This window comes from Anomaloglossus baeobatrachus, chromosome 9 (assembly GCF_048569485.1).
Source record: "Anomaloglossus baeobatrachus isolate aAnoBae1 chromosome 9, aAnoBae1.hap1, whole genome shotgun sequence".
NCBI lineage: Eukaryota > Metazoa > Chordata > Amphibia > Anura > Aromobatidae > Anomaloglossus > Anomaloglossus baeobatrachus.
The window spans coordinates 225938842-226083020 of NC_134361.1; the positions used below are offsets into that span (position 1 = coordinate 225938842).

The 144179-nt window shown below is 47.0% G+C and overlaps 2 protein-coding genes across 3 annotated transcripts in view; one reads left to right on the top strand and one right to left on the bottom strand.

Annotated features, from left to right (window-relative positions):
- The first annotated feature begins 10503 nt into the window (after positions 1 to 10503).
- FAM163B (family with sequence similarity 163 member B) lies at positions 10504 to 108456 on the top strand. 2 transcript variants are annotated; one of them, XM_075324668.1, is made up of 4 exons: positions 10504 to 11090; positions 11968 to 12316; positions 102939 to 103054; positions 105961 to 108456. In XM_075324668.1, exons 3-4 carry the CDS (start codon positions 102962 to 102964, stop codon positions 106339 to 106341), a joined length of 474 nt encoding a protein of 157 aa, XP_075180783.1. In that variant the 5' UTR covers positions 10504 to 11090; positions 11968 to 12316; positions 102939 to 102961; the 3' UTR covers positions 106342 to 108456. The 2 variants fall into 2 exon arrangements, with proteins under 2 accessions (XP_075180783.1, XP_075180782.1); XM_075324667.1 differs by having other exon boundaries at positions 10504 to 12316.
- Positions 108457 to 127951: 19495 nt separating this feature from the next.
- ADAMTSL2 (ADAMTS like 2) overlaps positions 127952 to 144179 on the bottom strand; it is a 76506-nt gene continuing 60278 nt past the window's right edge. The window contains exons 18-19 of the mRNA XM_075323006.1: positions 143750 to 143894; positions 127952 to 128442 (exon numbers count right to left, since the gene is read on the bottom strand). Coding sequence (XP_075179121.1) covers positions 128324 to 128442; positions 143750 to 143894 — 264 coding nt within the window. The 3' untranslated portion in view covers positions 127952 to 128323. The remainder of the gene's footprint in view (positions 128443 to 143749; positions 143895 to 144179) is intronic.

The following is a 144179-nucleotide window of genomic DNA, read 5'->3' on the forward strand; positions in this document are numbered from 1 at the left end:
CCCCACAATGACTGGCCGCCATCTCCACCCCACAATGACTGGCCGCCATCTCCGCCCCACAATGACTGGCCGCCATCTCCACCCCACAATGACTGGCCGCCATCTCCACCCCACAAAGACTGGCCGCCATCTCCACCCCACAATGACTGGCCGCCATCTCCACCCCACAATGACTGGCCGCCATCTCCACCCCACAAAGACTGGCCGCCATCTCCACCCCACAATGACTGGCCGCCATCTCCACCCCACAATGACTGGCCGCCATCTCCACCCTACAATGACTGGCCGCCATCTCCGCCCCACAATGACTGGCCGCCATCTCCGCCCCACAATGACTGGCCGCCATCTCCACCCCACAATGACTGGCCGCCATCTCCACCCCACAATGACTGGCCGCCATCTCCACCCCACAATGACTGGCCGCCATCTCCACCCCACAATGACTGGTCGCCATCTCCGCCCCACAATGACTGGCCGCCATCTCCACCCCACAATGACTGGCCGCCATCTCCGCCCCACAATGACTAGCCGCCATCTCCGCCCCACAATGACTGGCCGCCATCTCCACCCCACAATGACTAGCCGCCATCTCCGCCCCAAAATGACTAGCCGCCATCTCCGCCCCACAATGACTGGCCGCCATCTCCACCCCACAATGACTGGCCGCCATCTCCACCCCACAATGAATGACCGTCATCACCACCCCACAATGACTGGCCGCCATCTCCGCCCCACAATGACTGGCCGCCATCTCCGCCCCACAATGACTGGCCGCCATCTCCGCCCCACAATGACTGGCCGCCATCTCCACCTCACAATGACTGGCCGCCATCTCCACCCCACAATGACTGGCCGCCATCTCCGCCCCACAATGACTGGCCGCCATCTCCACCCCACAATGACTGGTCGCCATCTCCGCCCCACAATGACTGGCTGCCATCTCCACCCCACAATGACTGGCCGCCATCTCCGCCCCACAATGACTGGCCGCCATCTCCGCCCCACAATGACTGGCCGCCATCTCCACCCCACAATGACTGGCCGCCATCTCCGCCCCACAATGACTGGCCGCCATCTCCACCCCACAATGACTGGCCTCCATCTCCACCCCACAATGACTGGCTGCCATCTCCGCCCCACAATGACTGGCCGCCATCTCCACCCCACAATGCCTTGTCGCCATCTCCGCCCCACAATGACTGGCTGCCATCTCCACCCCACAATGACTGGCCGCCATCTCCGCCCCACAATGACTGGCCGCCATCTCCACCCCACAATGACTGGCCGCCATCTCCGCCCCACAATGACTGGCCGCCATCTCCACCCCACAATGACTGGCCACCATCTCCACCCCACAATGACTGGCCGCCATCTCCGCCCCACAATGACTGGCCGCCATCTCCGCCCCACTATGACTGGCCGCCATCTCCACCCCACAATGACTGGCCGCCATCTCCACCCCACAATGACTGGCCGCCATCTCCACCCCACAATGACTGGCCGCCATCTCCACCCCACAATGACTGGCCACCATCTCCGCCCCACAATGACTGGCCGCCATCTCCGCCCCACAATGACTGGCCGCCATCTCCACCCCACAATGAATGACCGTCATCACCACCCCACAATGACTGCCCGCCATCCCCACCCCACAATGACTGGCCGCCATCTCCGCCCCACAATGACTGGCCGCCATCTTTGCCCCACAATGACTGGCCGCCATCTACACCCCACAATGACTGGCTGTCATCTCCACCCCACAATGACTGGCGGCCATCTCCGCCCCACAATGACTAGCCGCCATCTCCGCCCCAAAATGACTAGCCGCCATCTCCGCCCCACAATGACTGGCCGCCATCTCCACCCCACAATGACTGGCCGCCATCTCCACCCCACAATGAATGACCGTCATCACCACCCCACAATGACTGGCCGCCATCTCCGCCCCACAATGACTGGCCGCCATCTCCGCCCCACAATGACTGGCCGCCATCTCCGCCCCACAATGACTGGCCGCCATCTCCACCTCACAATGACTGGCCGCCATCTCCGCCCCACAATGACTGGCCTCCATCTCCGCCCCACAATGACTGGCCGCCATCTCCACCCCACAATGACTGGTCGCCATCTCCGCCCCACAATGACTGGCTGCCATCTCCACCCCACAATGACTGGCCGCCATCTCCGCCCCACAATGACTGGCCGCCATCTCCGCCCCACAATGACTGGCCGCCATCTCCACCCCACAATGACTGGCCGCCATCTCCGCCCCACAATGACTGGCCGCCATCTCCACCCCACAATGACTGGCCTCCATCTCCACCCCACAATGACTGGCTGCCATCTCCGCCCCACAATGACTGGCCGCCATCTCCACCCCACAATGACTGGTCGCCATCTCCGCCCCACAATGACTGGCTGCCATCTCCACCCCACAATGACTGGCCGCCATCTCCGCCCCACAATGACTGGCCGCCATCTCCGCCCCACAATGACTGGCCGCCATCTCCACCCCACAATGACTGGCCGCCATCTCCACCCCACAATGACTGGCCGCCATCTCCACCCCACAATGACTGGCCGCCATCTCCACCCCACAATGACTGGCCACCATCTCCGCCCCACAATGACTGGCCGCCATCTCCGCCCCACAATGACTGGCCGCCATCTCCACCCCACAATGAATGACCGTCATCACCACCCCACAATGACTGCCCGCCGTCCCCACCCCACAATGACTGGCCGCCATCTCCGCCCCACAATGACTGGCCGCCATCTCCGCCCCACAATGACTGGCCGCCATCTTTGCCCCACAATGACTGGCCGCCATCTACACCCCACAATGACTGGCTGTCATCTCCACCCCACAATGACTGGCGGCCATCTCCGCCCCACAATGACTGGCCGCCATCTCCACCCCACAATAACTGGCCGCCATCTCCACCCCACAATGACTGGCCGCCATCTCCACCCCACAATGACTGACCGCCATCTCCGCCCCACAATGACTGGCCGCCATCTCCACCCCACAATGACTGGCCGCCATCTCCGCCCCACAATGACTGGCTTCCATCTCCGCCCCACAATGACTGGCCGCCATCTCCACCCCACAATGACTGGCGGCCATCTCCGCCCCACAATGACTGGCCGCCATCTCCACCCCACAATGACTGGCCGCCATCTCCACCCCACAATGACTGGCCGCCATCTCCACCCCACAATGACTGGCCGCCATCTCCGCCCCACAATGACTGGCCGCCATCTCCGCCCCACAATGACTGGCCGCCATCTTTGCCCCACAATGACTGGCCGCCATCTCCACCCCACAATGACTGGCTGTCATCTCCACCCCACAATGACTGGCTGTCATCTCCACCCCACAATGACTGGCCGTCATCTCCACCCCACAATGACTGGCCGCCATCTCCGCCCCACAATGACTGGCCGCCATCTCCACCTCACAATGACTGGCCGCTATCTCCGCCCCTCAATGACTGGCCGCCATCTCTGCCCCACAATGACTGGCCGCCATCTCCGCCCCACAATGACTGGCCGCCATCTCCGCCCCACAATGACTGGCCATCATCTCCACCCCACAATGACTGGCCGCCATCTCCACCCCACAATGACTGGCCGCCATCTCCGCCCCACAATGACTGGCCGCCATTTCCACCCCACAATGACTGGCCGTCATCTCCACCCCACAATGACTGGCCGCCATCTCCACCCCACAATGACTGGCCATCTCCGCCCCACAATGACTGGCCGCCATCTCCACCCCACAATGACTGGCCGCCATCTCCGCCCCACAATGACTGGCCGCCATCTCCACCTCACAATGACTGGCCGCCATCTCCGCCCCTCAATGACTGGCCGCCATCTCCGCCCCACAATGACTGGCCGCCATCTCCGCCCCACAATGACTGGCCGCCATCTCCGCCCCACAATGACTGGCCGCCATCTCCGCCCCACAATGACTGGCCGCCATCTCCGCCCCACAATGACTGGCCGCCATCTCCACCTCACAATGACTGGCCGCCATCTCCACCCCACAATGACTGGCCGCCATCTCCGCCCCACAATGACTGGCCGCCATCTCCGCCCCACAATGACTGGTCGCCATCTCCGCCCCACAATGACTGGCTACCATCTCCACCCCACAATGACTGGCCGCCATCTCCGCCCCACAATGACTGGCCGCCATCTCCGCCCCACAATGACTGGCCGCCATCTCCACCCCACAATGACTGGCCGCCATCTCCGCCCCACAATGACTGGCCGCCATCTCCACCCCACAATGACTGGCCTCCATCTCCACCCCACAATGACTGGCTGCCATCTCCGCCCCACAATGACTGGCCGCCATCTCCACCCCACAATGACTGGTCGCCATCTCCGCCCCACAATGACTGGCTGCCATCTCCACCCCACAATGACTGCCCGCCATCTCCGCCCCACAATGACTGGCCGCCATCTCCGCCCCACAATGACTGGCCGCCATCTCCACCCCACAATGACTGGCCGCCATCTCCGCCCCACAATGACTGGCCGCCATCTCCACCCCACAATGACTGGCCACCATCTCCACCCCACAATGACTGGCCGCCATCTCCGCCCCACAATGACTGGCCGCCATCTCCGCCCTACAATGACTGGCCGCCATCTCCACCCCACAATGACTGGCCGCCATCTCCACCCCACAATGACTGGCCGCCATCTCCACCCCACAATGACTGGCCGCCATCTCCACCCCACAATGACTGGCCGCCATCTCCACCCCACAATGACTGGCCGCCATCTCCACCCCACAATGACTGGCCGCCATCTCCACCCCACAATGACTGGCCGCCATCTCCACCCCACAATGACTGGCCACCATCTCCGCCCCACAATGACTGGCCGCCATCTCCGCCCCACAATGACTGGCCGCCATCTCCACCCCACAATGAATGACCGTCATCACCACCCCACAATGACTGCCCGCCATCCCCACCCCACAATGACTGGCCGCCATCTCCGCCCCACAATGACTGGCCGCCATCTTTGCCCCACAATGACTGGCCGCCATCTACACCCCACAATGACTGGCTGTCATCTCCACCCCACAATGACTGGCGGCCATCTCCGCCCCACAATGACTAGCCGCCATCTCCGCCCCAAAATGACTAGCCGCCATCTCCGCCCCACAATGACTGGCCGCCATCTCCACCCCACAATGACTGGCCGCCATCTCCACCCCACAATGAATGACCGTCATCACCACCCCACAATGACTGGCCGCCATCTCCGCCCCACAATGACTGGCCGCCATCTCCGCCCCACAATGACTGGCCGCCATCTCCGCCCCACAATGACTGGCCGCCATCTCCACCTCACAATGACTGGCCGCCATCTCCGCCCCACAATGACTGGCCGCCATCTCCGCCCCACAATGACTGGCCGCCATCTCCACCCCACAATGACTGGTCGCCATCTCCGCCCCACAATGACTGGCTGCCATCTCCACCCCACAATGACTGGCCGCCATCTCCGCCCCACAATGACTGGCCGCCATCTCCGCCCCACAATGACTGGCCGCCATCTCCACCCCACAATGACTGGCCGCCATCTCCGCCCCACAATGACTGGCCGCCATCTCCACCCCACAATGACTGGCCTCCATCTCCACCCCACAATGACTGGCTGCCATCTCCGCCCCACAATGACTGGCCGCCATCTCCACCCCACAATGACTGGTCGCCATCTCCGCCCCACAATGACTGGCTGCCATCTCCACCCCACAATGACTGGCCGCCATCTCCGCCCCACAATGACTGGCCGCCATCTCCGCCCCACAATGACTGGCCGCCATCTCCACCCCACAATGACTGGCCGCCATCTCCACCCCACAATGACTGGCCGCCATCTCCACCCCACAATGACTGGCCGCCATCTCCACCCCACAATGACTGGCCACCATCTCCGCCCCACAATGACTGGCCGCCATCTCCGCCCCACAATGACTGGCCGCCATCTCCACCCCACAATGAATGACCGTCATCACCACCCCACAATGACTGCCCGCCGTCCCCACCCCACAATGACTGGCCGCCATCTCCGCCCCACAATGACTGGCCGCCATCTCCGCCCCACAATGACTGGCCGCCATCTTTGCCCCACAATGACTGGCCGCCATCTACACCCCACAATGACTGGCTGTCATCTCCACCCCACAATGACTGGCGGCCATCTCCGCCCCACAATGACTGGCCGCCATCTCCACCCCACAATAACTGGCCGCCATCTCCACCCCACAATGACTGGCCGCCATCTCCACCCCACAATGACTGACCGCCATCTCCGCCCCACAATGACTGGCCGCCATCTCCACCCCACAATGACTGGCCGCCATCTCCGCCCCACAATGACTGGCTTCCATCTCCGCCCCACAATGACTGGCCGCCATCTCCACCCCACAATGACTGGCGGCCATCTCCGCCCCACAATGACTGGCCGCCATCTCCACCCCACAATGACTGGCCGCCATCTCCACCCCACAATGACTGGCCGCCATCTCCACCCCACAATGACTGGCCGCCATCTCCGCCCCACAATGACTGGCCGCCATCTCCGCCCCACAATGACTGGCCGCCATCTTTGCCCCACAATGACTGGCCGCCATCTCCACCCCACAATGACTGGCTGTCATCTCCACCCCACAATGACTGGCTGTCATCTCCACCCCACAATGACTGGCCGTCATCTCCACCCCACAATGACTGGCCGCCATCTCCGCCCCACAATGACTGGCCGCCATCTCCACCTCACAATGACTGGCCGCTATCTCCGCCCCTCAATGACTGGCCGCCATCTCCGCCCCACAATGACTGGCCGCCATCTCCACCCCACAATGACTGGCCGCCATCTCCGCCCCACAATGACTGGCCATCATCTCCACCCCACAATGACTGGCCGCCATCTCCACCCCACAATGACTGGCCGCCATCTCCGCCCCACAATGACTGGCCGCCATTTCCACCCCACAATGACTGGCCGTCATCTCCACCCCACAATGACTGGCCGCCATCTCCACCCCACAATGACTGGCCATCTCCGCCCCACAATGACTGGCCGCCATCTCCACCCCACAATGACTGGCCGCCATCTCCGCCCCACAATGACTGGCCGCCATCTCCACCTCACAATGACTGGCCGCCATCTCCGCCCCTCAATGACTGGCCGCCATCTCCGCCCCACAATGACTGGCCGCCATCTCCGCCCCACAATGACTGGCCGCCATCTCCGCCCCACAATGACTGGCCGCCATCTCCGCCCCACAATGACTGGCCGCCATCTCCGCCCCACAATGACTGGCCGCCATCTCCACCTCACAATGACTGGCCGCCATCTCCACCCCACAATGACTGGCCGCCATCTCCGCCCCACAATGACTGGCCGCCATCTCCGCCCCACAATGACTGGTCGCCATCTCCGCCCCACAATGACTGGCTACCATCTCCACCCCACAATGACTGGCCGCCATCTCCGCCCCACAATGACTGGCCGCCATCTCCGCCCCACAATGACTGGCCGCCATCTCCACCCCACAATGACTGGCCGCCATCTCCGCCCCACAATGACTGGCCGCCATCTCCACCCCACAATGACTGGCCTCCATCTCCACCCCACAATGACTGGCTGCCATCTCCGCCCCACAATGACTGGCCGCCATCTCCACCCCACAATGACTGGTCGCCATCTCCGCCCCACAATGACTGGCTGCCATCTCCACCCCACAATGACTGCCCGCCATCTCCGCCCCACAATGACTGGCCGCCATCTCCGCCCCACAATGACTGGCCGCCATCTCCACCCCACAATGACTGGCCGCCATCTCCGCCCCACAATGACTGGCCGCCATCTCCACCCCACAATGACTGGCCACCATCTCCACCCCACAATGACTGGCTGCCATCTCCGCCCCACAATGACTGGCCGCCATCTCCGCCCTACAATGACTGGCCGCCATCTCCACCCCACAATGACTGGCCGCCATCTCCACCCCACAATGACTGGCCGCCATCTCCACCCCACAATGACTGGCCGCCATCTCCACCCCACAATGACTGGCCGCCATCTCCACCCCACAATGACTGGCTGCCATCTCCACCCCACAATGACTGGCTGCCATCTCCGCCCCACAATGACTGGCCGCCATCTCCACCTCACAATGACTGGCCGCCATCTCCACCCCACAATGACTGGCCGCCATCTCCACCCCACAATGACTGGCTGCCATCTCCACCCCACAATGACTGGCTGCCATCTCCGCCCCACAATGACTGGCCGCCATCTCCACCCCACAATGACTGGCTGCCATCTCCACCCCACAATGACTGGCTGCCATCTCCGCCCCACAATGACTGGCTGCCATCTCCACCCCACAATGACTGGCTGCCATCTCCACCCCACAATGACTGGCCGCCATCTCCACCCCACAATGACTGGCCGCCATCTCCGCCCCACAATGACTGGCCATCATCTCCACCCCACAATGACTGGCCGCCATCTCCACCCCACAATGACTGGCCGCCATCTCCACCCCACAATGACTGGCCGCCATCTCCACCCCACAATGACTGGCCGCCATCTCCACCCCACAATGACTGGCCTCCATCTCCACCCCACAATGACTGGCTGCCATCTCCACCCCATAATGACTGGCCGCCATCTCCACCCCACAATGACTGGCCGCCATCTCCACCCCACAATGACTGGCCGCCATCTCCACCCCACAATGACTGGCCGCCATCTCCACCCCACAATGACTGGCCGCCATCTCCACCCCACAATGACTGGCTGCCATCTCCACCCCACAATGACTGGCTGCCATCTCCGCCCCACAATGACTGGCCGCCATCTCCACCCCACAATGACTGGCTGCCATCTCCACCCCACAATGACTGGCTGCCATCTCCGCCCCACAATGACTGGCTGCCATCTCCACCCCACAATGACTGGCTGCCATCTCCACCCCACAATGACTGGCCGCCATCTCCACCCCACAATGACTGGCCGCCATCTCCGCCCCACAATGACTGGCCATCATCTCCACCCCACAATGACTGGCCGCCATCTCCACCCCACAATGACTGGCCGCCATCTCCACCCCATAATGACTGGCCGCCATCTCCACCCCACAATGACTGGCCGCCATCTCCACCCCACAATGACTGGCCTCCATCTCCACCCCACAATGACTGGCTGCCATCTCCACCCCATAATGACTGGCCGCCATCTCCACCCCACAATGACTGGCCGCCATCTCCACCCCACAATGACTGGCCTCCATCTCCACCCCACAATGACTGGCTGCCATCTCCACCCCACAATGACTGGCCGCCATCTCCACCCCACAATGACTGGCCGCCATCTCCGCCCCACAATGACTGGCCGCCATCTCCACCCCACAATGACTGGCCGCCATCTCCGCCCCACAATGACTGGCTACCATCTCCGCCCCACAATGACTGGCCGCCATCTCCGCCCCACAATGACTGGCTACCATCTCCGCCCCACAATGACTGGCCGCCATCTCCGCCCCACAATGACTGGCCGCCATCTCCACCCCACAATGACTGGCCGCCATCTTCACCCCACAATGACTGGCCGCCATCTCCACCCCACAATGACTGGCCTCCATCTCCACCCCACAATGACTGGCCGCCATCTCCGCCCCACAATGACTGGCTACCATCTCCGCCCCACAATGACTGGCCGCCATCTCCGCCCCACAATGACTGGCTACCATCTCCGCCCCACAATGACTGGCCGCCATCTCCACCCCACAATGACTGGCCGCCATCTCCACCCCACAATGACTGGCCATCATCTCCACCCCACAATGACTGGCCGCCATCTCCACCCCACAATGACTGGCCGCCATCTCCGCCCAACAATGACTGGCCGCCATCTCCTGCCTGCTGTGTCGGTCAGTTGAGGTTGGTCCCTGACACAGCGGCTTGATATACGGAGATGGGCCCCGGCCATAATAGGGCCCATGAGCTCCAGCAGAGCGTATGACATAGTTAATGATAATATACATCATTCCTAGATGCTGAGGCCTGTCCATCCCAGGGTGGTCTCTCCAGTAGGTAAATGCTGGGGTAATGGGGGGTTACCACCCCAGTCACCCCTCCCCCCTCCTCATTTGGGGGTGTACTTCAGTTGAGTTTTGGGGTCCTTCTTCTGCTGTCCCTGTATTATAGGACTGTGGAGCAGGTGAGCTCTCATTTGCACACTTGCACTGATGCTCTGGGGGTGACTTTGCCTCTGCTCGCCCTGTACTCGCCCTGAGCTGTGTCCTATGACGTCAGCTGCCCGTAATCACCAGATATCATCACGTCACCGCTCGTCTCCTCTCTGCTCAGGCGCGTACCCTCCTGCGCGTGCCCTTTCTCCTGCTGCGCGCGCCCGCGGATCTGGAGGAGCGCGCGCCCCGACAATAACATTTTCAGCAGCGAGCGAGGCAGCGGCAGTCAGTGAGCGGCAGCTTCCCGGAGCAGGCATCAGTGCCAGCACAGACCCCCGACCACTGACAGAGGGACCCCCAATGTATCTCCATACACAGGGAGCCCCCACAACACTCCTCTGAAGACCTCAGACCATCTCAAGACTTTGGTGAGGACCACACATCACTAGAAGGACAGGGCATCACTCCAGAACATCAGTGCACGCAGGGCACTTTGCTGCACACCTCAACCCTTTCCTGAAAGCTGAAGATCACCCCAAGACTCCATCTCTGAGGACACAAGATCTCCCAAGGACTATTTTTGGTTGCAAAGAGCTCAGGATCCCAGGACTTTACATCATTTTGCAGGTTGACCACAACCCAAGTTCCACACTGAAGACCTGCCCCTAAAATAGTGGTGAAGAAAAGTCATCAACCTAGAACTTCACTCCAGCAAAGTGGACTGGCAAGTGTAGACAAGGCAAGACCTCCAAGCCTTATGGGACCCCCAAAACTTCAATGAAAACAAGCATCACTACAAGATTTCTAGAAGACACCAGAACCTTCAAGACCTTACCCATATGACCATTCCGAAGAACAGGTATCGATCCAGTAGATCCTTATAGCTTCTCAGTACTTACACATAGTGGTACGCTGTGGTAGTAGACCAAGGCAACCATCTACGTAGTGGTAGACCAAGGCAACCATCTACGAATTAGATTAAGGCAACCATCCACATTGTAGTAGTCCAAGGCAACGATCCATATAGTGGTAGACCAAGGTAACCATACATGTAGTGGTAGACTAAGGCAACCATCTACATAGTAATAGAGCAAGTCATTCATCTACAAAGTGGTAGACCAAGGAAACCATGTACGTAGTGGTAGGCTAAGACAACCATCAACGTATTAGATTACGGCAACCATCCACATTGTAGTAGTCCAAGGCAACGATCTATATAGTGGTAGATCAAGGCAACCATACATGTAGTGGTAGACAAAGGCAACCATCTACATAGTGGTAGACCAAGTCGATCATATTCTTAGGTAATTAAGGCAACCATCTATGTTGTGTTAGTCCAAGGCAACCATCCCAAGGCAACCATACATGTAACAGTAGACCAAGTCGATCAACTTTGCAGTAGATTAAAGCAACCATCTACATTGTGTTAGTCCAAGGCAACCATCCACGTAGTGGTAGACTAAGGCATACATGTAATGGTAAACGAAGGTGACCACATAGTAGTAGACCAAGGTGACCATCTATGTAGTGGTAGACAAAGGTGACCACATACATAGTGGTAGACCAAGTTCACTATCTGCTTAGTGGTAGACCAAGATGACCATCCACTTGTAGGGTATTAGTTCATTATCCCTAGTAACTCTAAAGGTTGGAAACTCAACATTCCTCCCCAGTCGGACATGAACTTGTCAAAGCTTATGATTTGTGTATGTCTACCATTATTTAATTGAATATAGAACCTTGTATAAAAGACTTCATCTCAAAATCCAACAACCAAGAAGACATGACCCAATCACCCAGATCCTGTCATAGCTGATCCAAGAAGCTCATCACTCAACCCAACAATCTGCTGAGATCTGGAGACCACTCCTTGTAAAGAAGACTTCATATTTTGTCCCATGCACCCAACACCAGGATGGACCCTGCTCCTCAAGTCTGAGCCTGTCCTTTGCTCCAACTCTCGGCATCTTCAGGACGTTCGTCCAGTCAGGTCTACCTGCTAAGAGACCAAGGGCGCCAAGATTCAGCCTCATGGTCTGGATGCTGGACCTCACCTAACAGCCAAGGGTCTTCCACTGTTTAAAGGTGAGGAGCTCACTGTGTGGTGGTTGCCTTTAATTGGAATATCTCCTGTAGAACGTGACCCTTTAATTTGTGGTTGCAGTCCCCTATTATGTCAGCCTGATGGACCGCGCGCTGGGTATAATGTATGGATAATATACAGATTCTGCCTCCAGAATGAATTCCCTACCACCCACCCTCCTTAATAGAACTTCACCTTGATGACCTCCTCTTGGTTAAATTCCCACCGGAGGGGAAAAATAAAACTTCATTATTATCTCTCAAACATTAGGGGGTGATAGGTCACCGGAGCGCGCCTTCCTATAATTACGAGACGGGGTTTAACCCTTTCATGAAGGATCCGCTGTATTTCCCTATAATAGTCAGCTATAGACTTACATTTATGCCCTGCTCTATGAATAATAATCATAATAAACTCCAAATTAATTATAATGATACTTCTATTTCCTATATTATTATTATTATTAATAATAATAAAATAATAATAAATATATAATAAGTCTAAGTCTAATTCTGAATTAATAAAATAAAAAATAATAATTATAATTCCAATTAATATTAAATAATAATAAACACATATTGTTCAAATCACAATTAATAATAATAATAATAATAAAAAAAATAGTAATAATAAATATACCATGCTAATGATGATAGAAAATATATATAATATAAAAAAAAGATGATTCTTCCAGGATATTTTTTTAAATACTAAAAAAACTATGAAAATAATAATACCAATGCAAATAATTTAAAACAAAATCAGTAAAAATATTAATTATTAAAAAAATACAATTATTTAATGATGAGTAGTACTTTTATTATTTTATATTTATACCTATTAGTTTTTTTTAATGTGTATTGTGCAATGTTATACCCCGTCATAGAATTATAGGTTACTGGGGCTGTTAGTATTTGGATTGCATTGAAGTGTCCTTCAAACCTCTTGTTGTGAGCTTCAACTAAATGGTCCGGTCTGCTCTACAGGGAATGAATGGTCTGTTTAGTGGTAATTTTTGGCAGAATTCTGGGTACTAAGTCAAGCATTTTGGCACTAGGGAATGTAGAAATAATAAAATGGTTTTTTTTATTATTATTATTATTATTATTATTAATTTATATATTTTGATTTTTTAATGTATACACCTATATAGATTTGTGTGAATATATATATATATATATATATATATATAATGTTTTTCTTTGCTTTTCATCTTGTACTATATTTATGTTTTATTTAATATATTGACTATACACGATCTCGTTTCATTCATTCCCTCGCTTACGTCTTCTCCTTACTTGGCTCCGAATCCATTAAATCTCAAATAGTAACCGAGCAGCGGTATCATGTATATCTGCAAAGGTCAGCACATACTGCAATAAAATGCATCGCTTCAGATTATTTACGCCCCCCATGAATTATTCTGCTTTCAGGAATAAGATAGGGTGTGGGGGATTAAGGTTACGCTTTTCACTCGGTGACCTGATAGGTAAACGCCGCCATTTAATTAGGGTTTGTATATATATATATATATATATATATATATATATATATATATATATATATATATATTATATATATAATATATATTATATATATACATATATATATATATATATTATATTATATAATATATATATATATATATAAAATATTTATTTATATATATATATATATATATATATATATATATATATACATATATATATATATTATATATATAAAATATTTATTTTTATATATATATATATATATATACATATAAAAATATATGTTATTTGTATTATTATTATTGTTATTGTTATTATTTATCATATATTATCATTATTAATGTTATTATTAGTTTTATTATTTATGTTGTTGTTATTATTTTTTTCTTTGGGAATTAAATAATGTCACCATTTAATTAGGGTACACTTTAGTATTTTTATTTATTATTATTATTGATGATTATTAATTTTATTATTGTTGTATTATTATAATTAATATTTTTCTCCCTTTGGGAATTAATAATACAAATAAAATGTATATTTATAAGTAATTTATTATTAATTTTATTAATATTAATTTTATTATTTATATTATTATTATTATTTTTTTGAGAAATAAATAATGATTATTAATAATAAAAATAAAATGTATAATTATAAATATCTATCTCTCTATATATTATATATATATATATATATATATATATATATATATAAAAATATATATTTTTAAATATACATTTTATTCATATGTTTTATTAGTAATCATTATTATTAATTTTATTTTTATTATTATTAGTTTCATTATTTATGTTATTATTTTTTTCTTTGAGAAATAAATAATGATTATTAATAATAAAAATAAAATGTATAATTATAAATATATCTCTTTCTCTCTCTCTATATATAAAAAAAAATATATATATATATATAAAAATGTACATTTTATTCATATGTTTTATTAGTAATCATTATTTATTATTAATTTTATTTTTTGTTATTATTAGTTTTATTATTTATATTGTTATTATTTTTTTCTTTTGGAATTAAATAATGTCACAATTTAATTAGGATATATATATATATATATATATATATATATATGTATATATATATACATACACATTTTAGTATTATTTTTAATTATTATTAATTGCATTACTTTTATTATTATTATTAATAATAATAATAATAATTTATTTCATTTTTTCATCGGGTGTTAAATAATGAAAACATTATTTAGGGACCATAACAATGTAATATTATATATAAAAAAATATAGTATAGTCTTCCCTAAAAGAAATTCAATCATACAAGTAAACAAGAATAAAAAATACAATAAAAATCGTATAGCTGTAGTATTACATATTATAGTAGGGTATATTTTTTTTTTTATTCAGAATGGAAGAGAATATTAGTCAGTCATTTTTATTATGACATTATTAGGACATTATTATGTGTCTTCCCTGCAAATTTCAGATCACAGACAAACTAATGGCAATTATATCACAACTATCGGCCATCTTGGTATCCGGTGTGCCCTCTCGGAATCCCTTTTTACCCCCTCTAATACAATGAACATGTGAAGTCATGGGGGTCTTCAGGAAGTCGTCCTTGTTATTAGAAGGGTCCACGTGGTCCCCAATGCTCAGATGTAATCTGTGATAGAGCCAAGTGTTCATTTTCCCTACAGCGCCCCCAGAGGAGAAACGGGGGATTACATATAGATTGTGTAATTAAGGATTTGGGGGTCTTCCAGACAAGGAGAGGAAGAAAACCCTCTTTATTGTGGCTAATATAGTTTTCCTTTTTTTTAACAGACATTCCCTTTAAGAGGGTATATTATTATGTAATGGGTCCGCAGCGCACAATGACAGCATGGTCCCTGTACATGGTACAAATATATGGTGGTCAGAATGAGCCCTTAGTGACAGAGAGCCACAAAGAGAGGCTTCCGCTCTGGTAGACCCATCCCGCCCTTTCACTGGTAAGCATGTACTACTACATTTCCCCTATAGGGAAAATCTAAGCACCCCTCCATAGTTTTTCTAATTATACTGCTGGAGTGGTGCTTTAACTCTACATCCCCTATCTGATACTTCATTTTTTTCCAGCAGGTCTCCAGTCAGTGTGCTAGCAGCTCCGGTGTTTCATTTACAAATCAATACAAGTCTATGTGAGCCTCGTTCTGGCTCACATAGAGTTACATTGGGAGCTTGTGACGTAATTTCTGATTTCCGGACAGTCAGAAGTTACGGGCACAAGATGGTGTGGCAGGACCGGCGCGGCATCAGTAAGAGGTGACTTCACCAAAAAGTGGGGGCTTACATTTAAAGCGCCACTCCAGCTCTGAAAAAAATCCACAACGCTTGAGTGGCGCTTTAATGGCAGGTGTGATCATTGGGGATTCCTGGAGAAAACGTACCTGATACCTCTGTGGCAGTTGTAATGGTGACTATTTTGTTTGTCACCCATATTGTCCAGCGCCTGACATGACTAGTAAATGACTAATAAGCATGAATACTAATAAACTTTTTATTCTGGTCAATAAGTACTTGTCATTAGTCATAAATATGTCCCTTTATGTACGTAATGTAAATCCCGTCGTCCTCCTGAATCCGGCGATGTTTTTCTTTTGTTCCTGCGCCTCTCCATTCCCGAGATACAGCCCCTTTTTCCCTATATATATAAATCTTGTCTTGTTATCCAAATGGGCGTGGTGCTCAGAGAAGAGCGTCACGCCCAATTTGCTACAAACGACTTCAGGGAAAAGGAGGCCATATCTCAGGAACGGAGAGGCGCAGGAAAAAAAGAAAAACATCGCCGGATTCAGGAGAACAGCGCCATTCACACCAGGTAAGAAACATTACGTATTTATGGCAAGTGACAAGCCCCTTTAAGAGTTATTTGCCTTTGATTTGAAGAATTTCTTAACTTTTTTGCCCTCTCGATGGATCAGAGGGAAAAACGTGACATATATAAGCTTGGTATATCTTCTCTCCATGATGGGATCTTCTTGCTTAGTTTTTGAGCTTCTGCCCCCGTGCTGGTTTTTCAGTCAAAAATAGCAAAAAAACCCATAATAAACCATAAAATAAATGTTCAACCCTTCTCTACGTGACTTGTGTCCATACTCCGTGCATGGGAACTCATTAGGAACCAAGCAGAGGATCAGGAGGAGGATAAAGTCTTCTAAGTGAAAAGAAGCAGGTCTCTGGATGTAAGTAATTAGCCTTAAATCTCTCGTACCCTTTTGCTTATGCAGAGCAAGGCGAGCCGGAGACCAACGGAAAATAATTACATTCAGTAATAAAAAGGGAAAATTAGTGACAGTGATATATGGCTGCCCTGTTAATTATTCCTGACATTCAGGATACGAGATGGAAGCTGCATGTCATTGCATATCGGCATAGCTATGGAAACGTTGCATTTTGTATGCATCTAAAACCATGTAAAATTCTATGCGCTAAAAGGTAATAATGTAGTGAAGCCACTGCACAAGACCACCTCTATGAGAAGACCACCCCACTATCCAGGCCAGATGTCCTTTGGTGATGTTCAGTTCCATAACGGCCACTGTCTATGGGAAGAGAAGACCACCTCTGGAGGACAAGTGTGGTCATCTCAGGACACGTGTGGTCATCCCAGGACAAGTGTGGTCAACCCAGGCAAGTGGGGTCATTCCAGGACAAGTGGAGTCAAGCCAGGACAAGTGTGGTCATCCCAGGGCAAGTGTGGTCATCCCAGGACACATGTGGTTATCCCAGGCAAGTGGGGTCATCCCAGGACAAGTGGAGTCAACCCAGGACAAGTGTGGTCAACCAGGGCAAGTGTGGTCAACCAGGGCAAGTGTGGTCAACCAGGACAAGTGTGGTCAACCCAAGACAAGTGTGGTCAACCCAGGACAACTGTAGTCATCCCAGGACAAGTCTGGGACAAGTGTAGTCATCCCGGGACAAGTGTAGTTATCCCAGGACAAGTGTGGTCAACCCAGGCAAGTGGGGTCATCCCAGAACAAGTGGAGTCAACCCAGGACAAGTGTGGTCATCCCAGGGCAAGTGTGGTCATCCCAGGACAAGTATGGTCATCCCAGGACAAGTATGGTCATCCCAGTACAAGTGTAGTCAACCCAACACAAGTGTGGTCAACCCAAGACAAGTGTGGTCAACCCGGGACAAGTATGGTCAACCAGGATAAGTGTGGTCATCCCAGGACAAGTGTGGTCAACCAGGGACAAGTATAGTCCTCTTGGGATAAGTGTGGTCAACCCAGGCAAGTGTGGTCAACCCAGGCAAGTGGGGTCATCCCAGGACAAGTGTGGCCAACCCAGGACAAGTGTGGTCATCCCAGAACAAGTGTGGTCATCCCAGGACAAGTATGGTCATCCCTGGACAAGTGTAGTCATCCCAGTACAAGTGTAGTCAACCCAACACAAGTGTGGTCAACCCAAGACAAGTGTGGTCAACCCGGGACAAGTATAGTCAACCAGGACAAGTGTGGTCATCCCAGGACAAGTGTGGTCAACCAGGGACAAGTATAGTCATCTTGGGATAAGTGTGGTCAACCCAAGACAAGTGTGGTAAACCCAAGACAAGTGTGGTCATCCCAGCACAACTGTGGTCATCCCAGGACATGTGTGGTCAATCCAGGACAAGTGTGGTCATCCTAGGACAAGTGTGGTCATTCCAGGACAAGTGTGGCCATCCTAGGACAAGTGTGGTCATTCCAGGACAAGTGTGGTCATCTCAGTACAAGTGTGGTCATCTCGGGATAAGTGTGGTCATCTCGGGACAAGTGTGGTCATCTCAGGACAAGTGTGGTCATCCCAGGACAAGTGTGGTCAACCCAGGACAAGTGTGGTCAACCCAGGACAAGTGTGGTCAGACCAGAACAAGTGTGGTCAGACCAGAACAAGTGTGGTCAGACCAGAACAAGTGTGGTCAGACCAGAACAAGTGTGGTCATCCCAGGTCAAGTGTGGTCATCCCAGGTCAAGTGTAGTCATCCCAGGTCAAGTGTGGTCATCTCAGAACAAGTGTGGTTATCCCAGGACAAGTGTGGTCAACCCAGGACAAGTGTGGTCAACCCAGGACAAGTGTGGTCAACCCAGGACAAGTGTGGTCAACCCAGGACAAGTGTGGTCAGACCAGAACAAGTGTGGTCATCCCAGGACAAGTGTGGTCAGACCAGAACAAGTGTGGTCAGACCAGAACAAGTGTGGTCAGACCAGAACAAGTGTGGTCATCCCAGGACAAGTGTGGTCAGACCAGAACAAGTGTGGTCAGACCAGAACAAGTGTGGTCAGACCAGAACAAGTGTGGTCATCCCAGGTCAAGTGTGGTCATCTCAGGACAAGTGTGGTCATCCCAGGACAAGTGTGGTCATCCCAGGACAAGTGTGATGCCGTGATGTTTTTGTCCAGCCTCTGACTATAGGACATAGTTGTTTTAATACATTTTTATATGGATTTTTTTCATTTTTTTAAGTCTCCTTTTTCCAAAATAGAAATCAGTGTGATGGAGCGGTATTCTGAGCCGTTTTTTATGGCCTTATTTTTATCTTTTAGTTCCTTTTTTTAACCATAGATGTGAGTGATCTTTTCAGGTTTTCTTTTCTGTGAGAATTTGTTGTACTTGACCCCGGGTGATGGATGAGAAGAATCGGTCGGTGAGGAGCAATTTCTGAAAATGCAGCTTAACAAGCGCTAGGCGTCACGTGAAAATATGGAAGGCTCGTTACTACAAGGAAGCCCAGTATTGCTTGATATCAGAATGGCTACCTACAAAAGTTGCTGGATCTAGGCGTATGTGGGCCCATGAGTGATAGAATCATGGAAGACCCCTTAAGACCCCTTAAGGCACTTGGCTTGTAAGGGGCCATAACAGTTGAGAAAACAAGAGTACTTAAGGCTTAAGTACTCTTGTTTTCGAAACCTTTATGGCCCCTTACAAGCCAAGTGGAGCTTGGAAGATAGTCATGGTTTACTTGTGAGTTGTCCTTAATCCCTGGCTCCATCGAAATCTGGAGACCTGAAGTGAAGTGCTGCTTCTTCATTACATGGAGCCAACTCAGAGAGTGGGAAATGGGGCATAGAGTGGGCATAGAATAAGTAAGAAGGGGCATCACCTGGAAAAGAAGGAACAGTTCCAAAAAAATGCACCAAGGCACTGTTAGGGCTGCAGTTAGAAACCGTACTATAACCCTAACCCTAGAAATCTCACCCTAAAACTAAAAATCTCTCAATGACCCTATAAATCTTATTCTAATCCTAGAAATCTCACCTTAACCCTAGTAATCTCATCGTAACACTAGAGTTCTCATCCTGACCCTTGATATCTCACCCTAACATTAGAAATCTCACCCTAACCCTAGAAATCTCCCCAAATATTACCAAAAATCTCATTTTAGAAATCTCACCAAAGTACTGGATATTTAACCCTAATCCTATAATCTCATTGGAGCTCTAGAAATAGCACCTTAATCCTAGAAATCTCAGCCTAACCCCTGAAATTTCACCGTATCCCTTGAAATCTCACCCTAACCCTAGAAATCTCATCCTATCCCTTGAAATCTCACCATATCCCTTGAAATCTCACCCTAATCCTAGAAATCTCATCCTATCCCTTGAAATCTCACCCTAATCCTAGAAATCTCACCATATCCCTTGAAATCTCACCCTATGGGGGGCGGAGCTGGACATGGCCGAGTGAGGAAGCTGCTTGTTAGAGCTCCTCTAAATATCCATCCAAAGGGCCGGTTTACTATATATATAATGGGCAAATCCACCAAGAAAAACAAGCCCAACACCTCAGGGCAACTTCCTGCATCTCAGGGCACAATCGGGGTGTACCTCACCCGTTCCCGGGAGCCTGGGACTGCCTCTCAGCCTGGGAGAGAACTACAGCCTGAAGGGGCCCCTGCACCGGTGTCCGCTGGGGCGATGGGCCCGAAGACCCAGAGAAGAGGTGAGGCGGCAGGGTCCCTACATGACAAGGATGGACCCTCCAAAGAACACCCGGGGACGGCGGGAATCAGTGGACCCCCTGCGGTGGAGGAAGCGGCAGCATCTGCGGCGCCATTCCAAGATGGCGGCCGCGCCATGGAGACGCCATCCAGCAGACCGGGAAGGGAAGATGGGCCGACCGCAGCAGGCGTCCTACCTACCTCACGCCCCGCGACATCTCTGCTGGAGCCGGGTAATCCGGATGACTCACCGGCGGCCGGCATCAGGGGAGCGGAGAGTAATGCGGCGTGCGTGCATGACGTGCACGTGTGCTCGGGCCCAGAAGATGCTTCACCGTGGCAGGCCCGGGCACGGGAGAAGCAGGCGCTGCACAGGGAAGCCGCGCTGCAGGCACTGCTGCCCCTGTCTACATACACTGGCCCGGCAGCCAGAGGAAAGGAGGGAGCAGCGATATGCCCAGAAGGACTGCTGGGAGAAAGGACCCAGGTACGGGGACCGCGGGAGGGCCTGGGGAGCGGGACTCCTGCCAGAGAGGGAGGTAAAGTAACCAGCCAGGCGTATGCACCAGGGGTTAAGACCTGCAGGGGAAGTTGGAAATGCAGGGGAGCCACCTGAATCCTGGGTAGCTGCCAACGAATCCTGGGGGACACCTCAGAGGGAAGCAACCCCTCCCTCTCCAGATCGATGGTCCACTGGATCTTCCTGGGCTGAGAGCCCGACAGTCTCGGACAGAGAAAAGGGCATTTTGATTCCCAGGGATGGAGGGCCCAGGGCATTGGGAACACCCCCAATGCGCCATACATCCATGCCACTAATATGGGACGATATGAAAAACCCCCAAAGCACGCAAACGCAAACACTAATATACGGTCCAGCTATACAGGACTCTTTCTATACATACCCCAATACGTCTTGCGCTGCCACCTCGATGGGCGAGGACCGCCCGGCCTCCCTGGCAGACCTACGGTCACTGTTGCAAGCGATCCCCACCAAGAACGACATTGCAGCACTGGCTAATCAAGTGGTGGCGGAATGTAAACAAGAGTTTATCCAACTACGACAAGATCTTTCCTCACTTACTCACAGGGTCGACACCCTGACAGAGCAACAATCAAATTCTCAGACGTCTATCCAATCTATTCAAGAGACTGTAGAAAACCAATCCAAGCAACTATTTGCCCTTCAACAACATGTAGACGACTTAGAGAATAGAAACAGACGGAACAATTTACGTATTAGAGGTATCCCGGAATCTATTGCCGCTCCTGATATACCTACTGCTCTCCGTTCTATCTTTAACAATCTGCTAAAGAGGCCACCAGGGGCTCCCGTCGAGCTCGATAGAGCCCATAGAGCCCTACGTCCCCCGGATCCAGATGACCCCCGCCCGAGGGATATCGTGTGCAGAGTGCATTTTTTCGCTGTAAAAGAGGCCATCCTACAAGCAGCTAGGGGGAAACAAAACTTGTCGTTTAATGGCTCTACCATACGCATAATGCCGGATCTCTCACGCCACACCCTGGCCCAACGTGCGACCCTTAAGCCCCTTCTTGATGCCCTGAAGGAGAGGGGTCTACCGTTTCGATGGGGATTTCCATTCTCCCTGTCGGTGCGGAAGGACTCCCGTTGGATGGTCTTGCGATCCCCAGAAGACCTCCCGGCTTTTACTAAGAACCTGAATCTACCTACAATCCCTATTGCAACCTGGCCGACTACCCTACTCCAGCAGTGGGTACCTAGGGGACGGCCGGCCTCTTCTGGACGGTCCACACCTCCTGTGTCCGGCAGGGGGCTGCCCCCGAGAGAAAGGCGGGGTCGGGGGATGGGCCGTCCCCGGTGACCGATATAGATGTGCTCAGTGGCGGAATGTATGCTGCCTTTAAGTCTATTCATCGCCCGTACTGCATGAATATTTGATATTGTTGCCGGTTCCTGTGGTTATCGTTAATGTTTTTCTTGCATGCACGGAGCTCGGCTTGGCTATGTCTGACATCCTTTTTCCCCAAATAGGTCGGGATCCTCTGTCCTGCCTAGATCAGGCGGATATGTTCCCCAGGAACAATTGTTCGGATTTAGTTTACTGTGCAAGGTTTCTTTTGCCTGATGTTCTCCCTGTTTTCGTTACTCTTTTCCTCTTATCCCCACTTTATCCTACTTGCCTCCAGCTTTCCCTTCTTTCTATTCTCGGCGGCCGGGCTGATAGTGTTCGATACCCTCTCTTATATATCTCTAATGTACTACTCTTTTATAGATGGCGGACCTAACCATTGCTTCTTTCAATGCCAGGGGCCTCAGTGTTCCGGAGAAAAGGACACAGATACTGTATCATCTTCATAAACGGACGGTGAGAATAGCGTGCCTCCAGGAGACACACTTCAAACAAGGACATGCCCCTATTCTTAAAAATAAATATTACCAGACATGGGTATCCTCAGACAACCCAGACTCCCGTTCTAAAGGTGTGGCAATCGCCATCCATAAATCCCTCCCACATCAAATCTTAAAGTGCACGACAGATAGTCTTGGAAGATATATTATACTCTCACTGAGGGTGGGAACCCACATTTTCACAATAATTAATGCTTACGCCCCAAATCAAAAACAGGACAGCTTTGTTTCCCGTCTGATTGACGTCGCGATCCCCTTGCTACAGGGCACGGTGATTTTATGTGGCGACCTAAATGTCACCCTCGACCCCACATTAGATAATTCCAAAGGGAAATCTAGCATTGCATACACCACCATTAAACGGATCAAAAAAGCTCTACTGCGCATTCAATTGTTTGATACCTGGAGAATACAGCATCCCTCGGACAGAGACTATAGTTTTTATTCACACACTCAGGACTCTTATAGTCGTCTTGACTACATACTAATTCAACATAGCGCTCTCCCATGGATCCAACATACGGGAATGGATAATATATTGTGGTCAGACCACGCGCCGGTGTATTGCACAATAGAGATCCCCTCTCTTTCGGCTCCTAAAGGGTCGTGGCGGCTGAATGAGTCGTTGCTACTGGATGAGCTTTGTGTTACTGATATTCAGACCTCTATTACTAGGTTCATGGAGGACCACTCAGTAGATGACACAGCCCCCACATATAAGTGGGAAGCATTGAAATGTGTCCTACGAGGTATTTTTATTAAACACGGGTCCCGAATCAAGAAAGAAAAGGCCCAAAGCATAGTAAAAGCTCTCCAGAAGGTCTCTGAACTGGAGCTCATCCACAAGCGAGCCTTATCGGCCACAAATCTACAAGCCCTTTTACAAGCTAGGTTCCAGGTTAAAAAACTGCTTGATTCCTCATATCAGCGTCTAATACAGGTGGGAAGGGGGAGGTTTTACGAGTTTGGGGACAAACCCGGCAGATTGTTGGCCAATGCGCTGAGAGAAGAAAGAGCTCATACCCTCATACCTTGCATCAAGAACCCACGCGACGAAATACTCTATGCCACCCCAGAAATCTCGAATACTTTCCACGACTATTATTCCAAGTTATATAATTTACCGGTCGAGCCCCCCAGGTCGAGTGATGAGGGCCCTTTAATGCCCTCACCTTTTGGACGTCTCATAACAGAGAGTAATAGATTGAGGGTTTCCAAGCCGCGCCAATGACGATCAAGTTAAGCCATTAGATTAATGTTCCTTTATTCCAATTACAGGTCTACGCGTTTCGGAAGGCACCCCTTCCTTCTTCAGGACCAGATAGCAAGAAAAACATCAAATCTGCTGTCCAGAAAGTCCTTACAGCACTATATACCCCACTGATGACGTCATGATCCACCCACTTTCAGAAAAAATCGGCGGGAATCAACGCATTTACAAATACAATGACGTGGCAACTTCACTATACACAATTTCATAAATAAATCACTTAAAACCATTTCTTCCCTTTTTAGGAACAATGGAAGCCCAAATAAACATAAAAGATAATAAAAACTTGTGATAATATGAAAAAAAGCAATGTGCGTGTGAAGACTCTTTTTTTATCTCTGTCATATAAATGTATGTAAAAAAACTATATGTGTAGAGTGAATATCTGTGAAATCACCCAACAATGCACCAATAATCACAATTTATCAGTCTACTTTTTTCCTTCACGACCAATAACAGCTTCTCTGTGGCTCCGACTATAGCAAGGGAGTACACTTCCACAACCCTGTCCTAGGTAGCACATAATAATATGGTGTTCTAGGCTTTGTTGGGTGATTTCACAGATATTCACTCTACACATATAGTTTTTTTACATACATTTATATGACAGAGATAAAAATAGAGTCTTCACACGCACATTGCTTTTTTTCATATTATCACAAGTTTTTATTATCTTTTATGTTTATTTGGGCTTCCATTGTTCCTAAAAAGGGAAGAAATGGTTTTAAGTGATTTATTTATGAAATTGTGTATAGTGAAGTTGCCACGTCATTGTATTTGTAAATGCGTTGATTCCCGCCGATTTTTTCTGAAAGTGGGTGGATCATGACGTCATCAGTGGGGTATATAGTGCTGTAAGGACTTTCTGGACAGCAGATTTGATGTTTTTCTTGCTATCTGGTCCTGAAGAAGGAAGGGGTGCCTTCCGAAACGCGTAGACCTGTAATTGGAATAAAGGAACATTAATCTAATGGCTTAACTTGATCGTCATTGGCGCGGCTTGGAAACCCTCAATCTATTACTCTCTGTTATCTGCCAAAAACCGAGGGACCGCTGCTGTGACTCTGGATTATTCACACACATGCTGTTATAGGAGTTGTGACTGTCACAACCCCTATAGGTGAGTAGTATCTCCCTACTTTTCTCTCCCATTGTTATTTGGGTAAGACCCTATTGCGCTTCTTTCCTCCACAGTCTTTTATCGCTTTTGGACGTCTCGATAGCTCTATAATTGACAACTTGGAAAGTCCATTTATACTGGAGGACCTGCTGGCAGTGATTCGCGACACGCCTGGAAACAAGAGCCCTGGCCCCGAAGGATTCCCCGCCAAATTTTATAAATCCTTTTCGGAACAATTAGCACCCCTAATGCTCCTTTCCTTTAACTCGATTTCGGACTCTGTCCCCTTCCCACCCCATTCCACCGCAGCACACATCTCATTACTCAGTAAGGCTGGAAAGGACCCCACGGTGTGTGGTAGTTTTAGACCAATATCACTTCTTAATGTAGATTTAAAAATTTATGCCAAGCTTTTGGCAAATAGACTTGGTCCTTTGCTTCCTGACCTGATCCATTTGGACCAGGTTGGGTTTGTTCCAGGTAGAGAGGCAAGGGACAACACCATAAAAACCTTGGATTTAATTCAACACGCACATACTAAACAACTGCCGATGATGTTGCTATCCTTGGACGCTGAGAAGGCTTTCGATAGAGTCTCCTGGCAGTCAATTGCACAGACCTTGGACCACATGGGTTTGGGACCGGTTTTCTCATCCAAAATTATGGCTTTATACCATGCCCCGACTGCTCACCTTAAGATCAATGGCACTCTATCGAAACCCTTCTCCATTCGAAACGGGACCCGGCAGGGATGTCCCTTGTCACCTTTATTGTATGTCTTAGTCATGGAACACTTGTTGTCGGCCATCCGGGCCAACCCGGACATAAAGGGAATTAAAATCGCCAACCGGGAGCATAAATGTGCTGCTTTTGCTGATGATCTCCTTATTTATCTATGTAACCCCATCACCTCTCTCCCATCCTTAATGGTGGAGCTGAACCGCTTTAGCAAATGGTCCAATTTTAAAATCAATTTTGATAAATCAGAAGCCTTAAATATTTCTCTACCCCAAACAACTGTGAATGTTATAAAACCAAACTTTCCCTTTAGATGGCCACCCCACGGTAATATTGGGTATTTGGGCATCAAGATCCCATCTGACTTGTCCAAGCTCTTTCAATTAAACTACCAAAGTTTCCTGTCACGGCTCGAGTGCCCGGTGGCACAGAGGCACTCTTTCATGGTTCGGCAGGATCAGCGCACTCAGGATGACGGCGCTGCCGAGATTGCTGTACTTGATACAGACAGTTCCGGTGTATGTTCCAGCATCCTATTGGGCCAAGATGCAGCGCATATTCAATCAATTTGTTTGGTCCGGAAGGCGTGCCCGTATAGGGAGTAGCGTCCTAACTAGGACCAAGAATGCGGGAGGGACAGGACTACCTGACTGTAGGCGGTACTACTTAGCAGCCGCTTATGCCAGGATCCTGGACCTTCTACATAATACTGGTTCTAAGCTTTGGGTCTGTATGGCACAGGATATGTGCCCCTTATCATTACCGACCCTGCCCTGGACCTGGCCGCTCCTCACCAGACATAAGATTGAGATGTCTTATAGTACTAAACAAACATTGAAAACGGTCCACTCTGTGACATCACGCAATCTCATGATTCAGCCTGGAGGGCCCCTTATGCCACTAACCGATAACCCGGAGTTTTTACCGGGAGCGTCATCTAATAATTTTCTGGGAAGCACGAAACTGACTCCTTTAAGATTAAACCGGGTGGCTCCGGGCGGGTCTCTCATCCCACTCCTGGAGATAGTAGAGGGCCGGAATTTCAAAATGCGATTTAACTTTGAGTATGCTCAACTCAAGCATTTCCTAGCCTCTCAGGACACTACCAGGGCTCATTCTCCACCCCAAACTCCTTTTGAAAACCTTTGCACTGGGCCTTCCGACACGCGTCATGCAATATCAAGGGTGTATAAGCTTATGACTAGTGCAGCAGAGGGGTCGCTTCCTCGCTTTTGTAGAACTTGGGAGTTGGAACTCAACCAAACGATCCCCAGGAATCTATGGGAGCGTTGTTTCCGCTTGACCCACAGGTCGGTAGTTGCCACTAGGATGCAAGAAACCAGCTATAAAATACTTTCCAGGTGGTACAGGGTTCTGGCGTCTCTTCATGCGTGGTGCCCCGAAATACCGGACACGTGCTGGCGTTGCGGGGCCTCAGGAGGTACCATGTCTCACATCTGGTGGCACTGCCCGGGCCTGTCGGTCTTTTGGAACAAAGTACTGGTAGCCATAAAAGAGGTTACAGGGATCGTAGTACCCAGCCGCCCGGAGGCAGCTTTACTGTATATCTTTAACGTACCGGAAAAGGTTTTTAAAAAATCCATTTTGGGTCACCTTCTTCAGGCCGCCAAGACAGTGGTTCCACGGCGATGGAAAGACTCTACCCCCCCCGACATTGGACGAGTGGGTAACAGAGGTGAATGTGATACATCGCATGGAGAGGGTGATGGCCCAATCACGAGGGCAAACAGTGGAGACAGCCACTAAGTGGTTCCAGTGGGAGTCTTTCCTGTCCAGTGAGAAATTTCTTGAACTAATTTAATCTCCGGATTGGGGGCACCCTGGCCTTTTCTCTTTTAGACAGTACACACCATCCTCCCGACAAATTTTAGCTCAATAGACAAGGCATCAGCCCCGGTCGCCTCTCCCTACTTTCTATCTCTCCCCTCTTTTCTCTGAAATACCTCTCCTTCTTTGGATTCTATGACTATCACTCAACTTAATCTCTTCTTCTTGTTACATTATCATCTAAGGTTTTAAATGTTTACCCGGGTATTATTTCTACTATCCATAGAATATCACGAAGCCTGCGAAGGCATGGTATTGCATTGACTTGGGATTTCTGATCTGTATCATTTGGTACAGCATGGATGTATGTTTTAATTTTGTAATTCCTTTGAAATTTAATAAAATCTTAAATTGGAAATCTCACCCTATCCTTTGAAATCTCACCCTAATCTCACCTTATCCCTTGAAATCTCACCCTATCCCTAGAAATCTCATTCTATCCGTTGAAATCATTATCTCACCCTAAACCTTGAAATCTCACCCTATCCCTAGAAATCTTATTCTATCCCTTGACATTTCACCCTAAACATTGAAAACACACCTTAACCCTAGAAATGTCATTCTATCCCTTGAAATCTCACCCTATCCGTAAATATCTTACTCTATCCCTAGAAATCTCACCCTATCCCTAGAAATCTCATTCTATCCCTTGAAATCTCACCGTATCCCTTGAAATCTCACCGTAAACCTTGAAATATCACCCTATCCCTAGAAATCTCACCCTAACGCTAAAAATCTCACCCTAACCCTAGAAATCTATCCCTAGAAATCTCACCCTAACCCTACCAAGCTCATCCTAACCCTACAAATCTCACCCTAACCCTAGAAATCTCACCCTAATCCTAGAAATCTCACCCGATCCCTTGAAATCTCACCCTAACCATAGAAATCTCATCCTATCTCTAAAAATTTTACTAAAACGTTGGATATCTCACCCTAATCCTATAAATCTCATTGTAGCTCTAGAAATATCACCCTAATCCTAGAAATCTCAGCGTAACCCTTGAAACTTCACCCTATCCCTTGAAATCTCACCCTAACCCTAGAAATCTCACCCTATCCCTTGAAATCTCACCGTAGCCCTTGAAATCTCACCCTAACCCTAGAAATCTCACCCTATTCCTTGAAATCTCACCCTAACCCTAGAAATCTCACTCGATCCCGAGAAATCTCATTCTATCCCTTGAAATCATTATCTCACTCTAAACCTTGAAATCTCACCCTATCCCTTGAAATCTCACTCTATCCCTAGAAATCTCACCCTATCCCTTGAAATCTCACCCTATCCCTTGAAATCTCACCCTATCCCATGAAATCTCACCCTATCCCTTGAAATCTCACCCTAACCCTAGAAATATCACCCTATCCCTATAAATCTCACCCTAAACCTTGAAATCTTACCCAATCCCTAGAAATATTACTCCATCCCTAGAAATCTCACCCTATCCCTAGAAATCTCATTCTATCCCTAGAAATCTCACCCTAACCCTACAAATCTCACCCTAACCCTACAAATCTCACCCTAACCCTACACATCTCACCCTAACCCTACACATCTCACCCTAGCCCTACACATCTCACCCTAACCCTACACATCTCACCCTAACCCTACACATCTCACCCTAGCCCTACACATCTCACCCTAACCCTACACATCTCACCCTAACCCTACACATCTCACCCTATCCTTACACATCTCACCCTAGCCCTACACATCTCACCCTAACCCTACACATCTCACCCTATCCTTAGAGATCTCACCCTATCCCTACAAATCTTACCCTAACCCTACACATCTCACCCTAACCCTACACATCTCACCCTAGCCCTACACATCTCACCCTAACCCTACAAATCTCACCCTAACCCTACAAATCTGACCCTAACCCTACACATCTCACCCTAACCCTACACATCTCACCCTAACCCTACACATCTCACCCTAGCCCTACACATATCACCCTAACCCTACACATCTCACCCTAACCCTACACATCTCACCCTATCCTTACACATCTCACCCTAGCCCTACACATCTCACCCTAACCCTACACATCTCACCCTATCCTTAGAGATCTCACCCTATCCCTACAAATCTCACCCTAACCCTACACATCTCACCCTAACCCTACACATCTCACCCTAACCCTACAAATCTTACCCTAGCCCTACACATCTCACCCTAACCCTACACATCTCACCCTAACCCTACACATCTCACCCTAACCCTACACATCTCACCCTAGCCCTACACATCTCACCCTAACCCTACACATCTCACCCTATCCTTACACATCTCACCCTAGCCCTACACATCTCACCCTAACCCTACACATCTCACCCTATCCTTAGAGATCTCACCCTATCCCTACAAATCTCACCCTAACCCTACACATCTCACCCTAACTCTACAAATCTCACCCTAACCCTACACATCTCACCCTAACCCTACACATCTCACCCTAGCCCTACACATCTCACCCTAACCCTACAAATCTCACCCTAACCCTACACATCTCACCCTAACCCTACAAATCTCACCCTAACCCTACACATCTCACCCTAACCCTACACATCTCACCCTAGCCCTACACATCTCACCCTAACCCTACAAATCTCACCCTAACCCTACACATCTCACCCTAACCCTACACATCTCACCCTAACCCTACACATCTCACCCTAACCCTACACATCTCACCCTAACCCTACAAATCTCACCCTAACCCTACACATCTCACCCTAACCCTACACATCTCACCCTAACCCTACACATCTCACCCTAGCCCTACACATCTCACCCTAACCCTACAAATCTCACCCTAACCCTACACATCTCACCCTAACCCTACACATCTCACCCTAACCCTACAAATCTCACCCTAACCCTACACATCTCACCCTAACCCTACACATCTCACCCTAACCCTACACATCTCACCCTAGCCCTACACATCTCACCCTAACCCTACAAATCTCACCCTAACCCTACAAATCTCACCCTAACCCTACACATCTCACCCGATCCCTACAAATCTCACCCTAACCCTACACATCTCACCCTAACCCTACACATCTCACCCTAACCCTACACATCTCACCCTAACCCTACACATCTCACCCTAACCCTACACATCCCACCCTAACCCTACAAATCTCACCCTAACCCTACACATCTCACCCCTAACCCTACACATCTCACCCTAACCCTACAAATCTCACCCGATCCCTAGAGATCTCAGCTGCCGCTGGAAAGTATGTATAAAGCCAGTCTTATAATTTAGTATGTTGCCCCTTACTTGCCCCTGGCGCAGGACAGCACGGTTGCAACTTTATTTGCTAATTTTCTCTTACCCCTTTAAGAAGCCCCTCCTTAAAATATGAAAACCTCTTCAGTCAGGTTTCTGTGACCACCATTACTATAGGAACAGGCATTGTGCTGTAATGTGTTGTCGTCTCATGGCAGAGGAAATACTAAAAGCCCATGTTCGCTGGCAGCCTGATCCCGCGCCCCGCTGTGCTCCTGATAACGAGCGGCGGCACGGTGGGCACTCATCTCTGCTTTGTTTGTTAACTGTCTTGGGAAAATGACGAGTGACCTCTCCTGTCCACCCACTTACATCAGAGCGCGCCAGCCGGGGAGTGTGCAGCCTCCTCCTCATCATCATTGCTGCTGGGGAGCAGGACGAAACATGGAAGTGATGCCAGAAGGAAATCCAAGGGGACAGTACTAGCCCTTGTGGCCCAAAAATCACGCAGGGTTAGTCACAGCCTAAGGACCCCATAGAGTGTCGGCCGCAGGACCCCCAATCAGTCACAACCCAAGCTTTTATAAAGTGTTGCCATAAGCCTCCCAACACAATGTGACCCATAATACTTCCATACGTTACAGAACCGCAGAGACAGAAAAAAGGACCCCCATAGAGGGTTGCCGCAGGACCCCATAAAACAACAGTCACAGATAACCCAGTCACACACCAAGGAGCCCCATAAAGCGACTTCACTCTACTACACTATGGGACCCCGTGACATTCATAGCCAAGGGATCCCCATGAAGTGTTTTCACAGGACCCCCATGCAATGTAAGCAGCATAAAAAGTGAAAAGACCCCCATGAAGTGTCTTCACAGCACAGCCAAACAGTCACAGCTCAGGAACCCCCCATACAGCATCATCCATAAGACTCACAAAGAGTAACAGGCCAAGGAACCCCATAAAGTGTCTTCACACCACATCCAAACAGTGACAGCTCAGGAACCCCTATATAGCATCAGCCATAAGACACCCAAACAGTACCAGGCCAAGGAACGCCATAAAGTGTCTTCACACCACACCCATACAAGATAAGGCAGAAAAGGGGTTAATGCTGCGCATCAGCCAAATGAAGACGTATAATGTTGATGAAGATGAGTATTCTTTTATTTCATAGGTCTACGCGTTTCAAGGTGACAACCTCTTCCTCAGGACCAATGCATCAACATTGTTGTTGATGCATTGGTCCTGAGTAAGAGGTTGTCACCTTGAAACGCGTAGACCTATGAAATAAAAGAATACTCATCTTCATCAACATTATACGTCTTCATTTGGCTGATGCGCAGCATTAACCCCTTTTCTGCCTTATCTTGTATGCTCATCCACGTGGGGCTGCAGCAGACGCCATTATCTCATGCGCACTAGTGGTTGTGACTGTCACAACTGATCCAGGTGAGTGTATATTTTCCAGGTATACCCCACTGATCACTTTGGTGTTACACTATCAGCGCTCCTTATTTTCAGATCTATATTCACACCACACCCAAACAGTAACAGGCCAAGGTACCCCATAAAGTGTCTTCACAACACACCCAAACAGTGACAGCTCAGGAACCCCCATACAGCATCAGCCATAAGACACCCAAACAGTAACAGGCCAAGGAACCCCATAAAGTGTCTTCACACCACACCCAAACAGTAACAGGCCAAGGTACCCCATAAAGTGTCTTCACAACACACCCAAACAGTGACAGCTCAGGAACCCCCATACAACATCAGCCATAAGACACCCAAATAGTAACAGGCCAAGGAACGCCATAAAGTGTCTTCACACCACACCCAAACAGCGACAGCTCAGGAACTCCCCATACAGCATCAGCCATAAGACGCCCAAATAGTAACAGGCCAAGGAACCCCATAAAGTGTCTTCACATCAGACCCAAACAGTGACAGCTCAGGACCCCCCATACAACATCAGCCATAAGACACCCAAATAGTAACAGGCCAAGGTACCCCATAAAGTGTCTTCACACCACACCCAAACAGTGACAGCTCAGGACCCCCCATACAGCATCAGCCATAAGATGCCCAAACAGTACCAGGCCAAGGAACCCCATAAAGTGTCTTCACACCACACCCAAACAGTCACAGCTCAGGACCCCCCATACAGCATCAGCCATAAGACACCCAAACAGTAACAGACCAAGGAACGCCATAAAGTGTCTTCACACCACACCCAAACAGTCACAGCTCAGGACCCCCATACAACATCAGCCATAAAACGCCCAAACAGTAACAGGCCAAGGATCCACATAAAGTGTCTTTACACCACACGCAAACAGTGACAGCTCAGGAACCCCCCATACAGCATCAGCCATAAGACACCCAAACAGTACCAGGCCAAGGAACCCCATAAAGTGTCTTCACATCAGACCCAAACAGTCACAGCTCAGGAACCCCCATACAGCATCAGCCATAAGACGCCCAAACAGTAACAGACCAAGGAACCCCATAAAGTGTCTTCACACCACACCCAGTCACAGCTCAGGACCCCCCATACAGCATCAGCCATAAGACGCCCAAACAGTACCAGGCCAAGGAACGCCATAAAGTGTCTTCACTTCAGACTCAAACAGTGACAGCTCAGGAACCCCCATACAGCATCAGCCATAAGACACCCAAACAGTAACAGGCCAAGGAACGCCATAAAGTGTCTTCACACCACACCCAGTCACAGCTCAGGACCCCCCATACAGCATCAGCCATAAGACGCCCAAACAGTACCAGGCCAAGGAACCCCATAAAGTGTCTTCACACCACACCCAAACAGTGACAGCTCAGGACCCCCCCATACAGCATCAGCCTTACGACGCCCAAACAGAAAAAGTTCAAGGAACCCCATAAATTGTCCGCCCAGGACCCTTATACAGCGTCAGCCACAAGAATCCTATACTGAATGAGATGTAGGACCCCCGTAGAGTGTTAGTCACAGTATCCCTCATCTGTATCAGCCACAGGACCCCATAAGGTGTCTTCATAAGACCCTGTACAGCATCATCCACAGCACTCCCTTTCAGAATAAGACCCCCAAACCCTACCGAAGGAAACATTCACAGTCCTTTAACCCCTATACGGCATCTTCACAAGACCCACATACAGTGTCAGTTACAGAATAATTCACAAGACCCCCCAAACAATCACTCGTACCCTCGTACAGTGTCAGACAGATAATCCCTAAACAGTCACAGCCCATGGATCCTTATAAAGTGTCTTCAGAAGATTCTCAAGCAACGTTAGTCACAGGACAAGTCATCGGACCCCCAAACAGTCATAGATAAAGGACCCCCACACTAGAAAGGCCGATCCCACTGACTTTGGTGGACCCGCGTGATCTCGTATGTATGAGGGTAGTGCTGACTTTTCTTAGATGAAAGATGTGGCGAAAAAGGAGGATCAGACATGTTGGATTTCTTCATGCCCGATCCTTTTTTTCCTTGAGAGTTGATACCAGAGAAGTCAGTATTTTCTCATTGAATAACATGCATGCTCAGTGAGCCGAGTGTGCATGTGTAGGGCGGGGGCAGAGGAATAAATGGCCATTGAAGGTGTGCCATTAATGGAGCCATAGGACCCATATAAAGCACTAGCTGTACTCTCCGGCTTCGCCCGGGTTAATAACTTGTTAACAAAATAGAATGTATTAATGCCCGGGATAGTAACTGTCTCTCTGTTTCTCTCCCATTCTCTGTCTGTCTCCCCCTCTGTATATATCTCTCTATCTCTCTCTCTTTGTCTGTCTGTCTCTTTCCCTGTCTGTCTCTGACTGTCTCTCTGTCTCTTTCTCTGTCTATCTCAATCTCTTTCCCTGTCTGTCTCTTTCCCTGTCTGTCTCTTTCCCTCTCTGTCTCTTTCCCTCTCTTTCCCTGTCTGTCTCTTTCCCTGTCTGTCTCTTTCCCTCTCTGTCTCTTTCCCTCTCTTTCCCTGTCTGTCTCTTTCCCTGTCTGTCTCTTTCCCTGTCTGTCTCTTTCCCTCTCTGTCTCTTTCCCTCTCTTTCCCTGTCTGTCTCTTTCCCTGTCTGTCTCTTTCCCTCTCTTTCCCTGTCTGTCTCTTTCCCTCTTTCCCTCTGTCTCTTTCCCTGTGTCTGTCTCTTTGTCTGTCTCTTTACCTGTCTTTGTCGGTCTCTTACCCTGTCTGTCTCTTTCCCTTTCTTTCCCTGTCTGTCTCTTTCCCTGTGTCTGTCTCTTTATCTGTCTCTTTACCTGTCTCTGTCTGTCTCTTACCCTGTCTCTCTTTCCCTCTCTTTCCCTGTCAGCCTGTCTCTTTGTCTGTGTCTGTCTCTTTGTGGCTGTCTCTTACCCTGTTTATGTCTGTTTCTTTCCCTGTCTATGTCTGCCTCTTTCCCTGTCTGTGTCTGTCTCTTTGTGGCTGTCTCTTACCCTGTTTATGTCTGTCTCTTTGTCTGTGTATGTCTCTTTCCCTGTCTGTGTTTGTCTCTTTCCCTGGCTGCATTGTGACACGCCAACATTCCATATAAGGGCGTGGCTGCGCATTCTTCTGAAGTTCTGGCTGCACTGTGGCTCCCAGCTCCATTCGCTTTAATGGAGGCAGGTTTTTTGGCGAATAACTAAAGCGCGGGGTTAAAATTTCCCCTCAAAACAGCCTATGACGCTCTCGGGGTCCAGACGTGTGAGTGTGCAAGATGTAAGATGTGGCTGTAGCTGCAACGGTGCAGATGCCAATCCCGGACACACACACACACACACACACACACACACACACACACACACACACACACATATACACACACACATTCAGCTTTATATATTAGATTTAAAGGAGCACTATATAGAATAGTGCTGCGCAGCGTATGCGTTTAATGCCGCCACTCTGTGCCCCTTCTGACAATGACGTCTCTTATGTACAGAGGGTCTAGATGGCGGCGTCTTTCCTGTGGAGATGAATAGACCCAGCTCTTCTTTCTTGAGTCTTTCTTTGTTATATTCGGCTTTGTGATCGCACCCTCTCAGGATTAAGTGTTTTTTTTTTCGTGGGCACAGCTTGGCACACATTCCCTATACATCAACATAAGTGGCGCCGCCTTTCATGATCCGAGCGCGGATCAGAGTGATATTTTGATTTAAGCCGCCATCAAAGGCTGAGACTTTATATAAGGAGAAAAATAAGATGGCAATAATCTGCTCGGGAATCCAGACGTTAGCTTGATTTCTGTATTTGAGCGGAGGGATGATTGGGCGGAGGGACGGAGGGCAGAACGCGAGATTGGCGTAATCCATCACCGCTCTGCCAGGCTATTGTTCCCGGTGTATAAGCTTTAACACTGCCGACATCTGTGTCTGTGTAAGAAATGGGTTTAAGAGAGAGTGATGGCCCGAGAGACCGCAGGCTCAATGTACGTAGAAATAATGGTCCTGTACACTGCCGCCATACTGTGCTAAGTGATATGGTCCTATACACTGCCGCCATACTGAGCTAAGTGATAATGGTCCTATAGACTGCCGCCATACTGAGCTTAGTAATAATGGTCCTATAGACTGCCGCCATACTGTGCTTAGTAATAATAGTCCTATAGACTGTCACCATAGTGAGCTTAGTAATAATAGCCCTATAGACTGCCGCCATTAGTAAAAATGGTCCTATAGACTGCCGCCATACTGTGCTTAGTAATAATGGTCCTATAGACTGCCGCCATACTGAGCTTAGTAATAATGGTCCTATACACTTCCGCCATACTGTGCTTAGTAATAATGGTCCTATAGACTGCCGCCATACTGAGCTTAGTAATAATGGTCCTATACACTTCCGCCATACTGTGCTTAGTAATAATGGTCCTATAGACTGCCGCCATACTGAGCTTAGTAATAATGGTCCTATACACTTCCGCCATACTGAGCTTAGTAATAATGGTCCTATAGACTGCCGCCATACTGAGCTTAGTAATAATGGTCCTATACACTTTCGCCATACTGTGCTTAGTAATAATGGTCCTATAGACTGCCGCCATACTGTGCTTAGTAATAATGGTCCTATAGACTGCCGCCATACTGAGCTTAGTAATAATAGTCCTATAGACTGCCGCCATACTGAGCTTAGTAATAATGGTCCTATAGACTGCCGCCATACTGAGCTTAGTAATAATGGTCCTATACACTTCCGCCATACTGTGCTTAGTAATAATGGTCCTATAGACTGCCGCCATACTGTGCTTAGTAATAATGGTCCTATAGACTGCCGCCATACTGAGCTTAGTAATAATAGTCCTATAGACTGCCGCCATACTGAGCTTAGTAATAATGGTCCTATAGACTGCTGCCATACTGTGCTTAGTAATAATGGTCCTATAGACTGCCGCCATACTGAGCTTAGTAATAATGGTCCTTTAGACTGCCGCCATACTGTGCTTAGTAATAATAGTCCTATAGACTGCCGCCATACTGAGCTTAGTATTAATGGTCCTATAGACTGCCACCATACTGTGCTTAGTAATAATGGTCCTATAGACTGCCGCCATACTGAGCTTAGTAATAATGGTCCTATAGACTGCCGCCATACTGTGCTTAGAAATAATGGTCCTATAGACTGCCGCCATATTGTGCTAAGTGATAATGGTCCTATAGACTGCCGCCATACTGAGCTTAGTAATAATGGTCCTATAGACTGCCGCCATACTGAGCTTAGTAATAATGGTCCTATAGACTGCCGCCATATTGTGCTAAGTGATAATGGTCCTATAGACTGCCGCCATACAATCCTAAGTGATAATGGTCCTATAGACTGCCGCCATACAATCCTAAGTGATAATGGTCCTATAGACTGCCGCCATACTATCCTAAGTGATAATGGTCCTATAGACTGCCGCCATACTGAGCTTAGTAATAATGGTCCTATAGACTGCCGCCATACTGTGCTTAGTAATAATGCTCCTATAGACTGCCGCCATACTGTGCTTAGTAATAATGGTTGTCACAAACCACCGGGGGGGTCACTCAGAAATCCCCCGCGCTGGCTACCAGTACGTCACAATCGGGGGGTAACAAGTGGGGGTCACCCCTCCTTTATACCTCCCGACCGACAGACAGAGCACGTGACGCGCTCTCTAGCGCCCCTCTTATAGTCAGGCCAATTATGGAATTGCCCAACAATAAGCAAGGAGGCCGCTATACTACTTATGCCGATTATTGAAGGGTCCCCGGTGAGAGTAGGGTATATATTCCCCCGACCTCCGCGGGCGGAATATATAAAACCTCCCCGAATCTCACTGGCCTCCCCACAATAATCCTTGGCACAACTCGCTGCCACCAACCGCTTCACGGTAACTATTAGCCGAACACACAGACGTGGGATTCAAGATCGAGATAACAGAACAGCCCAAGATTAATTATATAATTTAATCAGCCTAAAGCCACACTAGAAACTACAATATATACAATAGGGAATCTACAGAATATACATAGGTCAGAGTACAGTTACAGATAAAGCATGGTTTACAAACAGGTATGCAATTCAATCAGTTACCTTGTGCGTCTGGCCACAGGGGGGCGCTGTAGACCAGGTTTCCAGGAACTCCCACAGATGTTTCCTACACGTGACCCCCAGCGAAAGAACACTGGAAAATGGCCGAAGTAGGGTTATCAACCTGGGCAAATCCAGGTCCCCTCCTACCTTCGTGACCTCAGAGGGAGCACTGCTCCACCCCTGGCTGGAGTTATGGACAAAATCCACAACATGGATATGGCCATAACTTGGCCTGGGAGCGTCGTAGGCGGACGCCAATGCTCTCATTGTGACAGTTATGAATTTAGCTACAGAATGAGAGGACTCATGACTCGTCTACTAGTTCCACATTGGCTGATATCACGCCTGGGGTATTTCCCAAGCTCCCGCTCCCATAAAAAGGGTGTGCCAGCATCGTCCGCATGCGGAGACACCATTTTTATGGTTGCCATATTTATCGGAAATATGGCTTGCGAGATATGAACCATTTTTTACTGGAGTCGTTCTGTCTGGATACTTCCAAGCTTGCTAATTAGATAGCAGCTCCTACCACAGGGTCACGGCAGGGAGTCCTCCTGTGTCCATTGTTCCCACATCATCTCATCTCCATATCACAGGAGATGGCCATGGAGGTGTAACACCTTCACAGATGCTGGACATTGAGAACAAGAAGGGAGGGGGGCACTGCCAGGGAGTGATGAGCGATTATGACTGGAAGTCATAATTCATCTTCATATCCCGGGATTTGCCTCACACCTCCCCCCTTTTGAGGGCGCTAGGGGGCAGCACACTCCGGTGTTCCCCCGTGCGCCCGTCCGCGACCTCTCCTTGTCGGGACAGCCCGTCTGCGTTACCGTGGTCACGGCCCCTTTTGTGGCGAATGGTGAAGTTGTATTGCTGGAGCGCAAGGCTCCATCGCAACAATCGCCCATTCGTCCCAGAGACGGTGTGCAACCAGCTGAGGGGATTGTGGTCCGTCTCCACGATGAAGTGGCGCCCGTATAGATAGGGTTGCAGACGCTGCAGGGCCCACACTATGGCCAGGCACTCCTTCTCCATCGTGGAATAGGCCACTTCCCTTGGTAACAGCTTCCTGCTCAGGTACAAGACTGGGTGCTCTTGGCTCGCAGAGTCCACCTGGCTGAGCACCGCACCGAGGCCGAAGTCACTGGCGTCGGTCTGTACTACAAACGGCCGCGTGAAGTCGGCTGCCTGTAGCACGGGCGGGCTGGACAGGGCGTCCTTTAGGGCCTGGAAGGCTGTCTCGCAGTCCATTGTCCAATCGACTGCAGAGGGCAGCTTCTTCTTGGTGAGGTCCGTCAAGGGCTTTGCCAGGCTACTATAGCGTGGGACAAACCTCCTATAGTACCCAGCGGTCCCCAAGAAGGACATCACCTGCTTCTTGGTCCTGGGGGTGGGCCAGGATGCGATGGCCTCCACTTTCTCAGGCTCGGGCTTCAGTGTTCTCCCGCCTACCCGGTGACCGAGGTACTGGACCTCGCTCATGGCCAGCTGACACTTTCCCGGCTTGATGGTCAAACCTGCCCGGTGGATCCGCCTGAGCACCTGTGCTAGATGCTCTAGGTGGTCCTCCCAGGTGGGACTGAAGACGGCAATGTCATCTAGGTACGCGGCCGCGTACCCTTCAAGTCCCTTGAGCAGGGTGTTGACCATCCGCTGGAAAGTGGCAGGGGCATTCCTCATCCCGAATGGCATCACCGTGGACTCGTATAGTCCAAATGGGGTAATAAAGGCAGAGCGTTCCCTGGCCTTGCGAGTCAGGGGGATCTGCCAATATCCCCGGCTCAGGTCCATGATGGTCAGGTACTGAGCCCCGGCCAACTGATCGAGCAGGTCATCGATGCGTGGCATTGGGTACGCATCGGCGACCGTGACAGCATTGAGCCCCCTGTAGTCCACGCAGAACCGAGTGGTTCGGTCCTTCTTAGGGACGAGGACTACAGGCGAGGCCCAAGCGCTGTTGGATGCCTGGATCACCCCCAGCTTCAGCATCTCGTCAATCTCCTGGCGCATGTGTTGCTGCACCTCCAGGGAGACCTGATATGCTGAACGCCGGATCGGGGGATGATCCCCAGTGTCCACGTGATGGACAGCCAAGTCAGTCCTTCCGGGCTGGTTGGTAAACAACCCCCGGAAGGGGAGTAGGGTGGCCCACAGCTGGGACCGTTGGTCCTCCAAGAGCTGGTGGCCAACCTCCACATCCTCAATGGATCCGCCTGCCCTAACCTGGGCTAGCATATCCAAGAGGGTTTCCGCTTCTCCCTCCTCGGGCAGGTTGCACACGGGGAGCGCACATGCCTCCCGCTCATGATGTGCCTTCATCATGTTCACATGGACGGGCTTCCGCCTTCCACGGGCAGGGTCCAGGGTGACCAGGTACGTCACAGGGTTGAGCTGCTGGTACACGAGGTATGGGCCTTCCCAGGCTGCCTGAAGCTTGTCCTGTGGTACGGGGACCAGTACCCACACCTTTTGACCCACTTGGTAGGTCCTCTCACAAGCGTTCTGGTCGTACCAACGCTTCTGATCGGCCTGGGCTTGAGCCATATTGTCGTGTACCAGTTGCGTCAAGGCCTGCATTTTGTCCCGGAAGCGCATGACATACTCGATAACCGACACTCCAGGGGTGGCCAAATCCCCTTCCCAAGCCTCTTTCACCAGAGCCAGGGGGCCCCGCACACGTCGCCCGTACAGGAGCTCAAACGGTGAGAATCCTGTTGAGGCCTGTGGAACCTCCCGGTAAGCAAATAACAGGTGTGGGAGATACCGCTCCCAGTGACGCCCATGGGAGTCGACCAACATCTTAAGCATCTGCTTTAAGGTGCCATTGAACCGCTCGCACAGGCCATTAGTCTGTGGATGGTACGGGCTGGCCACCAGATGTCGCACCTGGACTTGCTTACAGAGGGCCTCCATCAGCTGGGACATGAATTGGGTCCCCCGGTCAGTGAGCATTTCCTGGGGAAAACCCACTCGGGAGAAAATCTCCAGCAATGCGGTGGCCACCTTGTCAGCCCGAATGGACGACAAGGCCACTGCTTCTGGGTACCGGGTGGCATAGTCCACTACCGTCAGTATGAAGCGTTTCCCGGAGCTGCTGGGGATGGCCAGCGGGCCGACCAGATCCACAGCCACCCTCCTGAAAGGCTCATCGATGATGGGCAGAGATACCAGTGGGGCTTTGGGGCGTGGCCCCGCCTTCCCCACTCTCTGACAGGTTTCACACGAACGGCAGTAGGCAGCCACATCGGCCCCCATTTTTGGCCAGTAGAAATGCTGGTTTAACCTGGCCTTGGTCTTAGCGATCCCTAGGTGTCCGGCCATCGGAATCTCATGTGCGATCCGCAACAACTCCGTCCGGAACGGATAGGGTACCACCAACTGTCGGTCCCTGGGCCACGCCTCCGGTGAACCCTGCTGGACCGTGACCCGGTACAGCCGTCCTTGGTCCCAGACCACTCGCTCCGGGTCCGAGTCCGAGGGAGGCTGTGCCGCCTGCTCCTTAAGAGCTTTCAGGCTGTCGTCAGCTTCTAACGCTGCCTGAAACCCCTGACTAGATGTGGCCAGAATCGACGAGACTGTCACATCTTCGGTCAGTACCCCGGGACCTGTGTCCTGGCCTCCGCCTGACTCGGCTGCCACTTGGTCAGAAGGGGAAGAGCTATCGGACCTCCGGGAGGCCCCTTGGCTTCCAGCACTCCCACTGCGGGTGACAGCGGCCACAGCCGCTGCGACCGTGGGTCGTGCCTGCTCCTCCTCCGTTCCTGACCAAGTCGCCGGTTCAGGCAGACCTACCTGGCTTCCTGACACCCCGGTTGTGGGGGAACCATGCACCGAGATCTTACCTGGGAGCACTTCCGCTCCTGGACCGGCCCCAATCTCACCTGCCTGTTCCCCTCCTGCAGCAACAGAACCCCGCTGTGAAATCTCTGGGGACCCCACATTTGCTGTGGTAGCCCCCACCCCACACACTGGTCCTCCCCCTGCAGCACCCTGCTCTCTGCTTATCCCTGCAGAGGGCAACAGATCCCAGCTCACTGGCTGGTTACTTGTAGAGGCATTGTCACACCTTTCTCTGACCCCCTCCCCTGTCACAGCTGCAGCTGAGTGTGTGTCTATGGTGTCTATGCAAGCAGAAATATCAGAGTTCACTCCCTCCTCCCTTACATCATTCATAGATAACACATTAACATTGTTAGGAGTCATGTCAGTACGGGCTGAAGGTTCAGCCCTTGGGGGGGGCCCAAACTGGGAGGTTATCTGCCCCAAATCTGTCCCAAGTAGCACGTTTGCAGGGATCCGATCAGTTACCCCCACCTCCCTCACCCCTCGCCCTGCGCCCCAGTCCACATAAATGTCAGCAACAGGCAGCGCCGGGTCAATGCCTCCAATCCCGGAGACAGCGAGGGTTTTTCCCGGGATCAAGTCTTGGGGGGACACCATGTCAGGCCGCACCAGAGTCACCTCCGAGGCGCTGTCTCGCAGTCCTATGGTCACAGACCGGCCGACGGTGACAGGTTGGAAGCTGTCCAGGGACCTACCACCACCCCCACCCACACAATACACCTTGGGCGGCCCTTGGGACGGGGACGGAGCCGGGGCCTTGGGACGCTGAGGGCACATGGCCTTGAAGTGTCCAGGTAGGTTGCACTGGTGGCACCGTCTTGGTTCTGCCACGGGCCTGGAGAGGGGAGTTGAGGGGGACACCCCCTGCAGTCTAGGGGCAGGTGGGGCAGTCGCAGAGTTCATCTTACCCCCTCTCCAGGTGCTGCTGGTGGCTGCTCTCCTGGCCTCAGGAGCCCGATTGTTGGTGTAGTCATCGGCCAGGGCAGCTGTAGCCGTGGACCCCTTTGGCTTCTGGTCTCGGATGAACTGGCGGAGATCCTCAGGGCAGTTCCACAAGAGTTGCTCCGTGATGAACAAGTCCAGGATCTCCGGTCCGGTGGAAAGCTGCAGGCCTTGGGTCCAGTGGTCGGCAGCTCGGGCAAGTGCCCGCCGGTGGTCAGCAAAGGAGTCCGTTGGTCCCTTTTGCAGGGTCCGGAACTTCTTGCGGTAGGACTCTGGAGTGAGGTTGTACTGTTGGATCAGGGCCCGCTTGATGGTGTCGTAGCCCTGATCTGCCTCAGCAGGCAAGTCCCCAAGGATATCCAGGGCCTTACCCCTTAGACGGGGGGTCAGGTATTTGGCCCACTGATCCTTGTCCAGATGGTGCTGCAAGCAAGTCCGTTCAAAAGCAGTCAGGAAAGAGTCCAAGTCTCCATCCTTCTCCAGCACTGGGAAGTCCTCAACACGGACCTTTGGAAGTTTGGTGTTTTGAAGGTCACATGTGGCTGATGAGGGCCGGAGCTGAGCTAGCTGCAGCTGGTAGTCACGGTCTGCCTGTCGCTCTCGCTCTTCACGCGCTGCCTGCCGCTCCGCAGCCTCACGCGCTGCTTGCCGTTCCGCAGCCTCAGCGTCACGCGCTGCTTGCCGCTCCGCAGCCTCAGCGTCACGCGCTGCCTGTCGCCCACGCTCGGCCATGAGTATCTCGTAGGTATCCCGGTCTCCAGCCATAAGCCTGGCCAAGGCAGCTTGAAGGAGGGCCTCTGCACCTCTCAGGCCGGAGGGATTGGCAAGTGGTGATCTGCGGCACGCTGCAGAGCCTGGTGATTCACTGTCCATTGCAGAGCGGAGGGCTGGCATCTGGCTCGTTGAGGACCCTTGGGTGAGCTGCTCCTCATCTTGTCCAGCAGTGCCAGGTTGTGCAATGCCCTCTGCAGAGCTGTTCTCTGGCGTCGGGCTCTTGGAGGGCTCGTGGGCAACCTCCTCATTACTGTCCACAGCACCGTCCTCCCTCTCTTCGGCTCCTGCTTTAGCATTGGCCAGTTGCCTAGCTCTGCTCCTGGTGCCATCAGCCATTCTTGCAGACTTTTGGTCACTGACACAGAACTGACACCCGATGCCTCCACACACCTTACAGTATCTGCACTCTGACACTCTAGTGTTGAGCTAGTCTGAAGACCCCAGCAGCCACAGCTGCTGCAGGCAGTCTTTAGTGTCTGGGAGTATGGGTCTCACACTCACACACACTATTATCTCGATCCCACCGCTATGCCACCAATATGTCACAAACCACCGGGGGGGTCACTCAGAAATCCCCCGCGCTGGCTACCAGTACGTCACAATCGGGGGGTAACAAGTGGGGGTCACCCCTCCTTTATACCTCCCGACCGACAGACAGAGCACGTGACGCGCTCTCTAGCGCCCCTCTTATAGTCAGGCCAATTATGGAATTGCCCAACAATAAGCAAGGAGGCCGCTATACTACTTATGCCGATTATTGAAGGGTCCCCGGTGAGAGTAGGGTATATATTCCCCCGACCTCCGCGGGCGGAATATATAAAACCTCCCCGAATCTCACTGGCCTCCCCACAATAATCCTTGGCACAACTCGCTGCCACCAACCGCTTCACGGTAACTATTAGCCGAACACACAGACGTGGGATTCAAGATCGAGATAACAGAACAGCCCAAGATTAATTATATAATTTAATCAGCCTAAAGCACACTAGAACTACAATATATACAATAGGGAATCTACAGAATATACATATGTCAGAGTACAGTTACAGATAAAGCATGGTTTACAAACAGGTATGCAATTCAATCAGTTACCTTGTGCGTCTGGCCACAGGGGGGCGCTGTAGACCAGGTTTCCAGGAACTCCCACAGATGTTTCCTACACGTGACCCCCAGCGAAAGAACACTGGAAAATGGCCGAAGTAGGGTTATCAACCTGGGCAAATCCAGGTCCCCTCCTACCTTCGTGACCTCAGAGGGAGCACTGCTCCACCCCTGGCTGGAGTTATGGACAAAATCCACAACATGGATATGGCCATAACTTGGCCTGGGAGCGTCGTAGGCGGACGCCAATGCTCTCATTGTGACAGCTATGAATTTAGCTACAGAATGAGAGGACTCATGACTTGTCTACTAGTTCCACATTGGCTGATATCACGCCTGGGGTATTTCCCAAGCTCCCGCTCCCATAAAAAGGGTGTGCCAGCATCGTCCGCATGCGGAGACACCATTTTTATGGTTGCCATATTTATCGGAAATATGGCTTGCGAGATATGAACCATTTTTTACTGGAGTCGTTCTGTCTGGATACTTCCAAGCTTGCTAATTAGATAGCAGCTCCTACCACAGGGTCACGGCAGGGAGTCCTCCTGTGTCCATTGTTCCCACATCACCTAATCTCCATATCACAGGAGATGGCCATGGAGGTGTAACACCTTCACAGATGCTGGACATTGAGGACAAGAAGGGAGGGGGCACTGCCAGGGAGTGATGAGCGATTATGACTGGAAGTCATAATTCATCTTCATATCCCGGGATTTGCCTCACAATGGTCCTATACACTTCCGCCATACTGTGCTTAATAATAATGGTCCTATAGACTGCCGCCATACTGAGCTAAGTGATAATGGTCCTATAGACTGCCGCCATACTGAGCTTAGTAATAATGGTCCTATAGACTGCCGCCATACTGAGCTTAGTAATAATGGTCCTATAGACTGCCGCCATACTGTGCTTAGTAATAATAGTCCTATAGACTGTCACCATAGTGAGCTTAGTAATAATAGCCCTATAGACTGCCGCCATTAGTAAAAATGGTCCTATAGACTGCCGCCATACTGTGCTTAGTAATAATGGTCCTATAGACTGCCGCCATACTGAGCTTAGTAATAATGGTCCTATACACTTCCGCCATACTGTGCTTAGTAATAATGGTCCTATAGACTGCCGCCATACTGAGCTTAGTAATAATGGTCCTATACACTTCCGCCATACTGTGCTTAGTAATAATGGTCCTATAGACTGCCGCCATACTGAGCTTAGTAATAATGGTCCTATACACTTCCGCCATACTGAGCTTAGTAATAATGGTCCTATAGACTGCCGCCATACTGAGCTTAGTAATAATGGTCCTATACACTTTCGCCATACTGTGCTTAGTAATAATGGTCCTATAGACTGCCGCCATACTGTGCTTAGTAATAATGGTCCTATAGACTGCCGCCATACTGAGCTTAGTAATAATGGTCCTATAGACTGCCGCCATACTGAGCTTAGTAATAATGGTCCTATAGACTGCTGCCATACTGAGCTTAGTAATAATGGTCCTATACACTTCCGCCATACTGTGCTTAGTAATAATGGTCCTATAGACTGCCGCCATACTGTGCTTAGTAATAATGGTCCTATAGACTGCCGCCATACTGAGCTTAGTAATAATAGTCCTATAGACTGCCGCCATACTGAGCTTAGTAATAATGGTCCTATAGACTGCTGCCATACTGTGCTTAGTAATAATGGTCCTATAGACTGCCGCCATACTGAGCTTAGTAATAATGGTCCTATACACTTCCGCCATACTGTGCTTAGTAATAATGGTCCTATAGACTGCCGCCATACTGTGCTTAGTAATAATGGTCCTATAGACTGCCGCCATACTGAGCTTAGTAATAATAGTCCTATAGACTGCCGCCATACTGAGCTTAGTAATAATGGTCCTATAGACTGCTGCCATACTGTGCTTAGTAATAATGGTCCTATAGACTGCCGCCATACTGAGCTTAGTAATAATGGTCCTATACACTTCCGCCATACTGTGCTTAGTAATAATAGTCCTATAGACTGCCGCCATACTGTGCTTAGTAATAATGGTCCTATAGACTGCCGCCATACTGTGCTTAGTAATAATGGTCCTATAGACTGCCGCCATACTGTGCTTAGTAATAATGGTCCTATAGACTGCCGCCATACTGAGCTTAGTAATAATAGTCCTATAGACTGCCGCCATACTGAGCTTAGTAATAATGGTCCTATAGACTGCTGCCATACTGTGCTTAGTAATAATGATCCTATAGACTGCCGCCATACTGTGCTTAGTAATAATGGTCCTATAGACTGCCACCATACTGTGCTTAGTAATAATGCTCCTATAGACTGCTGCCATACTGTGCTTAGTAATAATGCTCCTATAGACTGCTGCCATACTGTGCTTAGTAATAATGCTCCTATAGACTGCCGCCATACTGAGCTTAGTAATAATGGTCCTATAGACTGCCGCCATACTGAGCTTAGTAATAATGGTCCTATAGACTGCCGCCATACTGTGCTTAGTAATAATGGTCCTATAGACTGCCGCCATACTGTGCTTAGTAATAATGCTCCTATAGACTGCCGCCATACTGAGCTTAGTAATAATGCTCCTATAGACTGCTGCCATACTGTGCTTAGTAATAATGCTCCTATAGACTGCTGCCATACTGTGCTTAGTAATAATGCTCCTATAGACTGCCGCCATACTGAGCTTAGTAATAATGGTCCTATAGACTGCCGCCATACTGTGCTTAGTAATAATGGTCCTATAGACTGCAGCCATACTGTGCTTAGTAATAATGGTCCTATAGACTGCCGCCATACTGTGCTTAGTAATAATGGTCCTATAGACTGCTGCCATACTGTGCTTAGTAATAATGGTCCTATAGACTGCTGCCATACTGTGCTTAGTAATAATGGTCCTATAGACTGCTGCCATACTGAGCTTAGTAATAATGGTCCTATAGACTGCCGCCATACTGTGCTTAGTAATAATGGTCCTATAGACTGCCGCCATACTGAGCTTAGTAATAATGGTCCTATAGACTGCCGCCATACTGTGCTTAGTAATAATGGTCCTATAGACTGCCGCCATACTGAGCTTAGTAATAATGGTCCTATAGACTGCTGCCATACTGAGCTTAGTAATAATGGTCCTATAGACTGCCGCCATACTGTGCTTAGAAATAATGGTCCTATAGACTGCCGCCATATTGTGCTAAGTGATAATGGTCCTATAGACTGCCGCCATACTGAGCTTAGTAATAATGGTCCTATAGACTGCCGCCATACTGAGCTTAGTAATAATGGTCCTATAGACTGCCGCCATATTGTGCTTAGTAATAATGCTCCTATAGACTGCCGCCATACTGAGCTTAGTGATAATGGTCCTATAGACTGCCGCCATACAATCCTAAGTGATAATGGTCCTATAGACTGCCGCCATACTATCCTAAGTGATAATGGTCCTATAGACTGCCGCCATACTGAGCTTAGTAATAATGGTCCTATAGACTGCCGCCATACTGTGCTTAGTAATAATGCTCCTATAGACTGCCGCCATACTGAGCTTAGTGATAATGGTCCTATAGACTGCCGCCATACTGTGCTTAGTAATAATGCTCCTATAGACTGCCGCCATACTGTGCTCAGTGCTCTAGCACTGTATGGAGATTCTGTGTCTGCTGCAGTATGGGGGTTGTGTAACTGTCAATCTATGGGGTCCTTTGACTTTGAGTGTTTGGGGTTTCTATGGCTGTTATATAGGGGGTCTGTGACTGACACTATTTTGTGGTCCTGTGGCTGTTACTGTAGTGGGGGTTGGGTGGAAGACACTTGTTGAGGGACCTTTGGCTGTGAGTGTTTGGGGGTCCTGAGGCTGACACTGTATGTGGATTTTGTGGCTCTGACTGTGGCAGACACTATATGGGATTTCTGTAATAGACTGATTATTGGGGTATTATTTTATAGGAATCCTCTGTTTGCCACTGTATGGGGTGCTATAATTAATACTGTAATGGGGTCCTCTGGCTGGCACTGTATGGGGGGCTATAATTAATACTGTAATGGGGTCCTCTGGCTGGCACTGTATGGGTTCTTGTGGCCCGCACTGTATGGGGTCCGGTGGCCCGCACTGTATGGGGTCCTCTGGCTGGCACTGTATGGGGTCCGGTGGCCTGTACTGTATGGGGTCCGGTGGCCCGCACTGTATGGGGTCCGGTGGCCCGCACTGTATGGGGTCCGGTGGCCCGCACTGTATGGGGTCCGGTGGCCCGCACTGTATGGGGTCCTGTGGCCCGCACTGTATGGGGTCCTGTGGCCCGCACTGTATGGGGTCCGGTGGCCCGCACTGTATGGGGTTCTGTGGCCCGCACTGTATGGGGTCCGGTGGCCCGCACTGTATCGGGTCCGGTGGCCAGCACTGTATGGGGTCCGGTGGCCTGCACTGTATGGGGTCCTCTGGCCTGCACTGTATGGGGTCCGGTGGCCCGCACTGTATGGGGTCCTGTGGCCCGCACTGTATGGGGTCCTGTGGCCCGCACTGTATGGGGTCCGGTGGCCCGCACTGTATGGGGTTCTGTGGCCCGCACTGTATGGGGTCCGGTGGCCCGCACTGTATCGGGTCCGGTGGCCAGCACTGTATGGGGTCCGGTGGCCTGCACTGTATGGGGTCCTCTGGCCTGCACTGTATGGGGTCCTCTGGCCCGCACTGTATGGGGTCCTCTGGCCCGCACTGTATGGGGTCCTCTGGCCCGCACTGTTTGGGGTCCGGTGGCCCGCACTGTATGGGGTCCGGTGGCCCGCACTGGATGGGGTCCGGTGGTCCGCACTGTATGAGGTTCCTTCGTCTTCCTCTGTATTGGAGTCTTACAGCTGGTATTGTATAGGGGTGGTGTGGATGACACTGTATGGGGGTCTTCTGGATGACTTTGTAGGGGTTTCTCTGGTTACTCTTGTGGCTAACATTGTATGGGAGTCTTGGTCATGACATTTTCTGGTGGTCGTGGGGCTGACGAGTGCCTGGCACGGGTATGGGCACCCCGCTTGTGCCGCACAATGCCAGGCAGTGCCATATAAAGTGATGTCAGATATATAGAATATATAGATTTCTTACAATTCAAAAATGAGTCTCTGAATACAATAAAGGAAAGCTGAAGCTTGATATTTCAGCAGCAGAGCTGTGCTGCAGCCGGCGCAGCGGCGTTCTGTGCCTCCATATCTATCCAGTCTTCACTGGTGACTGCACACGTACGAGCGTAAAATGAGTGCACTGTCTCCGCTGATCTGTGTCTGCGCGTTTCTGCTCTGATGGGGCTGTTAGCTCTTCAGGCCTGGCACGTCCTCCCCGGGGGCGCAGAAAAGCGCTTTAATCTGTGCCCACATGACACAGCATTTATTCTTAATTCTATCAACGTCCCGCCGCCACTCATCAGAAAATGCATGAAGATTAATGCTAAATACGCTAATATTCACGGCACAGAGCAGGAGCCGCATTCCCACTTCTGCTTTGGAGCCACTATGGCTGTAACTGGTTTCTTCCATAAACAGCGCCCCCGATGTCTTGTGGCAGTGTCTGGGATTGCCGGTCAGCCCCAATTACACCCAGCGCTATCCATAGACGTATTGTCCTTTCAAGCCCGGAGAGTCCCTGATTATATTCCTGCCGTAGATTCCTCGTACTGGTGAGAGCGTTAGCGAACACAATGTAAACAATGTGGCCTAATCCATATTCAGAGGCACACGTCTGACGATGCAATTAGATCAATGATTCATTCTGCAGCGAAGGCGGAGGTGCTGCCAGCCCGGGGTGGTCACCCAGCAGCTGCCGCAGGAATACTGCCGCTATCATCTGCGGACAGCACACGAGGAACGCTCCATTGTGGGGTGATCTCCATACTATAGGATTGGGCCCATAGGGAACAACGCGAGCCATATAGTTGGCTCATTGCACCACCCAACAGCCCAATGGGTGCGGTGAAATGTACCCCTAATTGGAAATTTCCATCTAAGACAATGGGTTTTTATTTCTGATCTGGGGTCTGGCTTAAGGGGTCACATTTGGGGGTCCTATGCTTATTTATGGATATAGGGCACCTATTCTTAGAAAAGGAGAGGTCACCATGCAGAAGTGTGATATGGACCCCCCCCCCGTTCAATAAATCCTTAGATCTCATAGGCCTCAAGTTCCCTAAATCCATAGATCTCCGGCCTTTACTTATCTCTTATCACGTCTAGTTTTTTGAGTCTCCATGTAAACCCCCCTGCCACATCAGGCCCCAAAACAAAAGGGTCACCAGGCCAGCATCAGGATCTTGTATGCACTGTGGTACAGACCTTGTGTGCCGGAGCCTGTTGTGGCAAGGGTGCCTTAGACCATTCGGCCTCTTCATAACTGTAAAACCCTACAGAGATGAGAGCCTTGGAGCCTTAGACCATGGGGGTCTGGTTACAACTGCAAGTCCCTACAGAGATTAGAGCCTTAGACCATGGCGTCCGGTCAGAACTGCAAGTCCTTACTGAGATGAGGGCCTTGGAGCCTTAGACCATGAGGTCCAGCTACAACTGCAAGTCCCCTACAGAGATGAGAGCCTTGGAACCTTACATCATGAAGTCCAGTCACAACTGCAAGTCCCTACAGAGATGAGAGCCTTAGACCATGGAGTCTGGTCACAACTGCAAGTCCCTACAGAGATAGTCCATTGGGTCCGGTCATAACGGCAAGTCCTGACAGACATGAAAGCCTTGGAGCCTTAGACCATGGGGTTCGGTTATAACTGCAAGTCCCTACAGAGATGAAAGCCTTAGACCATGGAGTCCGGTCATAATAACTGCCAAGTCCCTATAGAGATAGACCATGGGGTCTGGTCATAACGGCAAGTCCTGACAGACATGAGAGCCTTAGATCATTGGGCCTGGTCATAACTGCAAGTCCCTACAGAAATAAGAGCCTTAGACCCTTAGACCATGGGGTCTGTTCACAACTGCAAGTCCCTACAGAGATGAGAGAGTTGGAGCCTTAGACCATGGGGTCCAGTCACAACTGCAAGTTCCTACAGAGATGAGAGCCTTAGAGCCTTAGACCATGGGGTCTGTTCACAACTGCAAGTCCCTACAGAGATGAGAGAGTTAGAGCCTTAGACCATGGGGTCTGGTCACAACTGCAAGTCCCTAGAGAGATGAGAGCCTTAGACCATGGGTTCCGGTCACTACTGCAAGTCCCTACAGAGAGGAGAGCCTTGGAGCCTTAGACCATGGGGACCGGTTACAACAAGTCCCTACAGAGATGAGAGAGTTGGAGCCTTAGACCATGGAGTCTGGTCACAACTGCAAGTTCCTTGAGAGATAAGAGCCTTGGAGCCTTAGACCATGGGGTCCAGTCACAACTTCACGTTCCTACAGAGATGAGAGCCTTAGACCATGAGGTCCGGTCACAATTGCAAGTCCCTACAGACATGAGAGCCTTGGAGCCTTAGAACATTGGGTACTGTCACAACTGCAAGTTCCTACAGAGATGAGAGAGTTGGATCCTTTTGGCCCAAATAGTCCCTTTGGCCGCTAATAAAAAACCTTTGATATTTGAGGTACCTATTGATATTTTGGAGGTCCACCACACGATTCAAGTTATACCACTGACGTATTCACATGACATGCCATAAGTGTTCAAATAGAAGAAGATCCGACCTCTAGAGCCAGATGTCCACATGCCATGTCCCAAATTTCCCGTTCTAACTTTTGGGATAATTAGTGGTGTCCCGAACCAAAAAGGGTCAAGGTTTACTACAAACCCTCCAGACAAATGGTAAGTTCTGCAGGGCCTGGGTTGGGACTAAAAAGTCCCTGATGGGTGTTATACGTCGCTCCCGTGGATGGGAACAGAGGGAGTGCGGTCACGCTTCCAGTAGACAAGTAACGTGCAGATAGATAAAGGGCTGAGATCAAAAAAAGCCAAAAAATGGTCAAAATTGGCGCCAACTATGTTATGTGAACACCAAAGCAAAGGGGATAAAGGGAGTGACTGCAGGCGCGTGGTGATAAGCTGCTCATGTCTGTATTTCCTACATCAAGCCGTCTCCGTGCAGTGAACCTGTAATATATTCTGTGGATGTAGCGCGCGCTCCCTATGGTACAAGCACTGCGTACGTTAAATTATGGTCAGCATAATTGATCAGACAGGAGCTTCGGTGTCCAGTTTCCTAGGCCACAGGCGGCTTTTTATTATTTCTTTTTTCCCTTCGACCGGTGAGGAAAACTCCCAAATGAGGCCGGAGAGATGGAAGGATTCTGTTATCAGAGGCAAAACATTCATTATTTCATTAGGAGCGTTTAGGAGAGCATGGCCAGATAGCCATCGCAACAGCCGGAGCTTTTCATACCGGGACCAAGCTGGACACTCCACTTAGCGAGATTGAAAAACAAATGCAAAGGTTCGTTTATTTGATGTTCAAATGGATTTATTGGCTAGTGTTAAACCGACCTGTCAATCACAATGTAAAGGGCCATGCTCGGTCTTTATATTTTTAACCATTAGGTATGCCGTAAATGCCTTCTAAATAACAAAAAAGAGATAGTTGCACTCTGTCGTACTAAGACATGTGGAACAATGAATATGGGAATATAAACATGGATTACATGCAAAAATTGAGATATTTAGCACATAAAAATGGCCAGTTTTAAGTTAGCCCAACAGCCAACGGCAAGGTGACCTCAATTTTGTTCTGTCCCTACCAAACTAATGCCTTAGGCTATTTTAAATTTTCCATTTGCAGGTTCCTATCCGCCTATAAATTGTAGGTTTTTTAATCCAAAGAGAGGTATTAGTTTGGTAGGGACCCAACAAAATTGAGGTCGCCTTGCCGTTGGCTGTTGGGCTCACATAAAACTGGCCATTTTTGTGTGCAAAGTATCTCAATTTTTGCATGTGTGCTGCCCCAGTTGAACCGCTCGGATCCGGGGGTGATGATTACTCATGGCTCGTGGGTCTCCGGACCCAGGGGCCACACTCAAAATGAAGAAGGGGGGTATTTATAGTTTGTGACGCCACCTGTGGTGTACGGTAATTGGGAGTACTGCCACTGCCGTTGGGGATTACTCGGGGTGATGGAATGGGGCAGCTAGGTGATGTTACCCTCCACAGGAAGGGAAAGGCCCCGGGACTCTGGATGGTGGTATGGGGTATAGGGGGTGCGCAGACACGCTGGTTGCATGGGTCAGTCGAGTACTCACTCAGCAATAAAGCAGACGCTGACAACAGGGTAAACCAAGTCTCTGAAACATTAACATTAATGACATACCCAAAACAAGTGTGCCCAACTGTTTTCAGATCCCCGACAGAAGTGAATTGAGAAAGCCGCGCATGCGCCGCCACCTCTCCATCCACAATGACAATGGCACTTGTTGGGACTGGAATTGAACAACCCTAGCTCTGGAGATCGGTGAAAGTCTCCTAGCTGGAGAATATTTGATCACACACCTTTCCATTCCTAATCATCCAAAGGTGACATTACATATGTATGCTTAAGTGTCTTGCAGTGACTCCCGGGGTTCCGCAAGGAATAAGGGAACCCCTAGCGTGTGCCGTAACAAACATGGTACACCAGGAACATGATAGAATGATGGTCTCTGGCGCTAGGGAGAGTGGAGCGGGGTCACCTCCTGCACTCACCTAAGGCAGTTCCCTGCACTCCCTAATGTCCCTATATGGGTCCTTCCCCCCGTTGCCAATCATGTGCCTAGGCCCCCACTTGCCCTGAACTCACCCTGGCTAGTGGGAAGGCTGGCGAGAGCTCTAGTCTCACCACTGCAATAATCCAGCACTAGGGTAGGAAGACAAACAGGAAGAAATAGATACAAAAGGGAAACACTCCAAGCTCCTCCAATGCAGCTAACACCACAGCTGTAATTGTGACGAAACTTCAGCTTCTTCCACAGACTGGCTCCTTCCGAAGTTGACAGCTAAGATATGAGAATCTATAACCAACATCAAGTATCGACACGTGACTATGTATAACGATGGAGAGTGGTCACAAAGAGCTGCACCTGGGATTAAGGGTACCGTCACACTAAACGACGTACCAGCGATTCTGACCACGATACGACCTGGTCAGGATCGCTGGTACGTCGCTACAGGGTCGCTAGTGAGCTGTCAAACAGTCAGATCTTCCCAACGACGCAGCAACGATACGGCGGTCGCTGGGACCCTGTCACATAGCACGATTCAAATCTTGATTAGTAACATAGGCGTGCATCTACATTGCCTTTTTCACGCCCCCTATCCGCCGATTGGTGGTCGTAACTGCGTTGTGACTGGGCGGCCTTGCCTTTAGAGAGGGCAACATAATTGCGCTTCCATCCTTCTCCAACCTAGTCCATCCTACAGTCCTGATGCAGAATGGACTGTATTACGATCTGCTGCTACACGCGGTCCAGAACAAGGGAATTCAGCCCTCTGAAATGTACTGCGATGTACAAGCCAGAGCAGAGGATGGAAGCGGCCAATCCGAACGCAGTAGCGATCACCAATCGGAACAGAGAGGGCGCGGAAAACAACGAAGATGCACGCCTACGTGAGTCGCGAACGAGGTCGTTGGGTAAGGTGTCAAACACACCGATGCGTGCTGCCCTGCGGGAGCCCGACGAACAAAGAATGAACCAGAACAGTGTGTAATGATCAGCGATCTCACAGCAGGGGCCAGGTCACTGCTTAGTGTCACACACAGCGAGATCGCCGATGAGGTCACGTTACGTCACAAAACCTGTCACTCAGCAGCGATCTCGCTATGTGAGAAGTAAGGCTTCAAAGGACAGCCAGATAGGAAAGTGTCCTTATCCCCTACAACCACAAAGGAAAGCAAATAAATTGTGCACAATAAGGCACTGTGACCTTCTAGTCCCAGACTCTCCAGAGATCTCCCCAGAGTGGGGCACACACATGACACTAAAGGTGGCTTTACACACTGCAACATCGCAAACGACATCGCTGTAACGTCACCGGTTTTGTGACGTAATAGCGACCTCCCCAGCGACATTGCAGTGTGTGACACGCATCAGCTCCTGCCCCGCTGTGAAGTTGCTGATCACTACAAATCGTTCAGGACCATTCTTTGGTCCTTTGTTTCCCGCTGTGCAGCACTTTAATAAGCCCCAAAAAGCCCTCCTTGTCTGGCGGAATCCAAGATGATCCAGCGTCGCTTCCAGCTCTGCTGCATGGAGGTGACAGGAGCTGCAGAAGACACCGCCGCTCCTGTCACCTCCACACAGCAAATGAAGAGAGCCGCGTGATCGGCTGAGCTGTCACTGAGGTTACCTGGATCCAGCGGTGGATGCAGCGGTGGCCGCAGGTAACCTCAGTGACAGCTCAGCTGATCGCGCTACTCACCGCCGCTCCGGTCAGCTCCACGCAGCAACTGAGGTTAGTAGCGCGATCAGCTGAGCTTTCACTGAGGTTACCCGCGGCCACCGCTGCATCCACCGCTAGATCCAGGTAACCTCAGTGACAGCTCAGCTGATCACGCGGCTCTCTTCATTTGCTGTGTGGAGGTGACAGGAGCGGCGGTGTCTGCTGCAGCTCCGGTCACCTGCATGGAGCAGAGCTGGAAGCGACACTGGAGCATCCTGGATTACGCCGGACATGGAGGGCTTTTTGGGGCTGATTAAAGTGGTGAACCAGGGAATGTGTTTGTGTTTTTTATTTCTAATAAAGGATTTTTCAGTTGTGTGTGTGTTTATTTACTGTAATTTACAGATTAATCATGGAAGGAATCTCGGGGAGACGCCTGACATGATTAATCTAGGACTTATTGGCAGCTATGGGCTGCCATTAACTCCTTATTACCCCGATTTGCCAACGCACCAGGGCAAATCGGGAAGAGCCGGGTACAGTCCCAGAACTGTCGCATCTAATGTATGCGGCAATTCTGGGCGGCTGCTGACTGATATTGTTAGGCTGGGGGGCTGCCCATAACGTGGGGCTCCCCATCCTGAGAATACCAGCCTTCAGCCGTATGGCTTTATCTGACTGGTATTAAATTTGGGGGGAACCGCACGCCGTTTTTTTAAATTATTTATTTCTATACTCCATAGTGACACACCCACCGGCTGCTGTGATTGGGTGCAGTGAGACACCTGTCACTCAGCGTGGGGGCGTGTCTCACTGCAACCAATCATAGGCGCCGGTGGGCGGGGAAAGCAGGGAATACGAGATTATTTAATGAGCGGCCGGCTTTTTCAAATTAGAAAAAGCCGCCGGAGCAGTGTGAACGCCGTGCAGCGCCGCGCTGGTGATCGGGGATCGGTGAGTATGAGAGAGGGGGGACACTTCAGTCACTCGGGCGATTAGCGGTCACCGGTGAATCCTTCACAGGTGACCGCTAATCAGTACACGGAACACAGACAGAGCCGCGGCATGACAATGAAGTCGGGTGAAGTTCACCCGAGTTCATTCTCATCGCGCTACTCTGTCTGCTGTCTGCCGACAGTTTTCACGGTGGTTTTCACGTTTTTCACGGATGTGTGTTTTAGGTCTGACAACGTCCCCAATGACTAGCTAGGTCGTTCTGCAGGTCCGGATCGCTGTTGCGTCGTTGGCCAGGTCTGCCTGTTTGACAGCTCACCAGAGACTCACCAGAGACTTTGTAGCGATCCCGGCCAGGTTGGGATCGCTGGTGGGATCGCTAGAAAGTCTCAGGGTGTAAAGGGGCCTTAAGTAGGAGGAGACGGGCAACCAAGGGGCACAACAGCGCAGGGCAAGATTGTGAAAAGTACCCCTTTGTAGATATTTTTGTCCATCGAAACAACATACCTGAAAGAGGAATTCACACCATCTCCAGTGATAGAGGAACATTCCGTTCACCCTCCTTACATGTTAAGTGGGCCGGACAGGTACCCATGGCGGTGCCTCAGAGTTTAAAGCACATAAGGAAACCTTTAACATTCTGCTGAGGTATTCTCACAGCTTCCATGGTTTTAAACATTAGATGTAACCACCAACTGATGAACATAGAGCTAGTCTGTGAATATAAAACTGTTTGAACTTTATAGGAAACATCACTTCAGTATTTTGCTGAGATTAGAAAAACTATTTATATCCTCATCCTATTATTACAAAGCCGAGACATGTCAAGGTAATTAATTATGGGGAAATTCGTGTGATCTGAGGATGGTATATAGTGTCCGGTATCCAGCAGACACAATGGTATGATTACCGACGTCCTGTCAATGTGGCGTAGACGGGGCGGCCATGCATTTTATTGCAAAGGCCAAGGTCCTGCCTAATTGCGTTTAGAAAAGCAAATGCATATGTCATAGTCAGGATAAGAGATTGAAACATTCTCCTCTCGTGCCGCACGCCGAGAAGAATCGCCTCCGTTTCCGCACTTGTCATTTCTTACATATTGTTTTGCATAGTCTGTTGTTCTGTGAGTTATGTGTTGTCACCGTCGGGAGGAATTATCGGATCTGCCTGATGCTTAGCGCAGCGACAGGAGTCATTTCATTTCGGATGAGACATTTCGGGGATACAAAAGGAAATTAATTTTTTCCTGCCTTTGCGACTAGTGAGATCGGAACGGCTTTGTTGTATAGACTAATGTATAAGGGTAAATAGAAGTCATGAATCGGTCTTATTTTTTTGCATAATTTAAAGGGATTTTCCATTTTTGGTCATTTTTTTTTTATTAGACTGGAATGTATCCTACGCAACTGTTATTTCTTGTTGCATCCAGGCAGAGTATATCCATACTTTTTCCAAGAAATATAGTACGGTAATGAGTTGTAAGAAATGCCAGGACCCAAGGTTTCCCAGTAGAACATTTGCCCATCGCTCTGCCTTTGCCGGGTGGTCTTCTTTCCATAGTCCCATCTCTTCCTCAGGCATTGCGCATCCACCCATCCACATAATGTGAAACATGAACAGGTCACCAATTTCTTCCGCTACTCCATGGCCCAATTCCGATGCTCATCTCCATATTGTAGGCTCTGGACTGGGGTTCTCCTGGGCATGCTGCCGGATCTACCTGCAAAGATCTGCGTGTTGTGCCACCTTTCTAATATAGCTGCGATGTTCTCTTTCTATAAGAGCAAGTCTTGAGCGCCCATGATCTTGTCCCCAGTTTACACCCTACAAGACCTGCTGTATATCGGGAACACCTCATAAAGAACCACCGTATACTGGGAACACCCCACATGACCTACCTCATATTGGAAACACCCCACAAGACCCGCTGTACACTGGGAAAACCCCACAAGACCTAGCATGCACTTGGAACACCCCACAAAACACACCAAAAGTCCTGTTGTATACCAGGAACAGCCCACAAGACCTGCTGTATACTGGAAACACCCCACCAGACCCACCATATACTGGGGAGACCACACAAGACCCACTGTATATTGGGAACAAATAAGACCCACCATATGCCAGAACACCCCACAAGACCTACCATATACGAAAAAAACGCCATAAAGACCCACCATATATTGAGAACATCCCCCAAGACCCGCCATATATCTGGAGCACCCCATAAGACCTGGCGTATACAGAGAACACCCAATAAGTCCTGCCATATACCGGGAACACCCTACAAGACCTTCTGTATACCACGAAAATCCCACAAGACCCACCATATATCAGGAACACTCCACAAGACCTGCCGTATAGAAGGAACACCCTACAAGACCTCCATTATACCGGGAACACTCCACAAGACCTGCCATATATCAGGAGCCCCCCACAAGGACTGTCATATACAGGTAACACCCCACAAGACCTGCCGTTTACCGAGAACACCGCACAAGACCCACCTTATACCGGGAACAGCCCACAAGAACCGCCGTAAATTGGGGAGACCCCACAAGACACATTGGGAACAGCCCACAAGACCCACCATATATTCCAAGCACCTCACAAAATCTGTCCTATACAGGGAACACTGCACAAGATCTGACATACGCCGAGAACACCCCACAAGACGTGCCATATATCAGAAGCACCCCACAAGACATCTTGTATACCAGTAACACCCCAAAAGACCTGCTGTATACAGGGAACACCCCACAAGACATGCTGTATACAGGGAACACCCCACAAAACCTGTTGTATACTGGTGAACACCCCACAAGACCTGCTGTATACCAAAAACACCCCACAAGACCTGCCGTATACCAAAAACACCCCTTAAGACCCGCCGTAAACCGGGAATACTCCACAAGACCTGCCATATATCAGGAATACCCCACAAGATCCAGTGTATAGCTGTAACACCGCACAACTCCAGACATTTTGGTCATTATCAAAGTCACTCATGTCCTTAGAGTTGCCCATTTTTCCTGCTTCCAACACATTTACATCCAAAATTGCCTGTTTACTCTCTGCTATATATATACGTATCCCACCCATGGAGAGATCCCATTGTTTTAAAAGTACTAATGTTTTTCACTTCACCTGTCAGTGGTTTCAATGTTATGGCTGATATCGATATATGACCACCAATTACCTCCCCAGTTAGCTCCAGACCTGCACGGTGAATCAGAAGAGGTTTGGTTGAGATTCGTCTCTCGCTATTGATTCTTGTGCTCTGTAAGGATAAGACCTCAGTGCCGAGTAGGCAAAATACACTAAATAACCCAGGCTTATTTTCCCAGTGAGAGAAATTTACAGCTGATCTGGTGGCGGAAAGAGATAAATCTCTTCGAGAGAAAGCATCGGGTGTGCAGTATATCTGCAGCTAGGACGTGTCACAGGAAATTATACCCCCGGGAGATGCCTGCAGATCCTAAGTGACTCCTCTTATTGATGTCTAAGATATCGGCTTCACGCTGCTCCTTCAGGATTGATTATGGTGGCCAAATTAGGCCCAATTATGGTGGAGACACTGGACTCAGAACTCTCCTGATCCTTATCACATGGGGGCAGACATTCGCTGGATCCTCTCCAGAACTCTCCAGGAGCCTTCATCATTTGTGGCCACCACTACACCTCTTTTTGGCTGGATAGCGTCACCCGATGTCCATGAAGTATGGTGAGTGGTGGGGACTTCTTTGCTCCCCGAGTTTGTGAAAGACCTTTGAGCCATTCTTATAATCTGGTCTTCTGAAATAGTCCCCCCTAAACTTAAGGTATTTTTCCTTCTTGTGGAAAGTCTTACTCAATTTTGTTCCCGAAAGGATGAGTAAAAACATTGGCACTTGGTCGAACATCCACTTCGGTGCTCCATGTCAGCCAGACAAAACTTTATGAACGCCATTCATATGCCAAAATCATGGACGCTTCTTGCAATTAGTAGGTCCCTGACACAGATGCTCAGGATGCCGACATTCGAGTGATGACCAAGGATATTGGCACGGCCCTGGTCCAGCTGCTACCGAATATCATAGTGGATAGCAGATGAGTAGTGCGAATCTCTATGAGAATTTTTAGTATTGTTGTCTAACATACCTTAGGACTTGTCTGCCCAACCCTAATGTGCCGCCCCCGCGTCAGCAGCCGGGCTGCTCAGATCCGGATCCGCGGTGGCTCAAGGGGCGTCTGGACCCGGGGGTCGTGTGGCCACTCAAATAAAGGGGGTATTTACAGGGGATTGTATATTTAAAGTTCGTGACGCCACCCGTGGTATGTGGTAAGGTGGACTACCACCACTACCGTTGGGGAGTACCCGTGGTGATGACAGGGACAGCCAGGTGTTTTGACCATCCACGGGTAGGGGGAATGCCCCGGGACTCGATGGGGACGTTGGGGAGTGCCGTTGGGGGTGAAAGGGTCACTTGCGTACTCACGCAGTCCATAAAGCTGACACCGACAACTTGGTAAACCAAAGTTCTGGACACCGCTGCCGCCGAGGGAAGCTAGTTTGAGTCCCGTCCTCACTGGTGTTGCCTGATGATCTGTGACCTTTGCCTTGGCACTGCGTTCTCTTGCTAGTTGTCCCCTATAGTGTAAAACTAGTCGGGTCCCGCTCCTCAGTGTGGCTAACTGTGGGAGCTTGCTCTTAGGGTTCACACTTGGGATTTTGTGGACCGTTTTTGTGGAAAGTCCTATCCCCCTCGTTGCGCTAGTACCCCGATTTTGGAGCGGGTGGAGAGCGGACCTTGAAGGCTCCGTTCTCGTCGGGTGAATTGTCAGGTTGCCTGAAGCTACTCCCTGACCTAGGGTCCACATACCCAGTCGTGCCCTGATCCCAGCCCGTTGATGGTACAAGGCCGCTGGCTGTCCTCCTCGACAGTTCCGTGCCCCTTGTCACGATCCCCTGTGACCGGGGGGGTCAAGCTCCTACCAGGCCCAGACCACCGTCTGCCACCTAGTTACTTCCAAGGAGCCCGGCTCCTGACCTCCTCTCTCCTGCACTTCCAACGCTTCACTCTCCCTTTCTCTGACTTACTCCTGACACTCCTGACCACCCCTTAACCAACCCCCAAGTGAGTGACTCTATTCCTATTCCACTCAAGCCGTCCACTGGTGTGTCTGTTGGGTGTGGTGCAGAGTGTTCCTAGGATTTTGATTGACTGCTGTTGGCAACACCATGAGTTGGGGACCCGTAACCAAGGAGGAGGTGGATATAGCACAGAAGGGCAGATTGCACAATACCATGTGACGACCTGATAGGCCAGGGCATCACACTAAGAAAGACCTAGACATGAGACACCTGTGCACCTCCAATAAAAGAAGGCTCAGCAAGATCATAGATTTTGATTGCCAGTTGGTACCTCCATGGACATTAGTGGGTCGAGAATTGCCCTGGTGATTGGTTTGGTCAACAGAATTGCTGTTTTTTGGTCTATCAATTAGCTGCTTGAGGATGGTTTCCTAGTTAGTAGCAGATTGTTTTCCTAGGCCAGAAACAGTAAACCAAGATCTGAACCCCCACCCCCCAAAGATCGATAAAGATATAACACATAGATTATAGATTCCACCTTTATCGTCTGTAGCCAATATTAAGCAGAACTGAATTCTCGCTGTTGACTGCCCCGAAAAGACGATTCAGATTGTTTCATATATCCAGAAAATATTCTGATATCTGCACTATGGGGTATGAATAATGCTAAGACATCATCAATAAGTAGTTCTGTAGAAATTGTCTTCCTCTAATTTGGTTTTCCTGGCAGTGACTCAGTCCAAACCCTTCAGCTTTTTCCGTCTGCGGAATCAGCACAAAATCCCATATTGCTTAAAAGAGTTTTTGGATGAGACGTTCATCCCGAGGCTGCATACCTCATCCGTCTTATCATACACTCAATATCTCTTCTCCAATATCTTAAGATGCAGAAGAAGATGCATCTTGTGTCCATTCTTGTCCCCCGCCCAACTTGTCTTTTCTGCTTACTGTTTACGCTAACACAAGCCAAAGCCATAACTGCTGGTCACAAATGGTTCGATAAGCTACTCTTATCCTCTGATAATTTGCAAACATTCATATTACCTTCTTGAGGGAATCTATGGTACTTTCGAGAACAAAAAAATGGGCTTGCTGAAATATGGCCAATGGACATTTGGTGGTGTCTATGTCTTCCTACCCAAGTCTTCTGTCTTGGTGGCCCAGTCCAATTTCCTAGACCTGACCAGTCCAGTGCCCATTTATCATGGCAGGGAAGTGGTTTCGCCTCAGGACCTTCATGCTGTTGACTTTGTAAGTTCTTCCCTGACAGTTTCAGGTCATGACTGGCTGCAGGTCCATATCAAGAGGTCTATTTATTTAAGGAAGTATTTAGTGATCCAGAAAAGGTTTACAATCTTACCAGAGCTAGGTAAAATCTGGTCAACTTGAAGTCTGGTTTGATGTGGAGACCAAATGAACAGTTGACCAAGGTTCTATTTCCTATCAGAGAAACCAAAGATGAGAATCTTAGGAGCAAACTATGGAATGATTGTTCTTGCCTCTACTTTCTTTGTAATTTCCCTCATCCAACTTTGAAAGGTTTAACCTAAATTGACACATATGAGTAGTCCACAGATGACAAGACAATAGTGCTACCGTATTAATTGTCAAAGGAAAACGCTGCTTTCCTTGAGATTCTGAGAGACTTTGGTCAACTTGTCGGAGAGGTTTCTCCATTTCCCAGAAAACTCCATGATGTTCCAGCAAAGTTGGCAAGTTTGCTTTAAGGAAACAAGATTGTGTCTGTGCCCGAAGGGGTGAAACAGGTCAAAATTAAGTCCCTGTGCCTTGTTCCACCACCTTTGTCCATGTACAAGGTATATTTTTTGTCTGGAAAGCTACTTTACTTTTACTTTAGGTTTAGTTGTGGCATTCGATTTCTTCTGTATGTCACATCCTATAACGCTCCGAATACACCAAAGGCAGATCCTCGCCATCCAGACTAAAATAAATCTTTGTTTTGTCAATGCCTTTATGAAAGTTGACATGTTTTTCATGCACATTCTTGCCTTTATTCTTTGTTGGAAACCAAATTCTTATCTTTTTATATATTCCTTTTTATACTTTTTTTAAGAACTTCTAAAAATAAGCTGGAGCCAGGTCTGCGTGGCGTTCCTTTGTGTATTCTGGGTCTTTTCAGCAATACAAATGGTAATGTAAAGATGTTTCCATTGATGTGAATGTCGTTCAATGATGTCGATGGATCGAGGTAAAAGGCTGAATCCTCATAGTTATGGCGTGTCTCGGTGATGTCACTGGATACAGGAGGCACACTGCATCCTCATAGTTGGGGCGCATCTTCCAAGTGGTAGACTGCATCCTCATAGATATAGCATGTCTTGGTGACGTTACTGGAAAAAGATGGTAGACTCAACCTCATAAATATGGAATGTCTCGGTGATGTCACTTGATCCAAGTGATAAACTGCATCCCCATAGATATGGCAAGTCTTGGTGATGTTACTGGATCCAAGTGGTAGACTGCATCCCCATAGATATGGCAAGTCTTGGTGATGTTACTGGATCCAAGTGGTAGACTGCATCCCCATAGATATGGCAAGTCTTGGTGATGTTACTGGATCCAAGTGGTAGACTGCATCCCCATAGATATGGCAAGTCTTGGTGATGTTACTGGATCCAAGTGGTAGACTGCATCCCCATAGATATACTGTAGCAGTGTGACGGGGTATGCGACAGAGCAGTAATGGACACCAGACCGATGAACAATCCAACAAGATTTAATGAGGCAGGGAACATAAAACATCCAATATACAAATGGTTCTTTAGAGTCCACACAAAGGAAACAGATCTCGGGGCAATCCGATGCCAAGGAAAATGCAACAACATTCCTTAGATGTGTTCCTTAAATCCGATAGCGTGGCTGAGACAACACAATCCCACGTAGCAGCTGATCTTCAATGACCCATAGTCCATACACAGGCTCTAGGATTCAGCCTCAGCTATATATCCTAATCCTTCTCCAGCCGAGATCCAACTAACTCAACTAATATGGGTCTCATTGTTCTTCTCTCCTGGGATCAGCCCCTAAGGTGGGCTCACCTCCCCCTGGACATTTGATACATGAATGGACTTTGAACTTCCTGGCTCTGTTCTGTTTACAAAGTTGTGGTTGGAGAAGTCCCATGCTGAGAAGAACAAACAATCCCCCACCAGTAGTACATACAGGACAGTCAAGGAGAGACAGACAATTACACCATGAGCACAGGCGGGGGAGGGACACGTTGTTACAAGCATGTCTTGGTGATGTTACTAGATCCAAGTGGTAGACTTCATCTGTCGCGACCAGGGAAGGTCTCGGGCTGTTCGCAACTGGGAATGTCACTCTAGTGTCCGTTGCCCGGTCCCGTGCCCTGGGGCTTCTTTTGTAAAAGGGGAGTATTTACCGGGAAGATAATAGTTAATGTTCATGTGACGCCACCTGCGGGTTGCGGTTAAAGGTAGAAAACCGCCGCTGCTGAATGTGGGTACTCCCAGGGCTGGTTGCAACAATGATGTTAGGCCCTCCGCAGGTAGGGCCGCGCCTGGGAGATGATGAGGGATAATAACGGAGACCACAGGTTGTCTTTAACAGTCTCTACTTACTTGGACCCAGGGGTTGCTGGTTCAGGTCCCTTGGAGAATCAGTGCCAATGTAGTGACCCAGGTTGCTCTGTCCCCGGCACTCTCTGTTGGTTGGGTCCCCGTAGTGTGCAGCGTCTGGTCCCCAACTGTCCCTTTTGGGGTACAGTCTCCTTCTCTGTATGGCAGGCAGTTCGGACCCTGTGGGGAGGTAAGTGTCCGAACCCCGATCCTAGTTTACTGCTGATGCCCCTGGATTATTTGGTTCGATGAAGTCCATGAAGGTGTCCAAACTGTGCAGGTAATTATCAAGCCATGTAGAACTGGCGCCTGATCTAGGACCCTGTGCCCCATGCGTGCTCCGGTCCCAGTGGTACCTGTCCGTACCCGCCCTGGCAACCTCTCTCCCGTGCCCCCGGGGTCACCATTGTACGTCTACACACCTCTCTGTGTGCCAGACTTCTCTTCTTCTTCTTCTCTAGACTGACTCCTGACCTCTCCCACCAGGTGGACTAAACCCAGTACTCGTTCCCATGGCGACCATCCTTTTAGGTGGTTAACTCTTTATTCCCGGTGTGGAGTGGAGAACTAGGATTTTGGTTGTACTTTGGTGGTATCAGCACTGGTACTCCAGGTCCCAGGAGGTAGGTCCTGCATCCCCAAGAGGATGCAGTTCCTGGTAGTGCCCTTAGTGGCTCAGGGGCGCTACACATCCTCAGATATAGCATGTCTTGGTGATGTTACTAGATCCAAGTGGTAGACTGCATCCTCAAACATGATTTGTCTTACTGATGTCACTGGATCCAGATAGTAGACCGCATCCTTATAGATACGATGCGTCTCACTGATGTCACTGGATCTAGGTGGTATACTGCATCCTCATAGATATGGGGTGTCTCGGTGATGTCAATGGATCCAGGTGATATACTGCATCCTCATAGATATGATGCGTCTCTTTGATGTCACTGGATCCAGGTAGTACACTGCATGTTCATAGATATGGCTTGTTTTGGTGATGCCATTGGATCCAGGTGATATACTGCATTTTCAAACATATGGAGTGTCTCGGTGATGTCCCTGGATCCAAGTGGTAGACTGCATCCTCATAGATATGGGGTGTCTTCGTGATGTCCCTGGATCCAAGTGGTAGACTGCATCCTCATAGATATGGGGTGTCTTCGTGATGTCCCTGGATCCAAGTGGTAGACTGCATCCTCATAGATATGGGGTGTCTTCGTGATGTCCCTGGATCCAAGTGGTAGACTGCATCCTCATAGATATGGGGTGTCTTCGTGATGTCCCTGGATCCAAGTGGTAGACTGCATCCTCATAGATATGGGGTGTCTTCGTGATGTCCTTGGATCCAAGTGGTAGACTGCATCCTCATAGATATGGGGTGTCTCGGTGATGTCACTGGATCCAAATGGTAGACTGCATCCTCATAGATATGGGGTGTCTCGGTGATGTCACTGGATCCAAATGGTAGACTGCATCCTCATAGATATGGGGTGTCTCGGTGATGTCCATGGATCCAAATGGTAGACTGCATCCTCATAGATATGGGGTGTCTCGGTGATGTCCCTGGATCCATATGGTAGACTGTATCCTCATAGGTATGGGGTGTCTCGGTGATGTCACTAGATCCAAGTGGTAGACTGCATCCTCATAGGTATGGGATGTCTCGGTGATGTCCCTGGATCCAAATGGTAGACTGCATCCTCATAGATATGGGGTGTCTCGGTGATGTCACTGAATCCAAGTGGTAGACTGCATCCTCATAGAAATTACGTGTATCAGTGATGTCACTGGATCCAAGTGGTAGACTGCATACTCATAGATATGGGGTGTCTCGGTGATGTCACTGGATCCAAGTGGTAGACTGCATCCTCATAGATATGGGGTGTCTCGGTGATGTCACTGGTTCCAAGTGGTAGGCTGCATCCTCATAGATATGGGGTGTCTCGGTGATGTCACTGGATCCAAGTGGTAGACTGCATCCTCATAGATATGGGGTGTCTCGCTGATGTCACTGGATCCAAGTGGTAGACTGCATCCTCATAGATATGGGGTGTCTCGGTGATGTCACTGGATCCAAATGGTAGACTGCATCCTCATAGATATGGGGTGTCTCGCTGATGTCACTGGATCCAAGTGGTAGACTGCATCCTCATAGATATGGGGTGTCTCCGTGATGTCCCTGGATCCAAGTGGTAGACTGGATCCTCATAGATATGGGGAGTCTTGGTGATGTTACTGGATCCAAGTGGTAGACTGCATCCTCATAGATATGGGGTGTCTCCGTGATGTCCCTGGATCCAAGTGGTAGACTGCATCCTCATAGATATGGGGTGTCTCGGTGATGTCACTGGATCCAAGTGGTAGACTGCATCCTCATAGATATGGGGTGTCTCGGTGATGTCACTGGATCCAAGTGGTAGACTGCATCCTCATAGATATGGGGTGTCTCGATGATGTCACTGGATCCAAGTGGTAGACTGCATCCTCATAGATATTACGTGTGTCAGTGACATCACTGGATCAAGGTGTTAGGCTTAATCTTAATATATAGTCTTTCTCTTTCATTAGCAAGAAGCATGCTCACAAAGATGAAATGTCGTAGTAATTCCTCTAGTGCCAGGTGGTACACATTGTCCTCACGAAGCATCTCAGTGATGTCACTGGTTCCTGGTAATTTGATTGGCTTTGTACTATCAAGTATGAAGCATCTCAGTGATGTCACTGGTTCCTGGTAATTTGATTGGCTTTGTACTAATGAGTATGATGTATTTCAATGATGTCATAGGTTACTGGTAATCTGATTCGCTATCTCCTCATGAGCAGGAAACATTTCAGTGATGTCACTGATTCCAGTCATCAGTTTGCATCTCGTATATACAAAGTTCGTCAGGGCTTCCTAATAAACCAATTGGCTAATATCTCACAAATATAAGACATAAAGAAGTTTCCGGCCCCTGATAGACTGATGTGAGGTCACTGATCCCTGTTTCATGATAAGATTTAATCCTCATTAATATGAAATGTTCATTGACACCATTTGTGATGTCACCGATTCCGGGGGAACTAATAAGGGCGTGTGATATGATGTCATTGATCTGTACTGAAGTGATCGGCTGCATCCTCATAAATATGATTACTTTCTTAGTGATCTCATGACTTCTTATTAAATTAGTCTGAGGCTCTGTTATCACCCGACTGTATCAAGAGATCTCTCTGTCTTAAGAGGACATCGATAAAGTGCATTCTCCATCTTTGAAGGTCTCCATCCCTCCCTTGAATGTTATATTGATCCTAAAATGCCTGACTAGTTATTGTATCACCAGATGAACACAGACAGATGTTGTAATATAGTTCAATACCAAAGTGACTAGTGTCAGACCGAGGTGTAAATGGACCTCCAGGGAACGTCATTACGAAACTCATCACAACCTTGCTCCGTGGACACAAAAATTCTGTTCCCTTTCAATAAATGTATTTTTTGTCTAAAAACGGGTCATCAAGATCTGTATTATAGTATGGTCACCTCCAGGTTTGGTTTGTGTTTAGAAGTATACATTTACCAGCCATAACATTAATACTACTAATCACTAGGCAGACCCCACAAGACCTGCCATATGCCAAGAACCCGGCTTATACCAGGAACACTCCTCAAGACCTGCCATAAATCCCTATACCAGGAACACTCCTCAAGACCTGCCATATATCCCTATACCAGGAACACTCCACAAGATCGTAAATATATATATGGAACATTTCCTCTATACCTGCTGTATACTGCTGTATAATGCTGAACACCCCACAAGACCTGCCATGTACCGGGAACACTCCTCAAGAGCTGCCATATACCAGGAACACTCCACAAGACCTGACATATACGGGAACACTCCACAAGAGCTGCCATATACCAGGAACACTCTACAAGACCTGACATATACGGGAACACTCCACAAGAGCTGCCATATACCAGGAACACTCTACAAGACCTGACATATACCGGGAACACTCCACAAGAGCTGCCATATACCAGGAACACTCCACAAGACCTGACATATACCAGGAACACTCCACAAGACCTGTCATATACCAGGAACACTCCACAAGAGCTGCCATATACCAGGAACACTCCACAAGACCTGACATATACCAGGAACACTCCACAAGACCTGTCATATACCAGGAACACTCCACAAGACCTGACATATACCGGGAACACTCCACAAGAGCTGCCATATACCAGGAACACCCCACAAGAGCTGCCATATACCAGGAACACTCCACAAGAGCTGCCATATACCGGGAACACTCCACAAGACCTGCCATATACCAGGAAAACTCCTCAAGAGCTGCCATATACCAGGAACACTCCACAAGACCTGACATATACCAGGAACACTCCACAAGACCTGACATATACGGGAACACTCCACAAGAGCTGCCATATACCAGGAACACTCCACAAGACCTGACATATACCAGGAACACTCCACAAGACCTGCCATGTACCGGGAACACTCCACAAGAGCTGCCATATACCAGGAACACTCCACAAGAGCTGCCATATACCAGGAACACTCCACAAGACCTGACATATACCAGGAACACTCCACAAGAGCTGCCATATACCAGGAACACTCCACAAGACCTGACATATACCAGGAACACTCCACAAGACCTGACATATACGGGAACACTCCACAAGAGCTGCCATATACCAGGAACACTCCACAAGACCTGACATATACCAGGAACACTCCACAAGAGCTGCCATATACCAGGAACACTCCACAAGACCTGACATATACCAGGAACACTCCACAAGACCTGACATATACCAGGAACACTCCACAAGAGCTGCCATATACCAGGAACACTCCACAAGACCTGACATATACCAGGAACACTCCACAAGAGCTGCCATATACCAGGAACACTCTACAAGACCTGACATATACCGGGAACACTCCACAAGAGCTGCCATATACGGGAACACTCCACAAGAGCTGCCATATACCAGGAACACTCTACAAGACCTGACATATACCGTGAACACTCCACAAGAGCTGCCATATACCGGGAACACTCCACAAGACCTGACATATACCAGGAACACTCCACAAGAGCTGCCATATACCAGGAACACCCCACAAGAGCTGCCATATACCGGGAACACTCCACAAGAGCTGCCATATACCAGGAACACCCCACAAGACCTGCCATATACCAGGAACACCCCACAAGAGCTGCCATATACCAGGAACACTCCACAAGAGCTGCCATATACCGGGAACACTCCACAAGACCTGACATATACCAGGAACACTCCACAAGAGCTGCCATATACCGGGAACACTCCACAAGACCTGACATATACCAGGAACACTCCACAAGAGCTGCCATATACCAGGAACACCCCACAAGAGCTGCCATATACCGGGAACACTCCACAAGACCTGACAAATACCAGGAACACTCCACAAGAGCTGCCATATACCGGGAACACTCCACAAGACCTGACATATACCAGGAACACTCCACAAGAGCTGCCATATACCAGGAACACCCCACAAGAGCTGCCATATACCGGGAACACTCCACAAGACCTGACAAATACCAGGAACACTCCACAAGAGCTGCTATATACCGGGAACACTTCAAAAGACCCGACATATACCGGGAACACTCCAAAAGACCCGACATATACCGGGAACACTCCTCAAGACCTGCCATATATGCCTATACCAGGAACACTCCACAAGATCGGACATATATATATGGAACATTTCCTCTAGACCTACTGCATACTGCTGTATAATGCTGAACACCCCACAAGACCTGCCATGTACCGGGAACACTCCTCAAGAGCTGCCATATACCGGGAACACTCCACAAGAGCTGCCATATACCAGGAACACTCGACAAGACCTGCCATATACCAGGAACACTTCACAAGACCCCACATATACCGGGAACACTTGCCAAGACCCAACATATACCGGGAACACTCCACAAGACCCGACATGTACTGGGTACACGCCACAAGACCCAACATTACTGGGTACACGCCACAAGGCCCGCTGTATACTGAGAACACTCCACAAGACCTGCCGCATACCGGGAACACTCCACAAGACCCGCTGTATACTGAGAACACTGTATACTGAGAACACTCCACAAGACCTACCGTATACCGGGAATACTCCACAAGACCTGTCATATACCAGGAACAACCCACAACACCCGCCATATAATGGGAACACTCCACAAGACCCGCCATATACCAGGAACTCTCTACAAGACCTGCCATATACTGGGAACATCTCAAATGATTTGCTTTATACTGTGAATGCTCCATGAGACCTGCCTCATACCAGGAACACCCTACAAGACCTGCCACATACTGTGAAAGCTCCACAATACCTGCCCTATATTGGGAACACTCTACAACACCAGCCATATATTAGGAACGCCATACAAGATTTACCATATATTGGCAACATCCCTGTAGACACACCACAAGACCTGCCATATACCTTGAACACTCCACAATACCTGTAATATACTGATAAAATCCTACAAAACTGGCCACATGTCTGTAGAACCCCACAAGATCTGCCATATACTGGGAACACTCTATAGGACCCGCCATATGACATCCCTTAAGACCTGCAGAATACTGAGAAAATTCTAGAAGACCTGCTGTTTATCTAAAAATCTTCACAAGACCTGCCGTATACCAGGAACTCACCACAACACCTGCCGTATAGCTGGCCGGAACACTCAATAAGACCTACCATATACCGGGAGCACTAGACCTTTAATGTAGTAGGAACACCCTACAAGACTTGCCGTGTAACAGGGACACCTCATAAGACATATGATATACCTGGAACATCCCACAATACCTGCTGGATTTCAGGTGCTTTGACCCAAACATCCGGCTATCAGAATTTGGCAGTTATCACCGTTGCTCAGATCTTTATGTTTGCCCATTTTTCCTACATCCAACTCAACCTCAAATGCCGACTGTTCACTGTTGAACCTCAATGTGACAATCAATAGAGCACGTGACCATCAATCTCACTTTTCTTGACTCACAATTTCAATTTCTCAACCTTTGATCTTGCGATTGAGGTGACACAACACAACCATCTAAGATTTCAGAACTGAAGATGCCATGTAGACTTTCCCGGGAAAGTTATGAAGCCCTAGGTGCAGCGTAGACCTCTGCCACTTCATGTTCCCATGTCTCTGATTTTAGACGTGTGGACAAGTTCTGTCCAGTGGTGGAACCTTGTTTGTAATGGCCTGAAGATGTTGGGAATGGATCTTCTGAAATCTTGCAAAGATTTAATGGCTAAGCCATGGGACAACCGGCACCTTTTTCTTCTCTCGAATCTTCTGTGTATCTGCTCCGTTCACAGGCGAGCGCTTTGTGCTTTGAATCCAGACCATTTGGGAGGAATTAGACAATCAAGAGCTCGGATGTCTGATAACAGCTGCAGCAAAGCGAGTGAAAATATTACTCTCCTCCGTAATTACATTTCCGTGCTCTAATTATTTTTTTTTTCTCCAGTGATGTTCCGTATTTTGCTTTGCAGCCCCGAGGGATACTTACGTTACCATGTTCAAAACCTTCATGGACCTTTGAGAAGAGAAGCCACCAAGGGATGGGTATTACTAGGATTCTTGGGGTGGGAAATCAGAACAGGGGATGCCACAAAAAAATGGCTCTGCAGTTCAGCAATACATATATTGGCCTAAATTTTCATAAATTTGTTTCTAATCTTTATCGTTAAGAGGGATCACCATAACAAAAATCAAAAAGTGCTGGGGCCAACCCACCCTGTCATCCCAGAAAACTATGGACAGGTGTTTGTTCTCCACCCTTCCATCCCTTTAGGTAAAATAACTTCTATCAATGAGCTATTCTTAGTTTCTTAGAAAGCCCCAACCCGGAAACACCCAAGAACATTCCAAAAATACCCACCGATTGAAGGTTTCGCGAAGTTCCGCCATGTCAACCAGGATTGATGACAAGTGCCCTTGAACCTATTTTCCCTTCAACCCTTGAACAAAAGGGTCTGTTGAATGTTCTGCTGCTATTTCCACTTCTTGAAGGTCAAAAGGGTGACTAGATCCATTGGCCATGGAGGGTGCCATGATTTTGGGAGAGGTGAAGCCAAATTTAGAAACCTCTCTTACCACTCAATTCACAAACGCTCTACATTTCAAATTTCCATATTTCAGATGGTATGATCATCCATAGCTTGAAAATCATACCAGAAAGGAATAAAATATTTTGAATGGAGTTTTTTGGGTAATTTTACATGAAGGGTGGCGTGGGGACCTACGACTTGTACAAGCAGCCCCTAGAAGTACAACCCTTACTGAAGCGGGGGATTGACAAATAATTGGGTGATACTAAATGGACAGGTCAATATTCCTTGACCTCTGTCTGGAAGATGAATAGTAAGCAGCGGTTTGCACCTCATAAGGATATATTTACTAGCAGGGAAAGGTCTGGAGGATGGGACTGAGAACACAGCAGGAGAGTTAATGAAGCTATAAAATATAGCCAGGCTCTCGCTGGAGCAATGGTTTTTCCTTTAAAGATAATTCGTAGCTCGGATGTCTTTGTGCATGAGGGGCCGACCCTTCCCGCGGCCAGAAGCATAACTGATCTGATCTCAGGACTGTTGTAATGTGGGGGTCTAGTGTGATGGGGGTGCAGGGCCCTGCCAAGATGGGCGATCAGCAATCGGCAGACATGGTCAGATCATCATGGGCCGTAGCACCCGACACATTGCTCATCACTACTGTCATGGTTATTATCTGCGGTGCTCTGCTCCCCAGCAGAATCGATGCTCTGTTTTGTATTGCTCCAGTTGACGAATTGTTTCCGGCCTCGGGTTCTGCGCTGGGGTGGGTCGGGTCCTGTGCTGGTGTGGGGGGGAGCCTGTTTTCAGGTGCCTCATTCCGGGTGATTGCTCTGCTTCATTAGGGAGTGATCTCGTCCGGAACGCCGCCAGTTGTAGTTCCTGCTCTTCTGTGAGTGCTCTGGTTCCCGTAAGTGCTTTGTTCTGATCTTGCCTTTCTACCCCGAACCTCAGTGACCCTTTTCCGCCCATTCCCCGGGCTCTTACGTTATCCCCAGGCTTCTGACCTCCAGCTCGTTCTCTGACCTCGGCTCCGCTTTCTTCCTGTGTGACGTGACTTCCTGGCCTCTGACCTATGGCTCGTTCCCTGATCTTAGCTCCGCTTTCTCCCTGTGTGACGTAACTTCCTGGCCTCTGACCTCTGGCTCATTCCCTGACCTCGGCTCTGCTTTCTCCTTGTGTACCTGACATGACTTCCTGGCCTCTGATCTCTAACTCGTTCTCTGACCTCGGCTTCGCTTTCTCCTTGTGTAGCTGACGTGCCTTCCTGGCCTCTGACCTCTGGCTCGTACTCTGACCTCGGCCTTGCTTTCTCTCTGTGTAACATAAGTGACTTACTGGCTTCTGACCTCTGCCTTGTTTGACTACCCCTTCCACTAGTTGCATCTAGGGACACCTAGTGGTTCATCATCACAACTACATTCATGTTCATGTCATGTCCACCCATCGTAAAGAATTGGTAACAGGATCAGGAATGGAAAGATAATAGCAAGAGCCTATATTATCCTTGCAGCTATTATCTATCTATCTATCTATCTATCTATCTATCTATCTATCTATGCATCTCAACCCATATGTGTAAAGATGATGCAAGCTTTAGGATGGCACAGAGTTTCTGTTCTAGAAATAAAAAAAATTGCAGGGCAAAATGCATTGTGGTTGCAGTTTCCCAACATGAAGGCACTTCACTTGAACTGTCCACATTGGCCTTATCATCACAATAACCAACAGGATCAATCTGGCCACTATATATGTAAAGTCCATTGGTGCTTCTTATAAGCCAAACCTTCATGGGCCAAAATTGCTCGCTTTTTGTCGTATTCGACCACGGCATGTTTTGCCCCCTTCTTATCTCCAGCTGGGGAAACTCACTCACTTCTAACCCTCCAGCCCTCATTTGTCAGGGGGAACGACCGACAAGACCGGGCATAAGCTCATCTTCTTGGCTTCAGATGATGATCCTTACCTTCCCACCAACCTCCAAACCCGTCGGGTCCAGTACTTATGATGTTCTTATGCCACTTCGAGACCTTCGTTGCTTGCCTCTTTTCGGTGCTGAGCCGCTTGAGCCTACAGAGGTGGCCTTATTCATGGCAATGTACTCTGCCCTCTACCCACACCGCATGGGAGGACCACTGGCATACCCACAGTAGGAGCACAAAGGGCACATGCCCGATCTCCAATTTTGGGAGATTGCCATCTTTTGCCGAAGAGTAATTACTTTGTTTTTTTCCCTTTCCTTTCCTATGTGCAATAAAGCCATATTTAATTATCGGGCTTTCCCATCCCACAAGTGTCGCATGTTTCTGATGGCTGAGCACACGGAAATCCATCCATCCTGCATTGAAGCCATTTCCTTCTGTCCTCCGGGGATTCTCAAATGCCCTTTTTCTTTTTTTGTCCTCTGGTTAAAAAAAGATCCTTCTTTGGCTGTCTGCCCTCATCTTTCTAGTGACTGTTCCTAAACTGGATCAACTTTCACAGGTCAAAGAGACCTACTAAATGCGTCATTAGGTGATTTCCAGGATTACAACGCCACCTAGATCCAATATTAGGATATTGGCTGATGGCGGGTCCCCAGCCTTCCTTGTCTTGACCTCCAATGACATTCGAGAGGAGAAAAGTCTGTCTTGTCTTATGGGTGAAGCTTCTGCATTCTGCCGCCTTCAGCTTTTTAGTCTTGGATCTATGGGAATGAATGCATCAGCAATGAAAGGTCGTAGAGATTATGTAATGATAAAGTCTCCCGGTGGGGTGTCCCATCTGTGTGGCCACATCTCCGTCTTGTAATCGGTGTTTCCTTGATTAAGTTAAATGGAAGAAGCTGAGTCTCACCGCTTCAGAAATGGAAGTAGCGTCGCTAATAGATGGAAAGAGACGCCCCGTGAAGGTCCTGAAATATTGCTTTCCCTTCCTCCGTGATTTGAATGGAAGATGAGGAGATAAAAATCCACACAGCCCAGGAGGAAACGGGAGGAATTTATTTTATTTCTTACAGAAAGTGCTAACCAAAGGAGAGCTCTGCTGACCTCACTTTGGGAAGGTGGAGGGACTTGACCCGAAGATGAAGCACTGCCAAAAATTCATAGGATGGACATGAGGTGAAGCCGGTTGACTATCTAGTGTTCATCATGGGTCCTAATCTTGGTGGACTAAACACCAACTGTACTGTGTGTTGGAGATACATGCTGACCTCATATTGAGAAACTGGAGGAACCCAAATCTAAAATGAAGCACTGTCAACAATTCAAGTGAGGGATGTGAGGTGTATCTGGCTGACTATCTAGGGTCCTTGATATCTCTTCATCTTGGTGGACCCAAGACCATCTGTGCTGTTTGTTGGTGCTATCTGCTGACCTCAAATTGAGGAGGTGGAGGATCTCAACTAAAAAAGGAAGCATTTCCAACAATTCGAGAAGGGGACATAAAGAGCCAACAGTTGACTTCCTAGGGTCCACGATGGGTCCTAATCTTTGTGGAGATATCTGCTGACCTCACAATGAGTAGGCGTAGGAGCCCAGCTCCAAGATGAAGCACTGCCACCAATTCAAGTGAGGGACATGAGGTGAAGCCGGATTTATCATGGGTCGTAGACTTGGTAGACCCAAGACCTACTGTGCTGTTTTGTTGGAGATATCTGCTGACCTCAAATTGAGTAAATGGAAAATCTAAACTCAAAAATGAAGCACTAACAACAATTCAAGAAGGGGATATGAGAAGCAAACAGTTGACTGCCTATGGTCTATGATGGGTCCTAATCTTGGTGGAGATATCTGCTGACCTCACATAGAGTAGGTGTAGGACACCATCTCCATGAAGGTGAAGCCGGATTTATTATGGGTCCTAGTCTTGGTGAACCTAATATTAACTTTGCTTTGTGTTGGAGATATCTGCTGACCTCAGATTGAGTAGATGTAGGAAGCCAGCTCCAAGATGAAGGTGAAGCTGGATTTATCTTGGGTCCTCCTAGTCTTGGTGAACCTAATATCCACTTTGCTTTGTGTTGGAGTTATCTGCTGACCTCAGATTGAGTAGGTTGAGAAGCCCAACTCCAATTTGAAACCCTGTCAACAAATCAAGTGAGGGACACAAGGTGCATCTGGTTGACTACATAGGGTCCATGATGGGTCCTAATCTTGGAAAACCTAAGAGCAGCTCTGCTGTGTTTTGGCGATATCTGTTGACCTGTTGAGAAGGTGGAGAAACCTGACCCAAAGATGAGGCACTGCCAACAAGTGAGGGATGTGAGATGCAGCCGGTTGACAGTCTATGGTCCATGATGGGTCATAACCTTGATGTACGCAAGACAATCTGTGCTGCGTGTTGTTGACTAGCAAAGCGCATGGACTGAAACAAATGAAATATTACGACATCTAAGTACTACTACGTGCCTGCCTATTCCACTGAATTCAGAATGTGGGAGTTCAAAACAAGTCTGTGCATTATGGAGAGGCAGTTCACTGTATAGCAGGTAACGTATAACGTATATAACTGCATGCATACTGCATGATAGCTGACTTTGTAATGATGACATCAATATAGTGGATTAGCAACAGCGCCACTAATCTCTATGGATTGTGACTGGTATTGCAACAGGGCAATGTTTATCTGAAGACTGCCAGGTGGTGTAAGGAGTCTTATATGCCAGCAATGGCTCCCTGGGAAAAAAAACAATATGCAAAAAAGCTCTCCTGAAGGAGAATGTAATTTGACTCTCTAGTGCCACCTTTTGGCAGTAGCTTGCCCATAAATCAATGGTATTGCGGCATTATATGAAGCAGTGTTGGCAAACTAGGGTGAAAGGAAACCATCCCAAGGGGCATGAATGGAGGGGTGCGATGGATGCACAGACCCCTGCTTCTGCACCAGCACTGAGTGCTCTGTGATGATCTCTTCCACCTCCAGGACGCTGCACCTCGTCAACTGATCGGATTAAGATGTTTGTGTTGGTCTATGGCCGCGTCTTTATAGAACAGCTGCCCATTGTCAGAGAAAAATCAAATCTAAACCCTGAATTTAGCCGTGTCGTTACTAGTGATAATCTCTTTAAATCTGCACGGCTTGGCTGGAGAACATCTGCCGTCTGACACCTGCTCTGCTCCATAGAGCCGCACTATAATGGGATGTGAAATGCTGTGACCACTGAGCCCAACTACACCGGGGATAAGAGATTCCCCTGCTGGCGGCAGAAAAACACACTGAGGTAGCAGTTGTTCCTCAGTCCTGGTGCCTAAAAGCTCCTCTGCCAAAAAAAGGAGACAGCTTTGATATAAAAGGCACATAGTAGGTGAACAACTGTTTACCCTTTGACCCCATCTCACATGTTCAAATTACATCCAAGGCCAGAGCCCCTAAACTAACACGGAATAAATACAGCTTCAGAACAAAGCCTAGGTCAGTACCTGTAAAATAATACAGACCCCTAACCAGACGCTAAAAAGGTGCCAGACCCCCTAGACTCACAAGGACCATAGAAAAGAGCCTAGATCAGAACCCATAAAATAATACAGATCCCTAATCAGATGCTAAAAGGTACCAGACCCCTAAACTAACAAGGATGCTAGAATACATACAGCTTCAGAACAGAGCCCAGTTTAGTCCCTGTAAAATAATACAGTCTCCTAACCAGACGCTAAAAAGGTGCCAGACCACCTAGACTCACAAGGACCATAGAAAAGAGCCTAGATCAGAACCCATAAAATAATACAGATCCCTAATCAGATGCTAAAAGGTACCAGACCCCTAAACTAACAAGGATGCTAGAATACATACAGCTTCAGAACAGAGTCCAGGTTAGTCCCTGTAAAATAATACAGTCTCCTAACCAGATGATAAAAAAGGTACCAGATCCCCTAGATTAACAAGGACCCTAGAATAAATACAGCCTCAGAACAAAGCCCTGGTCAGTACCCGTAAAATAATACAAACTCCCTAACCAGATGCTAAAAAGGTACCAGACCTCTGAACTAACAAGGACCCTAGAATAAATACAGCTTCAGAACAGAGCCCAGGTCAGTACCCGTAAAATAATACAGACCCCTCACCAGCCGCTAAAAAGGTGTTAGACCCCCTAGACTCACAAGGACCCTAGAAAAAAAACTAGATCAGAACCCATAAAATAATACAGATCCCTAATCAGATGCTAAAAGGTACCAGACTCCTAAACTAACAAGGATGCTAGAAAAAAATACAGCTTCAGAACAGAGCCCATGTTAGTCCCTGTAAAATAACACCGTCTCCTAACCAGATGATAAAAAGGTACCAGATCCCCTAGATTAACAAAGACCCTAGAATAAATACAGCCTCAGAACAGAGCCCAGGTCAGTCCGTGCAAAATAATACAAACTCCCTAACCAGATGCTAAAAAGGTACCAGACCTCTGAACTAACAAGGACCCTAGAATAAATATAGCCTCAGAACAGAGCCCAAGTCAGTCCCTGTAAAATAATACAGTCTCCTAACCAGACACTAAAAAGGTACAAGACCTCCTAAACTAACAAGGACCCTAGATTAAAAACAGCTCAGTACAGAGCCTAGGTCAAAACCCGTAAAATAATACAGACCCCTAACCAAATTCTAAAAGGGTACCAGACCCCTAAAGTAATATAGCCCCCTAAGATCAGATCCCCTGAAGAAATACAAACCATCTAAAACCGATACAGACCTTTGACCTCTTAAGTATTACAGATTGTCTAAGTTCAAATCCTTAAACCAAACCCTCTAAATAGTTGCAGACCCTAGACCAGAACAGTTACCAGACTCTTTAAAACAATACAGACCCCTCACCAGACCCTAAAAAGATACTTAACCAAGACCAAACCCTCTAAAGTAATATAGGCACTAGACCATAACATATACAGACCCTGGACCAGAACAATTACAGACCCCAGATTTTGTGCTCTAAACACATACATACTTTAGACCAGACTCTATAATAATACAGACTCCAGATCAGGCTCCCTAAACAGCTACAGACCCAAGACACATATTTCGTAAAATAATACAGACTTCTGACCAACCACACCAAAGTAATATGGACCTTGATCTCTAAATACAAACTCTAGATCAGACTTCCAGACCATGGCCAGCCCCTCTAAACAAATAGAAGACCTCTAGCCTCTAAAGTAATCCAGACCCCCTAAATACAATCACCTAAACCAAACCCCCTAAACGTCTACAGACCCTAGTCCAGACAGCGAGAAGTAATACAGACCCCCAGACGATGAGTTATAAACAGATGCAAACTCCCTAAACAGTTGCAAACTTAATGTAATATAGACCCCAGATCAGACTCCTTAAACTGATAAAGACCCCAGACCAACCACACCAAAGTAATATGGACCTTAACCTTATAAATACAAACTCCAAACTAGACCCTCAATACAGATACAAAACTCTGACCAGACCTCCCTAAACATATACAGAACCCTGACTGGACTTTCCTAAACAGATAAAGAACCCTGATAATACCTCCCTAAACAAATACAGAACCATCACCAGACCTCCCTAAACAGATACAGAACCATGACCAGATCTCCCTACACAGATACATAAGCCTGACTGGACTTTCCTAAACAGATATAGAACCCTGATCAGACCTTCTTAAACAGATTCAGAACTCTGACAAGATCTCCCTAAAAAAATACAAAACTGACCAGATATCCCTAAACAGATATAGAAACCTGACCAGACCTCCCTAAACAAATACAGAAATATGAACAGACCTCCCTAAACAGATGCAGAACCATGGCCAGATCTCCATGAACAGATACAGAACCATGACCAGATCTCCCTAAACAGATGCAGAACCATGACCAGACCTCCCTAAACAGATGCAGAACCCTGACCATACCTTCCTAAACATCTACAGAACCCTGACCAGATCTCCCTAAACAGATATAGAACCCTGACCAGACCTTCCTAAACAAATGCAGAACCCTAACCAGACCTTCCTAAACAAATACAGAACCCTGACCAGATCTCCCTAAACAGATATAGAACCATGACCAGATCTCCCTAAACAGATAAAGAACCCTGACCAGACCTTCCTAAACAAATACAGAACCATGACCACACCTCCCTAAACAGATGCAGAACCATGACCAGACCCCCCTAAACAGATACAGAACCCTGACCAGACCTTTCTAAACAAATACAGAACCATGACCAGAGCTTCTTAAACAAATACAGAACCCTGACCAGAGCTTCCTAAACAAAATCAGAACTCTGACTAGAGCTTCCTAAACAGAATCAGAACCCTGACCAGAGCTTCCTAAACAGAATCAGAACCTTGACTAGATTCAGCACGTTTCCCTGTCCTAGTTCCAGCAGTTTGCAATCCATGTAGCTCTCTGCCCTGTGTTGGCTGGAGTGGCACCCGAAAGTGTAGAGGAACCAGAAGAGAACATGGGCACATAATGGGAGAGTAGTCGAGTATAATGTAGTACCGCAATAGAAGGAATGTGCGTTTTAGGAGGAGCTGCCCTTTTATTCTCTTGCCCTGATATTTTGGGGTTGCTTCTTTGGAGATAATCACACAAATGATAACGATCAAACGCTGAAGCTTCTATACGTTATAATTTATGACATAATTGCAGGCTACATTTTTCCCAGTAGCAGAGGAAATGAATAAAGCAGAGGGGCCTGAGGGCCGCAGGGTTATGTAATATGGAGAAAGCCGACCATATGGAAGCACGGTGAAAGTGGGTCAGGACAGGAGACACTTAGACTTGCCCTCCTCATAGGGAGCAGACTACTACATCCAAGAAGTAATAGGATGTCTCTTTTATAAAGGGTTAATCAAGGATTACACAAAAAAGTGTTTTTCCCCTGAGAAACAGCGCCACCCTTGTGTATAGGCAGTGCCTGGTATTGCAGCTCAGACGTATTCCAGTTATTAGGGCTGAGCTGCATTTTCCGTCGCCCAGTATGATGGAATATGGCACTTATAGGGTTTTTGATAATTCCGGGGTCGGGGAGGGGTAACGTCTGAATCTACAGATGTGGTGAAGCAATCCATGGGAGTGAGTGCGGTGATGCTCTGGATGAGCGTTAGTGCAGGTAGCCTTGGGGAGCAGAATTACAGTGCGGGGAATGGAGGACGCTGCGCGCTGATGCATGGTGAATAGGATGTGCTCAGGTTGTAGTGCGGCACGCGGAGGGGGGGTGTGAAGTGCTCTCCCAGGACCCTCACCGCCTGTAATAAAGCTTTTACTGTGCAGGGTCCAGGGGGAAGAATTAAGAATTCAGCTGCATCTTCTCCAAATGTTCTGCCGTAGACACAATCCTATACCCTCTATAGGATCGAGCCGTCTCCAGGATTACAGAACATATATTACTGGCATTACTATTATGGGGGCACTGTGACTGCTGCTACTGTTATGGGGGCACTGTGACTACTGTTACTATTATGGGGGCTCTGTGACCACTGTTACTATTATAGGGGGAACTGCGACTACTGTTACTATTATAGGGGGAACTGCGACTACTGTTACTATTATAGGGGGAACTGCGACTACTGTTACTATTATGGGGGCACTGTGACTCCTGTTACTATTATGGGGCACTGCGACTACTGTTACTATTATGGGGGCACTGCGACTTCTGTTACTATTATAGGGGGAACTGCGACTACTGTTACTATTATAGGGGGAACTGCGACTACTGTTACTATTATGGGGGCACTGTGACTCCTGTTACTATTATGGGGGCTCTGTGACCACTGTTACTATTATAGGGGGAACTGCGACTACTGTTACTATTATAGGGGGAACTGCGACTACTGTTACTATTATGGGGGCACTGTGACTCCTGTTACTATTATGGGGCACTGCGACTACTGTTACTATTATGGGGGCACTGCGACTTCTGTTACTATTATAGGGGGAACTGCGACTACTGTTACTATTATAGGGGGAACTGCGACTACTGTTACTATTATGGGGGCACTGTGACTCCTGTTACTATTATGGGGCACTGCGACTACTGTTACTATTATGGGGGCACTGCGACTTCTGTTACTATTATAGGGGGAACTGCGACTACTGTTACTATTATAGGGGGAACTGCGACTACTGTTACTATTATGGGGGCACTGTGACTCCTGTTACTATTATGGGGGCACTGTGCCCACTGTTACTATTATGGGGGCACTGTGACTGCTGTTACTATTATGGGGGCACTGTGACTGCTGTTATTATGGGGGCACTGTGACTACTGTTACTATTATGGGGGCACTGTGACTCCTGTTACTATTATGGGGGCACTGTGACTCCTGTTACTATTATGGGGGCACTGTGACTGCTGTTACCATTATGGGGGCACTGTACCCACTGTTACTATTATGGGGGCACTGTGACTGCTGTTACTATTATGGGGGCACTGTGACTGCTGTTATTATGGGGGCACTGTGACTCCTGTTACTATTATGGGGGCACTCTGACTGCTGTTACCATTATGGGGGCACTGTGACTGCTGTTACTAGTATGGGGGCACTGTGACTGCTGTTACTATTATAGGGGCACTGTGACTGCTGTTACTAGTATGGATGCACTGACTGCTGTTACTATTATGGGGGCACTGTGACTGCTGTGACTATTATGGGGGCACTCTGACTCCTGTTACTAGTATGGGGGCACTGTGACTCCTGTTACTAGTATGGGGGCACTGTGACTCCTGTTACTATCATGGGGGCACTGTGATTCCTGTTACTATTATGGGGGCACTGTGGCTGCTGTTACTATTATGGGGGCACCGTGACTATTGTTACTATTATGGGGGCACTGTGATCACTGTTACTATTATGGGGCACCGTGACTATTGTTACTATTATGGGGCACTGTGACTTCTGTTACTATTATGGGGGCACTGTGACTACTGTTACTATCATGGGAGCATTGTGACTGTTGTAACTATTATGGGGGCACTGTGACTCCTGTTATGGGGGCACTGTGATCACTGTTACTATTATGGGGGCACCGTGATTATTGTTACTATAATGGGGGCACTGTGCTCACTGTTACTATTATGGGTGCACTGTGACTACTGTTACTATTATGGGGCACTGTGACCACTGTTACTATTATGGGGGCATTGTGACTGCTGTTACTATTATGGGGGCACTGTGACTGCTGTTACTATTATGGGGGCACTGTGACTGCTGTTATGGGGGCACTGTGACTGCTGTTACTATTATGGGGGAACTGTGACCACTGTTACTATTATGGGGCACTGTGACTACTGTTACTATTATGGGGGCACTGTGACTCCTGTTACTATTATGGGGGCACTGTGACTCCTGTTACTATTATGGGGGCACTGTGACTGCTGTTACCATTATGGGGGCACTGTACCCACTGTTACTATTATGGGGGCACTGTGACTGCTGTTACTATTATGGGGGCACTGTGACTGCTGTTACTATTATGGGGGCACTGTGACTGCTGTTACTATTATGGGGGCACTGTGACTGCTGTTACCATTATGGGGGCACTGTGCCCACTGTTACTATTATGGGGGCACTGTGACTGCTGTTACTAGTATGGGGGCACTGTGACTGCTGTTACTATTATGGGGGCACTGTGACTGCTGTTACTAGTATGGGGGCACTGTGACTGCTGTTATTATGGGGGCACTGTGACTGCTGTTACTATTATGGGGCACTGTGACTGCTGTTACTATTATGGGGGCACTGTGACTGCTGTTACTATTATGGGGCACTGACTGCTGTTACTAGTATGGATGCACTGACTGCTGTTACTATTATGGGGGCACTGTGACTCCTGTTACTAGTATGGGGGCACTGTGACTGCTGTTACTATTATGGGGGCACTGTGACTCCTGTTACTATTATGGGGGCACTGTGACTCCTGTTACTATCATGGGGGCACTATGACTCCTGTTACTATTATGGGGGCACTGTGGCTGCTGTTACTATTATGGGGGCACCGTGACTATTGTTACTATTATGGGGGCACTGTGATCACTGTTACTATTATGGGGGCACCGTGACTTCTGTTACTATTATGGGGGCACTGTGACTACTGTTACTATCATGGGAGCATTGTGACTGTTGTAACTATTATGGGGGCACTGTGATCACTGTTACTATTATGGGGGCACCGTGATTATTGTTACTATTATGGGGGCACTGTGCTCACTGTTACTATTATGGGGGCACTGTGACTACTGTTACTATTATGGGGCACTGTGACTTCTGTTACTATTATGGGGGCACTGTGACTACTGTTACTATCATGGGAGCATTGTGACTGTTGTAACTATTATGGGGGCACTGTGACTCCTGTTATTATGGGGGCACTGTGATCACTGTTACTATTATGGGGACACTCTGACTATTGTTACTATTATGGGGGCACTGTGACTCCTGTTACTATTATGGGGGCACTGTGACTCCTGTTACTATTATGGGGGCATTGTGACCACTGTTACTATTATGGGGGCACTGTGATCACTGTTACTATCATGGGAGCATTGTGACTGTTGTAACTATTATGGGGGCACTGTGGCTGCTGTTACTATTATGGGGGCACTGTGGCTGCTGTTACTATTATGGGGGCACTGTGACTCCTGTTACTATTATGGGGGGCACTGTGACCACTGTTACTATTATGGGGGCACTGTGACCACTGTTACTATTATGGGGGCACTGTGACTACTGATACTATCATGGGAGCATTGTGACTGTTGTAACTATTATGGGGGCACTGTGCCTTCTGTTACTATTATGGTGGCACTGTGACTACTGTTACTATCATGGGAGCATTGTGACTGCTGTAACTATTATGGGGGCACTGTGCCTTCTGTTAGTACTATGGGGCGCAGTGACTGCTGTTACTATCATGGGAGCATTGTGACTGTTGTAACTATTATGGGGGCACTGTGACTGCTGTTACCATTATGGGGGCACTGTGCCCACTGTTACTATTATGGGGGCACTGTGACTGCTGTTACTAGTATGGGGGCACTGTGACTGCTGTTACTATTATGGGGGCACTGTGACTGCTGTTACTAGTATGGGGGCACTGTGACTGCTGTTATTATGGGGGCACTGTGACTGCTGTTACTATTATGGGGCACTGTGACTGCTGTTACTATTATGGGGGCACTGTGACTGCTGTTATTATGGGGGCACTGTGACTGCTGTTACTATTATGGGGCACTGTGACTGCTGTTACTAGTATGGATGCACTGACTGCTGTTACTATTATGGGGGCACTGTGACTCCTGTTACTAGTATGGGGGCACTGTGACTGCTGTTACTATTATGGGGGCACTGTGACTCCTGTTACTATTATGGGGGCACTGTGACTCCTGTTACTATCATGGGGGCACTATGACTCCTGTTACTATTATGGGGGCACTGTGGCTGCTGTTACTATTAAGGGGGCACCGTGACTATTGTTACTATTATGGGGGCACTGTGATCACTGTTACTATTATGGGGGCACCGTGACTTCTGTTACTATTATGGGGGCACTGTGACTACTGTTACTATCATGGGAGCATTGTGACTGTTGTAACTATTATGGGGGCACTGTGATCACTGTTACTATTATGGGGGCACCGTGATTATTGTTACTATTATGGGGGCACTGTGCTCACTGTTACTATTATGGGGGCACTGTGACTACTGTTACTATTATGGGGCACTGTGACTTCTGTTACTATTATGGGGGCACTGTGACTACTGTTACTATCATGGGAGCACTGTGACTGTTGTAACTATTATGGGGGCACTGTGACTCCTGTTATTATGGGGGCACTGTGATCACTGTTACTATTATGGGGACACTCTGACTATTGTTACTATTATGGGGGCACTGTGACTCCTGTTACTATTATGGGGGCACTGTGACTCCTGTTACTATTATGGGGGCATTGTGACCACTGTTACTATTATGGGGGCACTGTGATCACTGTTACTATCATGGGAGCATTGTGACTGTTGTAACTATTATGGGGGCACTGTGGCTGCTGTTACTATTATGGGGGCACTGTGGCTGCTGTTACTATTATGGGGGCACTGTGACTCCTGTTACTATTATGGGGGGCACTGTGACCACTGTTACTATTATGGGGGCACTGTGACCACTGTTACTATTATGGGGGCACTGTGCCTTCTGTTACTATTATGGGGGCACTGTGACTCCTGTTACTATTATGGGGGCACTGTGCCTTCTGTTACTATTATGGTGGCACTGTGACTACTGTTACTATCATGGGAGCATTGTGACTGTTGTAACTATTATGGGGGCACTGTGATCACTGTTACTATTATGGGGGCACCGTGATTATTGTTACTATTATGGGGGCACTGTGCTCACTGTTACTATTATGGGGGCACTGTGACTACTGTTACTATTATGGGGCACTGTGACTTCTGTTACTATTATGGGGGCACTGTGACTACTGTTACTATCATGGGAGCATTGTGACTGTTGTAACTATTATGGGGGCACTGTGACTCCTGTTATTATGGGGGCACTGTGATCACTGTTACTATTATGGGGACACTCTGACTATTGTTACTATTATGGGGGCACTGTGACTCCTGTTACTATTATGGGGGCACTGTGACTCCTGTTACTATTATGGGGGCATTGTGACCACTGTTACTATTATGGGGGCACTGTGATCACTGTTACTATCATGGGAGCATTGTGACTGTTGTAACTATTATGGGGGCACTGTGGCTGCTGTTACTATTATGGGGGCACTGTGGCTGCTGTTACTATTATGGGGGCACTGTGACTCCTGTTACTATTATGGGGGGCACTGTGACCACTGTTACTATTATGGGGGCACTGTGCCTTCTGTTACTATTATGGGGGCACTGTGACTCCTGTTACTATTATGGGGGCACTGTGCCTTCTGTTACTATTATGGTGGCACTGTGACTACTGTTACTATCATGGGAGCATTGTGACTGCTGTAACTATTATGGGGGCACTGTGCCTTCTGTTACTATTATGGGGGCGCTGTGACTACTGTTACTATCATGGGAGCATTGTAACTGTTGTAACTATTATGGGGGCACTGTGCCTTCTGTTAGTACTATGGGGCGCAGTGACTACTGTTACTATCATGGGAGCATTGTAACTGTTGTAACTATTATGGGGGCACTGTGCCTTCTGTTACTATTATGGGGGCGCTGTGACTACTGTTACTATCATGGGAGCACTGTGACTACTGTTACTATTATGGGGGCGCTGTGACTTCTGTTACTATTATGGGGGCGCTGTGACTACTGTTACTATCATGGGAGCATTGTGACTGTTGTAACTATTATGGGGGCACTGTGCCTTCTGTTAGTACTATGGGGCGCAGTGACTACTGTTACTATCATGGGAGCATTGTAACTGTTGTAACTATTATGGGGGCACTGTGCCTTCTGTTAGTACTATGGGGCGCAGTGACTGCTGTGACCACTGGGCCCTGTGATTGGCTGCAGTGGTCAGGCGTTGTCCATGCTTCACCTATGTAATGATGAAATGTGACCTGCATTCTCACAGATGAACACCAGAGGTCAGCAGTGATCTGCAATTCCTCCATGAAATCCGGGGCCTATAGGACGACGTTTACATCAAGAGCCGGAGACAGATTTTACAGAAAGACACAATAGAATGTAGCTGAGATCATTCACTTATTTTGTATATTATATATATATATATATATATATATGTATTTTGTATCTTATTTCCATAGAGTATTATCTGCAGGGAAAATTTAAAGAGACAGTTGCTCAAACCTTCGCCAGATTCCTCTGCTCCCGCTCCCGGTGTCCCAGCAGTGCTCCTTACCTACTGATCCGGTCGCACCTGCATTGCACTGCTCCGTGCTCACTGATCCAGTCTCGCCATCGCACCACCGCTCCTTGCTCACTGGTCCAGTCCATGCGTCCACCGGTCTCCACGGCCTCGCAACTTCGCCTTGCTGCTCCGCCTCGCTACGCAGGGGATCCCAAGTCCTGCCGCGGCTTCCTGAACCAGTGCTCCTTGCACTTCCAGTTGCTCCCGCACTTGTTTGCCTCAGACCAGGCCAAGGTGGCGTTCCTGATGTCACACCTGGAAGGTGAAGCCCTGGCCTGGATTAACCCCTTGTGGGAGAACGAGGACCCGATGACCACCGATATCCAGGAGTTCCTACGAGCCTTCCGGGGCACCTTTGACGAACCCGGACGAACTACCGCAGTGACCTCTACGCTCCTCCGGCTACGCCAAGGGACCCAAACAGTCGGCCAGTATGCCATACAGTTCCGTACGCTCGCTTCAGAGCTGGGCTGGAACAATGAGGCCTTAACGGCGGCCTTTTGGGAGGGTCTCTCTGGTTGTATTAAAGACGAACTCGCCGGCCGTGACGTTCCACGCACCTTGGACGCTTTGATTTGCCTGGCCACCCGGGTTGACCTCCGTTTTCTGGAGCGTGCCCAGGAGGTAGTCCGGGAGAAGCGACCACCTCGCCACGTCTTGCCCCCGCAGAAACCTACCGCACTCTTGTCCCTGCCTTTCCGCGAATCGTCACCAGAACCCATGCAAGTGGACCGTCTGACCCAAGCCAAGCAACACCATGCAGAACGGCTCGCCCGGGGCCTGTGCTTCTATTGTGGAGACGGGTCACATATGCTTCGAACATGCCCTGAGAAACCTGGTAGACCCCAGGTCCAAGGGATGGTGGGAACCGCCACCCTTACCACCGGAATCCCTTCAGTCCCAGTTAAACTGACGGTTCAGGTGACGACAGAGGGGACCCGGTTTTCGGCAGAGGCCCACATCGATTCCGGGGCAGTAGGCAACTTTATCCACCAGGCCACGGTAGACCAATACCAGGTCCCGGTCACTCCGCTGAAGAAGCCCCTCTGGTTCGCCTCTGTAGACGGCAAACCGCTCTACGAGCCTGTCCGGTATACCACAGAGCCCGTGAACCTCCAGGTTGGCACTTTGCATACGGAGACCATCGCCTTTTATGTGATCCCGAGGATGGCTCCTGAGCTCCTGTTGGGTCTGCCCTGGCTGAAACTCCATGACCCTGTTATTAGTTGGCGCTCTGGCGCGATTACCCGCTGGAGTCCCTTGTGCCACGACACCTGCTTGCAGCCTGTTCCTCAGCCCCTGGCACTTGACTCAGTCAAGCTGCAGGATCCTGAAGAAGAGACGACGCTATCCAGCGACGTTCCACCGCCCCAGGCATCCGAGACCTCGATTCTACCGCCTTCTGGAGTTGAGACTTTGATTCCACCGCCTTCTGGAGTTGAGACTTTGATTCCACCGCCCCAGGCATCTGAGGCTTTGATTCCACCGCCTTCTGGAGATGAGACTTTGATTCCACCGCCTTCTGGAGATGAGACTTTGATTCCACCGCCTTCTGGAGTTGAGACTTTGAGTCCAGCGGCTACTGAGGATGAGACACTGTCCTGTACCCGGTCCGAGACGCTCGATCCGGTCGTCCAGGATTCCAGTCCTGCTTCTGACTGTCCTTCCCTTTCCATTGCCTCCCTTGCCCTGACATGGGTTCCCCGATACGGGACATAGTGGCTATGAAAACTGTCTGAGGTAAGCAGTCCTTCCTGGTCGATTGGGTGGATTGCGGTCCTGAGGTCCGGTCCTGGTTGTCCTGGAAGTATGTTACTGCCTCTCCGGTGCGCCTTCTTGTCCCGGCCGCGGAGAGGGGGGGTTCAAGGATGGGTGGGGGGGTACTGTCACGCTCCCGGTGTCCCAACAGCACGCTCCTTACCTACTGATCCTGTCGCACCTGCATTGCACCGCTCCGTGCTCACTGATCCAGTCTCGCCAGCGCACCACTGCTCCTTCCTCACTGCTCCAGTCCATGCGTCCACCGCTCTCGCTCTTGCTCCCCTAAGTCCTATTCCAGGTCTCAGGAGCCTGATTCTGACTGATGCCTTCTGTATAGGACCGGGCCGCGCCCACTCACCTGGTCTTGTAGGCCCAGCGCTGCTGCAACAGGAAATTACCTGTCCTATGGGACTCCATGACCATGGTGACCGGGCCCCGTCTTTGCTTCCTGCACCTGTTCCTGGACTGTCCTATGGGACTCCACAACCCTGGTGACCGGGCCCCGTCTTTGCTTCCTGCACCTGTCCCTGTACTGTCCTATGGGACTCCATGACCCTGGTGACCTGGTCCTGTCTTTGCTTCCTGCACCTGTCCCTGTACTGTCCTATGGGACTCCATGACGCTGGTGACCTGGTCCTGTCTTTGCTCCCTGCTCCTGTCCCTGTACTGTCCTATGGGACTCCACAACCCTGGTGACCGGGCCCCATCTTTGCTTCCTGCACCTGTCCCTGGACTGTCCTATGGGACTCCATGACCCTGGTGACCTGGTCCTGTCTTTGCTTCCTGCACCTGTCCCTGTACTGTCCTATGGGACTCCATGACCCTGGTGACCTGGTCCTGTCTTTGCTTCCTGCACCTGTCCCTGGACTGTCCTATGGGACTCCATGACCCTGGTGACCTGGTCCTGTCTTTGCTTCCTGCACCTGTCCCTGTACTGTCCTATGGGACTCCATGACCCTGGTGACCGGGCCCCGTCTTTGCTTCCTGCACCTGTCCCTGTACTGTCCTATGGGACTCCATGACCCTGGTGACCGGGCCCCGTCTTTGCTTCCTGCACCTGTCCCTGGACTGTCCTATGGGACTCCATGACCCTGGTGACCTGGCCCTGTCTTTGCTCCCTGCACCTGTCCCTGTACTGTCCTATGGGACTCCATGACCCTGGTGACCTGGTCCTGTCTTTGCTTCCTGCACCTGTCCCTGTACTGTCCTATGGGACTCCATGACCCTGGTGACCTGGTCCCGTCTTTGCTTCCTGCACCTGTTCCTGGACTGTCCTATGGGACTCCATGACCCTGGTGACCGGGCCCCGTCTTTGCTTCCTGCACCTGTCCCTGTACTGTCCTATGGGACTCCATGACCCTAGTGACCTGGTCCTGTCTTTGCTTCCTGCACCTGTCCCTGTACTGTCCTATGGGACTCCATGACCCTGGTGACCTGGTCCTGTCTTTGCTTCCTGCACCTGTCCCTGTACTGTCCTATGGGACTCCATGACCCTGGTGACCGGGCCCCGTCTTTGCTTCCTGCACCTGTCCCTGTACTGTCCTATGGGACTCCATGACCCTAGTGACCTGGTCCTGTCTTTGCTTCCTGCACCTGTCCCTGTACTGTCCTATGGGACTCCATGACCCTAGTGACCTGGTCCTGTCTTTGCTTCCTGCACCTGTCCCTGTACTGTCCTATGGGACTCCATGACCCTAGTGACCTGGTCCTGTCTTTGCTTCCTGCACCTGTCCCTGTACTGTCCTATGGGACTCCATGACCCTGGTGACCTGGTCCTGTCTTTGCTTCCTGCACCTGTCCCTGTACTGTCCTATGGGACTCCATGACCCTGGTGACCGGGCCCCGTCTTTGCTTCCTGCACCTGTCCCTGTACTGTCCTATGGGACTCCATGACCCTGGTGACCTGGTCCTGTCTTTGCTTCCTGCACCTGTTCCTGTACTGTCCTATGGGACTCCATGACCCTGGTGACCTGGTCCTGTCTTTGCTTCCTGCTCCTGTCCCTGGACTGTCCTATGGGACTCCATGACCCTGGTGACCGGGCCCCGTCTTTGCTTCCTGCACCTGTCCCTGGACTGTCCTATGGGACTCCATGACCCTGGTGACCTGGTCCTGTCTTTGGTACCTGCACCTGTCCCTGTACTGTCCTATGGGACTCCATGACCCTGGTGACCGGGCCCCGTCTTTGCTTCCTGCACCTGTCCCTGTACCGTCCTATGGGACTCCATGACCCTGGTGACCTGGTCCTGTCTTTGCTTCCTGCACCTGTCCCTGTACTGTCCTATGGGGCTCCATGACCCTGGTGACCGGGCCCCGTCTTTGCTTCCTGCACCTGTCCCTGGACTGTCCTATGGGACTCCATGACCCTGGTGACCTGGCTCTTCCCGTTCCTGCCACGCCTGTGCTCCAGCTGCCGTGTACCCTGCCCTCCAGGTGGGGTGCTCGGTCCAGTGGATCCACCTCCTGGGCCTACCAGTCCTCCCCGGCCCTCACAGATGCCCTTTACAATGGGCTTTAAAGCATTAGAAAAAAAAGGGTCTGAACTTTTTTTTTTTTTTATTTTTATTGTGTAACAGAAACACCCCCTTTGTTCATCATGTTCCAGTAGATGGTGGAGCTGTAATACCAGACACAACCTGTAGCTGAGAGTGGAGCTGTTTTTGGAAAAAGATGTATTTTTTTGTCTTATCGCCTATAACCCCTTTTCCTTGTAATTGTCATGAGTGATAGACAGTCCTTTGGTCTCCGACAATAGAAGGTCACAGCGTTTGGCTGCACAATGCTCCCTGACTTTCTATTGTTCCTGCTTTTAATATTCAGTGTACTAGATAGCTCCTGTGCTGGGTTTTCATCCTTTTCCCTTTAGGACCCTGCGGAGCTCCTCTTCCCTTCAGCTGCTAATAATCTGTATTTCCCCTTGGGTTTAAATACTCTCATTTTCCCTGGACTTGTGCTGGTGATATTATTCAGTTCCTTCACAAGCTCTGGATGCAAGCAGGTGGCTTGCACTCATCTGTAGGATCGCTGCTGAACTTCTTAATGAGGCATCAGGATATAAGTAGCTCTTGCTTTTCCCCCTGCGTGCGCTCAATGTGTCTTCTTTAGTGTTTAGTGGGGTTAACGAAGAGCTCATCCCATCCATTCCCTATTTAGGGCCCAGCACTGGGAATATCTAGGATCAGGTATCCTGCTCAGTGCATAGGTGCAGAACCTATTTAGGGTGGTGAGGGACCCTAGGTTGCAGTGGTAGGTTTGGTCAGGGGTCACCATCCCCCTCCCTTTCGCCGTTTGCTTGGTACTCCCTTGTACAACAGTAATGCCTTGTTCCAGCACCATCTGCTTTTGACTCACAGTTGAGGCACTGACTTACTCACCGCCCCGACCGGGTCGCGTCCTCCCCGCACTCCCCTGGCCATCCAGGCATAGTGTTCCTAGGAGTGCACCTAAGATGCGCGGGCGCACACACTGGTCCTCCTCTTAAGAGTCGGCGTGCCATTTCCCGGCTGAGAGGCACTGTGTATTTAAGGCACTCTCCCATTAGGGAAGGTGCCTGTGAAACATATTCAGTTGGTCAAGTCTACTAGCTAGTTGTCAGGTCCTGTTAACCCTGTGTCCGTCTCCAGTATCCGCCTTCCCATACCTGTGTGCCCCTGCCAGGCCCACCATTCCTGTCCGTACCCACCTGTCCAGTCTACCTCAGTCACCCCCCCCCCTGTACTTGTCTATTCCTATGTCTGTCACCAGACATAGGACCGGGGGGGGGGGTCAGCTGCTGCCGTCCCGGTCACTTCCCTGGGAGTGGTACCTGGCGTCCGCTTCACTGTGGGTGCTTAGTGAAGCCCCTCCCACTAAGGGATGTCCAGTGGGGGTCCACTAATCCCGCTCGCTGCCTCTGAGCATTACAGGTATAACCCCTTTAGACCACAATCATTATTGTGCAGAACAGTGGTTATGATGTATCCAGGGAGTCCATAAAAGCTCCATCAGCTCTGAGATGACGACAAACAGGCCTCCTTGTAGCACCGCCGTCACTTTGCATTAGGCTGTTGGGTGGTATCGATATTAGGTCACTCCAACTGACAGGCGGATATGGTACTCTCCTAAAGCCGCATGTTTCAAATTAAGGGGAATTGATGAGCCATAGGGATATGTTGCAAAGTCAATTGCATTTCATATCTTCTCTCATGCTCCACCATTGGTACTGTGCCGCCCCCGTGGGAGCAGCCGAGCTGCTCGGATCCGGGCTCGCTGTGGCTCAAGGGTCTCCGGACCCGGGGTCGTGCGGCCACTCGAATGAAAGGGGGTATTTACAGGGGAGTTGATTTATAGTTCGTGACGCTACCCGTGGTGTACGGTAATTTGGGAGTACCCGGGGTGATGAAGTGGGGCAGCAAGGTGTCGTAGCCCTCCACGGGTAGGGGGGATGCCCCGGGACTCGGTGTGGGGTGCTGGTTCACTCTTGTACCAGTTCATAAGCAGACACTTACAACCGGGTAAACCAAGTCTCTGGGTGCCGCTGAGGGGAGCTCGTCCGGGTCCCATCCCCTATTGTGTTGCCTGGTGATCCGTGACCTGCCTCCTGGCAGTAAGTTTAACTTTAACGTGGTGGCCCAGTAGTATGGAACTTTCCGGACCCCACTCACCACTGTGGCTAAGTGTCGGAGCTTGCTCTCAGGGCTCACACTTGGGATTTTCTGGACTGTTTTAGGTTGGAAAGTCCGATCCCCCTCATTGCTGGTGGGAACGAATCATAAAGGCTCTGTTCTCCTCAAGTGAATTGTCGGGTTGCCTGAAACTACTCCCCGACCTAACATCCGTGTACCCCATCGTGTCTTCGGTCCCGGACCGGTGACAGGGGTTTGCTGCCGGCTCTCCTCCTCGATAGGTCCAGGCACCTTGCCACAATCCCCTGTGACCGGGGGGCCGACTCCTCTAGGCCCAGACCACCGTCTGCAACCTAGACAGCTTCTCTACGAGCCACTGCTCCCGACCTCCTCTGAGCTCCTCACATCTCGAGGGCTACTTCCCAACTCCCTCTACACACACACTCTGACTACACTCCTCACCTCCCCTCCCGACCCCCAGGTGGGCGACTCTATCCCACTCAAGCCATCCACTGGTGTACCTGGTGGGTGTGGTGCAGGGTGTATCTAGGGTTTGATTTGCTGTTGGAGGCAACACTATTAGATAGGGACCCAGAACCAAAAGGGAGGCGGATTGTGCAGTACCCTGCTATGACCTGATAGTCCAGGGGCATCACAGTACCACCTGGGTTCCCGAGTAATTTAGAGTAAGCAAAGAGACATAGGGTCTTTCGACCGGAATGATTATTGTGCAGAACAGGGGTTATGATGTCACCGAGAAGCCTAAGAAATCTCCTACAGCTTTTAGATAATAAAGAACATGCTTCCTTCCAGCGCTGCTGTCACTTTGCGTTAGGGTGACGGATGGTATCAATATTAGGTCACTCCAACTGACAGGTGGATATGTCTCCATCTCAATGCTTCATCTGACAAAACGAGTTCATCAGCAGTATAAAAAGTCAGGGCTCCCGGTAAGGGTGAGCTGTTCGGAGAAGTTGGTCGTGGTGACATGACATGTCTTCTCTCGTGTTCCACCACTAGCATCAACTGAGCTTGAGTCCCGCCGGTTAATTTAGGGTAAGAGCACAGGTATACCCTTCTTTAGACCTGACAGATTGTGCAGAACAGGGGATATGATGGCACCGGGGAGCCTAGGAAAGCTTAAACCGCTTTTAGATTATGAAGAACATGCTTCCCTCCGGCACTGCTGTCACGTTGCATTAGGTTGACGGGTGGTATCATTAGGTCACTCCAGCTGGTCCCAGCAGGTGGATATGTCACCCCCTCACTGCTGTATCTGACAAAACCAGTTTATCAGCAGTATAAAAAGTCAGGGCTCCGGGGAAGGATGAGCTGTTCGGAGATGTTGCATAGTCAGCGGCTTGGTTGTCATTACATGACATGTCTTCTCTCGCTGGACACACAACATGCTCCGATCACTTCTCGAGGTCATCTCCAGATTACGTCCTTGATACAGAATATACTTTTAATTCCCTCAAGCCAATAGGAGATGATTTAAATAGAGGTTAGAGCCATTGTACTTGTCGAAGAAGAGATGGGTCAATTTCAATAGAGGTTAGAGCCATTGTACTTGTCGAAGAAGAGATGGGTCAACTCTACAACATTTAGGACAATGATATCACTTGTATCTTCAGACCCTGGTGGACATCAGACTGTGTTTATTACTGGTGAGGTACCCAACCTTGGGCGAGATTAGTACACCAGGCCTTTATAATCAGGAATTAGTGCTTGACTTTTGTTGTCCTTGGAAGATTAAGATGGTCGAAGTGGTCTACAGTTTAGTAATGTCGTGAGAACTATACGACTTTGTGCCATACTCTTGATCAGTTTGGAGTCTACAAATTTGGGATATTCCACTGAAAACCATGATTTGTCTTACAACAGGTGACCACTATTGACTTCCATGCTTTTGGTGAGACCAACATGACCATCTTCTATATAGTGTAGGTGTTGATTCTCACGATGTTTTACATGTGGGGCTTAAACAATCCAATTCTTTCCTTGAGGTAAGGGTTTAATTAATATCCGGTCTCTCTCTTTAATGCCTACAAGGAGGTTTGGTCCTTTGCAAGAAGACTCTCATGTCATGGTTCCTAGTGAGTTGATACACACGGCACTTCTGGGGTGATGCACAAGTAGAGTCCAAAACCGTCTCAAGTAGATGTAGAAACTTGGCACTCAAGATCAATGTGAATAGTGGTCCTTATGGTGAAGAACTTGTAGGACCAGCACAAGCACAGACATTTCGGTCAAAAAACCTTCATCAGTGTGCGTGAAGAGGGTCCTCAAAGTATAGTTTTATACTATACTTTCTGAAGACCCTCTGTACGCACACTGATAAAGGTCTTTTGACCGAAATGTCTGTTCTTGTGCTGGTCCTAGAAGTTCTTCACAATAAAAACCACTAGTCACTTTGATGTTGAGTGCCAAGTTTCTCCATCTACATGGTTCCTAGGATAGTCACAAATTGGATGTATTAAGACTGATAGCGCAGTCAAGAATCGTCTCCAGGAGAGCTGTCCAAAACACAACAGACCGAGAAGAAACCAAGAACATTGTCAAGATTTAGGACCATGATAGTGCTTACCCTGGGCAGGGGCATAGTTGGAAACAAGGTGGAGATGAGAATCAGATTAAGAAATTAAGCGAATTAGGAAAACACCAAGGACTCCACAGCAGCTCCTTCTTTACATAGGTGTCAAACCAGAAGGGTCGTAGCAGAAGGCCACAATGAAGTAAGAACAGCAAGGGAGAAAGTGTCACCATATGAGGTCGTGAGCAGGATCTGAGACTGCTGAAATCCAACTCTCAAACCTGGCAAAGACTGTAACAGGCCCACTGGCTCTCCAAGGTGTGTAATGATCCAATAGCCCTTTGAGGGGTGTAATAGACCTTCTGGCCCTTCATAATGTGTAATAACCCACTAGCTCTTTAAGGTGTGTAACCAGACCTATTGGCCTTTCAAGGTGTGTAAACAGACCTATTGGCCTTTCAAGGTGTGCAACCAGACCTATTGGCCTTTCAAGTCGTGTAGCCAGACCTGTTGGCCTTTCAAGGTGTGTAACCAGACCTATTGGCCCTACAAGTTGTGTAACCAGTCTTATTGGCCTTTTAAGGTGTGCAACCGGACCTATTGGATTTTCAAGATGTATAACCAGACCTATTGGCCCTTCAAGGTGTGTAATAGACCCACTGATCTTACAAGGCCCACAAGACCTTCAAGGTTTGTAACCAGACCTATTTGCCCTTCAAGGTGTGTAACCAGACCTTTTGGCCCTTCAAGGTATGTAATAGACCCACTGGTCTTACAAGGCCCACAAGACCTTCAAGGTTTGTAACCAGACCTATTTGCCCTTCAAGGTGTGTAACCAGACCTATTGGACTTTCAAGGTGTGTAACAAATTCACTGGCCCTTCAAGATGTGAAACAACCACTGGGCCTTGAAGGTCAGTAACAGAATCACTAGCCCTTCAAGGTGTGTAACAGATCCACTAGCCCTTCAAGGTGTGTAACAGATCCACTAGCCAATCCCTTCACAAGTTTATCAGCAGTATAAAAAGTCAGTGCTTTATGGATTAATGAGCTGTTGCATAATCGAGAGAGGTACTGGAGGGACTCTTAGGACGCAATAGAGGACATTCTACCCTCTTGGGAGATTATCTGTAATTACCTGCAATCTGTAAGTCATTTCACATTACGTGGAGTGGACGGTGAGTCGAGTTTCTTGACCGCCCCAAGCTGAAAAACCTGCTGAAAGCATTAGACTCATTTCTTTTTTAGTTTAGAGACAGAAATCCAATATTAAAAATAGCGTTGGGAAATTATAGACGGTCTGTGGACGTCAGGCTGCACACAGGGACCATTGTCTGCTCCCATAATAGCAGATGTGGACCTTCCCTTACGATTGCCAAGGACTGCTTGGTTCATCTTGTCCTTCCCTACGCACAGTATGCCAATATTACAAGCTGAATGCAGCCCTGGCAAGTAGTAGCTGAGACTTAAGGAGAGAAGTAAACAGGCTTGGACCACCATGACGCAGGAGAGTCTATATATCACGCATGGATGAAGCCAGTGGACGCTCAGGAAAGCATTCATCAAGAGGAGAATTAGCCAGTTCTTTTGGCAGAGGAGATGATGTCTTGCTTAAGCTGGAGACGAGCTTATGATGAGATATTTTATAGAGTTTCTGCTAGGATTCACCTTTCAGTTGGCCAAATTCTTTTATTTCACGATATCCTACAAAAATATTTTTTTTGCAAATTATTGTTACATGCTTTTTTGGCCAAATCATCTCTACGTCTGACGACATCTTCTGGAGGCTTGGGTTGCATGTTTGAGCACAGTACACACTATTATTTGATGGGTTGTCTCAGTGTCAAACTAGGGTTCCTTGGGTCCCAGAACAAATTTTTCAACAGACCAACCTTCGATCTTATTTGTAAACCCAGAAGAACTAGATTCAAGTGATCAATTAATAGCTCTATCTTCACCTCCAGGTCGGATTATCTTCTACTGAACATCTGGAGGCTTCATTATTGTGCCAAAGTTTTAGTTCACCGGAGAATCATCTGGTGGGCCAGTTTGGGTAGTAGGCGGATGGACAGGACTCCAAAGACCTCAGGTGTCATAAACTGGCCAACCTCTGTAGTCTTGATTCAAAAGACCAAGGTGAAGTAGACCACCTTGTAGGACTTTATTGGTGTGCCCTTTAATTAAGATAGTGCTGAACATCTAGAGGCTTCATTATTGTGCCAAAGTCTTGGTCCACCGGAGAATTCTCTGGTAGTGTGGTAGGCCAGTTTGCGTGGTATGTGGATGGACATGACTCCAAAGACCTCAGGTGTCATAAAGTGGCCAACCTCTTTAGGCTTGATTCAAAAGACCAAGGTAAAGGAGATCACCTTGAAGGACTTTATTGGTGTGCCCTTTAATTAAGATAGTGCTGAACATCTAGAGGCTTCATTATTGTGCCAAAGTCTTGGTCCACCGAAGAATTCTCTGGTAGTGTGGAGGGCTAGTTTGGCCAGTATATGGATGGACATGACTCAAAAGACCTCAGGTGTCATAAACTGGCCAACCTCTGTAGTCTTGATTCAAAAGACCAAGGTAGAGGAGACCACCTTGAAGGACTTTATTGGTGTTCCCTAAAATTAAGAAAGTGGCTATGCTTCTCGGTAGTTGTCTTTTCCGTTTTTCATGTACAACATTTACCCGGTGAAACATTGAAGAAATTGAGTTTTTAGGCTTTAAGTCAAGGGTTGCCGTGTCCTCACGGTCTAGCATTTACGGTAGTATAAGGAGAGCCTTCCATTTACAAGGTCACAAACCTCTTGGGACATTCCTACATGTGGATACAATGTGATGATGCATTCTTCCAGAATTTTGTTAGCGATGGATGGAATAATGAATAGTTAAGAGGGAAACCCAAAGCCAATTCATTGGATTGTTGGTGGACCCTTTTGAAGTCTGTGACCCTCGATCTACCTCTATGACTAGGTTTGGCCATGCAGTGGAGTTTGTTTTACGTGTGGGGTCTTTTCTTCTGGAATGACAACTTCCATAAACCTGTTAGGAGGTCCTTCTCTTGTTTCGGTTCCCTTGTGGAACCATTGTGTTTGGCCCAGGAGTCTTTCCTGGCAGAGTGAGCTGTTCTTCAGGAAGGACATCACAGCTCCCGGAGACCATTAATCAGTGGGATGATATTCTTGATTGATCCTTGGTCGCAGATTCTTACATCTGCATAAGATTGATAATAGAATGGATATTAATCTCCTTAATCTACAATTCAGATGGAGAACAAATACATCTTCATGCAAAGGCCATTCCGAGCTTGTACCACGTCCGGGCAGAACAGGAACCTCCGAATGTGTGAGGAGGACTCATTACAATGTTCTATTGAGTATCATTGCCTCTTCTTAAAGAGACCTCGTCGTCAGAAAATGACCATTACGTTTTTGTGTTTTGTCTTTCTATATTAGAAAAAGCAGGTTAAGATTCTGTCACCCGCCGGTCAGGACAATGTGTTCTGTGTCATATGATCTACCCACCATGTCTCTCCATCTCCTAGGTGGTTAATGGAGAGACGGTCGAATGACAGCCGGGACTGTGGTCATCACCGGTGGAATATTAGCGACTGTTATCCTTCTCTGCATTATTGCCGTTCTCTGCTATTGCCGGCTACAGGTAAGATGATACAGGCGGTAACTCAGGATCAGTAATGTATGTACACAGTGACTGCACCAGCAGAATAGTGAGCGCAGCTCTGGAGTATAATACAGGAGGTAACACAGGATCAGTAAGGTATGTACACAGTAACTGCACCAGCAGAATAGTGAGTGCAGCTCTGGAGTATAGTACAGGAGGTAACTCAGGATCAGTAATGCATGTACACAGTGACTGCACCAGCAGAATAGTGAGTGCAGCTCTGGAGTATAATACAGGAGGTAACTCAGGATCAGTAATGTATGTACACAGTGACTGCACCAGCAGAATAGTGAGTGCAGCTCTGGAGTATAATACAGGAGGTAACTCAGGATCAGTAATGTATGTACACAGTGACTGCACCAGCAGAATAGTGAGTGCAGCTCTGGAGTATAATACAGGAGGTAACTCAGGATCAGTAATGTAATGTATGTACACAGTAACTGCACCAGCAGAATAGCGAGTGCAGCTCTGGAGTATAATACAGGAGGTAACTCAGGATCAGTAATGTAATGTACAGTGCCTACAAGTAGTCTTCAACCCCCTGCAGATTTAGCAGGTTTGATAAGATGCAAATAAGTTAGAGCCTGCAAACTTCAAACAAGAGCAGGATTTATTAACAGATGCATAAATCTTACAAACCAACAAGTTATGTTGCTCAGTTAAATTTTAATAAATTTTCAACATAAAAGTGTGGGTCAATTATTATTCAACCCCTAGGTTTAATATTTTGTAGAATAACCCTTGTTTGCAATTACAGCTAATAATCGTCTTTTATGAGACCTGATCAGGCCGGCACAGGTCTCTGGAGTTATCTTGGCCCACTCCTCCATGCAGATCTTCTCCAAGTTATCTAGGTTCTTTGGGTGTCTCATGTGGACTTTAATCTTGAGCTCCTTCCACAAGTTTTCAATTGGGTTAAGGTCAGGAGACTGACTAGGCCACTGCAACACCTTGATTTTTTCCCTCTTGAACCAGGCCTTGGTTTTCTTGGCTGTGTGCTTTGGGTCGTTGTCTTGTTGGAAGATGAAATGACGACCCATCTTAAGATCCTTGATGGAGGAGCGGAGGTTCTTGGCCAAAATCTCCAGGTAGGCCGTGCTATCCATCTTCCCATGGATGCGGACCAGATGGCCATGCCCCTTGGCTGAGTAACAGCCCCACAGCATGATGCTGCCACCACCATGCTTGACTGTAGGGATGGTATTCTTGGGGTCGTATGCAGTGCCATCCAGTCTCCAAACGTCACGTGTGTGGTTGGCACCAAAGATCTCGATCTTGGTCTCATCAGACCAGAGAACCTTGAACCAGTCTGTCTCAGAGTCCTCCAAGTGATCATGAGCAAACTGTAGTCGAGCCTTGACATGACGCTTTGAAAGTAAAGGTACCTTACGGGCTCGTCTGGAACGGAGACCATTGCGGTGGAGTACGTTACTTATGGTATTGACTGAAACCAATGTCCCCACTGCCATGAGATCTTCCCGGAGCTCCTTCCTTGTTGTCCTTGGGTTAGCCTTGACTCTTCGGACAAGCCTGGCCTCGGCACGGGTGGAAACTTTCAAAGGCTGTCCAGGCCGTGGAAGGCTAACAGTAGCTCCATAAGCCTTCCACTTCCGGATGATGCTCCCAACAGTGGAGACAGGTAGGCCCAACTCCTTGGAGAGGGTTTTGTACCCCTTGCCAGCCTTGTGACCCTCCACGATCTTGTCTCTGATGGCCTTGGAATGCTCCTTTGTCTTTCCCATGTTGACCATGTATGAGTGCTGTTCACAAGTTTGGGGAGGGTCTTAATTAGTCAGAAAAGGCTGGAAAAAGAGATAATTAATCCAAACATGTGAAGCTCATTGTTCTTTGTGCCTGAAATACCTCTTAATACTTTAGTGGAACCAAACAAAATTCTGGTGGTTTGAGGGGTTGAATAATAAATGACCTCTGAATAAACTTTTCACAATTTAAAAAAAAGAAATAACATTCTTTTTTGCTGCATTTCACACTTCCAGGCTGATCTACAGTCCAAATGTCACAATGCCAAGTTAATTCCGAATGTGTAAACCTGCGAAATCTGCAGGGGGTTGTATACTACTTGTAGGCACTGTATGTACACAGTGACTGCACCAGCAGAATAGTGAGTGCAGCTCTGGAGTATAATACAGGAGGTAACTCAGGATCAGTAATGTATGTACACAGTGACTGCACCAGCAGAATAGTGAGTGCAGCTCTGGAGTATAATACAGGAGGTAACTCAGGATCAGTAATGTAATGTATGTACACAGTGACTGCACCAGCAGAATAGTGAGTGCAGCTCTGGAGTATAATACAGGCGGTAACTCAGAATCAGTAATGTAATGTATGTACACAGTGACTGCACCAGCAGAATAGTGAGTGCAGCTCTGGAGTATAATACAGGAGGTAACTCAGGATCAGTAATGTAATGTATGTACACAGTGAATGCACCAGCAGAATAGTGAGTGCAGCTCTGGAGTATAATACAGGAGGTAACTCAGGATCAGTAATGTATGTACACAGTGACTGCACCAGCAGAATAGTGAGTGCAGCTCTGGAGTATAATACAGGAGGTAACTCAGGATCAGTAATGTATGTACACAGTGACTGCACCAGCAGAATAGTGAGCGCAGCTCTGGAGTATAATACAGGAGGTAGCTCAGGGTCAGTGATGTAATGTGTAAAGGGGCTCAGCTTTTGTGTAGATATGTATGGATTATATCATGGTGAAGCGTCTCGTTGTAGGTTATTTGTCTTCTGATGTTAGGCACATGAGCTCTGAGGTTGCAGTGTTTCGGGAGAGCTTGTCCTTAGTGATTCCGAACTGTAATAAATGAGAATCTCTCCCGTTTCTTAATGTTCATTATGTTGTGTTTGATTTTCAGTATTATTGCTGCAAGAAGGAGGACTCGGAAGAGGATGAGGAAGAGCCAGATTTTGCCGTCCACTCTCGATTCCCACCGGTGCATTGCAACCGAAATGTAGTCTTAGCCAATGGCCCGTCCATCTACGCTTCCCCCTACAAGAAGCATCAGCACTGCCGGAGCGTATGCCAGGGCTGCTCACACAATGACCCGCCAGCTTTCCTCCTGCACCCACCGGACGAGATCCGAAATGGAGGCGACCGCATCACCTACAAGACGATCAGCCAGGAAGAAATCGAACTACCGGTTAATCTGAGCAATTTGCAGGTGCTCAATCCCAACCGCCTGTCCGCCATGAGGGAGGCTTTTTCCCGGAGCCGCAGTATCAGCACGGATGTATGATTGCGCCATTTCCAGGTGTGACACCTCCGCCTTTTCTCTCCTCGGCATGTGTGGGTTATTATCCGGAGTGACACCGCCGCCTCCTTTACCCTCGGCATGTCTGCGCCATTATCTGGTGTGACACCGCCACCTCCTCTGTCCACGGCATGTCTGGCTTTGCTCAGTACCACTATTCTTTACGTCATCATCACTGGCGTCTGGTTTTTTTTTTGCTTCTTTTTTTATATCCTGAAACCGGACCTTTGAAATTTTTTTGGGAAAACTTTGTCACCCCCTAGTGGTTAATAATGTGCAAAAAAATCCCCCAAAATAACGCACAGTGCAACGTTGTTCCAGTTCATGCTTCTATCTCGTGAATTATCAACTAAGTGTTTTTTTTAACCATGAATGTATTTATATACGACAGACCGGAAAAAAAATATAAAATACGTCACGGCAAGCAAAAAAGATGGCGGTACAAATAACGGTTCATTTTTTGGTCCCCATAAATGTTGACATGCTGTGTGTTGTACTTTTTTTGTACACGTGAAAAGGGGACTTGATGTTAAATACGTTTTTTCACGGATTTTTTTTTTTTTTTTTTGCGCAGCTGGGACAGGATAAAATGGGGATTGAATATTTATGCAATGGGCAGGGAAAAAGGAGACTTTTTTTGGTAAGGTGTAAGACTCTACCTTTTGGTAGGTTGGGAACAATCCGTCAATGGTATAGGATCTTTGCAGTTAAAGGGGGCGCAAACATTTTTGCAAGCCACTATGCGCAACTCAACTTATATTTATATATTGGGATGTTTTTATAATATGTGCTTGGCTGTATATCTGCCGAAATCGACATGTACGGCGAAATTCCTTTAATCTGGCAACACCGAATCATCGAATTGCAAGTTTCTAGATTAAAGGAACTTTCTGTATATACTTAATTAATATATAAGGATATTGATGGCGTCAGAATCCTCGGGGTCTGGCGGTAATATTTTTTTATGACCTGTGTATGGTGCGAGTCTGTGGTTGTGAGTCTGTGGTATACACAAAGTTAAATTAGCAATCAGGAAAGTTTTCAGGCCCGTGACAAAAAAAAAAAAGTGGACTCAGCTGCTGCAGAACAGCTTGCGCAATAACAAGATGCAATACTGTCTATGCTGTTTTTTAGGACGGGTGGCCCCAAATGCTTTATAACCAGTTTATCGGTGGTTAATTTAGTTCGGACTATTGTTATCTGTTATCAGCCAATATAATCACATAAGTGATAGGGAGTAAAAAAAAATGTACCCGTCACTAATAATTACTATTTCCAGTGCTGAAAACATCCATAGAGGTGACTGCACTCATATGAGATGGGCATTATAGGATTTAAAGGGGGTGTCTTGTTGTCAAGAAAATTCCTCTGTTTGCTCATATTGATGTTGTAGATCTGAGGTCAGGGACCTTTTTGGCTGAGAGAGCCATGAACGCCACATATATTAAAATGTAATTCCGTGAGAGCCATACTCACCACAGGGGGGGTGGGGGGTGGAGAGGCTCAGAAGGTCCCAGGAGGCCGGGTAGGCGATGCTGCGAGCACGGAGGAGGGGGTGTCATGGCTCAAGAGGGTCAGTTTGCGGAGGGGTCGGCGATACTGCGGCGAGCGCCATTAATCTGCCAGCGGGCTGCTTTGAATTTCCTGCAGTTGACGAGATCGACTTCAAGAAAATGGCCGTGGCGCGTGCACAGATCGGCGCGATGGACTTCAACAAAATGGTATTGACGCGAGCGCAGAATGACGCGATGGACTTCAAGAAAATGGCCGTGGCGCGTGCGCAGATCGGCGCGATGGACTTCAACAAAATGGTATTGACGCGAGCGCAGAACGACGCGATGGACTTCAAGAAAATGGCCGTGGCGCGTGCGCAGATCGGCACGATGGACTTGAACAAAATGGTATTGACGCGTGCGCAGAACAACGCGATGGACTTCAAGAAAATGGCCGCGGCGCGTGTGCAGATTGACTCAATGGACTTAAAAAAAATGGTCATGGCGCATGCGCAGATCGACGTGATGGACTTCAAGAAAATGGCCATGGAGTCCTATCTGCCCATGCGCCGCCTCCGCTGCAATTTTCGATCTCATCAACTGCGGGAGATTCAAAGCAGCCCGTCGGCAGATCAATGGCGCCCGCCGCGACACTACACGAGCCCGCAGTATCGCCGACCCTGCGCCACCACTGCCGCCTCGGTAAGCCATATGCGGTTTGTAAGACGCACCCCCATTTTGCCCCCAGTCGTGGGGGGGGAAAAATGCGTCTTACAAACTGGAGAATACAGTATTTATTTTTATTAAAGATTTGTCTGCGAGCCCGATGCTGCCACAGGTTCCCGACCCCTTTTGCAGAGGGTTTCCTCAGCTCAGTGGCAGCCTCAATTCATAAATAAAAAGAGGGACCAGTATTAAAGCAATTGGGCAGATTTGTGACTATATAGACTATAGTGACCAATAGCAACACAGCTTTCATTTTCGAAGAGCAGAATATTAAAAGAAAGCTGAGCTGTGATTGGTTGCTATGTGCAACAAACAGTTTTCATTTTTACAGATTTTCAGCCCATAGCAACCAGTCAGAGCGAATCTTTCTTTTTTATGAGGGGAATATGAAATGAAAGCTGCACTTTGATTGGTTGCTGTAGGCAACAAACAGGAAAAAAACAGTTTCCTACATCGGCCTAATTTATCAAAACTGTCCTTGTTTCGCATAGCAACCAATCAGGGCACAGCTTTCATGTCTTAAACTGCTCTTGAGAAATGAATGCTGGTCTTTGATTGGTCGTTGTAGGCAACAAACAGGAAAAAAACAGTTTCCTAAATCGACCTAATTTATCAAAACTGTCTAACCTGTCCTGGTTTCTCATAGCAACCAATCAGGGCACAGCTTTCATGTCTTTAACTGCTCTGGAGAAATAAAAGCTGCGTTGTGATTGGTTGCTATGGGCAACAAGGACAATATTACTGCTAAACAGGTCGAGGCCTTGTCTTTTAACTTTTTAGCTATCAAACTGGAGATATATTGCAGAGGGGCTGTAATGTGAAGCAGATAGGTGGTCACACAGCGTTCACTATGGCAGACCTTATCAATATTCCGTATATACGGGAATCAGTGTCATGGTAGGTCAGTCATCGCTTCTTGCGCGGTAATCTCTAGTTACACTTCAGGACAAGCTATAGAGCAGAATTACCGCTTCATCCATAATAGAAGCCAGCCCGAGTACACAAGGCCCAGATCAGGTGGAAGTGTGGCCTAGGGGCAACTTTCCATCTACTTGTAAACTATAATTATGCCCCCTACTGGTGCAATTCATGGGCTAGCTCACTACATCCTCCACTATAATATTCTAGCTGTAATCAACCATATTTTTCACTTTTAATACTAAGGCAATAGGAATAGCTTGATTTAGGCCACTTGTGATATCAGGATATCAGGTATTTACATGAAAACCGCTACAGCAGTGTGTGCATCAACGCGTTTCTGGTGTGCATCCACCCATAATCCGAAAAACGCTATAATAGCGTATGCATCAACGCGTTTCTGGTGTGCATCCACCCATAATCTGAAAAACACTATAATAGCGTATGCATCAACGCGTTTCTGGTGTGCATCCACCCATAATCTGAAAAACACTATAATAGCGTATGCATCAACGCGTTTCTGGTGTGCATCCACCCATAATCTGGAAAATGCTATAGTGGTGTATGCATCAACGCGTTTCTGGTGTGCATCCACCCATAATCTGAAAAATGCTATAGTGGTGTATGCATCAACGCGTTTCTGGTGTGCATCCACCCTTAAAAACGCTATACTAGTGTATGCATCAACGCGTTTCTGGTGTGCATCCACCCTTAAAAACGCTATACGAGTGTATGCATCAACGCGTTTCTGGTGTGCATGCACCCTTAATCCGAAAAACGCTATAATAGCATATGCATCAACGCGTTTCTGGTGTGCATCCACCCTTAATCTGAAAAACACTATAATAGCGTATGCATCAACGCGTTTCTGGTGTGCATCCACCCATAATCTGAAAAATGCTATAGTGGTGTATGCATCAACGCGTTTCTGGTGTGCATCCACCCATAATCTGAAAAATGCTATAGTGGTGTATGCATCAACGCGTTTCTGGTGTGCATCCACCCTTAAAAACGCTATACTAGTGTATGCATCAACGCGTTTCTGGTGTGCATCCACCCTTAAAACGCTATACTAGTTTATGCATCAACGCGTTTCTGGTGTGCATCCACCCTTAAAAACGCTATACTAGTGTATGCATCAACGCGTTTCTGGTGTGCATCCACCCTTAAAAACGCTATACTAGTTTATGCATCAACGCGTTTCTGGTGTGCATCCACCCTTAAAAACGCTATACTAGTGTATGCATCAACGCGTTTCTGGTGTGCATCCACCCTTAAAACGCTATACTAGTTTATGCATCAACGCGTTTCTGGTGTGCATCCACCCTTAAAAACGCTATACTAGTGTATGCATCAACGCGTTTCTGGTGTGCATCCACCCTTAAAAACGCTATACTAGTTTATGCATCAACGCGTTTCTGGTGTGCATCCACCCTTAAAAACGCTATACTAGTGTATGCATCAACGCGTTTCTGGTGTGCATCCACCCTTAAAAACGCTATACTAGTGTATGCATCAACGCGTTTCTGGTGTGCATCCACCCTTAAAACGCTATACTAGTTTATGCATCAACGCGTTTCTGGTGTGCATCCACCCTTAAAAACGCTATACTAGTGTATGCATCAACGCGTTTCTGGTGTGCATCCACCCTTAAAACGCTATACTAGTTTATGCATCAACGCGTTTCTGGTGTGCATCCACCCTTAAAAACGCTATACGAGTGTATGCATCAACACGTTTCTGGTGTGCATGCACCCTTAATCCGAAAAACGCTATAATAGCATATGCATCAACGCGTTTCTGGTATGCATCCACCCTTAATCCAAAAAACGCTATAATAGCGTATGCATCAACGTGTTTCTGGTGTGCATCCACCCTTAATCCAAAAAACGCTATAATAGCGTATGTATCAATGCGTTTCTGGTGTGCAACCACCCTTAATAACGCTATACTATTGTATGTATCAACGCGTTTCTGTTGTGCATCCACCCTTAATCCAAAAATGCTTTTGTAGCATATGCACCAATGCGTTTCTGGTGTGCATCCACCCTTAAAAACGCTATACTACTGTATGTATCAACGCGTTTCTGGTGTGCATCCACCCTTAATCTGAAAAATGTCATAGTAGCATATGCATCAATGCATTTCTGGTGTGCATCCACCCTTAATCCGAAAAATGCTTTTGTAGCATATGCATCAACGCATTTCTGGTGTGCATCCACCCTTAAAACCACTATACTAGTGTATGCATCAACACGTTTCTGGTGTGCATTCACCCATAATCAGAAAAGTGCTACAATAGCATATGCATCAACGCATTTCTGGTGTGCATCCACCCTTAATCCAAAAAACGCTATAGTAGCATATGCATCAACGCATTTCTGGTGTGCATCCACCCTTACTCTGAAAAATGCTATAGTGGTGTATGCATCAACACATTTCTGGTGTGCACCCAGCCTTAATCCGAAAAACGCTATAGTAGCATATGCATCAACGCGTTTCTGGTGTGGATCCATCTTTAATCAGAAAAATGCTATAGTAGCATATGCAATATGTTTCTGGGGTGCATCCACCCTTAATACAAAGAACGCTATAGCAGTGTATGCATCAACGCGTTTCTGGTGTGCTATAGTAGCATATGCGGTAACGCGTTTCTGGTGTGCTATAGTAGCATATGCGGTAACGCGTTTCTGGTGTGCTATAGTAGCATATGCGGTAACGCGTTTCTGGTGTGCATCTACCCTTAATACGAAATAGTAATGTCTTCATCACTGCATTTCTGGTGTGCATCCACTCTTAAGGGTGGATGGACACCAGAAACGCGTTGATGAATAAACTACCATAGCGTTTTTCGCTTTAGGGGTGGATGCACACCAGAAACGCATTGATAGATATACACTACTATAGTGTTTTTCATGTAAATACTTGATGTCCTATGTTGATGCATACACTACTATAGCGTTTTTCGTATTAAGGGTGGATGCACACCAGAAACGCGTTGGTGGATATATACTACTATGGTATTTTTCATGTAAATACTTGATGGTTTATGTTCATGCATACACTACTGTAGCGTTTTTCGTATTAAGGGTGGATGCACACCAGAAACGCGTTGATGCATACACAATTATAGTATTTTTCGTGTAAATACTTGATGTCCCATGTATAAGAATTTTTCAAGCCATAAAGAAGTTGTTGATTTGAGCTCGGCCATCTTGTTTCACTTATCAGTAACCAGGCCATGTCCAAGCTCTGAACAAAAGGTGAAAAATTGCTCCTCAGTTAGATTAAATTTGAGGGAAATGGCTATTTTTGGTGGGGAGCAACCACATTTTGTACCATCATCATTAGAGTTAGTGGAATTCATTTCCCATTGACCACGTTAGTAGTTTATGGCCGCCGGACGGGAGCCCTACGAAACGCTTTTTATCGGATGCATCCAATGCTCTTCTGATTGGTCGATCCGGTGTTATATCCCGTGTGGCACGCCGCAACGATAACCAGGCGGCTAATCAGAAGAAGGTCCGCGAATGCCGTCAGGAAGGAGGAGGGTCTCAAGGCTCCCGTTTAGCATCCACAAATTACTGACATGGTTCCTACTCCAATCATTGTTATATATCAGTTTATTTGGGGGAAAAATAACATTATTTTTGTGTCAAAAATCAGTTCCCATCAGAAGCATGAAGTTCTAAAAAGAAATAGTAGAATTTCTCCAGTTTTTGGCAAGATTTTCTTTTGGGGGGGAACAAGAACCAAGCAAAAAGCCAAAAAGCCCTACATATGATGTGTATATGCAGACAGCACTTTTCAAAAAGTTTTATAAGGAGCAGTATCTTATCAAAACCGCCCATTCTTTAAGGTGTCACATAGTAAGTAGTTTACATTATGATCCATGTATTCCATGATTAAACCTTCTTTTTGGATCTGTCCTTGCATGATCATATGGTGTCCAGAAAGGCAAACCCCTAACGCTTTACAACCAATAGGGATTTCCTAAGAAGTAGATATTAAGATATAATAATCAAGAGGACGCAACTTTTATCAAGAGGACGCAACTTTTAGGGTACGTGCCCACGATCATGACCCACAGGTCCGGACCTGCGGGGCTGCAAGTCTCCTCCACAGGAGACCGCAGCTGCCCGTTCTCACAATCAGGGTTCGGGGCGCTGCGGTCTCTCTCCTCTGTTCTCCCTGCGGAGAAGACATGCGACTCCGCAGCAAAGAATTGACATGCTTGCGGTACGGAAAGTCAGTTTTTGCGCAGTGAGCAAGGGATTTCTAGAAATGTCATCCACTGTGCTTGTACTGTACACCGCAGCATTTTTCAACGCAGCTGAAACATGCGTCCAAAACGCTGTGAACCCTGATCGTGGGCACGCACCGTTAGGGTATGTTCACACTGTGTGTATTGAGGAGTTTTTGGGGTTTTTTTTAATGGATCCTCTCCAAAATCCATCTCAAAAACTGTTTCGGAAACTTTCAGAAAACCCTTCCAATTCATTCATTTTTATGCTGTTCATATGAGAGGGGTTTTTTTTCCCGTTTTTATTTTTTGGAAGAGGTTTTGAAAAGCATCAGGTGTAAAAAAAAAAAGATACAAAAAAAATACAATGTACATTTTGAAGGAAACTTTTCTAAAATATTGTCCAATCAAAAGGCTGCAAAGAACAATTCAGTGGGAAAAAAAAGAAACTCCACGAAAACTCTTCAAAACAGCGTTAGTAAATGATTATAGAAAAGAAAAATAATATTTTTTGCTAATTTTTTTTTTTTCCCCAATTATTAAAATTCTCAATTTTACGAGATTTTTCACAACACAAGCTGGTCCGAATTCTGATCCTTGGCCTATCGTAATAGTTTCGCACTAAATTATTCCCCATCTGTATTTATTTTTGGGTCATAGCCCCAATTCCATCAGATGTCATAAGAAATCAAAGGCCCATCTCATTGAAACTGGTCCCAATTATACATTTTTAACCCATTGTTGTTCTACCTATTGTTACCCAACAGTCCAGAACATCTTTGTACTGATATTTCCTGGTTTTTAGCAGCAAAGTCACAGGAGTGGCAATCTTAGCAATAATAAGGAGTGTTTTAGGGAATTTTTTGAAAAAAAATGATGGAATATAATACGTATTTAGCAGACGGGTTGAATGGGGTCTGGACTTTTTAATATAGTGAAGGGCTTTGTGCAAGATCAGAAATATGGATCCCAATTCTCTAATGACTACAGAACCATGAGCCGGACGTCGGCCGACTTACATTTACCAGTAATTCATGAACCAGAAACATTGAATCTGTCGGAAAATAAACCGAGCTGATGAAAAGCCCATGTATAATTCACCGGACTGCTGAAGAACTTCACGGTATCGTGGTCAACGCCTTCCAATGGGTCGTGTTCTGCTACCGTCACATGAGACAATGGAACTGATATGGTCTTTCATGCATCTTTCATTCATGTCAGTGGAGGTCGTGTTCAGGGTGTGTGACTTGCTCGCAGTCTCACTGTTTGCTCAGGAACGTATATCGTGCATTTTCTACTTTTCAGACTAATCATTTGTGCAAGATTTCGGAAGAAGCTCCGTGACATTTAATTTGTATTTGTTGCCTCTGCACGGTGGAAGTAGATATTTTTGGGGCTTATGTATTATGCAGAAAATGCAGCCTCGGTGTGACCCAAAATTGGCTCAATGGTATCACCGACTAGCAGAAAGTTCTGTATTTTCACTTTCCTTATGGCTTCTAATGCATAGAAAACCTTAACTCATACAATTGCAGGTAGAGATAGGCCTGGCTGCTGGAAACTAGATAGGCTACACGCTCAATGGATCATCTGGCTGCTAGAAATTAGATCAGCTGCACTCTCAATCACGCCATTGGCTGGTAGAAAATAGGATATTATCACAATGATTCCTCTGGTTGCTGGAGAACACAGTAAACGGGCAGTTATCACTGTGATTTCTCTGGTTGCTGGAGACTAGATAGGCTGCACTCACAATATTTCCTATGGTTGCTGTAGAATAGATAGACTTCTACCACCATTAGTCATCCGGTTGCTGAAGAATAAGTAGGGGCTGTCTCCATGATTTCTTTGGCTGCTGGAGAATAGATAGGCAGCACGTGATTGCTGGAGAATAGATAGGATGCACGTGATTGCTGGAGAATAGATAGGCTGCACGTGATTGCTGTAGAATAGATAGGCAGCACGTGATTGCTGGAGAATAGATAGGCTGCACGTGATTGCTGGAGAATAGATAGGCTGCACGTGATTGCTGGAGAATAGATAGGCTGCACGTGATTGCTGGAGAATAGAAAGGCTGCACGTGATTGCTGGAGAATAGAAAGGCTGCACGTGATTGCTGGAGAATAGATAGGCAGCACGTGATTGCTGGAGAATAGATAGGCTGCACGTGATTGCTGGAGAATAGATAGGCAGCACGTGATTGCTGGAGAATAGATAGGCTGCACGTGATTGCTGGAGAATAGATAGGCAGCACGTGATTGCTGGAGAATAGATAGGCAGCACGTTATTGCTGGAGAATAGATAGGCTGCACGTGATTGCTGGAGAATAGATAGGCTGCACGTGATTGCTGGAGAATAAATAGGCAGCACGTGATTGCTGGAGAATAGACAGGCTGCACGTGATTGCTGGAGAATAGATAGGCCGCACGTGATTGCTGGAGAATAGATAGGCTGCACGTGATTGCTGGAGAATAGATAGGCTGCACGTGATTGCTGGAGAATAGATAGGCTGCACGTGATTGCTGGAGAATAGATAGGCTGCACGTGACTGCTGGAGAATAGATAGGCTGCACGTGACTGCTGGAGAAGAGATAGGCTGCACGTGATTGCTGGAGAATAGATAGGCTGCACGTGATTGCTGGAGAATAGATAGGCTGCTACAACCATTAGTCCCCTGGTTGCTGCTGCTGCGCTCTCAATGGTTTCCTTGGCTGCTAGAAAATAGATTGGCTGCTATCACTATGATTCCTCTGGTTGCTGGAGAATACAGTTGACAGACTTCTATCTCTATGATTTCTTTGGTTGCTGGAGAATAGATAGGCTGCACTTTCAATGTTCCCATTGGATGATAATAGGATGTTTTCTCCATGAATTGGTGAAAAGAGCGGAGAATAGGTAGGCTGCTCATGTCTGCTAGAAAATAGATAGGCTATTTTATCTATGAGTCATTTGGATTGCTCAAAACTAAAAAGGAAGAATCTCAATTGTTCCCTCTGTTTCTGGAGACTAGATAGGCTGCATCTCAATATTTGTCAAAGCTGCTGGAGACTACATAGGCTGCATCTCAATATTTGTCAAAGCTGCTGGAGACTAGATAGGCTGCACCCTCAATATTTGTCAAAGCTGCTGGAGAATAGATAGGCTGCACCCACAATATTTGTTAAAGCTGCTGGAGACTAGATAGGCTTAACCCTCAATATTTGTCAAAGCTGCTGGAGAATAGATAGGCTGCACCCACAATATTTGTTAAAGCTGTTGGAGACTAGATAGGCTTAACCCTCAATATTTGTTAAAGCTGCTGGAGACTAGATAGGCTTAACCCTCAATATTTGTTAAAGCTGCTGGAGACTAGATAGGCTGCACGCTCAATATTTGTCAAAGCTGCTGGAGACTAGATAGGCTGCACCCTCAATATTTGTTAAAGCTGCTGGAGACTAGATAGGCTGCACCCTCAATATTTGTTAAAGCTGCTGGAGACTAGATAGGCTGCACGCTCAATATTTGTCAAAGCTGCTGGAGACTAGATAGGCTGCACCTTCAATATTTGTCAAAGCTACTGGAGACTAGATGGGCTGCACGCTCAATAAATCCCTAGACTGCACTTTTAATATTTTTTAAACCTACTGGAGACTACATAGACTGGACTCTCAATAATTCCCTATAGTGCTGGAGACTAGACGGGCATCACGCTCATGGCTTCCATTTGTTCAGGCTGCTTTTTTATGCCACATCCCACAAAGTGGCTGCTTCCATCATGCGTAGGCAACAAAAGCATTTTAATTATTTTTCTTGCCATTCGGTCATTTGCTTGCTTTTATTCTCTTTCTACGCAATATATTTATTTCAACATTCTTGGAGAAATTCATGTTTCACAACAATAAAAAAAAAATAAATGCACATTCGTTAATTTGTTGTAGGATATTTCAGGACTCACTGAGACAATGAATTGAAATAAATTACTATTTGGAGATTTCCTAAGGACTGATGTCGTGTTTTGTGTTTTATCTCAGGATTTTGCATTAACTCTGCTGTATAATTTCTTCATATATTTTTAAGGTTGTCAGTGTCTCATTTTTCTTATCCAAAGCCCTAAATCTCCTTTATAAACAAAGATAAAGAATAACTAAATTATTATTATTATTATTATTATTCCATTATATTATATTGTATTAATTATTTTATTTTATTAGTATTATATTATTTTATTATTATAATTATTTTATTATTTTGTATTATTATTATCATCATTTCATTATATTATTTTAGATTATTATATTATATTTATATTATTTTTAGATTATTTCATTATTATATATTTATTATTATTATTATTATTTCATTATTATTTTATTATTATATTATTTTAATATGATATTATATATTATTTCATTATATTATTTTATTATATTTTATATTATTATTTTATTATATTATTATATTATTTTATATTATTCTATTATATTATTTTATGATTATCGTATATTATATTAATATATTATTTTATTGTATTATTGTATATTAATATGAATATTATTTAATTATATTTATTATTATTATATTATTTTATTATATTATTAATATATTTTATTATATTATTATTTTATATTACTATTTTTATTAATATTATTTCATTATTATTATTATTTTATTATTCGAATATTTTATCATATTATATTAATAATATATTATTTATTATTTTATATTATTATTGTTATTATTATTTCATTATTAGAATTATTATTTTATTAACATAGAATTTTATATTATTAATAATTATTTTATTGTATTTTATATTATTGTAATTATTATTATTTCAGTTTTGTATTATTATTATTAATAATAATATTATTATTATTATTATTATTGTTTTTATTATTATTATTATTATTATTATTATTATTATTATTATTAATAATAAAAACAATAATAATAATAATTTAGTTTTAGTATTACGAGCAGGAAAAGTTATAAACTTTGCAAATCACTTTATATGGGAATTTGTTTTAATTCCTGCAAAACAAATTCCAAACCCCAGCTTTTATCCATTCTATTTATCTGATAGTATCAGAGGGTACTCATTTGGAGTACAGATGATGGCAGTGAGAGGGTCAGCACTGGTGTCTAAGGGTTCGCTCACACGAACGCATAACATGGCAGAGTTAGGCATGAGAAATCAATTGCAGCATGGTGCTAGCGTCTCCGAAAATCGGATCACAAGTCTATGGGTCCATGTGAAACATCAGACTGCACTGATGTCATCCGAGTGCAGTCCGATATACGCCGAGACAGGCATCTGCTCCGTACCTATGCTCCGATTTTCCCATACGACAGAATCAGATCACAGTAGTGACACTCGGATCACGCAGAGTCTGAGCCGAGTGTCATTAGTATATCCCATCCAGTTCTCTTGCATCTGATGCTATACGCCAGACCCCGGCCTACCTCTGAGGATATGCTATTTTGATAAGTACAAGAGGAAGAGACAGATTCTGACCCTTTCACTGCCATCATCTGTACTCCAAATGAGTACATTCTGATATCAATCCAGGCAGGCAAATAAAATAGGGAAACACAGGGGTATAGAAGCCACGTACATGCAGTTTTTTTGCAGGAATGAAGATAATTCCCCTAATAAAGTGATTCTCAAAGTTTCAGAACTTTCCATGATGTATAAAATTATTTAAGAATAAAATAAAAGTGTAGGTGCTCTTTAAATGGAATCTGTCTGCAGGTTTTGGCTACCTCATCTAAGAGCAGCATAATATAGACAAAGAGACCCTGAATCCAATGATGTATCCCTTAGATTAGTGGGTGCAGCGGTTCTGACACAATCAAAGTTTTTAGTTTTGGCAATGCAGCAGAGCTGAGAAGGCTGCACACCATGCTGTGTATACAAAGTCTATAGACAGTGAGCTGCTAATCGCAAAGAGGGGCATGCTGGACTTGGGCTCCTCAATCTGACTAATGATCAGCTAGTGAAGCTCAAACAAACATAGCAGGTAAGCAACAACACACTTTGTGATAATAAATGCATGGCTGAAATCTCTGTTTTAACCCTTACAGCATTTTGTCTTCAGATTAGCAAAAACCTGCTGACGGATTCCCTTTAAGGCCTGAGCCACACTTGCGAGTGACTCGCATGAGTCCCACATCGCTTCGCCCGGTACGGTCCCACACTTTCCAGAAACGAGCATCTCAGCTGCATAGAAATACATGCAGCCAACCCGCTCCTGTCAGGCCTTGCCAGGTGATGCGATGCGAGACTCGCGCTAGTCACTCACAAGTGTGACTCTGGCCTTAGCTATAAAATTCTGGTTTCTTTCCACCACCACTAGAGGGAGCTTACTGCATACTTGTTTAATATTGGACTCCATGCATAAGCAGTATGCAGTATGTTCCGAAGCTCCCCCTAGTGGTGGCTACAGGCAGATGGATTTGTATCACTTAAAGCACCGCTCCATTGTTTTTTGTTTTTTTATTTCACCGCTGGAGTGGTGCTTTAAATGTAAGTCCCCTGTCTTATACTTATCTGCCTCTGTCTTCTTCTTTTATCGCTACCTCTATGATCAGTATCCGGCAATTTGTGACCTACCGGTAGCTCCAGTGTTTCATGGAGGTCATTTTTCAGTACAACTCTATGAGAACCTCATTCTGGCTCTCATAGACTTGTGCTTTTGTGAATTAACTTCTTACTTCCAGCCAGTCAAAAGTTGGTACAAGATGGCGCTGTGGGACCACAGTAACACCGAAAAAGGATGAATCCGCCGGAGGGTGTGTATGATAGAGCGGTGAACCCCCCCCCCCACTGGAATGGGGCTTTAACTCAGTGTATAAATGGGATTTAGCACAAGTCATTTGTGTAGCCCTGTAATAGTAATAGAAGAGAAGGCATGCACAGCTTGCAGATAACAATACTAATAGTGCTGGAGGGTGCTAGAATACCAAGCTGTAATAGTATTGAGACATTTAGAACCATGAAAGACACTGAAGAAATGAAGCGAAGCGTAAAATATTATAAATACCAATGTTTATTTCAATGTACACATACGTTACCATAAAGGAGCATTATATGTGAGTAAAGTGAATTATTTATAGACACATATACTGCAAAGAAATCCAGGCATAGTACATAAAAGCAAAGGAAATGTTTACATATATCTGAGTTGTTATATATCACCCTTTAGAAAGCATCTTGAAGGCAATGAAGGCAATAATGAAATTCTGCATCTTTTTTTATATTGCCCCCATGACAACACTTCCACGCCAAAGTTGATATTCAAATTAATTTGTAATATTTTGACATTGCTGTTTATGGCAATTTGGATCCACTTTATATCTCCCCGAAAATAGGAAGTGTTGTCATGGAGATACATTAGACGAAAAAAATAAATAAAATTGGTTAAAATATTAAAACAAGAATTAAAGAGTATTAATCACTTGCCATAAATATTTAATTTTGTTTATGTGGTGTAAATGCCGCTGTCCTCCTGAATCCGGCGATGTTTTTCTTTCGTTTCTGCGCCTCTCCTTTCCGGAGATATGGCCCTCTCTTCACTGGATGTAAATCTAGTCATTTTAGCCAAATGGGCGTGGTCCTCAACTAATCTCAGTGAGTGTATTCTTTAGGACAAGCCTAGTTTGCTCTTTACTGGATATAAAGCTAGTCATTTTAGCCAAATGGGCGTGGTTCTCAACTAATCTCAGTGAGTGTATTCTTTAGGACAAGCCTAGTTAATAATAATAATAATAATAATAATAATAATAATAATAATTGGCTATAAATACTTGTAGGGTCATATCAAGAAAGGGGAGGAGCAGGAACAAAGAAAAATATAACATTTTGTTTATGTGATGTAAATGCCGCTGTTCTCCTGAATCCAGCGTTGGTTTTCTTTCGTTCCTACGCCTCTCCTTTCCTGAGATATGGCCTCCTCTTCACTGGATGTAAATCTAGTCATGTTAGCCAAATGGGCGTGGTTCTCAACTATTCTCAGTGAGTGTATTCTTTAGGACAAACCTAGTTTGCTCTTCACTGGATGTAAATCTAGTCATTTTAGCCAAAAAGGCGTGGTCCTCAACTAATTTTAGTGAGTGTATTCTTTAGGATAAGCCTAGTTTGATCTTTACTGGATGTAAATATAGTCATTTTAGCCAAATGGGTGTGGTCTTCAACTAATCTCAGTAAGTGTATTCCTTAGGACAAACCTAGTTTGCTCTTTACTGGATGTAAATCTAGTCATTTTAGCCAAATGGGCGTGGTTCTCAACTAATCTCAGTGAGTATATTATTTAGGACAAGCCTAGTTGGCTATAAATACTTGTAGGGTCATATCTCAAAAAAGGGGAGGAGCAGGAACAAAATAAAAATATTTAATTTTGTATCCGTGGTGTAAATGAGGCTGTTCTGAATCCGGCGTTGTTTTTTTTCGTACTATATCTATCCTTTCTAGAGATATGGCCCCCTATTCACTGGATGTAAATCTAGTCATTTTAGCCAAATGGGCGTGGTTCTCAACTATTCTCAGTGAGTGTATTCTTCAGGACAAGCCTAGTTTGCTCTTTACTGGATATAAAGCTAGTCATTTTAGCCAAATGGGCGTGGTTCTCAACTAATTTCAGTGAGTGTATTCTTTAGGCCATGCCTAGTTGGCTATAAATACTTGTAGGGTCATATCTCAAGAAAGGGGAGGAGCAGGAACAAAATAAAAATATTTAATTTTGTTTACGTGGTGTTAATGCTGCTGTTCTCCTGAATCCGGCGTTGGTTTTCTTTCGTTCCTACGTCTATCCTTTCCAGAGATATGGCCCCCTCTTCACTGGATGTAAATCTAGTCATTTTAGCCAAATGGGCGTGGTTCTCAACTATTCTCAGTGAGTGTATTCCTTAGGACAAACATAGTTTGCTTTTTACTGGATGTATATCTAGTCATTTTAGCCAAATGGGCATAGCCCTCAACTAATCTCAGTGAGTGTATTCTTTAGGACATGCCTAGTTGGCTATAAATACTTGTAGGGTCATATCTCAGGAACGGGGAGAAGCAGGAACAAAATAAAAATATTTAATTTTGTTTATGCGATGTAAATGATGCTGTTCTCCTGAATCCGGCGTTGTTTTTCTTTCGTTCCTACGCCTCTCCTGTCCTGAGATATGGCCCCTATTCATTTTAGCCAAATGGGCGTGGCCCTAAGTGTATGCCTATTTGGCTATAAATACTTGTAGGGTCATATCTCAGGAACGGGGAGGAGTAGGAAGAAAACAAAAACATTGCCGGATTCAGGAGAACAGCGGCGTTCATACCAGGTAAGAAATAACATGGATGTATGGATTATAAGAAATCCATTGAGCAAGACATTGCCTTTAAGATGCCCAATTAGGGCCCAACCCTCTATATTAGAGATTATAATTCAGCACAGCTCATAATAATACCTGCTATATGTATGGATACATTATTCTAAAAGTATACACCTTCATATTACAAGTTCATCTGATCTATAGCTATACTTCTTTCCATGTGAGGAATGCGTTAGAGGTCAAACGGATGACCCCTGGCCCCGGCTATTGCCAAACTCCATGATGTCTAATATCTTGAGGTTCTGCAATGGCGGACGCACCAGAGGCCGACTATCCGTGGTAAAGGTCTCTGATAAAATTACACAGGATATCTTAAATTAGAAATTACATAATGTGACAAAAGCAGCATGGGCCTGAAAGCGAATACAACTCTCTCACTTCCACCTAAAAGTGATTTTTTTTTTGAACCGCCAAATATGATGGCCGGGCCGGACATTACTAAAGTGCAGTGTGAAAAAAAACAGAACATACACAATTTACTAGGCCTCACTTAGCAGTAAAGCTGTTGCCCATAGCAACCAATCAGAACTCAGCTTTCATCTCTGAACCTGCTTCGGAAATATGAAAGCAGAGCTCTGATTGGTTGCTATGGGCAACAGACAGTTTTCATAAGTGAGGCCTAGTTTTATTTTTTATCCCCACATTACGCATACAATACATGTAAATTAATAGCGCCATATAAGTGAGTGAAATAATAATAGTTACAACGGGACAGATTTAATTATTCTGTTCTAAGTTTAGATTGGAATTAGCCAAATTTATCACAGTGGCTCATGCTGGATAATAGATTTGGCGCATGTTTCAATATTTGTCTCATTTTATACCACCATCTGGTTGGCTTACTTTAGACCAAAATTTTGGCGCAATGTGGCGCAGGTTAAAGGGGTTGTCCACTATTTTACATTGATGGTCTCTCCTTAGGAGAGGTCATCAATGTCTGATCGTCCAAGGATTAACACTTCAAACCCACACAGTAAAAGGTGTGTGCGGCCTAGCATAAAAGGCTTAAAGGGGTTGTCCACTATTTTACCTTGATAGCCTATCCTTAGGAGAGGTCATCAATGTCTGATCGTCCAAGGATTAACACTTCAAACCCACACAGTAAAAGGTGTGTGCGGCCTAGCATAAAAGGTTTAAAGGGGTTGACCACTATTTTACATTGATAGCCTATCCTTAGGAGAGGTCATCAATGTCTGATCGTTCAAGGATTGACACCTTACACAGTAAAAGGTGTGTGCGGCCTAGCGTAAAAGGCTTGAAGGGGTTGTCCACTACTTTTACATTGATGGCCTATCCTTAGGATGGGTCATCAATGTCTGATCGTCAAAGGATCGACACCCCACACAGTAAAAGGTGTGTGCGGCCTAGCGTAAAAGGCTTAAAGAGGTTGTCCACTACTTTTACATTCATGGTCTATCCTTAGGATGGGTCATCAATGTCTGATCGTCCAAGGATTAACACTTCAAACCCACACAGTAAAAGGTGTGTGCGGCCTAGCATAAAAGGCTTAAAGGGGTTGACCACTATTTTACATTGATAGCCTATCCTTAGGTGAGGTCATCAATGTCTGATCGTTCAAGGATTGACACCTTACACAGTAAAAGGTGTGTGCGGCCTAGCGTAAAAGGCTTAAAGGGGCTGTCCACTACTTTTACATTCATGGTCTATCCTTAGGAGAGGTCATCAATGTCTGATCGTCCAAGGATCAACACTTCAAACCCACACAGTAAAAGGCTTAAAGGGGCTGTCCACTACTTTTACATTGATGGGCTATCCTTAGGAGAGGTCATCAATGTCTGATCGTTCAAGGATCGACACCTCACACCCACACAGTAAAAGGTGTGTGCGGCCTAGTGTAAAAGGTTTAAAGGGGTTGTTCACTACTTTTACATTGATGGCCTATCCTTAGGATAGATCATCAATGTCTGATCGTCCAAGGATCGACACCCCACACAGTAAAAGGTGTGTGCGGCCTAGCGTAAAAGGCTTGAAGGGGTTGTCCACTACTTTTACATTGATGGCCTATCCTTAGGATGGGTCATCAATGTCTGATCGTTCAAGGATCGACACCTCATACCCACACAGCAAAAGGTGTGTGCGGCCTAGCGTAAAAGGCTTAAAGAGGTTGTCCACTACTTTTACATTCATGGTCTATCCTTAGGATGGGTCATCAATGTCTGATCGTCCAAGGATCGACACCTCACACCCACACAGTAAAAGGTGTGTGCGGCCTAGCGTAAAAGGCTTAAAGGGGTTGTCCATTACTTTTACATTGATGGGCTATCCTTAAGATCCTTATCCATCTGATCGGCCGGGGTCCGATACCCTGTACCCCTACCGATCAACTGATCTCGGTCCCTGCGGCGGCAGCGGGAAATGCTCAGTTCCGGCGCTGCTCCGTTTTCTGTTATTTGCCGCCAGGTACTGCACATCAGTCTCCCATTCTAATCAATAGGATGTGAAGTACCTGGCCTTGGCCGCTATCAGAAGATGGAGCAGCACCGCCAGAACTGAGCATTTCCGGGACCGAGATCAGTTGATCGGTGGGGGTACAGGGTATCGGACCCTGGCCGATCAGACATTGATGACCTATCTTAAGGATAGGCCATCAATGTAAAAGTAGTGGACAACCCCTTTAAGCTTTTACGCTAGGCCGCACACACCTTTTACTGTGTGGGTTTGAAGTGTTGATCCTTGGACGATCAGACATTGATGACCTCTCCTAAGGATAGGCCATTAATGTAAAAGTAGTGGACAACCCCTTTAAGGCTACTTTCACACATCCGGCTTGAGCCCTGCGGCTCAATCCGGCTGTGCAAGCTATGCAACGGATGCGGTGAAAACACCGCATCCTTTGCATAAGTTTTTCCCATGCGGCCCGCCCGGTTTTTGCCGCTTGCGGCATGCTACTGAGCATGCGCAGTGGCAAAAACCGCATGCGGCGGCCGGATGCGGTATTTGCCGCATCGCGCCGCATCCGGCCGCCATAGGCATGCATTGAGAGATGCGCCGCATCGGCCGAAAGCGGCGCGATGCGGTTTTTTTTGCCGCACGAAAAAACGTGCCAGGCAACGTTCCATCCGGCCGCCGCATCGGCTAAATCTGCCGCATGCGGCAAAAACCGGATGGAACGCAAGGCCATGCGGCACAATGCGGCACTAATTAAAGTCTATGCAGGAAAATCGCAACCGGCAGCAAAAAAAACCGTTTGCAGGAAAATTGCAAAGTGCCGGATTGTGCCGCAGAAGAAAAACCGGAGGTGTGAAAGTACCCTAAGCCTTTTACGCTAGGCCGTACACACCTTTTACTGTGTGAGGTGTCGATCCTTGGATGATCAGACATTGATGACCTCTCCTAAGGATAGGCTATCAATGTAAAATAGTGGACAACCCCTTTAAGCCTTTTACGCTAGGCCGCACACACCTTTTACTCTAAGCCATATCCCTTGAACCCGAATGTTGGCACTTTTTACTAGTAAATCTACTGCAGTATGTTTGATTTAGGGGGTACATAGAAGGATGTATACTTTTTTTTAATAAAATTCTGTTAAATTTTTATTTTGTTTTAATATCTCTTAATTTTTAGTGAGCAGGTCCTCTATGGGGTCATTAGAGGACAAGGGGATGTCAGACATAACCCAGCTACTTTTTCCAAAAACAATAAAGGACGAAGTCTTATCTTGGATCCTTTAACACTTGCAAATTTTTGGAAAAAATGGAGATTTAGTGTCTGACAATCTGTCCCTATATTTTGAAGAGAGAAGAATCCCTTAGATACCTGCCAAGGATACAGGTAAGAAAAAATTCCAAAAATTTCCATTCATTTTAGAGGGAGTCTAACATAAAATGGCATCAGACCCCAAGAAACGACATTTATTGGCATGCCATACTATATGAATCCACTATTTACATATGACATAGAGGTCTTAGAGGGGTTAATCCCATCTTCACAGATGGCCATTTTTGGATAGTATGTGTAATAACAAGCAACTTTGCATTTTACTCCTTCATAAAATTTGCCACCGTTCTTGAGATATTAACATTTTTATATAGTTTACACCTTGTTGCCTTGGAGACCGACCACTGCTGCTGTCTAATTTGAAAGCACTGTGCTGAAGATGGATGGGAATAAGAAGGTAACAGTGTTCTCCAGTAATTCTGGACAGCTTAAAAACTAGTTCCGATAGAAAAAAAAGCTTGTTAGGACTGAATTTGTTTTCCCTGTCTAGCAGCAGTGGTTGGTGTCCATGGCAACGGAATGCAAAATGTGTTAATATCTCAAAAATGGCTCAAAATTTTAACAAGGAGTAAATTGCAAAAATGTTTGTCTTTAGAAGCAGTATCTGATAATGCCAAGTTATGAAGACGGACAAACCCTTGGAAAAACCCTTTAAATGGGTTCATATGCATTAGGTTGGGTTTCAGGAAAATTTGAGCACTGTAGAGGGGCATATATCAAAAAAAAACCCCTAAAATATAAATGTTAATAACTAATCTGAAATGAGTGCAATGCTCATCAGTTAGAGGGAGGTCTACATGTAAAAGGCCACATTACACCAGTTAAAGGGGGTTGCATTTTTTTCCAGAAATGGCGCCACCTCTGTCTATGGAATATGCTTAATCCTTTTCCATTAAATGGGCATTTTCAGCAACACAAGACCGTGTCAAAAGATGGAAGTCCTATTTTTTTTTTAATCGGGGGGTTATCCATCTCTGGGGACAATTTTATTTTCCTAAATTTGAACTAAAAATCATTTTTTTCATAAAAAAAAACCCCATTGTTTCTCTTTTAATGGCTTTTTGTTGCCCTGCACATTGAGCTTTGATGTGGTCTTTTGTCATAAATCAGCTGAGAGGAGCTAAAAAAAAGATAGCGCAGATAGAGCTCACTGACAGATCCTCAGTTAGCTCATTCTCCAGCCAACTACAGCAGGTAAATGGTGATTTTTTTGTAATAAGATCCTATTGCAATAATGATTTTTAGCTAAAAATACATACATTTAAATATAAAAATTGCCCCCAAAGGTGAAAAAAATACTTGCACGTAGGGGTAAAGTGGAATGTCAATGCATCGAGCCAACAACCATTAGAGTAATGGCGGGAGTGCGGGTCTATATGCTGTGGGGTGTATTAAATCATTGAGGGGCTCGTAGGCTGGGCATTTCGGCGCCCCCTAGTGTCATGGTACCTGCAGGATAGCACTTGTCCCTTTGCCTGCAGATTCTGGCTCACAGTTCCTATGAATGGGACGAGCGGCAGGACCGGCAGCAGGCCTTGCTATAGTACCAGTGACTGCACAGATTCACTTTAATGGCTAAAGCACAGTTTATTTCAGCCTGGTCTTGACAGCTGTCATCTAAAGGAAGAAAGGTACAGCTTGTTACACGGGCAGACAATGCACATGGACCTATTCCGCCTGGAGGAAATGGAATATACGGCATGCGGGCCTAGCATCCCGCCATATAATCAGCAATTACAGCACAATCAGCGGCCCTGACATATTCCAGGGCTCTACAGGAGGAAAGGTTTACTTCTATGTATTTAGCCTCAATTTTTCGTGTTTTTCTTTTCATGCATTTTACAAAGTATTCACACCCCTCTTCCTTTACTGTATTGCACCCAGTGATCAACAGGAACGAATCAAAGACAGAATCCCGCACCCTTGTCACATAGATGATTTGTAATATACGTACTAGTCATTAGCTGGCTAAAATGGCACATTAAAGAGGACCCCAACCATCAGGATTATCCTATATAACCTATATCCAGTGCTATACTGGCACTATCAGGCTGATTCTATACATACAGTGCTATACTGGCACTATCAGGCTGATTCTATACATACAGTGCTATACTGGCACTATCAGGCTGATTCTATACATACAGTGCTATACTGGCACTATCAGGCTGATTCTATACATACAGTGCTATACTGGCGCTATCAGGCTGATTCTATACATACAGTGCTATACTGGCACTATCAGGCTGATTCTATACATACAGTGCTATACTGGCACTATCAGGCTGATTCTATACATACAGTGCTATACTGGCACTATCAGGCTGAGTCTATACATACAGCGCTATACAGGCACTATCAGGCTGATTCTATACATACAGTGCTATACTGGCACTATCAGGCTGATTCTATACATACAGTGCTATACTGCCGCTATCAGGCTGATTCTATACATACAGTGCTATACTGGCACTATCAGGCTGATTCTATGCATACAGTGCTATACTGGCGCTATCAGGCTGACTCTATACATACAGTGCTATACTGGCACTATCAGGCTGATTCTATACATACAGTGCTATACTGCCGCTATCAGGCTGATTCTATACATACAGTGCTATAATGCCGCTATCAGGCTGATTCTATACATACAGTGCTATACTGGCACTATCAGGCTGATTCTATACATACAGTGCTATACTGGCGCTATCAGGCTGATTCTATACATACAGTGCTATACTGGCGCTATCAGGCTGATTCTATACATACAGTGCTATACTGGCACTATCAGGCTGATTCTATGCATACAGTGCTATAATGGCACTATCAGGCTGATTCTATACATACAGTGCTATACTGGCACTATCAGGCTGATTCTATACATACAGTGCTATACTGGCACTATCAGGCTGATTCTATACATACAGTGCTATACTGCCGCTGTCAAGCTGATTCTATACATACAGTGCTATACTGGCACTATCAGGCTGATTCTATACATACAGTGCTATACTGGCACTATCAGGCTGATTCTATACATACAGTGCTATACTGGCACTATCAGGCTGATTCTATACATACAGTGCTATACTGGCGCTATCAGGCTGATTCTATACATACAGTGCTATACTGGCGCTATCAGGCTGATTCTATACATACAGTGCTATACTGACACTATCAGGCTGATTCTATACATACAGTGCTATACTGACACTATCAGGCTGATTCTATACATACAGTGCTATACTGGCACTATCAGGCTGATTCTATACATACAGTGCTATACTGGCACTATCAGGCTGATTCTATACATACAGTGCTATACTGGCGCTATCAGGCTGATTCTATACATACAGCGCTATACTGGCACTCTCAGGCTGATTCTATACATACAGCGCTATACTGGCACTATCAGGCTGATTCTATACATACAGTGCTATACTGGCACTATCAGGCTGATTCTATACATACAGTGCTATACTGCGCTATCAGGCTGATTCTATACATACAGTGCTATACTGGCACTATCAGGCTGATTCTATACATACAGTGCTATACTGGCACTATCAGGCTGATTCTATACATACAGTGCTATACTGGCACTATCAGGCTGATTCTATACATACAGTGCTATACTGGCGCTATCAGGCTGATTCTATACATACAGTGCTATACTGGCACTATCAGGTTGATTCTATACATACAGTGCTATACTGGCACTATCAGGCTGATTCTATACATACAGTGCTATACTGGCACTATCAGGCTGATTCTATACATACAGTGCTATACTGGCACTATCAGGCTGATTCTATACATACAGTGCTATATTGGCGCTATCAGGCTGATTCTATACATACAGTGCTATATTGGTGCTATCAGGCTGATTCTATACATACAGTGCTATACTGGCACTATCAGGCTGATTCTATACATACAGTGCTATACTGGCACTATCAGGCTGATTCTATACATACAGTGCTATACTGGCGCTATCAGGCTGATTCTATACATACAGTGCTATACTGGCGCTATCAGGCTGATTCTATACATACAGTGCTATACTGGCACTATCAGGCTGATTCTATACATACACTGCTATACTGGTGCTATCAGGCTGATTCTATACATACAGTGCTATACTTGCACTATCAGGCTGATTCTATACATACAGTGCTATACTGGCACTATCAGGCTGATTCTATACATACAGTGCTATACTCGCACTATCAGGCTGATTCTATACATACAGTGCTATACTGGCGCTATCAGGCTGATTCTATACATACAGTGCTATACTGGCACTATCAGGCTGATTCTATACATACAGTGCTATACTGGCACTATCAGACTGATTCTATACATACAGTGCTATACTGGCGCTATCAGGCTGATTCTATACATACAGTGCTATACTGGCGCTATCAGGCTGATTCTATACATACAGTGCTATACTGGCGCTATCAGGCTGATTCTATACATACAGTGCTATACTGCCGCTATCAGGCTGATTCTATACATACAGTGCTATACTGCCGCTATCAGGCTGATTCTATACATACACTGCTATACTGGCACTATCAGGCTGATTCTATACATACAGCGCTATACTGGCACTATCAGGCTGATTCTATATATACAGTGCTATACTGGCACTATCAGGCTGATTCTATACATACAGTGCTGTACTGCCGCTATCAGGCTGATTCTATACATACAGTGCTATACTGGCACTATCAGGCTGATTCTATACATACACTGCTATACTGGTGCTATCAGGCTGATTCTATACATACAGTGCTATACTGGCACTATCAGGCTGATTCTATACATACAGTGCTATACTGGCACTATCAGGCTGATTCTATACATACAGTGCTATACTGGCACTATCCGGCTGATTCTATACATACAGTGCTATACTGGCACTATCAGGCTGATTCTATACATACAGTGCTATACTGGCACTATCAGGCTGATTCTATACATACAGTGCTATACTGGAGCTATCAGGCTGATTCTATACATACAATGCTATACTGGCGCTATCAGGCTGATTCTATACATACAGTGCTATACTGGCACTATCAGGCTGATTCTATACATACAGTGTTATACTGGCGCTATCAGGCCAATTCTATACATACAGTGCTATACTGGCGCTATCAGGCTGATTCTATACATACAGTGCTATACTGGCGCTATCAGGCTGATTCTATACATACAGTGCTATACTGGCACTATCAGGCTGATTCTATACATACACTGCTATACTGGTGCTATCAGGCTGATTCTATACATACAGTGCTATACTGGCACTATCAGGCTGATTCTATACATACAGTGCTATACTGACACTATCAGGCTGATTCTATACATACAGTGCTATACTCGCACTATCAGGCTGATTCTATACATACAGTGCTATACTGCCGCTATCAGGCTGATTCTATACATACAGTGCTATACTGGCACTATCAGGCTGATTCTATACATACAGTGCTATACTGGCGCTATCAGGCTGATTCTATACATACAGTGCTATACTGGCACTATCAGGCTGATTCTATACATACAGTGCTATACTGGCACTATCAGACTGATTCTATACATACAGTGCTATACTGGTGCTATCAGGCTGATTCTATACATACAGTGCTATACTGGCACTATCCGGCTGATTCTATACATACAGTGCTATACTGGCACTATCAGGCTGATTCTATACATACAGTGCTATACTGTCACTATCAGGCTGATTCTATACATACAGTGCTATACTGGAGCTATCAGGCTGATTCTATACATACAATGCTATACTGGCGCTATCAGGCTGATTCTATACATACAGTGCTATACTGGCACTATCAGGCTGATTCTATACATACAGTGTTATACTGGCGCTATCAGGCTGATTCTATACATACAATGCTATACTGGCGCTATCAGGCTGATTCTATACATACAGTGCTATACTGGCACTATCAGACTGATTCTATACATACAGTGCTATACTGGCGCTATCAGGCTGATTCTATACATACAGTGCTATACTGACACTATAAGGCTGATTCTATACATACAGTGCTATACTGGCGCTATCAGGCTGATTCTATACATACAGTGCTATACTGGCGCTATCAGGCTGATTCTATACATACAGTGCTATACTGGCACTATCAGGCTGATTCTATACATACAGTGCTATACTGGCACTATCAGACTGATTCTATACATACAGTGCTATACTGGCACTATCAGACTGATTCTATACATACAGTGCTATACTGGTGCTATCAGGCTGATTCTATACATACAGTGCTATACTGGCGCTATCAGGCTGATTCTATACATACAGTGCTATACTGGCGCTATCAGGCTGATTCTTTACATACAGTGCTATACTGGTGCTATCAGGCTGATTCTATACATACAGTGCTATGCTGGCACTATCAGGCTGATTCTATACATACAGTGCTATACTGGCACTATCAGGCTGATTCTATACATACAGTGCTATACTGCGCTATCAGGCTGATTCTATACATACAGTGCTATACTGGCGCTATCAGGCTGATTCTATACATACAGTGCTATACTGGCACTATCAGGCTGATTCTATACATACAGTGCTATACTGGCACTATCAGGCTGATTCTATACATACAGTGCTATACTGGCACTATCAGGCTGAGTCTATACATACAGTGCTGTACTGCCGCTATCAGGCTGATTCTATACATACAGTGCTATACTGGCACTATCAGGCTGATTCTATACATACACTGCTATACTGGTGCTATCAGGCTGATTCTATACATACAGTGCTATACTGGCACTATCAGGCTGATTCTATACATACAGTGCTATACTGGAGCTATCAGGCTGATTCTATACATACAATGCTATACTGGCGCTATCAGGCTGATTCTATACATACAGTGCTATACTGGCACTATCAGGCTGATTCTATACATACAGTGTTATACTGGCGCTATCAGGCCAATTCTATACATACAGTGCTATACTGGCGCTATCAGGCTGATTCTATACATACAGTGCTATACTGGCGCTATCAGGCTGATTCTATACATACAGTGCTATACTGGCACTATCAGGCTGATTCTATACATACACTGCTATACTGGTGCTATCAGGCTGATTCTATACATACAGTGCTATACTGGCACTATCAGGCTGATTCTATACATACAGTGCTATACTGGCACTATCAGGCTGATTCTATACATACAGTGCTATACTCGCACTATCAGGCTGATTCTATACATACAGTGCTATACTGCCGCTATCAGGCTGATTCTATACATACAGTGCTATACTGGCACTATCAGGCTGATTCTATACATACAGTGCTATACTGGCGCTATCAGGCTGATTCTATACATACAGTGCTATACTGGCACTATCAGGCTGATTCTATACATACAGTGCTATACTGGCACTATCAGACTGATTCTATACATACAGTGCTATACTGGTGCTATCAGGCTGATTCTATACATACAGTGCTATACTGGCACTATCCGGCTGATTCTATACATACAGTGCTATATTGGCACTATCAGGCTGATTCTATACATACAGTGCTATACTGTCACTATCAGGCTGATTCTATACATACAGTGCTATACTGGAGCTATCAGGCTGATTCTATACATACAATGCTATACTGGCGCTATCAGGCTGATTCTATACATACAGTGCTATACTGGCACTATCAGGCTGATTCTATACATACAGTGTTATACTGGCGCTATCAGGCCAATTCTATACATACAGTGCTATACTGGCGCTATCAGGCTGATTCTATACATACAGTGCTATACTGGCGCTATCAGGCTGATTCTATACATACAGTGCTATACTGGCACTATCAGGCTGATTCTATACATACACTGCTATACTGGGGCTATCAGGCTGATTCTATACATACAGTGCTATACTGGCACTATCAGGCTGATTCTATACATACAGTGCTATACTGGCACTATCAGGCTGATTCTATACATACAGTGCTATACTCGCACTATCAGGCTGATTCTATACATACAGTGCTATACTGCCGCTATCAGGCTGATTCTATACATACAGTGCTATACTGGCACTATCAGGCTGATTCTATACATACAGTGCTATACTGGCGCTATCAGGCTGATTCTATACATACAGTGCTATACTGGCACTATCAGACTGATTCTATACATACAGTGCTATACTGGCACTATCAGACTGATTCTATACATACAGTGCTATACTGACACTATCAGGCTGATTCTATACATACAGTGCTATACTAACACTATCAGGCTGATTCTATACATACAGTGCTATACTGACACTGTCAGGCTGATTCTATACATACAGTGCTATACTGGCACTATCAGGCTGATTCTATACATACAGTGCTATACTGGCACTATCAGGCTGATTCTATACATACAGTGCTATACTGGCGCTATCAGGCTGATTCTATACATACAGCGCTATACTGGCACTATCAGGCTGATTCTATACATACAGCGCTATACTGGCACTATCAGGCTGATTCTATACATACAGTGCTATACTGGCACTATCAGGCTGATTCTATACATACAGTGCTATACTGCGCTATCAGGCTGATTCTATACATACAGTGCTATACTGGCACTATCAGGCTGATTCTATACATACAGTGCTATACTGGCACTATCAGGCTGATTCTATACATACAGTGCTATACTGGCACTATCAGGCTGATTCTATACATACAGTGCTATACTGGCGCTATCAGGCTGATTCTATACATACAGTGCTATACTGGCACTATCAGGTTGATTCTATACATACAGTGCTATACTGGCACTATCAGGCTGATTCTATACATACAGTGCTATACTGGCACTATCAGGCTGATTCTGTACATACAGTGCTATACTGGCACTATCAGGCTGATTCTATACATACAGTGCTATATTGGCGCTATCAGGCTGATTCTATACATACAGTGCTATATTGGTGCTATCAGGCTGATTCTATACATACACTGCTATACTGGCGCTATCAGGCTGATTCTATACATACAGTGCTATACTGGCGCTATCAGACTGATTCTATACATACAGTGCTATACTGGCGCTATCAGGCTGATTCTATACATACAGTGCTATACTGGCACTATCAGGCTGATTCTATACATACAGTGCTATACTGGCACTATCAGGCTGATTCTATACATACAGTGCTATACTGGCACTATCAGGCTGATTCTATACATACAGTGCTATACTGGCACTATCAGGCTGATTCTATACATACAGTGCTATACTGGCGCTATCAAGCTGATTCTATACATACAGTGCTATACTGGCGCTATCAGGCTGATTCTATACATACAGTGCTATACTGGCACTATCAGGCTGATTCTATACATACACTGCTATACTGGTGCTATCAGGCTGATTCTATACATACAGTGCTATACTTGCACTATCAGGCTGATTCTATACATACAGTGCTATACTGGCACTATCAGGCTGATTCTATACATACAGTGCTATACTCGCACTATCAGGCTGATTCTATACATACAGTGCTATACTGGCGCTATCAGGCTGATTCTATACATACAGTGCTATACTGGCACTATCAGGCTGATTCTATACATACAGTGCTATACTGGCACTATCAGACTGATTCTATACATACACTGCTATACTGGCGCTATCAGGCTGATTCTATACATACAGTGCTATACTGGCGCTATCAGACTGATTCTATACATACAGTGCTATACTGGCGCTATCAGGCTGATTCTATACATACAGTGCTATACTGCCACTATCAGGCTGATTCTATACATACAGTGCTATACTGCCGCTATCAGGCTGATTCTATACATACACTGCTATACTGGCACTATCAGGCTGATTCTATACATACAGTGCTATACTGGCACTATCAGGCTGATTCTATATATACAGTGCTATACTGGCGCTATCAGGCTGATTCTATACATACAGTGCTATACTGGCGCTATCAGGCTGATTCTATACATACAGTGCTATACTGGCACTATCAGGCTGATTCTATACATACACTGCTATACTGGTGCTATCAGGCTGATTCTATACATACAGTGCTATACTTGCACTACCAGGCTGATTCTATACATACAGTGCTATACTGGCACTATCAGGCTGATTCTATACATACAGTGCTATACTCGCACTATCAGGCTGATTCTATACATACAGTGCTATACTGGCGCTATCAGGCTGATTCTATACATACAGTGCTATACTGGCACTATCAGGCTGATTCTATACATACAGTGCTATACTGGCACTATCAGGCTGATTCTATACATACAGTGCTATACTGGCACTATCAGGCTGATTCTATACATACAGTGCTATACTGGCGCTATCAGGCTGATTCTATACATACAGTGCTATACTGGCACTATCAGGTTGATTCTATACATACAGTGCTATACTGGCACTATCAGGCTGATTCTATACATACAGTGCTATACTGGCACTATCAGGCTGATTCTGTACATACAGTGCTATACTGGCACTATCAGGCTGATTCTATACATACAGTGCTATACTGGCACTATCAGGCTGATTCTATACATACAGTGCTATATTGGTGCTATCAGGCTGATTCTATACATACACTGCTATACTGGCGCTATCAGGCTGATTCTATACATACAGTGCTATACTGGCACTATCAGGCTGATTCTATACATACAGTGCTATACTGGTGCTATCAGGCTGATTCTATACATACAGTGCTATACTGGCACTATCAGGCTGATTCTATACATACAGTGCTATACTGGCACTATCAGGCTGATTCTATACATACAGTGCTATACTGGCACTATCAGGCTGATTCTATACATACAGTGCTATACTGGCACTATCAGGCTGATTCTATACATACAGTGCTATACTGGCGCTATCAGGCTGATTCTATACATACAGTGCTATACTGGCGCTATCAGGCTGATTCTATACATACAGTGCTATACTGGCACTATCAGGCTGATTCTATACATACACTGCTATACTGGTGCTATCAGGCTGATTCTATACATACAGTGCTATACTTGCACTATCAGGCTGATTCTATACATACAGTGCTATACTGGCACTATCAGGCTGATTCTATACATACAGTGCTATACTGGCACTATCAGGCTGATTCTATACATACAGTGCTATACTGGCACTATCAGGCTGATTCTATACATACAGTGCTATACTGGCACTATCAGGCTGATTCTGTACATACAGTGCTATACTGGCACTATCAGGCTGATTCTATACATACAGTGCTATATTGGCGCTATCAGGCTGATTCTATACATACAGTGCTATATTGGTGCTATCAGGCTGATTCTATACATACACTGCTATACTGGCGCTATCAGGCTGATTCTATACATACAGTGCTATACTGGCGCTATCAGACTGATTCTATACATACAGTGCTATACTGGCGCTATCAGGCTGATTCTATACATACAGTGCTATACTGGCACTATCAGGCTGATTCTATACATACAGTGCTATACTGGCACTATCAGGCTGATTCTATACATACAGTGCTATACTGGCACTATCAGGCTGATTCTATACATACAGTGCTATACTGGCACTATCAGGCTGATTCTATACATACAGTGCTATACTGGCGCTATCAGGCTGATTCTATACATACAGTGCTATACTGGCGCTATCAGGCTGATTCTATACATACAGTGCTATACTGGCACTATCAGGCTGATTCTATACATACACTGCTATACTGGTGCTATCAGGCTGATTCTATACATACAGTGCTATACTTGCACTATCAGGCTGATTCTATACATACAGTGCTATACTGGCACTATCAGGCTGATTCTATACATACAGTGCTATACTCGCACTATCAGGCTGATTCTATACATACAGTGCTATACTGGCGCTATCAGGCTGATTCTATACATACAGTGCTATACTGGCACTATCAGGCTGATTCTATACATACAGTGCTATACTGGCACTATCAGACTGATTCTATACATACAGTGCTATACTGGCGCTATCAGGCTGATTCTATACATACAGTGCTATACTGGCGCTATCAGGCTGATTCTATACATACAGTGCTATACTGGCGCTATCAGGCTGATTCTATACATACAGTGCTATACTGCCGCTATCAGGCTGATTCTATACATACAGTGCTATACTGCCGCTATCAGGCTGATTCTATACATACACTGCTATACTGGCACTATCAGGCTGATTCTATACATACAGTGCTATACTGGCACTATCAGGCTGATTCTATATATACAGTGCTATACTGGCACTATCAGGCTGATTCTATACATACAGTGCTATACTGCCGCTATCAGGCTGATTCTATACATACAGTGCTATACTGGCACTATCAGGCTGATTCTATACATACAGTGCTATACTGGCGCTATCAGGCTGATTCTATACATACAGTGCTATACTGGCACTATCAGACTGATTCTATACATACAGTGCTATACTGGCACTATCAGACTGATTCTACACATACAGTGCTATACTGGCGCTATCAGGCTGATTCTATACATACAGTGCTATACTGACACTATCAGGCTGATTCTATACATACAGTGCTATACTGGCGCTATCAGGCTGATTCTATACATACAGTGCTATACTGGCGCTATCAGGCTGATTCTATACATACAGTGCTATACTGGCACTATCAGGCTGATTCTATACATACAGTGCTATACTGGCACTATCAGACTGATTCTATACATACAGTGCTATACTGGCACTATCAGACTGATTCTATACATACAGTGCTATACTGGTGCTATCAGGCTGATTCTATACATACAGTGCTATACTGGCGCTATCAGGCTGATTCTATACATACAGTGCTATACTGGCGCTATCAGGCTGATTCTTTACATACAGTGCTATACTGGTGCTATCAGGCTGATTCTATACATACAGTGCTATGCTGGCACTATCAGGCTGATTCTATACATACAGTGCTATACTGGCACTATCAGGCTGATTCTATACATACAGTGCTATACTGCGCTATCAGGCTGATTCTATACATACAGTGCTATACTGGCGCTATCAGGCTGATTCTATACATACAGTGCTATACTGGCACTATCAGGCTGATTCTATACATACAGTGCTATACTGACACTATCAGGCTGATTCTATACATACAGTGCTATACTGGCACTATCAGGCTGAGTCTATACATACAGTGCTGTACTGCCGCTATCAGGCTGATTCTATACATACAGTGCTATACTGGCACTATCAGGCTGATTCTATACATACACTGCTATACTGGTGCTATCAGGCTGATTCTATACATACAGTGCTATACTGGCACTATCAGGCTGATTCTATACATACAGTGCTATACTGGCACTATCAGGCTGATTCTATACATACAGTGCTATACTGGCACTATCCGGCTGATTCTATACATACAGTGCTATACTGGCACTATCAGGCTGATTCTATACATACAGTGCTATACTGGCACTATCAGGCTGATTCTATACATACAGTGCTATACTGGCGCTATCAGGCTGATTCTATACATACAGTGCTATACTGGCACTATCAGGCTGATTCTATACATACAGTGTTATACTGGCGCTATCAGGCCAATTCTATACATACAGTGCTATACTGGCGCTATCAGGCTGATTCTATACATACAGTGCTATACTGGCGCTATCAGGCTGATTCTATACATACAGTGCTATACTGGCACTATCAGGCTGATTCTATACATACACTGCTATACTGGTGCTATCAGGCTGATTCTATACATACAGTGCTATACTGGCACTATCAGGCTGATTCTATACATACAGTGCTATACTGGCACTATCAGGCTGATTCTATACATACAGTGCTATACTCGCACTATCAGGCTGATTCTATACATACAGTGCTATACTGCCGCTATCAGGCTGATTCTATACATACAGTGCTATACTGGCACTATCAGGCTGATTCTATACATACAGTGCTATACTGGCGCTATCAGGCTGATTCTATACATACAGTGCTATACTGGCACTATCAGGCTGATTCTATACATACAGTGCTATACTGGCACTATCAGACTGATTCTATACATACAGTGCTATACTGGTGCTATCAGGCTGATTCTATACATACAGTGCTATACTGGCACTATCCGGCTGATTCTATACATACAGTGCTATACTGGCACTATCAGGCTGATTCTATACATACAGTGCTATACTGTCACTATCAGGCTGATTCTATACATACAGTGCTATACTGGAGCTATCAGGCTGATTCTATACATACAATGCTATACTGGCGCTATCAGGCTGATTCTATACATACAGTGCTATACTGGCACTATCAGGCTGATTCTATACATACAGTGTTATACTGGCGCTATCAGGCCAATTCTATACATACAGTGCTATACTGGCGCTATCAGGCTGATTCTATACATACAGTGCTATACTGGCGCTATCAGGCTGATTCTATACATACAGTGCTATACTGGCACTATCAGGCTGATTCTATACATACACTGCTATACTGGTGCTATCAGGCTGATTCTATACATACAGTGCTATACTGGCACTATCAGGCTGATTCTATACATACAGTGCTATACTGGCACTATCAGGCTGATTCTATACATACAGTGCTATACTCGCACTATCAGGCTGATTCTATACATACAGTGCTATACTACCGCTATCAGGCTGATTCTATACATACAGTGCTATACTGGCACTATCAGGCTGATTCTATACATACAGTGCTATACTGGCGCTATCAGGCTGATTCTATACATACAGTGCTATACTGGCACTATCAGACTGATTCTATACATACAGTGCTATACTGGCACTATCAGACTGATTCTATACATACAGTGCTATACTGGCGCTATCAGGCTGATTCTATACATACAGTGCTATACTGACACTATCAGGCTGATTCTATACATACAGTGCTATACTGGCGCTATCAGGCTGATTCTATACATACAGTGCTATACTGGCGCTATCAGGATGATTCTATACATACAGTGCTATACTGGCACTATCAGGCTGATTCTATACATACAGTGCTATACTGGCACTATCAGACTGATTCTATACATACAGTGCTATACTGGCACTATCAGACTGATTCTATACATACAGTGCTATACTGGTGCTATCAGGCTGATTCTATACATACAGTGCTATACTGGCGCTATCAGGCTGATTCTATACATACAGTGCTATACTGGCGCTATCAGGCTGATTCTTTACATACAGTGCTATACTGGTGCTATCAGGCTGATTCTATACATACAGTGCTATGCTGGCACTATCAGGCTGATTCTATACATACAGTGCTATACTGGCACTATCAGGCTGATTCTATACATACAGTGCTATACTGCGCTATCAGGCTGATTCTATACATACAGTGCTATACTGGCGCTATCAGGCTGATTCTATACATACAGTGCTATACTGGCACTATCAGGCTGATTCTATACATACAGTGCTATACTGGCACTATCAGGCTGATTCTATACATACCTGTAGTTGTTAGATCAGATGTCTAGTTTCTGAAATACCAGCAAGTCTGTGAAATGCACTGTATTTGATTGACAGCAGCTACAGAATATCTAATAGGTGGGTTGGATTTTGCTAGTTATTCCCGCCCCTGTCTGTCTGTCATTCCTCCCCCTATACTCCTTCCCTCCTTCCTCCCCCTGTTCTTCCTCTCTCCTTCCTCCCCCTATCCTTCCTCCCCCTATCCTTCCTCCCTCCTTCCTCCCCTTGTTCTTCCTCTCTCCTCCCTCCCCATCCTTCCTCCCCCTGTGCTCCCTCCCTCCTTCCTCCCCCTGTCCTTCCTCCCTCCTTCCTCCCCCTGTCCTTCCTTTCTCCTTTCTCCTCCCCCTATCCTCCCTCCCTCCTTCCTCCCCCTGTCCTTCCTCCCTCCTTCCTCCCCCTGTCCTTTCTCCCTCCTTTCTCCTCCCCCTATCCTCCCTCCCTCCTTCCTCCCCCTGTCCTTCCTCCCTCCTTCCTCCCCCTGTCCTCCCTCCCTCCTCCCCCTGTCCTTCCTCCCCTTGTCCTCCCTCCTTTTTTCCTCCCCCTGTCCTGCCTCCCTCCTTCCTCCCCCATCCTTCCTCCCCCTATCCTCCCTCCCTCCTTTCTCCCCCTGTCCTTCCTCCCTCTGTCCTTCCTCTCCCTGTCCTTCCTCCCCCTGTCCTTCCTCTCTCCTTCCTCTCCCTGTCTTCCCTCTCTCCTTCCCCTGTCTTTTCTCCCTCCTTTCTCCTACCCCATCCTCCCTCCCTCCTTCCTCCCCCTGTCCTCCCTCCCTCCTCCCTGTAGTTTATATATGAAAATCCTGGTGGAGGGTCCTCTTTAACCCCAACCTAATTCCAGATTTCTTACCTCTTCCTGGATTCAGAGCTTTCCCTCGCCCTCTGTTCCCTTCCATTCCTCTCCCTTCCTGTGCACACACAAGATCGGGCATGATGAAATCCAACATGCTTGATCATGGTTTGCTCTACAACTGCTGTCTGGAGTAAGGGAGTAAGGAAGCCCCATACTTGACTAGACATATGGCTGGTCCAGCAGTAATTCACAGGTTTGGCCAAATTTAATGGGCACCCTCAGGCGCCCTGCACCACCCTTTTTCAGGTAACCCTTTTCCAGTGATCACCTTGGAGGCATAAACAATAGGGATGAACCCTACTACAGAAGGCTCCACAGTTACTTGTAGCTATACCATTGGTCAATACGTATTGAAGAGGATACACTGTTAGGGTCACATTGCAACGGCAACACCTACAACCCGAAACGTTTGTCGCTCGGACTCACCTGGTGGATCAGTTGGACATGGCTGCAAATCGCAGGTCTGTTTCCCAATTGGTTTCACCAAGACATCGCATCCTCGCACAATGTCCCTTCCCTGGAAGCACTTGACGTCCCTCATCCTGACTCCAACCCCACAGGTCTTGCTGCACTGCAAGGTCAAAAAGGCTAGGCTCGTTACAAAATGTCCTCATTCACGTCATCCATAACTATTTTTGATATTTTTCGGAAACAAATTCTACTCCTGTATTAGCTTGATCCTAATTCTTCTTGGATTTTAGAGGTCCTACTAAAAGTTGTCCTCCTAAAACCTATGAAAAGCGTCGATTCAGGAAACATTTATTGTCCAACAGAAAAATTAAGAAAACTAATCTAGTCACAAAGGGTTAATTAGAATTATCCGGAAAAAAAAAAACCCTAAGCGGGACACTGTTTA

Excerpts from the sequence above, each read along its gene's own strand:
- FAM163B (XM_075324667.1), top strand. The coding sequence starts at position 102,962 with ATGACAGCCGGGACTGTGGTCATCACCGGTGGAATATTAGCGACTGTT. Across the intron at positions 103,055-105,960 it reads TCTGCTATTGCCGGCTACAG|TATTATTGCTGCAAGAAGGA; the intron begins GTAAGATGATAC and ends TTTGATTTTCAG.